General features: G+C 42.6%; 6 protein-coding genes across 13 annotated transcripts; 2 read left to right on the top strand and 4 right to left on the bottom strand.

Moving 5' to 3' along the window:
- Nucleotides 1–54,750: 54,750 nt before the first annotated feature.
- LOC103717228 (ethylene-responsive transcription factor RAP2-4-like) lies at nt 54,751–56,682 on the bottom strand. The gene has a single exon (XM_008805538.4). It carries the CDS (start codon nt 56,156–56,158, stop codon nt 55,139–55,141), a length of 1,020 nt encoding a protein of 339 aa, XP_008803760.2. The 5' UTR covers nt 56,159–56,682; the 3' UTR covers nt 54,751–55,138.
- Nucleotides 56,683–61,028: 4,346 nt separating this feature from the next.
- LOC103717227 (uncharacterized WD repeat-containing protein C2A9.03-like) lies at nt 61,029–69,908 on the bottom strand. 5 transcript variants are annotated; one of them, XM_017845217.3, is made up of 11 exons: nt 69,702–69,900; nt 69,502–69,589; nt 68,720–68,861; nt 68,469–68,636; nt 67,773–67,859; nt 62,641–62,775; nt 62,449–62,568; nt 62,261–62,352; nt 62,069–62,174; nt 61,904–61,990; nt 61,029–61,803 (listed from the first exon to the last, which is right to left on the bottom strand). In XM_017845217.3, the coding sequence occupies exons 3-11, from the start codon at nt 68,855–68,857 to the stop codon at nt 61,390–61,392; spliced, it is 1,347 nt and encodes a 448-aa protein (XP_017700706.2). In that variant the 5' UTR covers nt 68,858–68,861; nt 69,502–69,589; nt 69,702–69,900; the 3' UTR covers nt 61,029–61,389. The 5 variants fall into 5 exon arrangements, with proteins under 5 accessions (XP_017700706.2, XP_017700705.2, XP_017700707.2 ...); XM_017845216.3 differs by lacking the exon at nt 69,502–69,589 and having other exon boundaries at nt 69,702–69,908; XM_017845218.3 differs by lacking the exon at nt 69,502–69,589 and having other exon boundaries at nt 62,449–62,559; nt 69,702–69,908.
- Nucleotides 69,909–74,731: 4,823 nt separating this feature from the next.
- On the bottom strand, nt 74,732–80,178 carry LOC103717243 (5'-3' exoribonuclease-like). 3 transcript variants are annotated; one of them, XM_026808496.2, is made up of 5 exons: nt 79,886–80,178; nt 77,361–77,485; nt 76,477–76,791; nt 76,223–76,392; nt 74,732–75,514 (listed from the first exon to the last, which is right to left on the bottom strand). In XM_026808496.2, exons 1-5 carry the CDS (start codon nt 80,141–80,143, stop codon nt 75,099–75,101), a joined length of 1,284 nt encoding a protein of 427 aa, XP_026664297.2. In that variant the 5' UTR covers nt 80,144–80,178; the 3' UTR covers nt 74,732–75,098. The 3 variants fall into 3 exon arrangements, with proteins under 3 accessions (XP_026664297.2, XP_038984813.1, XP_038984811.1); XM_039128885.1 differs by having other exon boundaries at nt 76,230–76,392; XM_039128883.1 differs by lacking the exon at nt 77,361–77,485 and having other exon boundaries at nt 79,886–80,158.
- A 1,609-nt stretch (nt 80,179–81,787) lies between these two features.
- Nucleotides 81,788–88,110, top strand: LOC103717226 (elongation factor 1-alpha-like). Of its 2 annotated transcripts, none has more exons than XM_039128881.1 (3): nt 81,788–81,893; nt 86,369–86,878; nt 86,972–88,110. In XM_039128881.1, exons 2-3 carry the CDS (start codon nt 86,792–86,794, stop codon nt 87,851–87,853), a joined length of 969 nt encoding a protein of 322 aa, XP_038984809.1. In that variant the 5' UTR covers nt 81,788–81,893; nt 86,369–86,791; the 3' UTR covers nt 87,854–88,110. The 2 variants fall into 2 exon arrangements, with proteins under 2 accessions (XP_038984809.1, XP_038984810.1); XM_039128882.1 differs by lacking the exon at nt 81,788–81,893 and having other exon boundaries at nt 82,947–86,763; nt 86,802–86,878.
- Nucleotides 88,111–89,854: 1,744 nt separating this feature from the next.
- LOC103717225 (acyl-coenzyme A oxidase 2, peroxisomal) lies at nt 89,855–94,754 on the top strand. The gene is made up of 7 exons (XM_008805531.4): nt 89,855–90,339; nt 92,364–92,479; nt 92,641–93,524; nt 93,596–93,775; nt 93,872–94,038; nt 94,109–94,232; nt 94,330–94,754. The coding sequence occupies exons 1-7, from the start codon at nt 89,891–89,893 to the stop codon at nt 94,483–94,485; spliced, it is 2,076 nt and encodes a 691-aa protein (XP_008803753.2). The 5' UTR covers nt 89,855–89,890; the 3' UTR covers nt 94,486–94,754.
- Nucleotides 94,755–96,212: 1,458 nt separating this feature from the next.
- Nucleotides 96,213–107,185, bottom strand: LOC103717224 (protein ALTERED PHOSPHATE STARVATION RESPONSE 1-like). The gene is made up of 5 exons (XM_008805530.4): nt 105,025–107,185; nt 104,850–104,924; nt 104,485–104,696; nt 100,498–100,721; nt 96,213–97,211 (listed from the first exon to the last, which is right to left on the bottom strand). The coding sequence occupies exons 1-5, from the start codon at nt 106,007–106,009 to the stop codon at nt 96,560–96,562; spliced, it is 2,148 nt and encodes a 715-aa protein (XP_008803752.2). The 5' UTR covers nt 106,010–107,185; the 3' UTR covers nt 96,213–96,559.
- Between the last annotated feature and the right edge of the window lie 1,417 nt (nt 107,186–108,602).

Below are 108,602 nucleotides of genomic sequence, written 5' to 3'. Positions count from 1 at the left end.
TGAATGTCTATCCCCGAACTTATTATTTCCGAGGTGGCTTCGGCCCCTCGAGCAAATTTCTACGTTCGGGTAGATGTCTATTTCCGAACTTATTATTTTCGAGGTGGCTTCGGGCCCTCGGACGGATTTCTAAGTCTCGAAGTAGCTTCGGCCCTTCGAGCAAATTTCTACGTTCGGGTGGATGTCTATCCCCGAACTTATTATTTCCAAGGTGGCTTCGGCCCCTCGGAATCTCGAGGTGGCTTCAGCCTCTCGAGCAAATTTTTAGGTTCGGATGGATGTCATTCTCGAACTTATCTATGCCCCTGAGTTAACAAAAGCCCTTGGACATGCTTCTATCCTTGAGATAATCCACGATCGCTTCTTTCGCTCTCCCGGGCAAGGCTTGGAAAGGCCCACGCTATTAAACGAAGAGCTGCGAGCTCGTTTCCCACGAGATCTATCCTAGGGCTATACCAAACTTGGAGTTTCTCCAAGTACTAAGTGCAGCTCCTGCTGCATAAAACGGGCCTGAGTTTGGGTCAGATAATTCGAATCTTAATATCCGGGCACGGGACAGAGCGAACTCAAAACACTTGCTAAAAGAAAAAGGGGACTTTTTTGCAAGAAAAGGCCGAAGGCCGATACAAGAGCACCCGACCTCATGGTCGGAAGAGTTACAAAGGGCCTAAACAGCCAACCTTACAAAAGTAAAAATAAAAATCAATCGACGTGGACGACCTCCGCATTAATATCAGTCGCAGCCTCCGGTTCAGCTGCAACTTCAGGAGCACCATCCCCGCCCGCTGTGGTGGCTTCAGCTCCAAGGCCGGCTTCAGGAATGGCTGATGATTCCATCCCATTGGCCCTTATGAAGGCAATCTCCGGCTCGGTCTCGCCGGCAACTTCGGCGGCGTCCTCTCCTTCTTCAGCGGCCCCATCTGTGTTCGGTTCAAGGTCGCTGAGGTCAACCCCAGGGCAGAGCTGCTGAACTTAGAAACGACAATTGTCGAAGCCTTGGATCATGGTGGCAACAGCCCCTTCCGCCAGTTCGGCGATATATTCTCCCGACTGGCAGAACTTCTCGACGGCCTCGTGGGCGGATGATTCCACCAGGCCCTCAAGCTTCCCGATCTTCAGTTTTCGCTCCTCTGCCTCGCCCCGAAGGCGGGCTAGAGCGGCTTCAAGCCCGGCAATATGGCTTGTTGAAGAAGAGTAGGCCCGGGAGTGCTCAGCCTCCATGACTTGGATTTGAGCAACCTTATCCTTTATTACGGCTTCGGAAGCGCGTACCTTCTTCTTGGTCTTCCGAAGCCGTTGTTCGGCGGCAGCAACTTTCTTCTCGGCTTCGAGCTGCTACTAGTCAGTGGCTGCCACTCGACCCTCGGCTTCCTGCCAGCATCGCGCAGCAGACGCCGCCCGACCTTCGGCCTCTTGACTTTGGAGCTTGACATGCTCCATCCTCAATCGGAGTACCTTCAGCTCCTCTCGATCGGCGAGCACGCGAGACATCAACACGTCGACCACATGAAGAGATTGGCACAGAAAGGGCAATGCCAGCGAAAGTTAAACACCCACAAAACGAAAAAGACGAAGGAATGAACATCACTTACTCGTATGCTCGCCGAGTAGATATGATCGACGAGGTCGCCAAGGTCGCCCTACATCAGTGCGCGGTCACGCGGAAGCATGATGCTGCGCACGATCCGCGGGCGGCCTCTTCGGATCCGAGGGCCAAATCGCCCTCAGGTACACGCTGCGATGACTCCCCGCCGAACTGAGGAATCATCGGCTCAATTCTCCCTAAGGTCGGAGCCTTGGAGGGAGTCACAACCTCAGCACATGCCGAGAATGTGGGAGGAACTGAAGTCCCAGGCCCACACCTCGGCTCAGAGTCCGACCCGGATGGGTGAGCTGCGGCGGCAATCTTCAGGACTTGGTCGGCTCGCGCGACCATCGTCCGAGCAGGAAGATCCCCCCAGTCGTTGACTGGGGTACCTCGGCCTCCCCTACGGGGCCCCTGGCTGGGCCCGGCCAAAGCAGGAGCAACAACTTCTCCTTGCCCGACTTCATGGCCGGAAGCAACTCTCGCCTTTTGCGGCCTCCCCTTAAGACGGACCCCTTCGGGGGCGGCCCTCTTCCTCTTACAGATGGCCACCAGCGTCTTGGTGTCGAAAATCATCCCTACGATATCTAAAGACAAAAAGCCTTGTCAGCATCCCCGACGTAAAAAGGAAAGTAGGAAAAGTCAAATTGCTCTTACCCTCGGGCCGGGCCGGACTCAGGCTAAGATTCACCAAAGCCTCCTTGTTGAGTAAGTCGGTAAGCCGAGGAGTCTCTTTCAATCCAAGTAAACTATCTAGGATTTTCTGCTCGGACTGCGACAACTACGGGAGCCTATTATTCACCGAGGCTAAAGGAAGGCTCCAGGTCGGATTAAATCCCCACGACCGCTCGGAGGAGATATAGAAAAAGTTATCCTTTCATCCATGGATGGAAGTGGGCAGGCCTCCAAATAGCTTACGACCTCCTCGAGGGAAGAAGTACCGCCACTCTTTATCTATAAGGTTGCTTTTTAATATAAAGCAGCTCCTGAAGACGTTCACTAAAGGGAGGAGGCCGTGCGCCAGGCAAAGGGCAAGGAAGCCGATGATGCGAGCTGCGCAGGCACCAGGCCATACGCCGTTAGAAGCTTGCCCACGAACCAATGAAGAGAAAAACCTCAGCCCTGCTTGGAGTGTATCTACATACACTCCGACCCAACCGTTTGGGGGATTCGTAACTCGGCCCCCGAGGTCCAAGAGTTCAAGAACGAACTCCGGAAGAATGAAAAATCGGGCTCGAACCGATCCCAGATCCTCATCGATCATGAGCGAGCCGGTTCCATACGGGCTCAAGCCCACCTCAATTCCGACCTCTTCCCCCTCAGAAGAGGCCGGAATTTGCGATGGACCTGCATCGAACATCGATGCCCTCGTCGGTGACTCCATTGCCCAGGCTCTGAAACTAAAAATGAGGAAATCGAAAAACTCTCCGAGCGACCAAAAGAAAGGATTAAAATGCCTACCCGAAAACTCGCCGGAAAAGATGGAATGAGCAAAGATGAGGAATGACCCTTGGAAGGGAAAAACGACGGATGACACAAAGGCTAGCCCGAGAACTCCCAAAACACTCGGAAGAGAATTGCCAACAACTCCGGCAACCGCTGGTCTAGGAACTAGGCCACTAAGGAGGGTCAAGTACGATTCCTACGGGACCCCTTTTCAGGCCCTATATAGGCCACCGCGGCCGGCTGCGATCTCTCGCAACCTAAATTGATTCATGCCGATGCCGAAATTCTGCCATGTGGCGACGCCCTAAGACGACCTCAACAATAACTTCTCGGAATCGCCGCTCGTCAGCCTAAATAAGGTCATTATGAAGGGCGCTTTGGAGCTCAAAATATTTGAATTGATTTGACCTCCCGCCATCCCGCCGGATGAGACGCATCGGGGATGATAGGTAGCAGTTTAATAGCCGACTTCTTCAGTGCTCCGCCAAAAGGGATGCTTCGGGTGGGATGGAAATTTTAAAATGGTCGAAATCCTCACTTCGGTTTTCCCAATTTAAACCACTGTGCCCAGAAAATGACACCTACCGGTTTAGAAACCCCCAAAAAATTTCCGCGGTGAATTCTATTCCCACAGACGGCGCCAAAGAGCTCGAACATGGCACCGAGATCTCAACCAAGAAAGTGTGCCGAAGCCTATCCAGTCCAATACGCGCCTTTTCTTATGAAATTTAAGTACTGGACGATCGGAAGTCCGACTACTTCCATCGTTCGAGCGGCAAGGCAGCTCGACCTCGGAAGTGGAGGGCAAATGATAGAGGGAAAAATAGATTGTTGCCCAGATAGACAACCCAAGAGGGGGGGGGGTGAATTGGGTTTTTTAATATAATTTGGCTAATTAAAACTTTGTGGATGATTAATTAAAAACTATAGCAAGTTATTTAATTAAAGCCTAGTGCTGTGAGTAATGTGCGGGGAAGAAGATGAGAGACAATGCACTACAAAACACAAAGTTTTATAGTGGTTCGGAGCTAACCCTTGCTCCTACGTCCACTCCCCAAGTCTCACTTGGGAATTTCACTATAACCTCCTTGGATTACAGCCGGTTGTTTTGCAAGCTCACAACCCAAACTTGTTGTTTTACGAGCTCACAACGAACTCGGTCGGTTTTCCCAGGCTCACCGACTAGAACCAACCCCGATTGTTTTTCCGGGCTCACAATCAAACCCTTACACACGTTGGTTTTAACTTGGCTCACCAACCAACCTTAAACCCCTTGATTCAATCCCCGATTGAATCAAGTAAATACAAGAGATAGAAGAAAACAGAAAATAGCTTCTCAAAAAGCAGATTTAAAACAATATAATCGTAAAGGAGTTAGAAGCCCTCAAACGCTTTTAAGCTGGTGAAGAGGTATGGCTTCTGGAACTCCGGTCTCCTCTTGAAAGAGTGGTCGACTTGAATGCAGGAGGAGGAAGCTTTGATTGTTGGGAAGAAGTTGTTGGAGCAGTAAATGCAGATCTTCCCTTTTTCGTTTAAGAGCACTTGGAGAGCTTGAAAACTTGAATGCTTGGAGTGGAATATCTGTTCTCTGCCTTGCTACAGTCCTCTGTGGCTATTTAAGCCAACCCCCACGGAAACTAGCCGTTACTCTGCTTTTTCTGGCCGTTCTGCACACTCTGCGCAGCCTGACAATATGACCGTTGGTGGGTTGGAGTCGACTCGCGCGATCAGGAGTCGACTCGGCTGTAGCAGGAGTCGACTCACGCTTTTCCGGAGTCGACTCGGCAACTGTTCCAAATTTGAATTAAAGTTGCCGTCTTGACTGGGAGTCGACTCGTCTTGACCTGGAGTCGACTCGCCAACTTCTGGAGCTGACCTGGCAATTTTGGAGTCGGCTCATCCACTGAAGTCCGTGGATCCAATTTTGAATTTTGTCCACTCGAGTCGACTCGACTGTCCTGGGAGTCGACTCGAATCTCAGAGCCCGAACTCCGATTCTCTGTCTTTTGGCTCATCCAGTCTTGGAGTCGACTCGAACTTCCTTGGAGTCGACTCGGCTCTCAGTTTCCGAAAGTTGGTCTTCTGCCTTTTGACGTGAAGCTTGTCTCGGAGTCGACTCGAGCTGTCTGTGAGTCGACTCGAATCTCAGAGGCAGTAACATGGTCTTCTGTCTGTTGATGGTCGCTCAGTCTCGGAGTCGACTCGTGTACTGCGGGAGTCGACTCGAATCTCAGAGTCCGAAAATCGTTCTCTGACTTTTTCCTTGTGTTCCTCTGAGAGTCGACTCTTACCTTCTTTGGAGTCGACCTGCCAACCATCGGAGTCGACTCGCGTTCCACTGGAGTCGACTCGAATCTCAGACCCGAAAACTGCTCTCTGACTTTTCTGTGTGACTCTTGGAGTCGACTCTTACTCCCTGGAGTCGACTCGTTGAACATTGGAGTCGACTCGCGCACTTCAGGAGTCGACTCGTTGACAGTTCTGAGAAGCTTTCTGTCTTCTTCTGTTCTCAGTCGGAGTCGACTCGTACTGATCTGGAGTCGACTCGAGCTCGTGCCAGTGAACTTGATACGCTTGGAGTCGACTCGTGATACTCGGGAGTCGACTCGAGTCTCAGACTTTGGTTCAGCAGACTTCTTACCTTATCCAAAATACTATGAACCAAATCTAGAGACACTTGGACAGGATTTTCACTGAAACACTCAATTGAATTCATTAGTAATCACAAGATATACTCAAATGCTTTGAGCTCATCAAAATCAAATGGGGTTTTAATCAATCACTCCACAATCTCCCCCTTTTTGATGATGACAAAACTTTGAGTATATGTAAAATGAATTGCTCATAAAACAATGAAGTAAAATCCATAAATGAATTCAAATGTCTGATAATTTAATTTATCCAAGTTTGAAAGGAGTGAAACATTAAATTTCGGAGTTAAAGCTCCCCCTTTCATTTGGAATTATATAAGCCTTCATATTATGCAATCAATTGTTTGGCTTATATGTCATTAATGATTTAGCTTGATTAAATTCAGATTCTCCCCTCAACATATGCATTCAACTATGTTTTGATTCTCTGAATTTCCTTTTAATGCTTTGAAGTTTTTGAACTGAATTTTATCTTTTTAGAGGGAAAATCTGTCAATTTGTTCTTGAGTAGGATTCAGCTAATCTCCGAATATCCCTTGAATAGATTCTGGAGATTACTCCATTAGGAGCCCCAAAAGAGAGATAATGAGCCTCGAGGTACCGAATCCACTTAGAACAAATTTGAGTGTGTTTTTAAGAGTTTATCTTTTTATTTATTTCCATTGATTTCTTTTACATATTTTTCATATTTCTCCCCTTTTACACATTTTATACATATTTCTCCCCCTTTTTGTCATCATACCAAAAAGGAGGTAATCACACACAATCAATCAAGCAACATCATCAAATGCACAGATGAAGATAATGTCTACTCATTGTATTGATATGAATGTGAATACATTGAGAATACAATAAGTAAAGCAAACAAAACAAACAAAACACATCTATGTCCTCCTCGAGGATGAAGCTCCCCCTCTCGAGGATGCATCTCCTCCTCTGGAGGATGTGGACCTCCTCTCAATCGGCTCTGCTCCATGAGGAGGGTGACTGCATCTGTCACATGTCCGAGCTGCGTGATAATAGACGTGGTGGCTCTGCTATGTGTAGTGGAGAGCTCTGTCACCGACGCCTGAAGCCCAGTCACCGATGTCTGAAGTGCGTCCAGCTTGTCGATGAGTACATTCGCCAAGCGCTCGGCCCCCTCGGTGGTGGTGTGCATGTCACGACCTATCTCCTCTCGCATCTGTCGAGTGGAGCTCGTGACCTCACTCATGCTGTGGAACTGGGCCTGGACCAAACTCCGGACATTGTAGATCTCTTCCCGTACATGAGCCGTCATGTCAGTCACGGCTGTCAAGGAAGGGACCAACTGAGAAGATACGGGTGCAGGAGTGGGGGCAGGCACCGCACCTCGGAGCTCCCGAAGCAGCTCATCCCTCAGATCTCGGACGATCTCCTGCCGCAGCTCCCGGAGCTGCTCTGTATCAATACGGACCTCCATAGATGGTGGAACTGAGGAGGAAGGTCCGGCAGAGGTGGTAGGAGCAGGAGTGGATGGGAGGTCTGGATGGTCTGGAAGGTCTGGGTAGTCTGAATCTGGCTCAGGACTGGGTGATGGTCTGGTGGTCTGAGCAGTGAGAGTGGACTTCCTAACCCAGATCCCTTCTCTCTTCCGAAACCCCATCCTGTGCATAGTCCCCGTACATAAGCGATCAGTCCATCGCAAGGCACGAGAGGGTTCCCTCTCAGGAATGGGAATCTCGTACTGCCTAAAAAGAAGAGTGAATAACATCCCGTATGGGAGTGAGAGCCTAGGTCTATCTAGGGGCTCACACATATACCTATAAATGAGCTTTGGGAAGTTGATCGGGGTGTCCTGAAGGATATAAGACATAATAGCTAAGTCCCTCTCATTCACAAAATCAAATCTCCCTGTCTTAGGGAAGATGGACCTGGACAGAATGCTCAAAAGGATTCTCACTTCAATAGGAAGTGAGCTAGCAGATACCTCATCTAGGGGGGACTGAGGTGGATGCCCTAAGACGACCGTAAGGGCCGCAACTCTATCCTCAGGGTGTGCGGGAGCCACCCCTACTAATGGAAGGTGAAGGATATGGGCAATGAGGTCCTCTGTGACACGCAACGGGACACCTACTACCGTGCCCTCGATACCTCCATCTCCCCGATGGACGGTACTGTAAAACTCTTGAACTAGGCCAGGATAGGTGGGAAGGTCCAAGGTGAGGAAGTACTCTAGGCCCTGGGCTCTAAGCCTATCGCCTATGGTGAACCCCTCCCGGGAGAGATAGTCGAAATCGACAAACCTCCCGGAGGTGACGGCCTTCCCGGCCAACGGCCTAACGAGAACCACCCTAGGCGGGGAACGATCCGGAGGTGGTTGCCTCGCGGGATCGTGCCGCGCCTTGGAGCGCCGCTCGGGACCGGCCTCGGGACGGGACCTCTTCCTAACGACGGTCTTACGAGGCATCTTGACCTAAACGGGAAGAAAAATACCTAGAGGACGGTGAAGGACCGACAGAGGAAGCTCGGGACGGACCGGAAATGACCTAGGAACGGACGGAAACTCAATGTCCGGCGAAAATCGACGGGAAAAGGGCTTGGAGACGATCGGGGATGACCTAGGAGTCGGCTCTAGGGCTTTGTGAACAGTGGCGGCTTGAGGAAAAGTGTTTGCGAAACGACAAACCTAGGGTTAAAAAGTCGGATCCCGACTGCGAGTCGACTCCTGAGTCGCGAGTCGACTCTCTGTCGCTCAGTAGACTTCGAGTCGACTCCCGACAGTGTGCGAGTCGACTCCCCCTCAGCTGCCAACTTTGCGAGTCGACTCCCGCTAATGCGCGAGTCGACTCCCCCTTAGGAGCCGGCTCTGAAACTTACTCGAGTCGTCTCTAACCTTGGCACGCACCTAAAAACCATGCCATAATCGTGCCAAATGAGGGGAAAATCACCTAATTAAGGGACTGATTTGATGATCACTGCATAGAAAACTCTATTTTAACCTCATTCTAATCATCAAAATCAATTAATCTAGTGAAAAACTCCCACTAGGATGGATCAATCACTCCTAATCCCCTTCTAAGCACACTAAACCTCTCTTCACTTAGGGGTTTTGTAAAAATATCTGCTAATTGATTATCAGTACACACAAATTGGAGTGACACATCACCATTCAATACATGATCTCTTATGAAGTGATGTCTTATCTCAATGTGTTTAGTTCTTGAGTGTTGAATTGGATTTTTAGTTAGATTTATGGCACTTGTGTTATCACAATTAATGGGAATTTTATCTTGTTTAATGCCATAATCTTCTAATTGTTGTTTAATCCATAAGATTTGAGCACAACAACTCCCGGCTGCAACATATTCAGCTTCTGCAGTGGATAATGCAACCGAGTTTTGTTTCTTGCTAAACCATGAGATTAGGTTTTCTCCTAGAAATTGACAGACCCGCTGGTACTTTTTCTATCAAGCTTACATCCAGCGAAGTCTGAATCTGTGTACCCTATTAAGTTTAGGCTAGATTCTTTAGAGTACCACAGCCCTATGTTCTTAGTTCCAATTAAGTATTTAAAGATTCTCTTAACTGCAGCTAGGTGTGATTCTTTAGGATTAGCCTGATATCTAGCACACATGCACACACTAAACATAATATCAGGCCTACTTGCAGTAAGATACAGTAAAGAACCTATCATACCTCTATAAAGTTTTTGATCTACAGATTTACCTGATTCATCTTGGTCTAACTTGCATGATGAGCTCATGGGGGTGCTGATTGACTTGTTTCCCTCCATATCAAACTTCTTGAGCATCTCCTTGATATATTTTGCTTGATTGATGAAGATGCCTCCTTCAGATTGTTTGATTTGAAGCCCGAGGAAATAGTTCAGCTCTCCCATCATGCTCATCTCAAACTCACTCTGCATCAAATCAGCAAATTCTCGCAGAGGCGATTGTTAGTAGCACCGAAATGATATCATCAACATACAATCTGTACTAATAACATATCCTTATTTTTCTTTTTCAGAAATAATGTTGTATCTACATTTCCCTAGAGAATTCATGTTCTAATAGGAATTTACTAAGTCTCTCATACCATGCTCTAGGTGCTTGTTTTAGTCCATAAAGTGCTTTGTTCAGTTTATACACATGATTAGGGTATTGATGATTTTCAAAACCAGGAGGTTGTTCTACATACACCTCCTCATTAATAAACCCATTTTAGAAAAGCACCTTTTTACATCCATTTGATATAGCTTGAAGTCCTTAGAGCATGCATATGCTAATAGAAGTCTAATCGCCTCAAGTCTAGCTACGGGAGCAAAGATTTCATCAAAATCTATGCCTTCTTCTTGATTATAACCCTTTGCTACTAGTCTAGCCTTATTCCTTATAACAATTCCATTTTCATCTAGGTTTATTTTTATATATCCATTTTGTACCTATTATTGGAATATTCAGAAGGTCTCTCTACTAGATCCCACACTTTGTTTCTAGTAAATTGGTTTAGTTCTTCTTGCATTGCATTTATCCAATTTACATCATTTTCGGCTTCTTCTATATGTTTGGGCTCAAAGTGTGAAACAAAAGCTAGATGGTTATTCAAATTTCTAAGAGATGCTCTAGTCCTAACCGGTTGTGATGGATCATCTAGAATTAGTTTCTTAGGATGCCCGTGAGCATACCTCCAAGCTTTAGTTAGCCCATGATCCACTATAGGCTCTTGGTTTGATGATTCTCCTTCAATCAACTTCTTGATTACCATCTTGTAATCCCACCTCATCTATCTTTCTTCAAGGTATTTCAATATCATCTCAAGATTGGCTTTCTACTAGAGAGATGTCACTAGAGTACATCAAATACAACATGTATAGATTCTTCTATAACTAGTGTTCTTTATTAAAGACTCTATAGGCTTTACTAGTTGTAGAATAACCTAAGAATATTTCTCATCAGATTTAGGGTCAATTTTCCTAGATTATCTTCTCCATTATTATGGTACAAAACACCTACATCCAAAAACATGAAAATAGTTAACCTTTGGTTTCTGTTTTTCCACAGTTCATAAGGTGTTTTCTTTATGATGGGTCTTAATAGAACTCTATTTAATATATGGCAAGAATATTAATGGCTTCTCCCAAAAGTACTTTAGGGAGGTTACTTTCACATAACATCGTTCTAGCCATTTCCTCTAGTGTTCTATTTTTCCTTTCCACAACTCCATTTTGTTGTGGTGTCCTAGGTGCAGAAAAATTATGGGTTATCCCCTTTTTACTACAAATTCATCAAATAATTGATTTTTCGAATTCGGTACCAATGGTCACTTCTAATGGCTATGACTGAGACTCTCTAGCATTTGTTACTTCCTTATGAAACTTTTTAAACATGGAAAATGCTTGTCCTTATGTGCTAGAAACATGAACCCATGTGTACCTAGAGTAATCATCTACTATGACTAGACCATATTTATTTCCACCTGAGCTTGTTGTTCTAGTTGGACCAAATAGGTCCATATGTAATAATTCTAGAGGCCTAGAGTAGAGACACATTTTATGAGTTTAAAAGAATTCCTAGATTGTTTGCCAAATTGACATGCTTCACAGATTTTGTTCTTTTCAAATTTAACTTTAGCAAACCTATCACGGAATCTCTTTTAACTAATTTAGTTATTGTGTCCATGCTTGCATGACCTAACTTACGGTGCCATAACCAACTAGCATTATTATCTTTAGTTTCATTAACAACTAAACATTGGTTATGTTTTGCAAGGTCTTCTAGGTCTACCACATATACATTTCCACGTCTAATTCCTTTAAAAACTAAACTATTATCATTAGTATTTGTTATAATGCACAGTGATGGTTTAAACATAACAATCATATCCTTTGTCACATAATTGACTAATGCTTAACAAGTTATGCTTAAGACCATCAACATATCTAACATTATCTATAAAAGTAGAAGGGGTGATTTGAACTTTAGCCAATACCAATGATGTGACTTGGTTGTTGTCTCCAAATGTCACAGCACCTCCCTTCTTAGCTTCAAGGGTGAAAAATTGGTCTTTATCACCCGTCATGTGCCTTGAGCAGCCACTATCCAAATACCAGCAATTTTTGTTGACCTTGGCTGCAAGACACTCCTACACAAGCAAATCATGTCATCTTAGGTACCCAAGTTTTCTTGGGTCCTTCATGGTTAGTCAAGTGGTTCCTTTTGGAACCCATACCCTTTTAATTTTTCTTTTAGTTTTACTTTTCCTAAAATTACATACATTTGCTTTATGGCCCTACTGTACCACAACAAAAGCAGGTTATTTTCTTAGTTTTTGTTTCTCCAGCTTTAACAAAGAAGTTACTAAGAAGTTTTTGCTTATTCCTTGGTTATATCCTAAACGGCTTTATTAAACACTGCACGTTGACTATTTAGTATCATGTTTAATTTTTCAGAACTATAGGTAAATCTTTCAACTAAGGGTTTGTATTTGTTAAGTTCTTTAGTTAGTGTCTGATTTTCTTTAGTTAAGGTGTTGGTCTTTTGAGTTAAAGTTGGTTGCTTGTTTTAAGTTCTATTTTCTTTGGTGATTAAATCCTTATCCTTAACTAATTTATCGTATTTATGTAGGTATGATTGATTAGTTATTTTCAGTTCTTTATTCTTAAGATTTATAGCCTTATATTCTACCATTAATTCATTAAATGGCATCATAAAGTCATCAATGAAAATCATAGTGCGTATCGGAAGTTACCTCATTTTCGTTGGCCATGAAACAAAATTGGCCTTCTCTTCTTGTTCTTCATCCGATGATGAAGATGATGCGTCGGAGTCCCGATAGGGTGGTGACAAGGGCTTTTCTTCTTCTTCTTGTACTTGCTGCTCTTCTTTAGTAAGGACACTCAGCTCGGATGTGTCCCGGCTTTTTGCACTCATAGCAGCCGGTCCCCTCACTTTCCCTTTCCTTACCTTTGTCCTTGCGGTAGGAATTTGAGGGGCCTCTCCTTTGATGATAGGACTTCTTGTGGTTGATGAATTTTCTTGAACTTGCGCACAAGAAGAGCCTCACCACCATCTTCCTCATCTTCTTCTTCTTCACTGCTGCTGCTGCAAGACAAGTCCTTGTTAGAGAAGTAGATTTTAAAGCTATTACCTTTTTTCTTATGGGAGGACTCTTCCTCGTTGTGTTGTTTCAATGGTAAGCTCATGCGTCATAAGGGATCCAAGGAGCTCTTCAAGTAGAAGCTTGTTCAAGTCTTTAGCTTCTTGGATTGCCGTCACTTTAGCTTCCCACGACCTTGGTAGACACCGAAGGATTTTCCTGAAAAGTTCACTGTTAGTATAGTTCTTGCCAAGGCTTTTTAGGCCATTGACAATATCAGTAACCTAGTGAACATGCATGTAATTGTTTCGTTAGAGTCCATTTTAAATAGTCATATTTATGAACCAAAATATTTATTTTGGACTCTTTCACTTGATTCGTGCCCTCATGGTCACTTCAAGTCTGTCCCAAATCTATTTTGCAGAATTGCAAGTAGAGACCCTATTGAATTCATTACGGTCTAAGGCACAATAGAAGACATTCATTGCTTTAGAGTTTAATTGTGCCTTCCTCATGTCATGTTCATCCCAGTCCATTTCAAGTTTAGGTACCTTAACACCATCTACGTATATGGATGGGATGTATGGCCCATTTACTACAATGGACCACATCTCATAGTCTTGGGCTTGGATGAATATTCTCATCCTAGCCTTCCAGTATGAGTAGTCAGATCCATTGAAGAAAGGGGGTCTTTGGGTGGACTGACCCTCAATGTGAGAAGATCCAAATGGGGTTGTCATTTTGATCTTTTAACTCTTGAGTGGAAGAGTTTTTGGCTCTGATACCACTTGTTGCCCAGATAGACAACCCAAGAGGGGGGGGGGGTGAATTGGGTTTTTAATATAATTTGGCTAATTAAAACTTTGTGGATGATTAATTAAAAACTATAGCAAGTTATTTAATTAAAGCCTAGTGCTGTGAGTAATGTGCGGGGAAGAAGATGAGAGACAATGCACTACAAACACAAAGTTTTATAGTGGTTCGGAGCTAACCCTTGCTCCTACGTCCACTCCCCAAGTCTCACTTGGGAATTTCACTATAACCCCCTTGGATTACAGCCGGTTGTTTTGCAAGCTCACAACCAAACTTGTTGTTTTACGAGCTCACAACGAACTCGGTCGGTTTTCCCAGGCTCACCGACTAGAACCAACTCCGATTGTTTTTTCGGGCTCACAATCAAACCCTTACACACGTTGGTTTTAACTTGGCTCACCAACCAACCTTAAACCCCTTGATTCAATCCCCCGATTGAATCAAGTAAATACAAGAGATAGGAGAAAACAGAAAATAGCTTCTCAAAAAGTAGATTTAAGACAATATAATCGTAAAGGAGTTAGAAGCCCTCAAACGCTTTTAAGCTGGTGAAGAGGTATGGCTTCTGGAACTCCGGTCTCCTCTTGAAAGAGTGGTCGACTTGAATGCAGGAGGAGGAAGCTTTGATTGTTGGGAAGAAGATGTTGGAGCAGTAAATGCAGATCTCCCCTTTTTCGTTTAAGAGCACTTGGAGAGCTTGAAAACTTGAATGCTTGGAGTGGAGTATCTGTTCTCTTCCTTGCTACAGTCCTCTGTGGCTATTTAAGCCAATCCCCACGGAAACTAGCCGTTACTCTGCTTTTTCTGGCCGTTCTGCACACTCTGCGCAGCCTGACAATATGACCGTTGGTGGGTTGGAGTCGACTCGCGCGATCAGGAGTCGACTCGGCTATAGCAGGAGTCGACTCACGCTTTTTCGGAGTCGACTCGGCAACTGTTCCAAATTTGAATTAAAGTTGCCGTCTTGACTGGAAGTCGACTCGTCTTGACCTGGAGTCGACTCGCCAACTTCTGGAGTTGACCTGGCAATTTTTGGAGTCGGCTCATCCACTGAAGTCCGTGGATCCAAATTTGAACTTTGTCCACTCGAGTCGACTCGACTGTCCTGGGAGTCGACTCGAATCTCAGAGCCCGAACTCTCGATTCTCTGTCGTTTGGTTCATCCAGTCTTGGAGTCGACTCGAACTTCCTTGGAGTCGACTCGGCTCTCAGTTTCCGAAAGTTGGTCTTCTGCCTTTTGACGTGAAGCTTGTCTCGGAGTCGACTCGAGCTGTCTGTGAGTCGACTCGAATCTCAGAGGCAGTAACATGGTCTTCTGTCTGTTGATGGTCGCTCAGTCTCGGAGTCGACTCGTGTACTGCGGGAGTCGACTCGAATCTCAGAGTCCGAAAATCGTTCTCTGACTTTTTCCTTGTGTTCCTCTGAGAGTCGACTCTTACCTTCTTTGGAGTCGACCTGCCAACCATCGGAGTCGACTCGCGTTCCACTGGAGTCGACTCGAATCTCAGACCCGAAAACTGTTCTCTGACTTTTCTGCCTGTGACTGCTTGGAGTCGACTCTTACTTCCCTGGAGTCGACTCGGTGAACATTGGAGTCGACTCGCGCACTTCAGGAGTCGACTCGTTGACAGGTTCTGAGATGAAGCTTTCTGTTCTTCTTTCTGTTCTCAGTCGGAGTCGACTCGTACTAATCTGGAGTCGACTCGAGCTCGTGCCAGTGAACTTGATACGCTTGGAGTCGACTCGTGATACTCGGGAGTCGACTCGAGTCTCAGACTTTGGTTCAGCAGACTTCTTACCTTATCCAAAATACTATGAACCAAATCTAGAGACACTTGGACAGGATTTTCACTGAAACACTCAATTGAATTCATTAGTAATCACAAGATATACTCAAATGCTTTGAGCTCATCAAAATCAAATGGGGTTTTAATCAATCACTCCACATAGATCGTCTAGCCCACAACTAAAAGGCCACCCAGTTTCGGCTCAGTAAATACCAACTCCGAACATTTGCCGACTCCCCCGACCGAGCTCGGGATACCTTCAACCTGTCTCGACCAAGTTCAAGATGCCGACCCCAGCAATGCACAGCATATGCTCCGACCCTCGAGCTTGGAGCACTCCCTCGAGTACACCTCGGAATCCGGAAAATCGAGCCCTCCTAGCCTACACCAAGTCGGCCTCACTAACCGCCTGACGTGACTGCTTAACGAGCTCGGCCTCGCCAACAACCACATCCACGTACAGACCCACGCCCGCCTACGCTGTCGTACTCCACTACACTGCCGCGTCATGCCTCCATAACCGGCCAACAACAATCAGATGACACCTTGATTACTTCGGCCGTGCCCTTCTGTGACTGTCAACGCCCTACCGTTCTTAAGAACATACTGTACCCCATGTCACCTACCTACCTGGGCTGCACGCCATCCGGCTCAAAGTAGGGGTGGCAATCGGGTCGGGTCGGATCATAAACGGGTCAGATCACATGCAGGTCGGGTTAGAAAATCATAAACCTGAATCCGACCTGTTTATTAAACAGGTCAGAAATTACAACATGAACCTGACCTGTTTATTAAACAGGTAACCCGACCCGACCTGTTTAATTTGTTTAATAAATAGGTAACATGTTTATCCAACTTGACCCGACCTGTTTAACCTGTTTGTCCAACCTGACCCGTTTAACCTGTTTAACCTGCCCAACCCAACCTGTTTAACCTGCCCAACCCGACCTGTTTAGACCTATTTAGATCCATTTAATCTGTTTAGACCTGTTTAACCTATTTAACCCGTTTAACCTGTTTAGACCTGTTTAACCTGCCAATAGTTAAACGGTTTAAACGGGTCAGATATCTAAAATCCGTATCCGACCCAATTAATAAACAGGTTAAACGGGTCGACTTGTTTACGACCCGAATCTGTTTAGGCCAAATCCAAACCTATTTATGGCGGGTCGAACACGGGTCGGGTCATATTTTGCCACCCCTAGCTCAAAGCCATACCCCCTCATGATGGGGACTGACAGTACCTCCGTTACTCGGGCCACTCCACCGAGGCTATAAATAGCTCAGTCAGGTAATTCCTAAGGGACCTCTCTTGGCTGGTCCAAAATTTGCCTACTCTAACTTGATCGTCGGAGGGCCCTCACCGGAAAAACCGGTGAAGCTTTGTGCAAGTCCGCAGCCGTCGCGTAGGAGGTGGTTCCTGTCTTCCCCTCTCCACACCGATGCCTCCCTCGGCTCAACCGGCGTGGTCACCCTCGGGCCAGATTTGAACCACATACACACACACACATATATATATACATATATACATATACATATATATATATACACACATATACATACACATACATATATACATACATACATATACATACATACATACATAAATACATACATATATATATATATATATGGATAGATATACACATATACATACATACATATATATATATACACACACACACACACATACACATATACATACATATATATATGCGCACACACACACACACATATACATACACATACATACATATACATATATGTATATACATACATATATACATATACATACGTATATATGTATACATATACATATATGTATACATACATATATGTATAATATCATAGGCCGGGTTGGACTATTTTTTTAAATTTCTCAGGCCCGGCTTGATTCTTTTTTGATCGGGCCTGTTTTTTTCTAGAACAGTCCCACGAGTCTATTCTTAATGCCCAAGCCCATTAAATTTGAGACCAGGCCGGGCGATTGCAAAGGGGCCAATTTTGGGTCACCAATTTAAATGTTAGCCATCTGGGCTGCTTATCTTGTCTGTCGTTAAAAGGTAGGCCCCATGCAGCCTACTACGATTTGTCTCCATTTTGAACCAACTCGAAAATAACTAGGTCTACTTTTGAAGTAAAATACTCCGATCATGCTAGTATTGGAGAAGTATGGCCCATTTCATACATGGATTAGATGCTATATAAGAGATCCGATCCAAAATAAAATAAGCAAAAATTAATACAATATGCAGTTTAGAGCCGAGGGATATAATACAAGTAATAATTTATAAATTTATCGGTCAAAATAATAAAGAAATAAAATAGTTAACTGGGAACTATAACAAAATTGAGAATAAAAAGTACTTATCAATTTATGTAAAAGAGCTCTATATTTAAAGAGTAGAACACTTTGTATAATATTCTACTTGCACAGCAATATGTTGAAGGCTTTAAGGGACAAAAGGAGAAAATTGTTAATTTATCATAGCCTCCTCTTTCTCTTCTTATAAGATCATCAAAAATATTTTCTCTTCTTTTGAAAGAAAGATTGGGATAATTTTCTGGAATATGATGTCGAAAATATGTTTCTCTCCAACTAAAATGAAAAGAAAGAGGAATTGAGGAAAAATATAGGATATGTTTATGCAAAACCAAACCGAGCCCTTAGTTATCCATGCAGCAAAGACAAAATGAGCAAGTTGAACTTGGAGTAGCAACATATAACGCGTTGCAATGACAAAATCTTTAGGATGAATTGGTGCATAAAAACAATAAATTCTTTCTAATGAAAATCTTTAATAGGATTTTTTTGGTTGTAGTCATTGATAGGAGTTCTGTCCTTGAGAGTGGTTCATTTTTGTATTTTTTAAAAAAAATAATTTGCTCTATATACTTATACGAAGTCACACACAGCCCTTCCGACTCTAAAAAGTCTCGAATCACCTACACAGTTACATTTCTCTACTGAAGCGACCCTTTTGTCTATTATCCACAAGCAGCATTGACAACTACAATTCACATCTTTGCAAACATGTCTATTTCACCGAGCCTCTATCCAAGACAGTGCCTAGATCGTTACGCCTTTCGTGTGGATTGGAACTTACTCGACAAGGAATTTCACTGCCTTAGGACCGTTATACTTTATGGCCACCATTCACCGGAGCTTCAATCGCTGGCTTTTCTGTTATCAGGTCACCAACTTTCTTAACTTTTCAGCACTGGGCAGGCGTCAACCCCCATACATAGTCTTACGACTTTACGAAGACCTATATTTTTGGTAAGCAGTCATCCGGGCCTAGTCACTGCGACCTCCTATGTGAGGGGGCACCACTTCTCCCGAAGTTATGGGGCTATTTTGCTAAGTTCTTTAGGGAGAGTTGTCTTGTGTGCCTAGGTATTTTCTACCTACCCACCTATATCGATATCGGGTATAAGTATCCGTTTGTTGAAGGTCGTTCAAGCTTTTTCTGAGAGTATGACATGGGTTACTTCAACGACGTAGCGCCTGGTACTCGGGCATTGACTCGAGGCATTTTCTCTATCCCTTCTTATCCTAAAAAGGTAGGGTCTCTTTGCGTCCTTGAATTAATAACTATCTTTCGGCTAACTTAGCCTCTTCCGTCCCTTGGGACCAACAAGGTGTAGTACAAGAATATGCACTTGTCATCTATCAACTATGCCTTTTGGCCTGATCTTAAGCTCTGACTCAACCTCCGTGGACAAACCTTACGGAGGAACCCTTAGGCTTTCAGGGCATTAGATTTTCACCAATGTTTGTGTTGCCCAGAGATGGTCACCCAAGAGGGGGGTGAATTGGGTGTTTTAAAACTTTTTGGCTAATTTAAAAATAAAACACACAAATATATGAACTAAAGCAAAGATAAAGCGATAAGAAGAGACAACCACAAACACACAGTTTTATAGTGGTTCGGAGCCTTCACCACTCCTACATCCACTCCCCAAAGCGCCTTGGGAATTTCCACTATAATCCAAGATTACAGTACGGTAGTTTTGCGAGTTCACTACCCAACTCGTTGTTTTACACCGGGCTCACAACAAACCCAAAACCCCCAATTTCTCTTAGGCTTGGGACGCCCTTTCCCTTGTTCCAAGTCCCTTGACTGGAACAAGCACCACAATAAAAGAGTGTACAAAAGGATATAAAAGCTCTAGAAAGCAAATATAGCACTTATGAACAATGAAACCCGGAAGAATCTTTTTGCCGTTGGAGGCGTGGGAGATGTTGATTCTTCCGATGTGGGACGCGTAGGGTTGGGTGTGAGCTTTGAATCCCGAGCACACGAGAGTGGTTGAGCTTGAAATCGCTTGGGAGACTTGTAAGCACTTGATTTCCTTTCTTGAATGCACTCACTCCCTTGAGCTTTTCTTTCTAACTTCTCTCTTGAATGATTTTGCTTTTGGTTGGTTGAGAGTTGTTGAGAAGCACTTAAGAGCTCCCTTTTATAGCCCAAAAAAGCAAATATAGCCGTTAGAGATAAAGTAGAGAAGATTTGAAATTCAAATCAAACCTGAAAAGCTGTCAGTCGCGTCCCAGGCGCTCCGGGGACGTCTCTGCTACAACGAGAGACGTCTCGCCTATAGGATTTTACTTTTTACTTTATCTGGGGTCGACTCGGCACTTTACGGGGACGTCTCGGCGTGTTAGCGCTTTTTGAGTGGGGACGACTCCGCTGCTTTGGGGACGACTCCGCTTCTTTATCTCCGAAAATCATGTCCTCTGGAATTCCCTGAGAGAGTCGACTCCGCTCTTTCAGGGGACGTCTCCGCTTGTCTGCACTTTATGCGTGGGGACGACTCCGCTTTCTCAGGGTCGACTCCGCTTCCTTATCACCGAAAAAACCATTCTCTGGAAAATCCTGAGAGAGCCGTCTCCGCCATCTTAGGGATGACTCGGGAAGTCTCCTTTTTGCTTGCGGGGACGACTCCGCGTACAGCGGGGACGTCTCGCGCATATCCCTTGAAAAGCGTCTTTCTGCCGCCACTGAGAGAGTCGACTCCGCTACTGAGAGAGTCGACTCCGCTAACGCGGGGACGACTCGACAGGAGCCGGGGACGTCTCCAAGTGTGCCAGTTCTTCCTGCTTGTGCCAGAGACGTCTCTGAAACTATCAGGAGACGTCTCGGCTGTCCCTGAACTTTTTCTTTAGCTCAAAATATTCTTCAATAAATTCATAAAAATTATGGAAACTTGCCTAGACATTTCTTAACAATATTCTAAATAAAACACATGAATTTCTCAATTGAATTGTTAAGATATAATGGAATTTTACTCTAGTGTTTTGTATTCATCAAAATCCATTAGGGGGTTAACAATCTCCCCCTTTTTGATGATGACAAAACACTGAGTATATGCAAAATTTGAAATTTAAACATATACACAGTATTGATCAGATATACAAGTATAATGTTTTGATTTGAACTAGATACAATGTGCATCACTCAAAATATTCAATTTTCAGTTCTTTCCTTGTGCATAAGATTGATCTTTATAGTTCTTAAATGATTTTATCATATGAACTGAATTTGAATCAAGTTAGAATGAAATATTGATGCTGAAGATAATTGAAAGCTAGATTCTTTTTGACTCCCCCTTTCTTTTCCAGAAGGGCAATTATCTTAAAATCAATATTCTTCAATTTTATCTTTTCTAAATCAACTTTGGAGTATGATTAAAAAATTTGCATTCCATATTCAATATCCATGTCTACTCCCCCTTTCAATATACAATATCTAATTTCTACTCCCCCTTTCAATATACAAATATCTACTCCCCCTTTTTGTCATCAACATGAAGGGGACAAATTATCCTTTTTAGTAAAATTCAGCATATTCAAGGTGTGCTCCCCCTGTTTTATGTGCATTGTTTCTTTGTATCAAATTTGAATACTCAAGGTATGTGGTAGGATTTTTATGGCATATCACACAATCACATACACAATCACAGAAACACATACACAGAATTGGCAATGTACACAAGGTTTTCAAAAGAAATTGTATTCATTCATATGTCATTGTAGATCTTTGAAGTCAGTACATAGTCAAAAGAAGAAATCATTACAAGTATTGATTTCTAATACAAAAGTGTTTCAAAATGGCCTAGGATTTACAAAAAGAAGATCCTACAGGATATCCATCATCGGCGTCGTTGCTCATGGGGCCTACCAGTTGTACTTTGTGCATAAGCCTTACAGGCTGCATCTATGAAACCATTGATAGAATCCATGAGGGTCTTAAAGTGATCTCCCTGTGACTTGTGGAAACCTGCCACAAGTGCTTCAAACTCTAAGGTTGCCATCTCAATTCTGCCTCTAAGTTGGGCAACTAAGGTGCCCACATTGCCATCTGGCTTTGTCAACTCTTTGAGGCTCTTGGAAATGGCCTTCAAGCTGTCCTTGAGCTCTAATGATCTGCAGGTTTGGGTGGCACCCACCCCAACTATTTGTTGCTCTTGGGCTTCAATTTGAGCCTTAATTTCCTGCAGCTCTTGTCTGATGGGGGCCAGCTCTGCAGACATCATGGATCTCATCTCCTCCCTCATCTGCTGACAAATAACAGATGCTAAGGTGTGCATCTGCTCCTCTGATAGGAAGGAGGGCCCACTGACTGGAGGAGGTGGTGGCATGGATGTGGAAGGTCCAGCTGAGCTGGAGGGAATATCCGGGATGTCCATGTTGCTAGGTGGAGGAGAGTGATGGTCAGACTCATGATGTGGGATCTCAGCCTCTATGGTTTGTGCTTTTCTTTTTGGAACCTTGACCCAAGACCCATCTATCTTGTAAAATTCCATTCTTCTCATTGAGCCCTCATTGTAATAGTCGGTGTTTCTTAAGGGCTTTGCAGGTTCATTTGATGGAATGGAAACCTTGAAGTGTTTGAAGATTAAGGTAAAGATCATGCCATAGGGTATACTAAATCTAGAATACCTATGACATAGGGCAATGTAATTTAGCATGAGTCTAGGAAGGTTTAGAGGGATCCCTAGTAGGATGTGATGCATTATAACTAAGTCTCGCTCCGAAACAAAATCGAAGCGACCGGTTTTAGGAAATAGGACCCGGTTGACAATGCTTAAAAGGAGTCTCATCTCTGCATTTAGGTCCTGGGAGTTGACAACATCAAGAGGGCCGCAGTCCTCTCTTCCTAAAATTAAGTTTAGAGCTACTTCCCTTTGGGGATGTGAGGTTGGAGCCTCGCCGTCCCTAGGGATTTGCAAAACAGTGGATAAGATGTCCTCATTAATTTCTACTAATGTCCCTCGGACATGTGCGGTGAACCCTAAGTCCCCTAAAGCCATATCACTAAACATTTCTCTAACAAGGCCGGGGTAGGTCGAGGTATTGAGGGTGCAAAGATGCTCCCACCCTTGGGCTCGGAGTCTCTCTCCAATAGAGAACCCCTCATGATCTAAAAATGCAAAATCTATGTACCTACCGGTTGTGACTGTGCGATTTGCACAGGAAATCGTTGTGGTTGGCGGAGCAACCGGAGGAGAAGGTGCGGAGGGTTCTTCCCGCCGTTCCTCACCGTCGCCCGCTACTCTAGGTCGCTTCCCACGGGTCGTCCTAGCTTTCTTTGGTGCCATGGATGCTAGGGTTTGTGATTTAGGGCAAATGGAGGCTAGGGTTTGTGATTTAGGGCAAATGGAGGCTAGGATTTGAGGTGGAGAGCAAATGGAGGCTAGGGCTTTCCGTTTTGGTCGGGAATGAGGGAGAAAGCTCGAGTCGGCTCGAGCGATTTCGACCTATTTAAAAAGGCCTCATTCGGTCCCCGAGACGTCTCCGCGACTAAGGTGAGACGTCTCCGCTTGGGAGGACGTCTCTGCGATCTGCCAGAGACGTCTCCGGCACTGAAAAATTTCAGACTGTATTCTATCTTCTCCCTTTTTTTATTTAATCACCCCAATCAATATGATCTCTTTTGATAAACTTAGAGTGAATTTATTTGTGATCCTCCCCCTCAATGATACATCCTATAATAATTTGATAATGATTTTTGAATTATTAATATTGAAATAAGGAACGTTTGACCAAATTTCGAATACCTATGAAATAGGCTCTGAAAATATCTCCATGAAGAGTCCAAGGGAGGGTAACCATCCTCCGGAAAGTCAACCAGTTCGTCATTTAGTTTAGATGAATTCATGCTTTCACTTATGTTTGCCTTGAGGTGGATTACTAGTTCGAGTAGCAAAGCAATGCAATACAAGTTCAATTCATTTGCTAGGATCATACAAGCTCAAAGCATTCCTTAAGAAATTGAATCTGTCTTTACAAAGGGGCTTTGTAAAGATATCAGCTAATTGATTTTCAGTACATACATATTCAATCATCACATCATTTTTCAGCACATGATCCCTAATAAAATGATGCCTAATCTCTATATGCTTTGACTTAGAGTGTTGGACAGGATTTTTTGTTAAGTTGATTGCACTTGTATTATCACACTTAATTGGTACATTGTCCATTTTAATACCGAAGTCTTCAAGTTGTTGCTTAATCCAAAGAACTTGGGCACAACAGCTTCCAGCTGCAATGTACTCAGCCTCAGTTGTGGACAAGGCAACTGAATTTTGTTTCTTGCTAAACCAAGAAACCAAATTGGCACCCAAGAATTGACAAGTGCCACTTGTGCTTTTTCTGTCGAGTTTGCACCCAGCAAAATCAGCATCAGAATAAGCAGTTAAATTTATATCAGATTGTTTAGAATACCATAAGCCTATATAAGATGTCCCTACTAGATATCTAAAAATTCTTTTAACAGCTTGCAAGTGTGATTCCTTAGGACATGCTTGGTATCTAGCACACACACAAACACTGAATAATATATCTGGTCTACTAGCAGTAAGGTAAAGTAGAGAGCCTATCATACCTCTGTACAATTTGCAGTCTATACTTTTACCTTTTTCATCTTTGTCAAGCTTGCAACTTGAGCCCATGGGTGTGCTAATTTCCTTTGCATCATTCATCTTGAATTTTTCCAGCATTTCCTTGATGTATTTGGACTGACTGATGAAGATGCCTTCCTCTGATTGTTTTATTTGTAGCCCAAGGAAGAAGTTGAGCTCACCCATCATGCTCATTTCAAATTCTCCCTGCATAAGCTTGGCAAACTCTTGACAGAGACTATCATTAGTAGCACCAAAAATTATGTCATCCACATAAATTTGTACAAGCAATAAGTCATTTCCTTTTCTTTTAATAAAGAGGGTTTTGTCTACATTTCCTCTCTTAAATTTGTTCTCAATTAGGAAATTACTTAATCTTTCATACCATGCCCTAGGAGCTTGCTTAAGTCCATACAATGCTTTATGCAATTTATACACATAATCTGGATGTAAGTGATTTTCGAAACCTGGAGGTTGTCCTACATAAACTTCCTCCATTATGTAGCCATTTAAGAATGCACTTTTTACATCCATTTGATAGAGTTTAAAATCCATGAAGCATGCATATGCTAAAAGCAGTCTAATAGCCTCTAACCTAGCAACAGGAGCAAAAGTTTCATCAAAATCTATTCCTTCCTCCTGATTATATCCTTTGGCCACTAGCCTAGCTTTGTTTCTTATTACTATCCCATCTTCATCTAGTTTATTTCTATATACCCATTTGGTGCCTATAATTGAAACATTAGGGGGTCTTTTCATTAGAGTCCAAACTTCATTTCTTTCGAATTGGTTTAATTCCTCTTGCATAGCATTCATCCAATTATCATCTTTTTCAGCTTCTTCTAGTGATTTAGGCTCTATTTGTGAAACGAAAGCAAGATAATTACTAGTGTTTCTTAAAGAGGATCTAGTTCTTATACCTTGTGAAGGATCACCAAGGATTAGATCCTTTGGATGACCATGTGCATACCTCCATTCTTTAGGAAGATCTTGATTTCTTGATGGAGGTTGATCTTCTTCATCTTGCTGATTTGTATCCTCTTTGATCTCATTCTCATGTTGTTTGTCTTGTATGGAGAATTCCTTGATCCCGTCTTCAAGTATACCTGCATCACCATCTTCTTCTTTTCTAGAAGAATCTCCATTAGTTTCATCAAACACAACATGAATGGATTCTTCAACAACGAGAGTTCTCTTGTTGAAGACCCTGTATGCTCTACTAGATGAGGAATAACCTAAGAAGATCCCCTCATCTGATTTAGCACTAAATTTACTGAGATTGTCCTTTCCATTGTTCAAAATAAAGCATCGACAACCGAAAACATGAAAATAACTTATATTTGGTTTCTTACCTTTCATCAATTCATACGGTGTTTTCTTTAAGATGGATCTAACTAAAGCACGATTTAAAATATAACATGAGGTATTTATTGCTTCAGCCCAAAAATACTTTGGTAGATCCGATTCGCACAACATGGTACGAGCCATATCTGCTAGTGTGCGATTCTTCCTTTCTACCACCCCATTTTGTTGGGGTGTCCTAGGTGCCGAGAAGTTGTGATTGATACCATTTTCGTCACAAAACTTTTCAAAGTGTTGATTTTCAAACTCGGTACCATGATCACTCCTAATTGCTTTTAGTTTAAGATTAAGTTCATTTGAAACCTTATTATGAAACTTGATAAAAGCGGGAAAGGACTCATCTTTGTGTGCAAGAAATGAAATCCATGTAAAACGTGAAAAATCATCAACAATGACAAGACCAAATTTCTTACCCCCTAGACTAGCAGTTCTAGTGGGTCCAAACAAATCCATGTGAATTAGTTCTAAGGGTTTTGATGTTGAGACTATGTTCTTAGACTTGAAAGAACTTCTTGTTTGTTTCCCTAATTGACATGCCGCACAAATTTTATTCTTTTCAAAGTCTATTTTTGGTAGTCCTTTGACTAGATCCTTTGTAATCAATTTAGAAATTAAATCCATGCTAGCATGCCCTAACCTACGATGCCATAACCAACTAGTCTCATTGACTTTGGGATTCATAGCTACAAGACATTGGCCATCCTTCATGGTGAGATCATCAAGATCTACCATGTAAACATTTCCATGCCTATGTCCTGTGAGTATGACCTCATTGTCAAATGGACTACTAATTATGCATAGTGATGATTCAAATGATACTTTAAATTCCTTATCACAAAATTGACTTATACTTAACAAATTATGTTTTAGTCCATTAACCAACAATACATTATCAATAAATGAGGAGGGTGATATGGAGATTTTACCAACACCAATAATTCGGCCTTTAGCATTGTCTCCAAATGTGACTAACCCTCCTTCTTTCGATTCCAAGGTGACGAAGAGACTCTTGTCACCGGTCATATGCCTTGAGCAGCCACTATCAAGATACCACATTCTCCTTTTATTTCCGGCTGCAAGGCATACCTGCAAAATGATCATGTGAAGCTCTTAGGTACCCAAGTTTTCTTGGGTCCTTCGTGGTTAGTGTAGTTGGTTCCTTTAGGCACCCATATTTTAGTTATGTTTTTAGCTTTTACAAATGTACTCTTGTTAGTTTGGATTTTTCTTTGAATACAAGAGTAGGCTTTATGTCCAATCTTTCCACAAAGAAAGCATGTTGGTTTTTCAGTTTTTACATCTTTTGCTTTTACAAAGAAATTCTTTAGATACTTTTGTTGCTTATTAGTTTTATATCCTAATCCGGCTTTATTGAAAACAGCTCTTTGATTTGAAAGAATAAAATTTAATTTTTCAGAGCTTTGTGTGAATTTTTCAACAATTGGCTTGTACTTATGTATCTCATTCTTAAGATTCACATTTTCTTTAACTAGTTCTTCCATATCCTTTTTAAGAGATTCAACAGTTTGCGCAAGTGAGGTATTATTCTTGAGTAGGGAATTTACTTTTAGATTTAATTCCTTGATTAGTGTTTTTGCCTTTACATTTTCAGTGCTAAGCCTTGAATTTTCGATTTCTAGGTTAGTAGTGTTCATATTTTTGACGCTCTCCTTCTCAATTAATAGGTTTTCAATGTTTTTCTTTAGTTTTTGATTGGAGGCTTTTAATTCTTTATTCTTTGCTCCCAACATACTACAATCACCCATAAGTTCTTGAAAAGCATTATATAATTCTTCTAAAGTAAAATTTATAGTTGGATTTTGACATACCTCGTCATCTTCGAACGCCATGAAGCATAGATTGGCGGTCTCTTCCTTCTCTTCTTCGGAGGATGATGTGTCACTATCATCCCATGTTGCCTTCAACGCCTTCTTCTTCTTCTTTCCAAAGTGCTTCTTTTGTTGAGGGCATTCGGAACGAATATGTCCCGGTCTCTTGCAGTCATAGCATACGATTGGGTCTCTTTCTTTTTTCTTTTCTTTCTCCCAATCATTTCTCCTTCCAAATTTCTTTCTTGGGAATGGTTTCTTTCTTCTCATGAATTTTTTAAATTTCCTTACTATCAAACCCAAGTCCTCATCTTGACTTTCTTCTTCACTCTCACTGCTCTCTTCTTCACATACATTTGAGGTGGCCTTGAGTGCGATTGTCCTTTTCTTTGGCAGCTCTTCTTCATGCTGCTTCATCGTGAGCTCATGCGTCATCAATGAGCCCAAGAGTTGTTCTAGCCCCAAGGTGTTGAGGTCTTTGGCTTCTACAATCGCCGTGACCTTTGCTTCCCATGCTTTTGGCAGTGACCTGAGAATTTTACTCACAAGTTCGGGGTTAGTGTAAGATTTGCCCAAGCTTTTTAGGCCATTAATAATTTCGGTAAAACGTGTAAACATGCATGTGATGGTTTCACTAGGTTCCATCTTAAACAATTCATACTTGTGAACTAGAATGTTCACTTTGGACTCTTTGACTTGATTTGTACCCTCGTGGGTAACTTCAAGCCTATCCCATATTTCCTTAGCGGAAGTACATGTGGAGACTCTATTAAACTCATTTACATCTAAGGAACAAAATAATGAGTTCATGGCTCTAGAATTGAGTTGAGCCATCCTATCATCATTCTCATCCCAATCCTCCTCAGGTTTGGGAACTCGAATGCCATTGACCACATGTGATGGTTCTTGTGGTCCCTTGACTATAACCCTCCACAAGGCATAGTCTTGTGCTTGAATGAAGATTCTCATTCTAGTCTTCCAATAGGTATAATTTGTCCCATTGAAGAGTGGAGGTCTATTGGTTGCTTGCCCCTCGGCTGGAACATTGTTAAAGGGTGTTGCCATCTAGATCTTTGGCTAAGACGGTTAGGTCTTTCAAGGAATATAAGAGCACCGGCTCTGATACCACTTGTTGCCCAGAGATGGTCACCCAAGAGGGGGGTGAATTGGGTGTTTTAAAACTTTTTGGCTAATTTAAAAATAAAACACACAAATATATGAACTAAAGCAAAGATAAAGCGATAAGAAGAGACAACCACAAACACATGGTTTTATAGTGGTTCGGAGCCTTCACCGCTCCTACATCCACTCCCCAAAGCGCCTTGGGAATTTTCACTATAATCCAAGATTACAGTACGGTAGTTTTGCGAGTTCACTACCCAACTCGTTGTTTTACACCGGGCTCACAACAAACCCAAAACCTCCAATTTCTCTTAGGCTTGGGACGCCCTTTCCCTTGTTCCAAGTCCCTTGACTGGAACAAGCACCACAATAAAAGAGTGTACAAAAGGATATAAAAGCTCTAGAAAGCAAATATAGCACTTATGAACAATGAAACCCGGAAGAATCTTTTTGCCGTTGGAGGCGTGGGAGATGTTGATTCTTCCGATGTGGGATGCGTAGGGTTGGGTGTGAGCTTTGAATCCCGAGCACACGAGAGTGGTTGAGCTTGAAATCGCTTGGGAGACTTGTAAGCACTTGATTTCCTTTCTTGAATGCACTCACTCCCTTGAGCTTTTCTTTCTAACTTCTCTCTTGAATGATTTTGCTTTTGGTTGGTTGAGAGTTGTTGAGAAGCACTTAAGAGCTCCCTTTTATAGCCCAAAAAAGCAAATATAGCCGTTAGAGATAAAGTAGAGAAGATTTGAAATTCAAATCAAACCTGAAAAGCTGTCAGTCGCGTCCCAGGCGCTCCGGGGACGTCTCCGCTACAACGAGAGACGTCTCGCCTATAGGATTTTACTTTTTACTTTATCTGGGGTCGACTCGGCACTTTACGGGGACGTCTCGGCGTGTTAGCACTTTTTGAGTGGGGACGACTCCGCTGCTTTGGGGACGACTCCGCTTCTTTATCTCCGAAAATCATGTCCTCTGGAATTCCCTGAGAGAGTCGACTCCGCTCTTTCAGGGGACGTCTCCGCTTGTCTGCACTTTATGCGTGGGGACGACTCTGCTTTCTCAGGGTCGACTCCGCTTCCTTATCACCGAAAAAACCATTCTCTGGAAAACCCTGAGAGAGCCGTCTCCGCCATCTTAGGGACGACTCGGGAAGTCTCCTTTTTGCTTGCGGGGACGACTCCGCGTACAGCGGGGACGTCTCGCGCATATCCCTTGAAAAGCGTCTTTCTGCCGCCACTGAGAGAGTCGACTCCGCTACTGAGAGAGTCGACTCCGCTAACGCGGGGACGACTCGACAGGAGCCGGGGACGTCTCCAAGTGTGCCAGTTCTTCCTGCTTGTGCCAGAGACGTCTCTGAAACTATCAGGAGACGTCTCGGCTGTCCCTGAACTTTTTCTTTAGCTCAAAATATTCTTCAATAAATTCATAAAAATTATGGGAACTTGCCTAGACATTTCTTAACAATATTCTAAATAAAACACATGAATTTCTCAATTGAATTGTTAAGATATAATGGAATTTTACTCTAGTGTTTTGTATTCATCAAAATCCATTAGGGGGTTAACAGTTTGCATTACTCAAGTCAACATTCTCGCTTCCCCATCATCCACACCTGCTTGCGCGAGTGATTCCCTCTAAGGCAGAATGCTCCTCTACCGATGCATTTTTACATCCCATAACTTCGGCAAATCGCTTACCCCTATTCATCTTCAGCACAAGGCGCTCATTAGTGAGCTTTTATACACTCTTTTAAGGATGACTGCTTCTAGGTATATCTCCTAGCTATCTCTACACCCGACCTCTTTTATCACTAAGTGGTCATTTAGGGGCTTTAGCTGATGATCCAGGTTGTTTCTCTCTCAATGATGAAGCTTATCCCCCATCGTCTCGCCAGCCGACTTTGGGGTCATATCTAGTGTTGTGGTTCAAATTTGGCCCGAGGGTGACTGCGCCGGAAAAGTCGAGGGAGCCGCCGGTCGTTGGAGGAAAAAGACGGGGGTCACCTCCTGCGTGGCGGCAGCGGTGGACCTGCACAAAGTTTCACCGATGTTTCTGATGAGGACCCTCCGACAATCAAGTTAGAGTGGGGTAAATTTGGTCCACCCAAAAGTTCCTTAGAAGTTACTTGACCGGGCTATTTGTAGTCCCGTGGAGAAGCCCCCGTGGCAGAGGCATTGTCCGCCCTCATCATGAGAGGGGGATGGCTCTGAGTCGAATGGCGCACAGCTAAGGCGTGTGGTGTTGTCCGTTCTCAAGAACGGTAAGGTATTGACAGTCATAGCAGGGTACGGCCGAAGTAGTCATGGTGTTGTCCTTTGACTATTGAAGGCCAGCTATCGAAGCGTAGCACTATGGCGTTGCAATGTACGGCCACGTAGGAGGGCATGGGGGCACGCATGGGTGTGGCTGCTGGCGAGGCTGAATCCATTGAGAGGTTGCATCATGCATTCGGTGAGGTCGGCTCAGCAGGTGCTGAGGATAGCTCAGTTTTTCGGATCCCGAGGCGTGCTCGGTGGAGCGCCCTGAGCTTAAAGGTTGGGGCGTACTACTGAAGTGGGCGCCCCAAGCTTGGTCGGGGAGAGTCAGCGAATGTTAGAGATGCTCCGTACTTGGTCATGCGAGTCGGCGAATATCCGAGGTTGATGGTCAAACTGAGGCCGGGCAGATTCTAGGCCAAACTGAGGATTCAGCTGGTCGACGTTGGCATTTATCGAGCCAAAATTGGGTGGCCTTTTTGTTGTGGGCTGGATAATCCATTTCGCCCCCATCATCTAGTATTCAGAGTTTGCCTTGATTTGGTACCGCTCCGTGACTTGCACCAAAACAGTGCTTTACCCCTAGATGTCCAATCAATTGCTGTGCCTCAACGCATCTCGAGGAGAACCAGCTAGCTCTAGGCTTGAGTGGCATTTCATTCCTAATCACAACTCGCCTGCTGCTTCAAATGATCAAAATACCCCTACTATTCTTAAGAAAGACTTGAACTCTACATTTTATTCTCTCTTCTGTTCTCTTTCCAAATTTTTGAAGAGGTTTAACCTAAAATTCTCCACCTTCTCTTCTCCATCTGCTACCCTCCATATCCATCACCGACCATTCACCACCGCCAACCTCTCTTCATCTTCTCGGCCAAAGAGATTGCTTGTAAGTGCAGATGTTTGCCTCCTCATCCAGCCTTTGTTTCATACTCTCCGATACAAATTCTCGATAGAACCCACATCATAACAATCACTACCATTGCTGCAACCACCATAACCACTATCATCACTCCCAACATCACGACCACCATTCACGATCACCGCCATCACCATCTACCATTACTGTAGAAACTAGCACCACAATCACCGCCACCGCCACCACCACCACAAATATCAACTCAGTCACCATCGCCGCATCAACTACCACCATATATTCAAAAATCACCAAAGTTAACAAAAAAAAGTGTAGAAAAAGTAAGAGCATCAGCAAAAGCATAAGAAATAAGAAACAAGAAAAGGAAAAACAGACTTCAACTTTAGAGAAGTAGAGAGGATTGCAGAAAAAGGTTTTAAAAGGCCAATAATCTTGGGAGGGAGCAGCTGTGGAGAAAGGCACTACCACCGGTGGCCTTGATCTTCTTTTCGGTGATCCTGGACACATGCTTGGCTGTCACAGTTGATCGGGGTAGAAACATCGCTTTGTCGGGCATCTTGAAGTACTTGGAACTTAGTGATGTTGATCATGGGGGTAGAGCTTATTATGCCTGCAGGCAAGGTGTCTTCCTCGACATTATCGGGGATACAGGATCATAGGCAGTCAATGTTGGCAATCGATGGGGCCATAGAACTTATTATGGAGACAGTAGAAGTAGCACATTATGACCTTGTCAAAGAACCTAGACGATACTTGCCGAAGAGGATACAATTGTGACAGCCAAGGTGCTTCCGTTGCTTATTAATCTGTTGTATACTCATCTCAGACTACCATTGATCACTAACAACAAGTACTCAATCCCCTGGACCATCGCTAGGAGGAGGATTAGCATCCCAAAAAAGGCCTTGTTAGGGATGCGGTTGAGGAGGAGAGGGTGGGGTAGCGATGGCAATGACGAGGAGGGCGATAGTAGTGGAGGCTTCTTCTTAGGATTTGGGCGAGAGGAGTTGCCCTTTGAGCTCCACAATGGAGTTGGACTAAATCCTAGTGGTGGAGCTGCCTGATATCCGAGATCTTAACCATAAGTTCACAGATCCTCTTCCTCATTTCAGGTTGCTTATATATATCGGAAGGTGAACAGGGCTGCAGACTAAGTTGCCTCCTTCGCTGCTCTAACACTTGGAAGAAGTCCTTTGGATATGTTTTGTAGCCGCCTCTCCACCCTTGTGCCATCTCATTTCTTTTGACTCTATTGAGCTGTGTAAGCAGCTGTAGTACCAAAAAAAAAAAAAAAAACTAGGGACTTTGGGAGAGTCCCCTTTTTAGACCTTGCCAAAACCACCAAAAGTGGTAGGAGCCCGTGATTCAGAAACCGCTTGGTGGCTAGTTTTAGTTCCTCGTAAGAGAAGTGGTAGGGCCAACTTCTAGCTCTAAAGACTTGATCACACTAACGTTCTTCAATCTTATAGAAGACAATGATAAAGTTGGTGTTTTGTCCACATCAGATAGGAAAATAGGACACAAGGATTGGACCAAGAAAAAATTTGGGAATTCTAGAGATGTTTAGGATTTTAAAGGAGAATTTTGTGGAATTCTGGAGATTTTAGACACTATGTGATGGTCGCTCGAGTTTTTCTACTGAAGCCTGGTTGATGCCCGATTCATAGGGATGGTCAGAAGGCTAGTTCACGACACAACTTTAATTGGATGGGCTCCTCCTCTTAACATGAGTCGGGTTGGGAATGGGTTGGTTCAGATTGGGCCACGCAAAGTCTAGAAAGCCATGGGCCAGCTCCCTGCGACGCAACAAATTATAAGTCGATATTGTGTCAGATTGGGGACGGTTGCCATGCCATACTCCCAACTACATTGACAGCTTAATATCATTTTAAAAAAATAACAATTGATTAAGATTTTGGATGGTTTTATCCCAATAACCTTATTCACTAATCATCAGCATAGTTTTCTTTCCTATTTTGTAAGCTCCAACTCCAAATTTGAAACCTTATTCTAACAATGTTTTATTACAACCTTATTTACCAATAATGCTGAAGTAACAAGGTTACTCGCAAAAATAAAAAGGAAAAGGAAAAAGGATTATAACAGGATTAAACACAACCTGAATTCTGAAAACTCACCCTGATGGGACCAGCTTGGCTTCTTGGGAAAAAACCACAGCAAGGCTTATTTATCGTGCATTGCTCATAACACATAAATTAGTAGATCAAGTACCAAAAAAAAATAACATTTCTAGATGTTTCCATGTCATTTTTAAGTTGGTGTATCACTTTCATAAAAAAAAAAAAGAAAGATTTTTTAGCAAATTGTGGTCTCTTTATTCCAATGACATAGCTATACATCGATAAAAGATGCATACATATATATATATGAGAACTATTTGAAATTTTGGAAAACAAATCCATGCACAGGTTGGCAATGGTCTTTCTCGTGATCAACGATGGTATCGCTTGGATGGAGCCTTCGGACCTCCTCGAGCTCTTCTGGCTGGAGGCATGGGGAGTTTTCAGCTTCGTAAAGGGAAGAATGGATGTCTTCCTCCTCGCAGAGTAGGACTCCATGGATTGGCTCAAAACTGTCAAGAAGCTTGAGGATTCCACTCAGTCGTGGGACCAAGAGATCAAGATGATCCTCTTCTTGAAGAAGAAAAGATACATGTAAATGTCCAAGGGAATTTAAGAATTTCCAATATCATGTAGCATGTTAGTTAAACTAAAACTTATTGGCAGTTTCTGAAACACGGAGACAAGAGGAAGACCTATTTATATTTAAAACATAATGAATGTATTTATATGTCATAGATTGTTTACTACGCTATATGTTGCAAATATCTTGACAATGATTATTTGTCAGTAAGTTGAAGAAGCTACAACATATTTGCATCTCTGTAACGAGAGGTCCATCACTTCGTTTACCCAAGGAAAGAAGGGGAAAGAAATGGTGACATTTAGAGGTGGATCCCGCCAAGTAGTGACGGCCATGCGGTCATGAAGCACGCTGCTCTCGTAGGAATGGCGAGGACAGTATGGTTTGTGAGGTCATGAAGGCTGCTCTTGGAAGCCCCACGGATGAAAGCTCCAAAGCCATTGAACCTGAAACTTTTTATTTGAATGCTCAACAACTGCGGTTCCTGGACTTTAAATAGAACTTTAGGCTGGGAATATTGCCTTTCGAAAAAAAAAACATTGTATCTTGTTATGTTCATGACCACCAAAGATCTGGAGAAGATTTTACCGAAGTACACAGAGCTGAATTTTGTGCCACAAGATGAGTCATGATGCGTGGCTAGCCTGATACAAGAACAGGATATCCAAGAAGCATGATGGAAGGAAGGTCGATATTAACCAAATTTCAGTCCCTTTATGTTGATTCAAGCGTCGCAGATCCAATGATGAACAGTACAAGGAAATTGAGAGAGGAAGAGGGAGAGGAAATCAAATATAGGAATTTTATGCGGTTCAGCAATGTGCCTACATCCACGTGAGCGAAACAGCTGGAATTTCACTATCTCCAATTTATAGTTAAACTCTAGCCCCAGATTCTCAACCCCTATCAGCATCTCTAATAAAATATAACACTACATAATTGCCCCAAAGATAAACATATGCCGTCGCTTTACTCCGTTCCGTTAGAATACCAGTGTACCACTTAAATAAGAATATCAGTATACTACTCAATATAAACCACTTACTCGAACACTTTACTTGCCAACACCCCAAGATTTTCGCCAAACAATATTACGTGCTTGGGCCTGGTGGACTCTCCAATGTTACATACACCAAACTCGATGCTTCTAAGCGAATGCTGCAGAATTTGTGACCATAATAAAACTATTATGATATCTGTTTATTTAGTTGTCAGAGTCAGTCTGTATAAGAAGTGTTTTCAGGGCATGGAGCGCTGTAGTTCCAATTCAGAGGCCAGCAGCTGATGTGAAGCTGGTCTGGGACCTTAGTTTATGACATCCCACAGGCATAAGTTCATCATACAGTTCTACCAACCATGACAACCCTTCCATGTAGAATATAAATTAACAACGACGTAGCTCTAATCATATTCTAGAAATTCAGATATATTTTTCAAAATACAAGAAATAGGAATTAAACAATTACCAGAGCAACAATAAAAAAAAAAAGAAAGGAATTTTTTACCCAAAGATTCCGAAAAACAATCAGGTATCTATCATTCGATGGTTCATGCAAATAATCTACGGCAGACGCTTGCATTGTAATGCATGATAACTATTTTATAAAAAGAAAAGTATAACATTGGTTTAGCTATCAAGATATCCCCACATTTCCAACGATTCCTGCAAGCTAGTTTCAAACCATCGGAAGTGCATTGTGCTCGAGCTTGATGACAACAGCATGCATTTGTTTTCTTTGGATTAACAGGGTTATCCTTGGCAGAGTACTAAACAACCTAGCTATAGCTTTACATCAACATACGGTATGTCTCTTGTAGCCAGAAAAGCAAAATGAAAGCGAAATACATATTTATCATGCATCTATACTGGTGCCAATATGATTCAGTAACGTTGGCACAAATTGGTGCAAAATAGTTGGCAGACAATGCTATCTTTGTTGTAGATCAGAATTGCCTCATCAGACAACAAATCTTGGAAAATCCCACCGATTAAAGATGGCATCATGAACAGGGGACCCAGTGAATAGCTTCTAAGTTTTGACAACCATTCCCCATGCTGAAACAAACCAGAGATCATGACATTATGGGTGACAGCCTTCCGCTCAGGCATCTTATGAAAATGTCCTAAAGGACCAACATGTTTCCCGCAAGGCCTTGTTCAAATATAACCAAATATGAAAGCCATATATCATGATATCTTCTTGAGCCATCATATTAATTTTCTCTTTTTCTCAAAATAAATGAGTAAGCTTCATCTAGAGGTCCTTTTCTATGAAACTTGGCATTACAGCTGCAATTCTGTGAAAATTGCATTATCCTTTTTTTGTTATTATTTTTCTTTTTCTTTCAGATAAACCATCAATCATCGAGTTCCATGAGATCTTGTTGCCTTTCCTCCATATTATCGAACAATTTCTCAGACATGGGACTGCTCACCTTTTTATGATCGATATAACCACATAAAAAAAAGGAGTTCCATGATCAAATTAACAGACCCTGCAAATTCTGGAATTCAATCTTGGCTTGTTCTCCATGTAGACATTCACAATTACATCAAAATGGAAGAGGCCTTTGTGGTATTTTTAGGACGACATCTAGCCTTCGTAACACGACAATGAATCATCCTACCTTGTTTGATATTTTTCAACTGTGGTAACTTATACTCCATCACCCCCAGGGAATTCATTCTAATTTCTTCTTCATATTTTATGTTATTAGCAAACCCTTGTAACTTCTTGCCGGGCATTATTTAAATTGAACGACTAGAATGCAGTGCATGGTGGTCCAAGAAACAACATTATTTTTTTGATATTTTTTTTGGAGTATTTTCATTAAGAGACTGCAAATACTGTAGTCCAGACTTCCTACTGGAGTTGGCAACTTTGTGCAGTCTAGACTGGTTCTGATAATTGTATTTCAGTCTGGATTTTCTACTGAAGTCTGCAAGTGTATGAAGTCCGCATATCGAACATGTGAAATAAAAATTGTAATGCAGATCCCCTGTTAATGTTATTATTATATTTAGATACATCACTCAATTTCTAAATACAGAGTACAAAGATCTCTCGGTATTAGAAAGAATTGGGAACTCACATTTGATTTTTATCTTTTTTTAACTTTTGTTTTTAAATTCATAAATTTGGATATTGAATCTTAACACATGTGAAGCTATTCATTTGATCGAGTCGGCTTCCATTACATTGATAAAACTATGAGCAAACTTTATGGTTAATAAAATTTTTTTGGCATTATTAAAAATTTTGTTCATCTTTAGGCCTTACATAATTTCTAGGGCACCGTTCTAGAATTCATTCAGCCATATCACATGACTGACCTAGATATTGGGTTTGGGGTGTTTAAAAAAGAGAATGATTCAGCTGGACTTTTCATCAAGCCTCATCTGAGGGGAGGGGAGAGATGGTCCTAAGGACTGGTAAAAGCATCCATGACAAGAGAAAGGGTCCTAACAGTCTCCCTGCAAGCAACTGTATTCCAATCCAGAAAAAGAACTATAGGCTTCAAAATAACCTCCTCCTTGTTGCCAACCTTTTTAACAAAAGCTCTTTTGTTTCTTTCCTTCTATAAGCACCAGATTCCAGGAGAGAGAGGGAGCGAGCATCCCTGCAACGTTGGAGTTCATTTCTGAGTCTTCTTTTCCTCCAGCTTCACAGACACACATCATGCATACATACATATATGGTATTTTTTTAAGAAAATTTAATAGTGGTAAACTCAAACTAGAAAGATAATCCTACTTCTAGGACTTCATTGTTGCATCCCCTGTTAGTTAATCTATGATTCCAAATTAAAATTCGAGGCTAATTTCAGCTCATCAAATGTCTCATAGATGTCCATAATGATCTCTATGTACCCTTGTCTGATATTTTAGTTTCTCACCACCCATTAATTCACTTCTCATAGTACCCTACAATATTTCTCCAAGTCAATAACAATCACGTGAAGATTCTTTCTCCCTTCATTAGGTGCCAAGTCAAAGGGAAACCTTTATGATTGACCTTCCAAATAAAATTAAAAAAAAATCAACTTGTCCATGTACAATTCAAAAGAATATGTAAGACACAAATTATGTGATGCGACTTCTTCTTGTAAATTATCATCACAGTGCTCCTCCGATCAATTGCCCTCTCTTACTTCAAAATTGCATTTTTTTAAGAAAATAATTAACCTGCTCCCTCATAAGATTCTCTATAACCATTCTAGTATTCCATTTATTATACTTAAATCCTATCACTTATGCAAACTCATCATTATCTTTATTTTTTTTAAATGTCTATTTCTCGAGTTCAATAAGATCTACGGATCCTTTCATCATTTTCTAAACAAATCAAATTTAGCGAAACGAGAAATATCCTTACCCGCAATGAACCCTATCAGTATGCAAGTCTTTTTCCTCCTCAGCTTAGCTAGGTTGGATGTCTCATTGTTGCTTCATTTTCAGAATCTTCTATGTAGGTAGTTGGTTATCATTTCTTTAAGATGAAGTTCTTAAATTTTTCAGTCACCTCTGCATAGGCACATTGCTTGCTGCCCATTTGACAGAACTTGTTATTTAAGCAAGCATAATCTTCAATTTGCAAGTTCAAAATTGCATCTCTTACAATAAAATTTTAAGATGTTGTGTATGCCGTTGTTATATTCAACATAGGTGAAAAATAACAAAAACAAATTCATTTCATTGTAGTCCAGTTGATACAATGCCCATCTTTTTGCAAACTTCTATTTTCTCTAAATAAGTCGTAATTTTTCGATACTCAGGTGTTAGATTCTCAAAGGTTTGTCGATAATATGTCTTTTTGTAATCTCAGTTATAACTTCTATTTTGGCCATCTAAGTCAATGTTCATAGATATCCTTTCTTGCCATTGAGTTCTTTGTACCAGAATACTGTAGTGTTGACCTTTCATGCTATCAAACTTTCACATAAATAATATCACATATGTTTTCCTCTAAGACCAAGTTATTAGCTAGTGGGACATAGTCTTCTCCCTCTGTCAATAATGTATCTCTTATATCGTGCTCATTGACATTCTCACCCTTTTCACGGTTTTTATCCTTTCCTATGCATAGAAGATTGTTGTCACAACCAATACATACAGACTTTTCCATTTGATCTGTTGTTGGCATGCAACTTTGTCTCTCCAATAATAATGCTGCATGCTTATTGTTCTATCTTATCCAAGCACCATAGATTCTGAGCAGAATGTCAACTCTTATCGTAGATTAGGTTACGACTACTTTAACATATCCATGTGCCACCATAATTTTTCATATTTGTGCACGCATTTGAGTGCCTGCTGCACCAAGTTGACTTAGCAAGGATTGGTTAATAGGCCTCAAAAAAAAGGAGTCCCTTCCCTTGTGTGCATGCCCTGACCCTCAAGAGGAGGAGGAAAGCAACAAACAGAACTAATGATGAAATTTCACAGACGGATATAAAAGCATACCCACTTCATCAAACAACGTTAACCGGCTCAGAAATAACTTTATTTCCACTTGTTGGGGGAATAAGATTTTTCCCCCAAGTGACACGAATGCCCCCAAGAAGCCGCACAATCGCCGACCCTGAACAGCCGAAGTCGGCGTCCGACCTCGGAACACCCGACCTCAAGACATCCGACCTAGAAAAATCTTGATGCTCAAGGTCTACCCTTGTCAGCCACCTACTACGGCCGTACTCCTCCGAGGTCCAACTGAGGACCATACCCTGCCACTGCTTCAGCATTTATTGCGCATGGCCGCTGTAACCCTCCGGTTCACTCTACAATTAATGTGGATCTCCGGCTTACTCCACCATTAATGCGGATCTCCGGCTTACTCGACAATTAATGCGGATCTCCGGCTTACTCCACAATTAATGCGCATGGCTCCTGACATCTACGGATCCTCGGCTCTCCACGGCAAGTTAGCCCAGCAGAGTCTAGTCAACCATGATAAGTCCCCGATCTCGGCCATACCTCCGACACCGATGCAATAATTCGCCTGGCAGCGCCCCAATTCAGGTTGTACGACGACCTCACCGCCGACATCGATGTAATAATTCGCCTGACCGTGCGCCGACCTGGACAACATGCCAAGCCGTACTACGGCCTCGCCCCGTTACATCACAGGTACACCGACCCCCGCCTATAAAAGGGAACCTTGGCTTCTCAGGCGGGGGGGGAAAAAATTACACGCTCTACAAACACTTTATCTCCTCTTCAACACTATTTGCCCCCTCCCTGACTTGAGCGTCGGAGGGCCGGCGCCGGAAGACCCGGCCACCGGCTTGTTTGCAGGCACACCAAACGGAGGACGCCGCTCGCCGACGGATCGCCGCCCCGCCGTGAGGACCCCCAGCTCCCTCTCTCCGGCCACCCCAAGCGGAGGACGCCGCCCGCCGACCGGTCGCCGCCCCGCCGTGGTGACCCGCTGCTCCCTCTCACTCGACCGAAGATTGCCCCCGGGTCCAATTTCCAGCAACAGTTGGCGCTAGAGGAAGGGCCCGAGTAGCAGTCATGAAGTTGAGAAGTAAGGGAGCCTCCAACGTTTCCCGGCGTCCCCCGCAAAGTCCTGGACGCTCCGTCCAGAATTCTCCAACTCCGGCTGACCCAATTCCTCAGGTCCAGCCGGAACAGTTCAACGCCTTAGTACAGCAAGTCCAGGCCCTAGCTGCCGCCGTTCAGGGCCTGCGACGCGAGGAAGCTTTACCAACGCTTCCCCCGCGGGCCCAGTTCCCGCCGGAATTTCCTCCCAACGGCCCGGTTCTTCCCGGCTAGAATTTACATGGCTCCTCCAGAGCCAATAACGAGGAGCGGACTTCACCCCAGAGAGAGCTGCTGGAGGAAGATCTCGACAGAAGACTCCAGCCTTCTGAGGCTGAGTCAACTCCGGACCGCCGTGAGCCGGTGCAAACCACGGCAACAATTCCGCAGGTAGGGGAGATCGACCGAAAAGTTGAGCATCTGGAGCGCCAGATCGCGGCACTCCACAGCAAGAAGGCGAGGCAAGAGGGAGACTTTGAGTTCACTACCAAGTCCCCCTTCTCCAGCCGGATCGAGGATGAGCCGGTTCCCGCGAGGTTCAAAATGCCTCAGATGGAGCCCTACAGCGGAATCACCGACCCTCTCGACCACTTGGAGAGCTATCGGGCCCTCATGGCCCTACAAGGGTCCTCGGAGGCCATACTTTGCAAGGCCTTCCCAGCAACCCTCCGAGGGACCGCTCGGCTTTGGTTTTCTGGACTGAAGCCGAACACGGTGTCCTCTTTTGAGCAACTCGGCAGGCAGTTCGCCACCAACTTTGCTGCCAGCCGGCGCCAGCGACGGACGTCAGACTCCCTCCTCGACATCAAACAGAAAGAGGGGGAGTCCCTCAAGGAATACCTGGACCGCTTCACCGCCGCCACATGGGAGGTTCGCGAGCTAGACCAGTCGATAGCCATGTCGGCTCTGAAGACTGGGGTTCGCTCCTACCGATTCCTCTTCTCCATCGAGAAGAGCTTTCCGGCCGACTTCACCGAAATATTGGCCCGGGCCCGGAAGTATGCCAAGGCCGAGGAGGCAGTTGCCTCTAGGCGGGGAGCAATTGAGCCCGCCTCTAAGAAGCAGAAGAAGCGCCGCGAGGAGCGCGACCGACAAAGGAGCCGATCCCCCCGTCGAAAGAAGAATCTTCCCAGACTGAGGAGCCCGCCCCGTCAGCAGGGGCGACCTCAGCAGAGGACCCCTCCTCGACCGAGGTCCCCACCACGGCCTCGGACGTACCCGGGGAGGTACGAGAACTATACACCCGTCAACGCCCCCCGGGCCGAGATCCTGATGGAAATCGAGGGTCGGGACTTCTTCCGACCCCCGCCGCCTATGCGAGACACGGGATTTCCCCGTAATCCCAGGAAGTACTGTCGCTTCCACCGAGACCGTGGGCACGACACGGAGGACTGCTTCCAGCTCCGGGACGAGATAGAAGCACTCATCCGTCGAGGAGTACTCAACCGGTTTGTGAGAAACCGGCGCGAGGAAAGGAGGCCGGCGGAGGATGTCGTACCAACCGAAAATCCGGACGACAACAGGCCCATTGCCGGCACCATCAACATGATTGGAAGGGCCTCAGCAGGAGCAGCCGCCCCGGGAGCACCCCCGAAACGCCCACGCACTGATGAAGTCATCTCGTTCTCGGACGAGGACTTAGAAGGGGTCGAGACCCCTCACGATGACGCTGTGGTCATCTCAATGATTGTAAATAAGTTTGATGTAAAGCGTGTCCTAGTTGACAATGGAAGCTCAGCCAACATTTTGTATTATCATGCCTACCAAAAAATGGGGTTGACAGAAGGACATCTCCGGAGGATCAACGCCCCACTGGTCGGGTTCACCGGAGATTCGGTCCCGGTCGAAGGTGAGACCAGCTTCCTTGTCACAGTTGGCCTCGCCCCCCGGGAGAGCGCTGTGAGGACGGACTTCCTGGTGGTCCGACTGCCCTCGGTCTACAACGCCATCCTTGGGCGGCCAGGGCTGAATACCCTTCGAGCCGTAGTTTCAACCCACCATCTGCTCATGCGATTCCCCACCGGCCAAGGAGTAGGCGAGGTCCGAGGAGACCAGCTGGTCGCCAAGCAATGCTACACGGCGGCCCACGAAGTAAAGCAACCGACCGAGGCGACAATTCAGCCAACGGGCCCTTCATTGCCCATAGAAACCCTCGATGCGAGGGACACCCTCTGGAAGAAGCAAGTAGAGCCCGGTGAGCTTCTTGTTCAAGTTTCACTAAAAGAAAATTTTTCCGAGCTAACCGTGCAGGTCGGCTCCGGCCTCGGCGCCCGCGAGAGGGATCGCCTCGTCAGCTTCCTGCGGGACAATGCTGACGTCTTCGCCTGGTCGCCTGCGGACGTGCCGGGAATTGACCCTGAGGTCATGGTTCACCGACTCTAGGTGAGGCCAACCAGCAGGCCTGTAAAGCAGAAGAAAAGGGGCTCCGCCCCGGAACGGCAACGTGCTGCGGCCGAGGAGGTGGACAAACTCCTCGGAGCCGGCTTCATCCGGGAGGTCTCCTACCCGGACTGGCTCGCCAACGTAGTCCTCGTAAAGAAGGCCAACGGGAAATGGCGTATGTGCGTGGACTACACCGACCTGAACAAGGCCTGCCCGAAAGACAGCTTTCCCCTTCCAAGCATCAACCAGCTCGTCGACTCTACTTCAGGGCACCAACTGCTAACTTTTATGGACGCCTTTTCAGGGTACAATCAAATCCGAATGGCGCCAGAAGACGAGGAGAAGACGGCCTTCATCACCGACAAGGGCACCTACTGCTACAAGGTGATGCCCTTTGGCCTGAAAAATGCTGGGGCCACCTATCAGAGACTGGTCAGCCAAATTTTCAAAGACCAGATCGGCCGAAATATGGAAGTCTACATGGACGACATGCTGGTGAAAAGCCGAGCGGCGGAACACCACATAGCCGATCTCGACGAGACATTCGCCAAGCTCAGAAGATACAAAATGAAGCTCAACCCGGCGAAATGTGCGTTCGGGGTCACCTCGGGCAAGTTCCTGGGTTTCATAGTGACCCAGCGCGGAATTGAAGCCAACCCGGAGAAAATCCGGGCACTGCAAGAGATGTCGCCTCCGAAGACAGTTAAGGAGGTGCAGCAGCTCGCAGGGCGAGTTGCCGCCTTGGGAAGGTTCGTCTCTCGATCAGCCGAGCACTGCCTTCCTTTCTTCAAGAGCCTCAAACGGCCGAAAGACTTTCGGTGGTCAGAAGAATGCCAGCGAGCCTTTGAAGAGCTCCGGAGCCTTCTGGCCTCTCCTCCGCTGCTCACCAAGCCCCAGAAGGGCGAGGTCCTTTATTTATACTTGTCCGTCTCCCCAGCTGCAGTGAGCTCAGTCCTCATCCGGGAAGAGGACAAGCTCCAAAAGCCGGTCTATTACACCAGCCGGGTTCTCAGGGATGCTGAGACCCGATATTCTAAACTTGAGAAGACCATCTTCGCTCTCAACATCTCGGCTCGGAGACTCAGGCCTTACTTCCAAGCCCACACAATAGCTATATTGACCGACCAGCCTATGAAGCAAATATTGCAAAGGTCGGATCGTGCGGGGAGGATCGCCAAATGGGCGGTTGAGCTCGGAGAATTTGACCTCGAGTATCGGCCCAGGCCGGCTATCAAGGCCCAAATACTCGCCGACTTCATCGTGGAGTGTACCCTGCCGGACGACCCCGAGTTGCCACCCGTATCCGCGGAGGAAGCCCCGAGGCAGCCATGGGTCCTGCACTCGGATGGGTCTTCAACCTCGGGGGGTAGCGGAGCCGGACTCATCCTCACCAGTCCAGACGGAGTAGTGGCCGAGCAAGCCTTGCGCCTCGAATTCCCGGCCTCGAACAATGAGGCCGAGTATGAGGCTCTCATCGCCGGGCTCAAGCTGGCGAAAGAACTGAAAGTGGAAGACCTGACGGCCTTCAGCGACTCCCAGCTGGTAGTGAACCAGATCCAAGGAGACTTTGAAGCTAAAGAGCCATCCGTGCAAAAGTATCTCCAAAAGGTGCGGGAACTTACGTCTGCCCTGAATTCTTTCAATATTCAGTACATTCCCAGGGCGGAAAACTTCAGGGCAGACCAGCTGTCCAAATTGGCAACCTTCCGCATGAGCGAGCTTCCCAAGGGAACAACGCTCGAGTATCTTCAGATCCCCAGCACGGAGGAACCCAAGCCCACCATGTGCATCGACTCCGAGCCAAGCTGGATCGATGGGCTCGTCTGCTACCTCCAAGACGGGACCCTACCTCATGACGAGACGGAAGCTCGCCGAATCAAGCGCCAAGCCCCCCGGTATGTCCTGTACGAGAATAGACTTTATCATCGATCATTCACTTCTCCCCTTCTCAGATGCCTCCGCCCCTCCGAGGCGGACTATGCCCTCCGAGAGGTCCCTGAAGGGATCTGCGGAAATCACATGGGGAGTCGGGCACTGGCCCACAAGATCCTGCGGCAAGGATATTACTGGCCCACACTCCAGAAGGATGCGACGGATTTCGTCCGGAAATGCGATCGGTGCCGGCGAAACGCCAATATCCAGCGCCGACCTTCGGCCCTGCTGACTTCTATCATCGCCCCCTGGCCATTTGCCCAATGGGGGATCGACATCCTGGGGCCCTTTCCCCTAGCCTCCGGACAAAGAAAGTTCCTGGTCGTCTCCATCGACTACTTCACCAAATGGGTCGAGGCCGAACCCGTCGCCCGGATCACCGAGCAAAAGATGCGGGACTTCGTGTGGAAGTCCATAATCTGCAGATTCGGACTCCCCCGTATCCTTATATTCGACAATGGTCGACAATTTGACAATGTTCATTTCAGAGAATTTTGCTCCGAGCTCGGCATTGATCACCGCTTCACCTCGGTTGCTCACCCCCAGACAAACGGAGAAACTGAGGTAACTAACCGCACTATTTTGCAGGGACTTAAGGCTAGGCTTGATCGGTCCAAAGGACAGTGGGTCGAGGACTTGTACAATGTCCTTTGGGCGTACCGGACCACGTTCCGACTGCCCACGGGAGAGACCCCCTTCAACCTAGCATACGGCACTGAGGCCGTCATCCAGTAGGAGATCGGCCTGCCTTCTCCAAGGGTGGAGCATTATGACCCCGACACCAATTCCTCCCAGCTCAGGAGCAACTTGGACCTCGTCGAAGAGACACGAGAGGTCGCCCGGGTCCGCATGGCAAGATACCAACAGCGAACGGCCCAATACTACAACTCCAGAGTCAAGCCCAAGCTCTTCAAAGTAGGGGACCTCGTCCTCAGGAGAGCCGAGGCTTCTCAACCGACCGAGCAAGGAAAGCTCGCCCCGAATTGGGAAGGGCCATATAGAATCGCCCGGGTACAACGACCAGGGGCGTACAAATTGAAGTCCCTGGAGGGGACTCTGATCCCGCGAAGCTGGAACTCCGAGAATCTACGAATGTACCACCAATGAAACCCCTAGGGGTTCAAGACAATTAGGACAATGGATTCAGCTTCCTTTTTGCAAATAATTCTCTCATTTTGATGACTGTAATTCTCTTCTAATGTTGGGTCGTCTGTGATCCTCAGATTCTCCGGCCAAAATCGGGATGCCCCGAGGCTCGACCGTAGAGTCCCAAACTCCCTCGACCTCGAGAAGTATCGCAGAACGACGAAACGTCGACCGGCGCAAGATTCCCTCGACTAAGGTCGGGATGCCCCGAGGGTCGACCGTAGAGTCCCAAACTCCCTCGACCTCAGGACGAAGCCGTGAGGGGTGGAAAGGGTGGTTCCACCCGGGGCGCCACAAAGTGGATCCCCGGGAGCGGTCGACGATCCCTGATCCCCTGACGAACGGTTCCTCGACTAAGGTCGGGATGCCCCGAGTGTCGACCGTAGAGAACCAGACTCCCTCGACCTCGGAAAGCGTCGCAGGTTGGTAGAGCGTGCCCAGACCCACCGACCTGACGAACGATCCCTCGACTAAGGTCGGGATGTCCCGAGGGTCGACCGTAGAGTCTCAAACTCCCTTGACCTCGGGACGAAGCCGTGAGGGGTGGAAAGGGTGGTTCCACCTGGGGCGCCACAAAGTGGACCCCCGGGAGCGGTCGACGATCCCCGATCCCCTGACGAACGGTTCCTCGACTAAGGTCGGGATGCCCCGAGTGTCGACCGTAGAGAACCAGACTCCCTCGACCTCGGGAAGCGTCGCAGGTTGGTAGAGCGTGTCCAGACCCACCGACCTGACGAACGATCCCTCGACTAAGGTCGGGATGCTCCGAGGGTCGACCGTAGAGTCTCAAACTCCCTCGACCTCGGGACGAAGCCGTGAGGGGTGGAAAGGGTGGTTCCACCCGGGGTGCCACAAAGTGGACCCCCGGGAGCGGTCGACGATCCCCGATCCCCTGACAAACGATTCCTCGACTAAGATCGGGATGCCCCGAGTGTCGACCGTAGAGAACCAGACTCCCTCGACCTCGGGAAGCGTCGCAGGTCGGTAGAGCGTGCCCAGATCCACCGACCTGACGAACGATCCCTCGACTAAGGTCGGGATGCCCCGAGGGTCGACCGTAGAGAACCAGACTCCCTCGACCTCGGGACGAAGCCGTGAGGGGTGGAAAGGGTGGTTCCACCCGGGGCGCCACAAAGTGGACCCCCGGGAGCGGTCGACGATCCCCGATCCCCGAAGCGAACAATACTTTCTGAAGCAGAGCTCTGCCATTGAACTAGCGCGCACCCTACTTCGGTAGAGCGCCCACAGGCCCGCCGACCTGACACAAGACTCCACGACTAAGGTTGGGGCGCCCCGGGGTCCGACCAGAGGGTCTCAAGCTCCCTCGACCTCGAAAAGAACTATAAATCAATAAAGCCTCCCCAGATCCTCTCAACTTCGGTGGGTGTCGTCGGGTCCGTGAGAAGCCCGAGCCCCCTTGCAAGTCAAAAATGACTCCGGAGGACGATGAGGAAGGGAAGCAACCTACTCCGCCATGTGAAACACAACTCCGAGAATGCAAGAGGTACATCTAATTCGATGCCCTCCTTGTCAAATTTTATCTACATACCGCTAATCATCTAACGTTGGAGTCCTATCTCGCCCCAAAGTCGGGCTACTCCAATGGATCGGCTTAAGACCGATCTCCTAACTACATTATGCATGCTCCGTTCGACAAGTCTCCACTCGTCAAGTCTCAACTTGAACAAAGTCTTCGTAAGTTAGGGCCCAACTCGGCCCCCATACATAGACTCCGATGTCTAGCTGAGAAAGCGGTCCCGGCCGCGAGTGCACCAGCCGAACACAGATACTAAGGCGATCTTCAGAGATTCCAGCCTTACTCACTGAAATCTCGGCAGAGTCCGAGAACAATAACTATGAAAACCTTCGGCGATAATTCGACTATTAACCCGCGCTCCCTACAAAGGACCCGGAAGTCAAGTTTGGAAACCCGACTAGACTCCCCCGAATAGCGGCACGAACAGACCTAGCCCGGTCCTACTCGAAGGGCTAAGGCCCGACCTCAATGCCTTGGGATTTCCCTAAAGGCCGAACGTGACGACTTTCGCGATTCTAAGATCCGAGTTATAGGACTTAGAAAAATTTTCTGGAAACCTAAGCTCGGAGCTCCCTTTGCTCGGAATGACTAAGATCCGAGAAGGCTAAGGTATAACTCAGGAAAAAGGCAACTTCGTTAAGTAGCCCGAGAACTAAAATACAGAGTTAGAGGTCGTCGAGGCGGTTAGCTAAGACTCTAGCCTCATTCACGACAAGAAAGGGAAAGACGAGCACAAAATGACAAAAGTATTTTTTATTGACAAAGGGCCGTAAGGCCAATTACAAAATTGGAGGTCGGCCACTCAAGAGCCGACCTCAGATACAATGAAAAAGAAAAAATACGCCAAGTCTTAAGCGGCAGCAGTAACATCCGCGGGGTCGTCCGTGGCGATGGCCTCGGGACCTTCAGCCGGCACAGGCTCGGGGTCTTCTCCAACTGGCTTAGCACTTCCCAGATCATGCCATCCCCCTTCCCGTTTCAAGTCAGCACCTTTCTTTCTCCCTGACTTGTCTTGCCCACGCTTCTTTAGCATCTCTATCAGGGAAGGATCCATCTTCTCCACCTGTGCCTCCACGATCTCGTCCGCTGACATGAAAAAATGCGCCAAGCCTTAAGCGGCGGCAGCAACATCCGGGGGATCGTCTGGCACTGTGATGACCTCGGGATCTTCAGCCGGCACAGGCTCGGGGTCGGGGGCAGGAGCCTCGGGTGCCGCCTCCAGGACGCCGTCCGTCTCGGCCGCCGGTGCCGCCTCCGGGACGCCGTCCGCCTCGGCCGCCCTCGTCGAAGGCTCGGCGGGGTCTTGTTCGTACAATCCCGCCTCGGATGTCAAAATGGCAGGAATGTCTTCCGTGTCAGACCCGTAGCCCAGGTTCATCTTCGGACGGATCGTCGAAAAGTCGTACTGGGGGCAGTACCGGATCACCTGCAGCCGGAAGTTCTCAAAACCCCGGAGAAACCCGTCGACCGTCTCCTCTTCTAACATGTCGCGGAACTCCTGCGACCCCTTGAAGAGCTCCACGGCACGATCAGCTCGCTCGAGTGCCCTCCTCTCTCGGGCCTCGAGCTGCTCGATTCGGAGGCGGGAAACCCCGTCCTCATACTTGAGGCCCGCAACCTCGGATTGGACCTCCCCCAAGCGCGCCTCCGAGGCGCGCAAGGCCGACCTGGTTAGGGCGTGAGCAGCCTTCTCCTCCTTGAGCCCCTCCGCCATAGCGAGGCGCTCAGCCTCGGTGGCCGCCCTCCGAGCCTCGGCCTCGGCCAACGCCGCCTCCAACTCGGCGATCCTTTTCTTAGCCGGCTCCAATTGCCGGCTGACCCGCCGGGTCTCTTCCTGACATCCCCGGGCGATGAACACCAGGGAATCGAGCTCGTGAATATGCTGTAAAGAAAGAGACAAAATGATCGTGAGTTAAAAACATCTGGACTCGCTAATAACTTTAAGGAAATCAAGAAAAGGACTTACCCGGGCAGTGTTGCAGTAGGCACTGTCAACAATGTCCTCCAACGGAATGTTCCGGAACTCGGCCCGGTCCGCCGGAAGCATCGCACGCCGAAACACGACGCGTGCGACCTCAGCATCATGAATAGCCGAACTCCCCACAGGGATAGGGGAGTCCGGCTCATCCGACTCCTCTTCGAAGTACCTTGAGGAGCTCGGCGCGTCCGGCCTCGGGACCCTGGGGCCGCTTGCCTCAGGGCCCCGGTCGGCTCGGGCCCCGGGCGCTGTGAGGAACCCGAAGCCGGGCCCTCCCGCTGGGCAACGGGGGCAGGGCAAGGAGGGGCCGACGGGCCCGCGTCGTCGACGACCCGCGCCCGCCTCGGGTCGGCTGTGGAGGCCCCCGCCTCGGGGCCGCTCGTCTCGGCCGACGTAGAAGCGCCGGCCAACCTCGCCTTCTTCCGAGGCTGGGGCATAGCACCCCCGGCCTCGGCCTCCCGCCTCCTCAGGCGGGAAAAAAGCGACGTGTTGCTGGTCGGCATATGGAAAATATCTGAAATCAAAAATATCATCAAGTGTTAGACCATTAGCAGTAAAAACAAAGGACAAGAAAAAAAAGTAATGTAACTACCCTTACCCTCGGGGCGCGCCGAGCTCAGACCCACGCTCGCCAGGGCGTCCTCCCGTAGGAGCTCGGTCAGGTCGTAGCCCTTCCCGAGGGCTCGGAGAGAATCCAGGGTCCTCTGCTCCCTCCCCGAGGGCTCGGAGAGCTTGTTGAGGGCCTTCAACCGAGGGTGTCCCCACCTCGGATTAAACCCCTACGGCGCCTCAGACGCCAGAAGAAAAATTTCCCCTTCCACTCGTGTATAGAGGAAGGGGCCCCGCGGAAGAGCGACATACCGCCTCGGAAGGCAAAGTATAGCCACTCTGCGTCCGCCGGGTTCTTCTTCAACAGAAAACACCGGCGGAAAATACTCACTGAAATCGGGACCCCATGCCCAAGGCACAGAGACAGGAACCCGATGATGGTTCTCCACGAGTTCGGAGCGAGCTGTGCTGGGACAAGTTGGTACTCGACCAGCAAGTCGTTCACAAACCTGTGGACAGGGAACCGCAGGCCGGCCCAGAGGGTCTCGCGGTGAATCGCGATCCGACCTGGGGGCGGCCGCGTCACCCTGTCTTCCGGCCCCGCAGTTTCGAGACGAAACCCGGACTGGAAGAAAAACCGGGAGCGGATTAACTCCAACTCCTCCCCTGACAGGCTGGACCCTACCTCCTCCGGACCAAGACCCATTTTACAGGAGCGAAGTGAAATCGAAAACAGAGAATGAAAACTGGGGAAGGAAAAGGAAGGGGAACCCTAGCAGTTGCAGGGTAGGAACCTACTAGACATTGCCGGAAATCGCTCCGGGCGCCGACGGCGAGGTTCGGTTGAGGAAGGAAGCGAGGGAGAAAGACAACAAAAATAAGAAGCAGCCAAGTAAAACCTTTAGGGCAAACTCGAGGGGTTTATATAGACCCCCTCGGCGGTCCAGATCGGCAGGGTCGGTTCCCATCCCCCGATCGGATTGCGCCACGTGTTGACCTCGGAGACCGAGGCCCCGTATTCACTCCGGATCAATAAATCGGGTACGAAATCGAAGCCCTGTCCCATCGGATCTCGGGGCCTCGTTATGGGTCCGCAGAATCGAATCGCCTTGAAGAACGAACGGACGGCACCTCCGCTCCCCTCATTTAATAAGGCCCTGGGGCACGTGGAGCCCCGACGTAGCCTTCACCTAGCCGGATCCATGATCCAGTAATACGAGATCGGAAGCGTCCGATCCTAGGTCATGCCGCGTGTCCGTTTTAAACCCCGTAACGGCACGCTCATTGATGAGCGGAGAATTCCGATTACAGGATCGAGGCGTCGCCTCGTTGAGCCCGAGGACCCTCATCATGGGTCCGCCGCACGAAGCGGTCTTGGCGATCCAAGAGACGCCACCCCCGTTACATCCGCTCCGAGAAACGTAAGGATACGGGCTCCACCATAAGTTCGCTGAATAAAGCAACCTCGAAACGCCCAAGGGCGCGGGTCTCGCCATAAACACTCCGAGAAACACGAGGGCGCGGACGAGATTCGCCCCCTAACTCTAATGACAGACTTTACTTCCCACGTCCGAGCCCGCAAGCCGCTCGAACTCGGAAGTCGGGGGTAGTGTTGGGGGAATAAGATTTTTCCCCCAAGTGACACGAATGCCCCCAAAAAGCCGCACAATCGCCGACCCTGAACAGCCGAAGTCGGCGTCCGACCTCGGAACGCCCGACCTCAAGACATCCGACCTAGGAAAATCTTGATGCTCAAGGTCTACCCTTGTCAGCCACCTACTACGGCCGTACTCCTCCGAGGTCCAACTGAGGACCATACCCTGCCACTGCTTCAGCATTTATTGCGCATGGCCGCTGTAACCCTCCGGTTCACTCTACAATTAATGTGGATCTCCGGCTTACTCCGCCATTAATGCGGATCTCCGGCTTACTCCATAATTAATGCGCATGGCTCCTGCCATCTACGGATCCTCGGCTCTCCACGGCAAGTTAGCCCAGCAGAGTCTAGTCAACCATGATAAGTCTCCGATCTCGGCCATACCTCCGACACCGATGCAATAATTCGCCTGGCAGCGCCCCAATTCAGGTTGTACGACGACCTCACCGCCAACATCGATGTAATAATTCGCCTGACCGTGCGCCGACCTGGACAACATGCCAAGCCGTACTACGGCCTCGCCCCGTTACATCACAGGTACACCGACCCCCGCCTATAAAAGGGAACCTTGGCTTCTCAGGCGGGGGGGGGGGGAGAAATTACACGCTCTACAAACACTTTATCTCCTCTTCAACACTATTTGCCCCCTCCCTGACTTGAGCGTTGGAGGGCCGGCGCCGGAAGACCCAGCCACCGGCTTGTTTGCAGGCACACCAAACGGAGGATGCCGCTCGCCGACGGATCGCCGCCCCGCCGTGAGGACCCCCAGCTCCCTCTCTCCGGCCACCCCAAGCGGAGGACGCCGCCCGCCGACCGGTCGCCGCCCCGCCGTGGTGACCCGCTGCTCCCTCTCACTCGACCGAAGATTGCCCCCGGGTCCAATTTCCAGCAACACCACTGTTTAAGGAATGCCACATCCAAGCATCATTGAGCTTCTCAAGGATGCACACCACTAATTTTCTGCAAGAATATGATTGGATGCTTTCGCAAAACACCTAATACAGATTTGTTTTTCTTTTTTGAACCCCTTCTCCTGATGCCTCATGGCCCAGGCAAGTCATGAAACGCAATAAGCATTCTAAAGTAGTCTTGACGAAGAAAAACTAGGAATAAAGAGATAGGATGGGGTTGGGTGGTTGGTAGTTTTAGATTGGGCACCAAACCATAGCTCCCTTATCCTTGGTGACTGGGATAAAAATAAAAAACATTGCCAAGTGGGTATGACATAAGGGTCTAACTTCTTTCAGATGACAATGAGATCCTTGTCCCAGCATAAGAAAAGAGGGGATTCAGATGCTTTTTTTTTCCTTGTGTCAAATACTGTTATGTAAAATGTAGCATTTTGCTTCATTATCGTCTAGTGTTAAGAGCAGACATAAAGCTTATACTCCACTTTCAGTTGTTGCAGGTTGCCTCCACTGGCTGGTCAGCTTCTGCCCACTAACAAACAGCTATCACCACACTGATTAGGTACGTTGACAGAGTTGAGAATTCTTTATCAAGTACTTGTTTCTGGTAGGCATCACATGGAGGTTTTGAGACCTTGTTTGTTGGTGTTCAGCAGAGACCAAGCCTGGAAAAGCACCACAGGCTTGCACAAAAGATATCCAGCATCCAGCAGCAGGATTCAGGTCTTCTTGCATATGTCTGCAGCAAAAATCTTTTATTACAAACTTTTAATCTAGATCACAACATTAAGAGAGACCTAGAGATATTGCTCTCCACTCTCTTTTCTGATTCTTGTTCTGTCATTTACCCAAGCCCTCCTCTCTTAACATGAACCATGATGGTTTTTCCACTCTCTTCATGTAATTATACAGCTCTTGACACCTCTACAATTTGAATACGAAAGAGACAACCTCGTCGCCCCATGTCCATTTCTTGATTCTTATGCAAGCAACTCTAAATAATAAAATTAACATTACATCTACTGGTCCTTTCCTAGCAAAGTCTAAATTTCTACTTTAACTTTCCCCAAGAAAACTATGGGACTTGCATATTTGATTGCTTTTTTAAACTATATTGCTGTCTTTGTTTTCAAATTATTAAACCTCAAAATTCTGGTAAACTTAATCTTTCGAGTTGGTGCTAAGCTCCCTATCAGGTTTGAATATATAGATGATCAAGTCTACTCAATATCTTCTGTTTAAATATACAATAGACAATAATTACATTGCTTGAACCATAATTCTAACAAAAAAATGCTTATCATGACAGTTTAAAAGTCTGTTGTAAAATTCCTTTCGAATCAAGTCCTTCTAAAGGAATACATAAAGATGACTTAAAAGGAACTATTTCCTCCATTTTTGGTCTGCTTTCTCCCAACTTCAGTCCTGGTTTATCACTAGTCGTCTTTTATAATTTGCTGACATCTGACAACTTCATTCAGATTATATTATTAGCTAAATTACCTCCTCTTTCTTGACAGAACAATAGTTTCATGACTATGAACCTCTTATCTTGAATTGCATCATCCTTGCCCTTCTTCTAAAATCATCAAATTGGCCAAACAAAGAACCGTTAGGTATAGATACAGGGCAAACACAATATGTGTATGCCCCCACAAGATCTTAGGACTAAAATTTTCCATTATAAGTTGTCAGAAGAAAATAAAACATAATCAACAAAAACTGTGAGCTAAACAGTTTGTCCCTCTGAGATAAATCATTAGATCGAATACACATAAATAAATAAATAGATCAACTGAAGCTCTGCAAAAAGTCTTGACCTTCAAGATTCATCACCTCCACACCAAAATTCGAGAACATATTAATAATCACAAAGCTTCAATAGTTACAAAGCTACCATAACGTTCACAATTCCAATCACAAAGACGACAACTTTGTTCCTGGTAATGCCTAGAAAAAACCAGCAAACCAGGAGATTCGGACTAAGTAAATACACATCCACTGACTCAATCCTTAAACCTAAGAAACCTTACTAACTTAACCCAATAATCTCCAAAATACCAGAAGTCTCAACTGGAGCGTTGCAAATGTCTAAAATCCCATTTGCAGCAGCCCCAGAAGAGACCAATTACCAAACCAGAAACTAAGAATTAAAGACTACTGATCGGAGGAGAGAATCGATTCCCAATCGATGTCCCAAGATGGATACTTTGTCAGCATGAAGCTCTCTGATTCATCCCATGGCGCCTCCGTGAAGTCCAGGTACTGCATCTCGGAGACTGCCAAGGATCCTGAAGATGACTCATCCGACGATGAGCTCTCCGACTTGTTGTCGTCCGTTCCAGAGCAACCCAATTCGCTCTTTGGGCCAATCTCCTCTGGGATCACTGAACCGGATAAGCCATTCCCCTGTTTCTTGGAACTGGCCAAGCTCTGGCAGATAGATTGGAGCTTGGCATCAACAGAGGAGTGGAGAGGAACACTTAAATGAGCTCCGCTGCACCGGAGTTCGGGGAAGTTGAGCCTCGCGGCATCGCCTCGGAGCTTGTAGGCAGCACGGTCGTAAGCCAGCGCAGCCTCCTTGGCGGTGTCGAAGGTGCCAAGCCAGAGGCGGGTGCGGTTCCTGGGCAGCCGGATCTCAGCCACCCATTTGCCCCAGTGGCGCTGCCGGACCCCACGGTAGAGCTTGGCGGGCTTCGACGGAGGGAGCGGCGAGCCGGTGCGCTTCATCAGCTGGGGCCTCGTGCCAAGGAGGCTCCTTTGCTGCTGCAACTGCCTCGGATTCTGGTGCTGGAATCCAACTTGCATCTGATGGATTTGAGGAGAGCTGAGATAGTTGAGCCCGATCGGGCCCGGCCGGCTGAAGCTCTGGGACTCCTGGATCAGGAAGCCTTGGGGGATCATGTCGGAGCTTGATGTCGAAGCCAGGGAGAAATCCAAGGTGGGATTTTGATAGGAATAAGAGAATGAGAATGGAGAGGAGTAGTAGGAAGAAAGAAAAGGAGGAGGGGAGGGAGAAGAAGAAGGGGAGGGGGACACTGGGGTGGTGGTATGCGAGGAGGAACTATAAGAAGAGGAGGCGGCGGAAACACCTTTGATAAAAGGCTCGAGTGCTTGCATGAGCTCCTCCCTTAGAGGGTCTGATAAGCAATTAAATATATCTATAGCTGCAGTCATGGCTTCTCTTCAAAGCAAAACCAAAGCTTTAGCTAAAGCAGAACAAAAAGATGAGGGAAAACCCGTCTGGCTTTTGAACAAAACCAAGGAACAGGCAAAAGGGACTTCAAAGGAGGACCTAAAGAAAGAGGCTGAGCTAAAAAGGTGGATCTTTTGATCAAACAAAGGCTTAAAATAAAAGAGAGAGAAAAAGAGAACAGAAGACCAATCTGAGGGTATAGAAAAACAAACCCTCTTGGTCTTGGCAAATCTAAGAACAGAAAAAACTAAAGGGAAAAAAAAACGGGTCCCGGATCTCTGTTTCTCTACGAAAAAGAACTTTTTTGGGGGGGGAGGGGGGGCTCAGAAATCAATCTTTACTTCCAAAGAACGCAGAAGATCGCAAGAAAAGGATTCGGAGAAGGAATTTTGCAAAGAAGAAGAAGAAATTGGATCAGGAATCACTGTCTCTTAGCTCCGACGGGGTCGCTCGGCCTCACCGAAGGGGGGTGGGTTCTTGCTTTGGGGTGGGGGTAAGAAGCTTCCTCTCTGATCAAAATGGGATTATGTGGAGGGTTTATATAAGCCCGCACCTCTCCCACGTCGGCCAATTACGAACTGCCACGTACCCTGCCTCTTCTTGCTCACCGGCACCTGTCCAAGGAAGGGACTGGCGGGTGTCGGTTTCAATACGTGTCTCGTAGTGATTGGGTTGTATTACGCTGGACTCTTGGGAATTACCGCCCTTTGGATTTTAATAAGGTTTTCATTCTTTTCTTTACCCCGGCTGTGGCTGTGGAGCTAGGAGTTCTGGTGTCTCTCTGAACAATGAATAAGCTAAGATGAGTGGACTACGTGGCAGGTTTTGGTTGGGACGTCACTTTTAATGATATATTTTTTAGGAAAAGGACAAGGAGAGTAAGTGGACTCTGGTGTCTTGGCTCGATCTAGGTGCTATGGCCCATAGATTGGGATTATGGGATGGTGATGTATGTGGATGGAGTTTGTAGTTGATATTAGGTTCTGATGTTTGTGCAAATGCCAATGGCTATAAGCCAAGAACTTGGATGAGAGAGAAAATAAAAAATTAAGTAGAAGACAAGAATGAAAAAAATTAAATCTTTAAACCTTATCTCCTTGCCGGCTTTGAATGGTATGATGCAATCATCCATAAAAATAAGATGTGTAACAGTCTCAAACTTTACATTTATTGGCCAATCTTCTTGCATATGATGCATATCCAAACAATACTATCATATTATATTATGAATTAGATTGATAATTTATTGCAGAGAGATCGAAACTAAGAAAAAGGCTTCATGAGGTAATATGAAGTACAATTTTATTATTTAATATGCTTTTCGTCGCTTGTGAATAGAGTTTCAGCCAATTTTAGTTTAACTATTTAACCAAGGCAAGTTGCTCATCATGTTGTCATTTGCAGTTGATGGCGTGGAAAAATGTCTAGGATTACCAATGCAATATGCTCAATCAATCTAAAAAAAAGTAATGACGAATATTTTAGATTTTGGATCTTCTTTTGTATTTGTATCACAAAGAATTGTAAAAATGAAGTCTGTTAGTTGAAAAAGGTCGATGCAAGACGCCTAACTCACCATAATTTGATATGTTGGTATTAAATCTTCACACTATATCTAAAAGCTTATATGCTGCATGTTCCAACATATGTACATCTACTGCAGGTTCAACTGTGAGAACAAAATTAAAACCTCAACTAATTAAGTGATTCTCAAAACTACCACTGACCTCTTCGATTTTTTTTTTTGGGTAAAAACGACATTCATATAGCTCTTACATAATTACAGCTTATCAGGTCAGAAGCAATAAAATGATACAAAAAAATCTCATAAGAATCTCAGTGAGACTAGTCCAAAAAATCTCTCCAGAGTGTCGAGCCACGTAGGAGGCTACCCAGTTTGTAGCTCTGTTTGTCTTCCGATACACGTGCACTGTCTGGAAGAAAGCCAAACCTCTGGCCAATCTGCAAGCCTCACGAATCAATGGATGACCGTCCCCATATCGATCAGTTCTCAGTATCCAATCGATCACCGTAGTGGAATCTTCCTCGAGGTATATCCTGTTGCCCGAAGCTCCGCCTCAATGAATGTCAATTCAGAGGTACAACAACCATCTGCCGACCTCTTTGATTCTTAAAAAATCATAACTCCAGCCAGAAAAATGCCGGCATTCTTGAAGCTCTTCCCCATTATTTGCCTTCTTGTCTGAGTCCCTTAATATCATCTTTAACTTGTGTCTTGCCTTCTTCCTGCTTTTCTATTGTTTTGAAAGCTCCACCCTTTGTCTCCTACTTCATTTTCTTAATAAATTTGGTAGAGCTCTGGTGTGTCTGCGCATGCGTCGATCTGACACCTCACTCTTTTCTTGAACCACAAACTTTGAATGCTAGATTATTGCCAAGAAAAATGGTGACCCATTAACAAAAAGTAAGATGAAGAGAATCCAATTTCATATATAATTATGCCAAACCATTCTATCCAAACCTAACCAAACAACTCGACCACAATATCCCATGATTAGCAACAATTTGGAGATTTTAGATTGTCCATAACATCTACCATGTCAGGTTGAGATCTTAGTAGCTTGAAACAGACTAGGTCTCAAAATTGAGCACTACTTTCCAGCACCACTCTTCTCCCTGCTAAGGGCATCGATCCCGTATGAATTGGGGATAAGAAGAGTACATGTTAGTCGCATGGGTGATGAGTGAGCCCTATGTACGAGCCCACCAATCATTGTCCGACAAGGAATGGATGGCATGAAAGAAACTTTTCTTCTTAAGAATTTCTTGAATCCTATTAATTTCCACCATTGACATCATAAAAGTTATGCCTGGTTTGTTTTATTTAGCTTTGATAATTGATACTGTATCATCGAAATCTTGCTCGGATGCTTTCACCTCTTGCCATTTGGATAAGAGTTCGGAGATAGAGTCAGGATAGAAGATAGGGTTAGTTTCCGATAATCTCAAAAAGAAAAATAATTGATTGCATTTTTATAAGTAATTTTGAACTCATTACTCAGCAGGCTATTATGGGACTACAAATTAAGTTAGGCTAGCTTTATCCTAAAATAAAATTCTTTGCATGAAACTACCGATCCCAGATGGCAGCATGCTATTACGAGACCGTTTGTAGGATTGTGAAAAAATATTTAATTTTTCTAAATGCAGATGAGATTATTCCACCAAAAAATACATATGAAATGATGACATAGACATCCAATGATGGTGCTAAGTTATCTTGGAACAGACAAGGTGGCATTAATCAAATTGAAGACGACTAAGCCTGGGTCTAGGTGCAGAGCTTTTCAGAAAGAGACTGCGACCTAATAATGTTGTCTTTTCCTTGCAAGGAGCGAGTTGTTGGTCCAATTGGCCAGGTGCTGACATTTTGGGTCGAGGTGGCATGGCATATTAATATTTTCCTAATCGGTTCTTCCGTCTCTCAGCCAAGGAACGCTTAGTTTGTTCTCTTCATGACTTGATGCTTCTCCATTATATTGATTTGGATGAAAGAAAGTGAAGAGTATAAATAATGTAAGTGCAAATTGGGCTGCAGTTCACCAGTTGCACCCTTTTTTTTTTCCAGGAAGAATGAACACACACACACACACACACACAGAGAGAGAGAGAGAGAGGGGGGAAGTAATTTCATTTTTTACAAAGTTTTGGGTATTCAATTAAGCATCAAGCATTAGTTAATCTAAAATTAAATAAGTAATTGGCGGTACTTTTTTATTATTGTTCAATAAAAAAAGATACCTGATCAACTTGGCAGCATTCTTATGTCTATTTAGAACTTGATATTATTATTTAAGTAGCGGATAGGAAACAGGTTGATGATGCAAATGATGCAGCTAATTTAGTTGTCGATGTGAATGCCAATATAGCTCATTCACTTATCTCAAGATCTTCCCCACTCCCTTCAAGTTTATGTCTAGGCAGGTTTGGTCATCCTGCTTTCAATGATAATTAGAAAAAATTAGGCACAAATTATGACAATTAGATCATATGTTCTTAGCTTATATATTTTTATACTTTAAAATTGGCACTAGTGAATTGGCCAAAATAATTATACCAGATGATTTACTTGTTAAAAATGAGGATGAGCCTTGGTGTAAAGATTAAATTACTCCACTATAATGTAAGTGTTATAGGTATGAAATACAAAAGATCTCTTTACATATTAGGATAAAGACATTCCTTAAACTTTACAGTTGTGGGAGCTTTGAGCTATCCTTTTTCCTCATTTGTTGGAAATGAAAACTTTCCAAACAGAGAAAGTATAAGAGAAGTTGGCTTGCTAATTGGAGGGTGTTGATTAAGGGCTGCAAGAAATTGGCGTGTAAAATAATTTCTACATGTATCTCAGGAATCCAGAATTTTGTGATTTCTATGCATGTGGAGTAGCACCTTGCACGTGCCTTCCATGTGCGCACACAAACGTAAATTTTAGCAAGCCGATAAGACAAAGCTCAAGCCAGCCATTGAAATTTAACCATACGCATATCCATGGTCCTCACAAGACCTCTTAGTTCAACTCGGATAATAGATTTCCATTTCCAAAACAAAATCTGATCCTAACCTTTATCCCAATCTTATCTTAAATTAAGCAGCACTAAAAATATACGCATAATATCTGTCGTCGCTTATAAATCTTCTCCGCCTATTGTTTTTGATGATTCTTACAAATATATTTATATTTGAATGATTTAATTTACCTATTTTACCAAGAAAAAAAAACAAACAATCGACAGTCCAAATTCAACCAAAACTCTCTGCCAACAAAGAAGCTAAATCCAACCCACCCAAAAACTCGAGTCATGATGCAACGCATCCTAGTACTCGATCTCTAAAACCATCAGCTTCTGAAATTTAGTAAATTAATATAGACTGGTGGAATACTTTGTCACCTATATTATCTCACCACTCACACAGCTGCAATATCTAACGTAAGCATTAACGCTGCAGCACTCGAAAAAAAAAACCCATGAAGCACTTCCATACAGATACTGCGAAAAAAAAATAATAATAAGGGTGGAGGAATTCCGCTAGTTTCTAATTGCATTTGGCACGTTACCCAGCCGCCTTCATTACCCATGAAACTTCTCCTCTTCAAGGCATCGTTTCCAGGACCCCGATCCAATGTGGTTATGTACAAAGCATCAAACCAAAGAAACCATCAACGCCCCCCCCTGCATCCAGACCGTCATCAGAGCAAGGAATCCAGGTAATGGAACCGGCGCCGCCTCCTGAACTCTAGTAAGCTCCCATAAGTGCGGTCTGCTATACCTACAAAGAGTGCCTCAGTGTCTGGGCTGAACGTTATACCAGCGATCTCCCCGAACAAATCAATCTCCTGAGCATGGCCATAATCAGCCCTAGTGTCGTATATGTGAACGAAATCCGCTGGCTCCGCCATTGCCATGAACCTTCCGTCTGCTGAGAACTTGATGCCACGTACTGCTCCCATCCTCCCTTTGAGCACAGCGAAGGACTGAGAAAGCTTCCTCACATCCCACAGACGGCATGTCTTGTCTTGATTCCCAGTGGCCAGGATGCGACCATTAGGGTGCCAAGCCGATGCGAACGAGTAGTCTGAATGACCTTTAAGATCTCCAATCACCTATAAAGGATTCAGGAAAAAATGAGGCAGTATATGTATATATCATCATGATTCAGGACTCCAAAACAGAATAAACTGTAACACAGGAAAGTAGCATTACCTTTCCAGATTGAGAATCTGCTAGGAGACAGTCAGTGCTGTCCCCAAGAACTGCAAGAAGTTTGCCATCCGGGCTGACAGAAGTATTCTGTAGAAGAACATAAATTCCTTAGAAGCAAAGATTATGAAACTAGACCGAGATACATGAAACAAGCAGGATGCTCACATTAATGGACCACGAGAAAGGCAGACGATTAAGAAGCATGAATTTCTCGATGTCAAACACCCTCACGCAGCAGTCATTGTTAGCAGTCATCACTCGGGTGGAGCCACTGAGAGGGCACAATTTGACAAGAGTCTGAGATGAGAACCTTAAGGTAATAAAGTACTTGCTTGACGCAGTTCAATCACATCTTACTTAGAAGATTGATAAATATCTACTGTGTTGGTGATGGCATTGGCACCATTAGTTATCTTTGTACAGAAAAACACTCCTGACTGATTCAAGTACTGTGGGGAAAATAAATCAGAAAGCCAAAACTCAGTCATATAGCTAGCTACCTGGAATTAACAAACAAATTGTAGGGCATCTTTGAGACATCATACCTTGCAAATAAGCTCGCCTTGAAAACCACCAGCCGCCATTAAGTTGTCCTTTACAACCAAGGTACTTATCAGTACCCTCGATAGTGAGTGAGCTGAGGAACCACGGTGCTTCTGAGAGTACTAAACAGCCAAGTGAGATGTCCGCAAATCAACAAGCAGAAAGTGATTCAATTTTGGATGTAAGATAATAACCTTAGCAGGTACAATTTGTCCAGCTACGTTTAGGACTTCTTTGCCCCTTCGAAGCAGTGATGACCAGTGCATGACCGAGTAGTTTTGCACCGTGTAGACATCATGTTTTGATGTTGCCCACAGTAGATTCCTCAGCTGTGGAAACCCTAGCTGTCAGACAAGCCTTGGAAAAAAAATGTACAAGAACAATATATTACTTGTATCCAGAAAACAAAGGGTCACTGCAATTTTTTGTGCTTCAAATATTGTGCGATTTTTTCATGGTTCCATGATGTCACGCTAACCATGAAAAGTACTATGTTCTGAACAACAAGCATGAAACAGCTTTTTCATATGGCAATGTTTTCTAAATATCAGTTATCCAAACAGTATTCAACGCATCCCCTGCTCACCATCCATCAATAATGTAGCACTTAAGCTACATGAACATCTTTTTGAGCACCCTCACAAGTCACAACATAGTTCTGACGGACAGACCAATGATGCAGAAACCCGCAAATAATCGGACAACAATGACATATCACAGCTGAGTCACTTCTCTTCCATGCGACATAATATAAATGAGATGAAAAGACGTAGCCAAAGAGAAGATGGACAAGAAATTGTTAGGTTTGACCTAGCATTGAAGCCAACATGCAAACAAAAAATTTTAGGAAACCGTGCTTTTGATAAATGAAGGAAACTCTATTGAATGTTGTACTCTTGGTGAGAGAAGGAGAAACTATCTCGGCAGACAAGGTCCATGTTGAACTTGCTTAGGTTCCATGGACAGAGATAATGATGGGAACACAAACTCAACCGTGTAAAGAATCAATAATCAAGATAGTGTAGACTTAGTTTTAGCTTAGCTGTGGAAGATTTTGTTTACCTTCATTTGCAATCTTCCACAGCTAATTAACCCAACAGAAGCACAAATGTTTATCAAGAATATGATTTCTTCAATTAGAAACAGAATCAGATCCATAAAAAAAAATACATATTTTTCAATGTCTCTTTCCTAATATGCAATATGCAGGTTAAATATCCAATATGCAGATTCATCTCACAGTCCTCAATAAGTACGGGCATGATTATACGGATACCCACTACCAAATTTTGCCCATTTCAAGTAATAAATAAATAAATAACCAAGCATCCTATTTATGAAGCCTCCCACCCCTTACATGTCAAGCTCTTTCTCAGATTACAAGACCTGAGGCGCAAGCATGCAGCTAATGTACGGCAGAGCCACCCACCTTGTACCTTGTCAACTGCCTACTGGTAATGCACTCTATAATATTATTCGCAACCACCAAAAGATATTCTGTAGTTTTGCAGTCATGAGTAGATTAAGGTTCCAAAAGATTCTTGTACATGGACCATTGAGCTTGGTGCACACCTAAAGCATGCAGTTTACAATCTATAACAGATCCACTAAACAATAAAACATGCTACTCAATCTATTTGTGACCATTTTCACAATTTCTGTCCTTATTTTTTTCATATCTTCCAAAGGAAGACACAAGGCATACAACCGCTACTTTTGTTTATGCCCCACCTTATGCATCTTCAAAACACTGGTCCATCGGTGTGATATAACCTAGTATTGTCAAAGCAGCAGGAACTGGAGGCACCAGAAGGATATTGAATTGCTGAAGTTAAGGAACTCCCACTAATTGCCCTATATCTTTAAAGAAAAGCCAACATATGATGCAAGGTAGGATATAGATATATATATAGATATATATATATAGATATATAACATTTGATTCATAAATCTGGTTCCATTATTCCAAAGGGAACATATTTGTTGCTTGGTAACTCCCCTTCCCTTCATATATTGAGATTATTAGAACCGCCCACCCCCAAAACTCCATGTTTATCACAATACGACTCACACAAATAACACCATGTTTTCATTACATTACTCGTTGCACAATCGTTAGGCAAACAACAGAACATTCTACAAGAGTTTCTGATTATCCCTAGATGTCTTTCACGTGTTACTACTCCATCCACAAAAGCAAACAGGCTACAAATGCAAAAAAAAACCCATAAGTTAAAAAGATGTTGTCCAGTAGTTTTGGCCACACTTTTTTTATTTCAGATCAAGACAAATATTACAAGACATTACGTGCAATGTGAATATGTCCAAGCTGAAACTTCATGAGCAAAATCCAGCACCAAGTTGTTGGTTTAGTATCAAACATTCTTGATCTGAAGTATCCATTCAAGAAGTGAATATACAATCAACCTATATATTCATCAACCTATCCATTCTCGGATACACCAATTGCACAAAAGATATTTCCTATCTACTTAATGCAGTACCATGTCATGTCAAATACATCCATGCTTCCTATTTGTATACAGCAGTGCTATGTTATGTGCACTTGGCCCAAGATGAAACAGACAGAAAAATGAAGCTTGCCACATGTTCAACCGATCTGAATTGTCACACAAATGATTTTTTTTTTTCTAAATAGCAACTATCAAAACAACAGATACAAATAAGTAGAAGTATGGGTTTGGCACACTTAGTTTAAACCATGTTTTTTCCAGAGCATCAATTATGTTCCAAGGCAAAACACAATGATAATGTATACGATAAGTATGCCTTAAATATCCCGCTCAACCCCATTCATGCAACATAATGTACCAAAGAAAGACATACAGTCAACCAAGGCCAAGTGATACAAGCACAGAACCGAAGTCCCCTTTATTAAGAATGGCTAACTTGTCATGAATTACTCAAGTTTCTAACAAGACTGATGTCATAACTTTATAGTGCGAATTCTTTGTTACTAACCACAGCACCAACAGGAAGAAACAGAATCATTTGTTATTAACTGTAGCACCAACAGATGTAAACAAAATTTGTTACCCTTAGTCATATGCCCAGAATAACTTTACTTTCCTCCCATTTCTGTATGTAATTTCTAGCCATTTAACAAGCATTCCATATATGACAAGTGACAAAGTTAATTTCTACTGTCTGAAATGAGCAAGGACAACAATAAATTCACCATCCTACCACAAAAGAATGGTTACAATATCTAACACACAAGCACTTATAAACAATGCACGGGCTCATGTTACACAAGCGCAGGAGAGTAAAACGATACAACTGGACAGCATGAAGTTCAGGGTGCAAATGTAAGCCAAACATTAACTACACCCTATGAGACAGCCATTAAAAAATTTTGACACCAAGGAATATCATTCAGTGAAATCAAGTTAAGAAGAATGAAAGGCAGACTGCCAGAGATCACAGCTCAGCATGAATATGCTGCATGAAAATGTTAGTTTGCCCCTTTCATGTCCCAAACACGACAACATACATTGGGCACATGACTCTAAGAGGGAGGCTTGTTAAACATAAAACATCCCATCATACCATATGAAAAAGTTCCCCTTATAGCGCTGGCTGCTCAGAAAGCACTTCCTCCCTGCTTTTATTTCCTGACAAAAAATATTATATGGCAGTCCAATCCTAATTATCAGAGGGGTTAATCACAGCATCATATAACTAAAAGTTCATGAAAAAAGATGCGATCTCCCTAACATTGTGCAAGGCATAACAATAAATTACTGCAGGAAGGATTACACATCCATCAAGGCAAAAGCCTGCAACCGGTGAATAAGTTAGCCAAGCATACAGTCCACAAGCAGTAACAACTAGAAATCCGGCAAATCTCGGACTCTTAAGCTCACATTATCTACAAATAGTAAAGTGTAAGAAACTGGGAAATATCAATGTTAAAAATGACTGCTGCAGCAAAGCAATTAATAGATTAGTAAGAATTAGATGGGACTGAGTTTAACCAGCCTGGTATGTGACAGCAGCTGCTAGAGAATGCATTAATTTGTTGCCGCTCAACAATTATGAGGGAAAAAATGCTATAAAAGAGAAAACAAATACAAATTACAGCATACTGACAATTCAACCTATTGAACTTGTGGACTGAACTGTATGATGCGACAAACTCGGTACAAAAATCATGAGATTAGAAAAAACACAATCTTCAACTCTTAGTCAAATGCATCACAAACAACTTGCTAAAACCTTGACTTTTCTTCTTTTTTTTTTAAGTGTCTGAATAGCGCAATTCCTATATCAAACAAGTAGAGAATGCGAGGAAATTGTAGAAAAGACCCAAGCATGATATGCAAGGCAATTTTACTTCAAATAGTGCTATAGTGCTATGGAGATCTTTGTAAGAAATTTGTCACCCATATTATGCAAGCACATCTGTTTCATAAATGATGTTATAGCATTCCTCTCCAGATTCCAACTGCTAAAAATTAAAAAGTTAGTAGAGCAGGCAATTTCAAATACAATAAAGCAAAATTAGCAAATCGACTAAGGGTGAATGAACCTATCTTCAGCAAATAGAGCGTAAGTAAAAAGAACATGACTATCTGCTAAATACTGAAGTACTCAATGCCAACTTTTTCACATTAAAGAAATACCTTACCTTCCTAGAAAAAATGATGCCTGATGATGTAAATGCTTCATTAGGGTCACAGAGCTAGTTAGTCGAACTATAATTCCACATACTAATTAACAAGTATTGACAACCTGCAAAACTATTAAGACTCAACAAATAATAAAATATTGATGCTGGCATATCAACAATAGTACACATTTAAGGCTATAAATCAAGCCTTCCAAGCCCAATTTTACTAAGTTTACGAACTGCAAGGTATGCAGGTATCTCCAGTGGGGCCATAAATATGAACATCGTTTATGCAAGGAAAGAGCTTCAATTTTAATTCAATTGCAACAATTCCACTTTGGTGAGTTGGCATGGCATTGCACTATATATGCAATATTTAATTGATATTCTAAAGGTGCACTAGAATTGTTAAAACTCGCCCATCAAAAGGAAAAATAAAGTTCAGCTAAAAATAGAAACAGCTGAACAAATTAAAAAGCACAAAATTTACTAAAAGTTATATTATATAGTGCATTATAGAAAGTCCCAATTGATTATCACTGAGCTATGAGACACCAAAGATGGCTGGCCAACTAGTGAAATTTTGTGCACCTAATCAAGACCCAAATGATGGACTATGATTGACACTTCAATATTACTTGACAAACTATCAAATGAGAATCTTGGAAAGGAACTGCAGGAGAAGATTGGTACCTGAAAATGCACGATAGTCGACTTGACAAGCCTCGTGTTGAACTGAAAATCATAAAAAGTGCATGACCTCTCCACTTGCTTGCATTCCTAGACATGAAGAAAGATAGTATATTAAACAGCCACCAGATATAAGTACATTCTGATAGTTTGAAACATTACCAAGAAAACACAGTGAATCAACAGAAACAAATTTAGAATCAACAGAAGAGATACTACTATAAGAAGAAACAATGCAACTGAAATATACCATTTTATTACAAACAAAAAAACAAGAGAATGTGCAGCGTAAAATGAATTATGCACATTCTAGCTGCTACCAACTCTTGATCATAAGTCACACCATTCAAGCCTCAAATAGATAAAGTGAAAGAAAAAAAAAGGAGGAAAAGTTTCCTAGCCATAGGGAACAATGACCAGTAGTTGGCAAAACAATGGGTAGAAAGCAACTCACAGAACCTTTTCAAGTTATCAGAGTTCAGTAGGAGGAAAGAACAATTAGGAATGAAATTCTTCACCTATAAGATCAGTCACAAATCAAAATAATCTACAATCTGCTTCTTCCGGCAGCTCTAGAGATGGGTTATAGCAAGGTGACTGTTAGAAAAATTAATCAACAGAACATGCAAAAATGCATCTGGTCCTCTGCTTTAGTCTTAGCAGCACAATAAGGAAACAGAACTAGTAGACAAAGCAAACCTTTTCTAATTCATCTCGGGTTCTTGGAAGGTTCCGATAGTTTTTGTACAGCTTCAACCTTATTTCACGGTACTTCTCCCTGGAATGATTCAATCTTTCCCATGCTATTCCTTGAATATCCTTCCCCTTTCTGTACTCGGAGGCTGAAGTGTCATTCTTTTGCTTTGTCTGAAAGACAAGGTATAAAAATCATGAAAAGAATGCAATTTCACATGCACAACACAAGCAGATTTAATCCAGAAGGGTCATACCGGGTCCTCATCTTCCACAAGGTCAGCATCTCGGCCTTCCCTTTTCTGGCCATTCATCTCAAGCTCATCATGGAATTCACCCATGTCGTGATAGTCCTCAACAATGTACTCTAAATCATTGTTCATGTACCGTGCCATTACACTACACCTCATAATCAAGCATTATCAGCAATAGAAGCTTGCCAAACTTTTACTTAATTTAACACAGAAAATAGACAAAAATCCATAACCGAAGTTGAATAGGCCAAAAGATTCAAAAGTTAACCAAAAAATAATAACTTTCTAGTACTGTGCTATCAGAGCTTGATCGGCAAGAGAAGATTGTCAAGCTTTTACTTTATTTAACACTTATCAGAGCTTGATCAGCAAGAGAAGATTGTCAAGCTTTTACTTTATTTAACTCAATAGCAACAGTCAGCAGATTCTTAAACTTTTGAAAAACAACGTGCTCAACACTAGAAATGTCCAGAAAGTTAAAAATTTCACTTAACAATGACATCCCAACCACCGTGCCTTCACACTAATCAAGCTTGAGCAGCAGCAAGATATGATAACCAAATCTTCACAGAATTAAACACAAAAATAGCCAACAAATCCACACCTGACAATAGAAAGGACCCAAAAAAACCAAAAAACTCCTCAAAAAAAGGACTAAACATATAAAATATCCCAGTCACAAGAGAAAGATAACGGAAATCGCCATAAAAGCCAAAAGAAAAGAAAAAACCAAGGAATTCACATGGAACGTGATTGAAACAACCAAGAACGGTTCAGATCAACACCTGAAGAGGAAATATCACATAAATCCCAACCAGGAACTGGACTTCTCAACCAAAACTCCCCGATCTGCGAGAACCCACAGCAAAACCTCTACAAAAATAGAAATATCGACACAGTCCACCAAAAACCCAACCAAAACCTCAAATCCGAGTGGCATCCATAAGAACGACTACAAATTACATGACGTTGCGGGCTAAATTACCTCAAACAAGCAAGAAACCGGTCGCCGAAACGGCCTGGCAGCTGATTCAAGCGAGAAGGGAATTCTCAGATAGGATTCCAAACGACGGATCAAAGATGTCCGAATCTTCTTCTAAGAGAATCGAAAAAAAGAAACACACACTCGAAGGAGAGAAGGAAGAATCGGGAACCGATTCCACAAGGAGACTCCCAAAGAGCCACGGAAGCCGAGCACCAAATCGGGTATAAATAAAGATCCAGGAGTGGGACCCGCGGATGGCGGGGGAGGGGTGGGTCTGGGTGGGACCCACCCCTGAGGAGCAGTGCCCCACCCCCACCCCACTGTGACCCTACGATGCCACTTGCCGGTAACTTAACCGGACGCCGGGTGTGAGCTCAAATCAAAGGGACGCCTTTTGTTTACGGATACCGCCCGGTCCTGTCTTTACGAGCGGACGCATAAAAAATCCATATACGTACTGCTTTATCCGCCATTTGGTGTTTCCTGAGTGGCTAATCCAACGGCAAGTTATCAGTGATTCAGTATGCGGTCGTCCTCACTTACGCGCTTCATGAACCAAAGCAACCGCGCGCTCGGCCCGTGTTATATGCACGTGTTTGATGCTTGTTTGCAGAAAGAGGCTGTTTGCTGTTTGACTGAGAGCTGAGAAGCTGCTTCCGGCGAGGCTGGCTACGTACTAACCGGTAATTGGATCTCGTTACCTCCTCCGTGGATCCGGTTAGGTAACCGGCCTCGGGACTTTTCCCTCTTGGATTTCTTCATCGCTTTCGTCCGGCCAATCATAATGTGCCATGAGGCGTGCACGGAATCTTAGATCCACCATGCACGTGCCAGACCCGAGCTCCGGCCAATTTTCTTACGAGATTTGTCTGGTTACAGCCAAGAGGGCGGTTGCTTCCGCCGTAGCTCACCGGCGGGAATCGCACCGCGTCCCAATAAAGTAGTGGAACAATAATTCTAGCAAGAAGGAATCCACATCGTCCGAGTCCACCACAAAAATCGAAGTTTATGCAGCAATTTAGACACGGATGATCAGACTAATCAGAACCACAAAATCAATGAACCATTCATTGTTCAAGAGTCGGAAATTGTGGCGACTCACACTGGATTTCAGATTAGACGGGGAGAGTGCGACTCCGAAGACCCACGCCTTTGGAAGGGAACTGCCAGCTGTCAGGGTAGCAGAGAAAGTGGGCGCCACCGGCTAAACCTACCGCTACCGAACAATTTTAAATATCCATATTTATATCTATATTTTATAAATATTTTTAATAAATATAAATACAAATATTATATTATAAAATATTTAAATTTATTCTAATAGATATAGATATGAACCGAATATTAAATATCCCCATATAAATAAATATTCAAATTGAATATTAAATATATTCATAATTTTTTATTTGAATACATGTGTAAATCTGATATTTTTTAGACTTTAATCAAATTTGAGCATGATAAAAGCTAGCAATAAATTATAATCATAAAAAATCAATTAAAAAATATAAATTTTATGAGTGTTCATCAATAATAAAAAATAATAATTTTATAAAGATATATCGCTCAAGGTTGCTCATATTCAAAATACACAAAATTCGTTGCACCTCCAAGACATCTCATAGTCCTTGTTGGTTGCAATTATTGGATAGAAACTCTGAAGTAAATGAGACCTTCAAAATAGCAATTATTTAAAGACGACAAAGTGGAACAAAAGACGAAGCAGACAAATAAGATGTTCAAAACTTAAATAGTGATTCAAAAATTTTATTTAAATCGAATATTTCGTATTTATATTATTATCTTGAGTGATGGTCATCCATATTTGAATTATTTTGAGTTTAAATTTAGTTAGTTACTTAATTAATTTCTTAATTTAATTTAATTTATTTTTTATATTATATAAATATTTGAATCCGAATTAGAAAAACCAGATGCATTGTATCCGCATTGAAATTTTTTTGAATCGATTATGAATTTATGATTCAATCGGAATAAAAATATAGTATTTATATCCGGTCCGAATCAAATCGGATACGGAAATAAATAAGTGGGATATAATCCGACCTTTCCTTGCACCATGCGACGTAAAAGGTGAGGTGGGGCCCACGAGCAACATTATTTTAGCTGTGGAGCCACGTGATTTGTTAAAATAGAATAATTGGTTCCCTTCGATGGGCTGACGCTGGGTCCCACAGATATTTACCTGTGAATGGCTCCTCTGGACCCACATCTTGGCCTATGTCCTCGCGCCGTTAAGATACCGTCGTGGTGGTTGGCTCTCGCTGCCACGAGAATCACCCCTTTGGGGCTAGCATTTGACGCGTGTCTAACGGCGCCGTCGAGATCGCTGTCCCCAGGGTGCCAGTCTGACGCCGCGGAAGGATAAGTTTGATCCAGCGCCCCTCGGATTGGGATGGGATGGGCCGATCCGTGGGGCCCGGTTCGAGTACGCGGGCCAGCCCGGTTGTCCGACTCTAGCGACCCGGTGGTTGATGCGTCGGCAGCAGCCATGTTGATGATGGAATTTGACGGCCGTGATTGCAGCTGCACAGTGATGCATGCATGGAGCTTTGCCTGTACGGAAGCAGAGTCACAAGGGTTTTTTTTTTTTTTTTAATAACAACAGTAGCTCACATCAACCTGGCATGAGTTCTAGAGTCAAAAGAGATAAGATTACATAAAGATATGGGAGCAAAATCAGTCTCTATCTACAAACATCTCTCAAATGGTGAGCAACGAAGGAGGCGACACAGTTTGCTGCCGTGTTCGCCTTCTAAAACACATGGGCTACCTAAAACGATCTAAAGCCAGCCACCAAGCTTTGAATGTTCTTGAGTAGAGGGTGATCATCGCTCTGTCGCCCGACATCACGTATTCACTTAGTGATGCCCCTAAGATCCTTCTTGCATAGGTGACTCTCTCCCACACTGCTTTGAGCTTCATTTCAATAGCGGTTATATCCCAAGTGCGTCTGCTGCCTAGAGTCACAAGTGTTCGATGCAAGTATAAAGATGACATCTGGCTTCTCATGTCCCATTGATGAGGATTTGCTCTTGGATTTGAACTCTTACTTGAGCCAATGTAGAGAGTAGCCAGCTGGCCCAATGTTTCACTCCATCAGCTCAACACTGTGTGCAACTAATAATAATATTAGAGCACAGCACGTGTAATGCATGCGCACATCATGGGCTCTCCAGAGTTCCCAAATTCTCCCAATGTTTCATCTCCATAAACCCCTTTATTTCTTTATTTATGTTATAAGGGAAAGAAAGATAGTTGGAGATAGAGTTTAGGGGAAAAGAGATACTTATGGATACAGTTTAGCACATAGGGCTTATTTGTGAGCTAACGACGATTGGAGATGAAAAGGATGTTGCTGGAAAGGTACCTTTCTCTGGAATCTGGACATGGAGTAGATTGCGGGCCTGGCAAAAGTCGTTTCATAAGGAGATAAGCCTGCCAAAGAAAGGTGACGAGATCGGAGGGATTAGGGTTCCACTTTCTTGAAGCATCTCCTGCGGAGTTTTCCACTCAGTTGAGTTAGGCATAAATTTGTGCCTTCCTTTCCTTCTTTTTTTTTTTAATCTTATACTTTTAATTTATTATCAATTTGCTCTACCTATTCAGAAGTATTAAGAGGTTGTACAGAGCTATGTAGGTGGAGCCATATGTAGCTCAAGTTGCATGTGTAGACTAACATGCTTGTTTGAATACTTGAACTCAAAATTGCACGGCAAGTGAGATGTACATTGGGCTATAATTAAAACATATCTTATGGTACATCGACTTATGGTCAAAATGACTGTGGAATGAGTTACAACCATTTGAGTAGGTATCTTAATTATTTTTTTTAAAAAAAAATTCCTTCCCATCTCCTCCACTCCACCTTCTCTTTCTCCGCCACCACCGCCCACCCACTCTACCTCCACTCCACCTCTGGCCCCCTACCTCACCTCTCTCCTCCATGTTCTCCAGCCTCCTCATGACATGCACCACCACTTGCTCCCTCCTCATGTATGTCCAAGTCAATGCCCAAGCCCTTGCTACTAATGGCTTCGAAGCCGACCTCTTCATCTAGAATGTTATCTTCATGCATGTCAAATGCTCCAACCTAATATTCGCTTATAAGGTTTTGACATAATGTCTATCAGAGACATTCTTTCTTTTTCTCTAAAGTCTCCTCTAAACATAAAAAAGCGGGCTTTCTTGCCAGGCAACCACTCAACCACTGCAACTCAAGTTGAATGCAACTAAAACTACAGTGTAACTTTGACTACAAAGCTCCAAATAGCCTCTAAAAGCTTCATATTAGTATTAGTAATCAAAAAGCTTATTTTAAACATGAAATTAAATTAGATTTAGCTCAAGCATATAAAAAATGACCTCCTAAGAGAAAAGAACACTAACGCATCCTGCTTCCACTTCAAGTTTGAACCACTTGATAGTATAATTACAGCCAAGATTGAAGATGTGGAACAACTTATTAATAAATTTTCCTAATAGCTACAATGATTTGGAATCAAACCCCATGTTTGTCAAGATGGACGAAGTAACATCTTGTTAATGGGGAACATGACTTGATTATTATTTATATATTACTGAAAAAACCTTAGATATATCTAATTCTGCTTTTTTATGGTAGGATATTTACTTGCACTTAAATATCAACAAGCCAATCTAATCAATAACACTTTATCCATGAAACCAATCTCTCATAGATAAAACTTCATATTGGGCACTTAGAACAGCTTAAGGAGTGCTCACGGTTTGCCCCTGAATCTACCGAAGTTTCAGTTCTTAATGAACCAGGGATGACTACAGGACAGCTCAAAACTAACAAAATGGAGGCAGCTAAACGGGGTTCTGCAAAAGAACCAGCACAAATCATAATTCCCTGTAATACCTGCATCAGAAAAACCATCTGTAGCAATATGTCAAACGCCCATTTTGGATTTAACAGTCTCTTGAATGATCCAGTACCCAAAAAAAAGATATTGATTGATAAAAGTTATCATATGAAACTAGTGTGACCCAAACAAAACAAAAATAAATATGGATTCTTGGAGGTTTTGAGTATCATAAAACGTAAAGTGAATTCATCTGATAAAAGGGCCTGAACCTTATTCAAAGTTCAGTGATGTCAAGATAACAAAACCATCACATGGCATAAGCACCTTTCAAGTTGTGCCTCAATAACTGAAGGTGCAAGTGTCATAAATTGAACACAGATAAAGTGCAAAGATAAAGTATGCTTTCCCTTTAATATCTCCTTGTGCTCCTTCCTTTGTAAGAATATTGTCAACCGAGCATTTAAAATATGATAAGATGTCATCCAGCAATCACAAGTAAAATTGATAGAAGATTGGACTATTAAGAAAAGAATATACCCGAAAGTTATCCTTTCACTATAGGCTTTTGCGATCCCTCATTACTAATATCAATGTGTGCAAGTTTCATCCTGATGGCCTCAAATTCGTCGCCCTCCTTTTCGTCATTTGTCAGCCACGAAGATAGGCACTGATCGATAACATCCTTACCACAGCTAGGAGTTGAATAACCTTTCAGATTGTTCAGTTTTCGAAACCTCGTAATTTTTTCTAGGTTCGCAGCAGAGGGCTCATCTGCATAACTTAATAGGATGTCTTTCACAGCATTGCACCAAATAGGACGAGCCATCTTCAAAAACCCGTAAACAGATATGAGTGGCAAATCAACACTTCCCAGGCCGGATTCATCATGCCCACCTCTTCCATGATAATCCGATCCTCCAAGCTTCAAAAGTGTGTATGTCTCGGCTAATTCACTGAATCCTGTTAAAAGAAGTAATCATCTTTCATGGGGATGAATAAGACATGTCTAAAGGGGGGAAAAGAAAACCATAGATATGACCAGTGTTACTTGGGCATGTGGCACAGGTGCCAAATGTCCCCTGGCCCAAACTGTCCCAACACTTCAACTTCTAAAAACCTTTACAAAAACACTTCGATATAATATAAATATCTAAAGACTGAATATACGAAAATATCGAAGTACATTAATAATTTAACTAAGTTGACTAGTTAATGTATTTTTATTTCAATAAGATTTACATTATGAGAAAAGAAGAAAAGGGTATGGAACTTTGCAAAGCATTTTTTTTTTTTTTTGAGGATAAAGGTCTAAGCACACTACTTAGCAAAGAGCGTTTTACCTTTTATGCAATATTTTACTTCAACTTAGTTAAGAAGTATTATAACTTTCTATAAAATATATTTTGACAAGGTATTCAAATAATTTGTACAAGGCCCTAACATCCAATTGACAAGGTAGGATGCTCCAGTTTTGGGGTGCCCAGGAGTATCATGGCGTGTAGAAATATCCATCCAAAAGTATCAACATTCCAGGAATTCTAAAAACAGAAATGTCATAGTAAGTCCATGCTCTCTATGATTATCTATCAGTATGATGCAACAAACACCCATTGATCCCATTATTTTAGGGAAAAAATCCTTTAAAATATTTCAAGTTCAAAATGATACCAGCCACCTTCCCATCACTTCTGTAGATCTCAATAGCATGAAGGCCAGCAGATTTCAAGCCCCTGATAACAGGAATTGGATTCTTCAATGCCCATGGGTGAGCCAAAGCTGCTACACCCCCAGTGCGACAAATCAGCTGCACTACTGTCTCTGCAAATGGCTCACTGCCCCTGTGCAAAACAAGTGCCAGCTTTATAGAGTAACACAGAACTCAACAGGTTAAAATTCTTTTGTTACAGGGCTAGTGTTCTTACATGGCATAAGCAGGTCCACCATCATACAGATATCTATTAAAAGCCTGCCTGAGATTCTCTACATAGCCGGCTTCAACCATAGCCCGAGCCACATGCAACCGCCCAGGAGCCACTCCATTCCCTGCTATCTTGGCAACATGGTCCCACTTTAGAGGAATTTTTAATTTGTTCAACTTCAATAACATATTCTTAGCACGGACATAACGGCCATTTCTGATGCTGGATAGCAATTCATCCAGTTCTTCATACTTTGCAGGCCCACAGCTTCCATAATATGCAAGGATGTGAACAGGTTCACCAGTTCCAGGTTCTTCCCTTCCACATTTTCAAATTCCAAATAAGAAAAAGCAAAAAAATACATAGTTGGAAAACTTTAACTAACATAACCTCCAAAGTGAAAAAGGGGCGAGAGAGAGTCTCTTACTAGCTTAAACATCTCTAAGATTAGAAAACTTGAGAGCTGGCATTAAAACCAAATTGCTAAATTTATCATAACAGAAATGTATTTCCTATGAAAAACCTGGTTTTCCTGAACTCCATTTATTTGTAACGAGCAAATGAGTGAGAAAAGCCAAAAGAACCCTCAGAACACTTACAACTAACCTGCTGCAAATGTGATGGAATAATAAATAATTCTAGGGAAACCATTACAACCAATTTCTTGATAGCTTTCACAATGGTCTCAAGTGAATTTCCCATGCATATTCTCATGATTATATTTATGTTTTCCATGTCCATCTTAGAAACTTTTTGCAATGCCCATTTCTCATTTGTCATTTGCATGTCACTATCGTGCTCCTTTCTGAAAGTGGCAACTATGGTTATAACAGAAAACAACCAAGCAATATAAACTTTGTACTGCACAACATAGAGGGGAAAAATACCTTGGAGAAAATACTGAACTTATTTCAACACCAGGTATTATCCTCATGCCAAATTTGTGGGCTGTTTCCATGGCCTCTGGTATGCCAGCCATGGTATCATGGTCTGTTAGAGCAAGAACTTTCACCTGTTCTGAACACATGATTATCAAATCATGTTCCATGTTTCCTCTATTATATGTTGATTCAAGAAACATTTTATTAAAAAATTATATGTAACAAATTCTAATAAAAAGAGGAACATAAATACTCAGCAGAAATTTGTGAACTCATAATAATGATGAAATCTAATTTTTTTTATATCCCTTAACATATGGTCCATGAAAGTAATAAACAAATCAAAAAAAGATTATTTTTATAATGCATAATTTGGAAAGTGGAATAGAAGCCAACTTCGAATAGCAAATACAATATTGGACAATGAAATAAAACAATCATTGAAGTGTTAATCAGTACTAACAAAGACTTCCTAACACCAAGACATCTGGCAAGAGGAATCCATCAGCCCAACCAGGAGGGCCGGAAACGCCCAAACCCAAAAATTCAAGGATGCCAGAAATCAACTTTTAAAAGAAATCTGGCATCCTAGAATTTGGAATCACAGGATCCCAGACTTTCCAAATGGTGCCATTTATTGATGTTGCCAGGTCTGACCCAAATATGACTGGTTGCCACAACTTGATAGATCTGACATTCTTGAAGCTTCACTACAAAGCCTCTTAAACCAATCGATGATAATCAATATTGATTATCAACTCTCAAAAAGGTGTAGATATGATTCTATTGTCAGATAAAAGAAAATTAATGTAGGGATTTTGGTCAACCCCACAATCCACATTTAAAGGTAAACAACTCCTCAAGGGTCAAATATTTATTTTTACAGCAAAGCATAAAGATCCACCATGCTAGACAGCAAATGTGAAGATAACTAGAAATTTTGAGTTCATTCTTCCAACACTTGGGATTGTCTTACTCTTACATAGATAGACCCTGCAAATCTAGAATCAATATAATCATCACTCCAATTAAACCAATATCAACCCATAAGTCAAAACATATAACCAAAAAAAGAAAATAAAATGGCACCTAATCCCACCCTAACACTTTCAAACCATGATTACTTAGGGGATTTAACATCTTTAAAGATGTGCCTCATGAAGGTAACCCTGTATCATAGAACCTACAGCAGAAAAGGTATCCAGCTGGCCAGTTATATGAGATAAAAAAATAATGGTTATAACTAACCAAAATTAAAAAAGTTCATTAAGGCAGCCAACACCTATTCATGGCTCCATGAAATTACCATGCTCAAGCTCAAGCCTCCTGAATTTCAGATTTACTCCATCTATCCTGACAGTCTTCATTCCATGAGTGCACACTCAAATGCATCTCTTTCATCACACTCCCATAACCACAGCCACCAAGCATTGTTTCAACTATCATTGCCCACTTTAGGGATCCTTAATCACCAATAATTCCTCTTAAGGGCTACATCTAATGTTATTGTCAGCTTTTCTAAATCATGTATCCATGTCGCCATGTTCTTATCCTTTTCTTCCTAAATAAGAATCAACAACCTTTACTTACCAGAGCTCTTGCTGGATCCTTGCTTTATATGCCCATAACATCTCAATCTCTCTCACTTCATCCTCAACGGGCGCAACTCCTTTCCCCCCTAATATACTCACTTTATCCACCCTAGTGTTACTGTGCATTATCTTAGCATTCTCATTTCTATTGCATCAAGCTTGGTTTTTCAAACATTGTGAGACATACAGCATTAAAAGCCTTATTGCACTTTGATAAAATTTTCCCTCGAGGGCAAATTTAGCCGGCATAAGCCAATAACTTGCTGAGATAAAATGTGCTTCATTCAGCTCCATCTTCCCCATCCTTTTCTCTGTCCATAACTCCACCACTTGGCTAACAAGAGGACGCCCTACTTATAGGTACTAGAAGTAAGCCTCATCCAAATCTACAAATAAGTAAACACTGACATTTCACAATCAACTAAACTATGAGAGATAACAACCTCTAGAACATATAACCAAGGAGCAAGTTATATGTGAGCCTCAAGAGAAAATGACATGCTCTTCCAACCACTTCTGCCAGAACCGTTTCAAAATAAAACAAATAAGACAGGATAAACGTAAGACTCTCTCCTCAAAAATATGAAATACAGACAGAATTATCAGCCTCCAGCACAATAAACATGAAAAAAGAAACAAAACAAATAGCATTAGCTTCACAAACGAAACATATAAAGCAACAAACATCGAACATAATGCAAGCCGTCCAAGATATCATGTCTAAAACCCTCGAGACAACAATTAATCTCAAAGAATCATCCTCGACATTCACAAAAAAGAAAACAAAGCAAAAAAAAATCACATTTTTAATAATAAAAAAAAAAGTTCTAAAATCGATAAAAGAATAACAGAATTTATCCCCAGAAACCAAGAAATCCAATCATAAAAACCGCGGCCAACATCAAATCGAACAGTAGAGGAAGAGCTTTTGGGACCCACCCCGTTCCTGTGGGCTCTCTCCACCAGAGCCGAAGGCGAGAGGAACCCGTCGCTATACTTGGAGTGGGAGTGTAATTCGAAGACCACGCGGTCGGCGGCCCTGTGGGCGGCGACCGGTGGCGGCGCGAAGTCATCGGTGGCGGTAGGGGGAGGGTCGCGGAATACCCAGTCGCGGATGTATCTCGACAAAAGGCTCTGCTCGCCGGCCGCCTTCTTCTTGCTCTTTGCCCGCCGTTTCTTCTTCTTGGGGTCTCCCATCGCCGCCTCTCTCTCTCTCTCTCTCCCTCCCTCTACGGTGCGTTTACAGCGGTAGGGGTAGAAAAGGGATGGCCTTGAGATAGGGCCGCTGTATTGGCACGTGCGGTGCACGTGAGAGAATCTATAGGGGATCTCGTGACGAGCTTTAAACAGGACCTTTTAATAGGGCGGCAACATCTGACCCAATTCGTTCCGTCGTCTTCTCGATCCAACTCAATCAATCTAACCCAATCTGTCGCGTTCGCAGGTCGGGCATGGATCAGCGAATCTCGACCACCTAGCAACTTTAGATTATGTAATGTTTTTTTTTATAAAAACACTATGTATATGGATATTCATATATGAAATATATATATATATATATATATTCCAAAATCTTAAAAAAATAGCCTTCCTATTTAATACAAAATTCAAGACTCAATAGACTTTGGCCTTAAATGGATTGGTGGCTCATGGGTTGAATACGGGTCAGGCTTTGGTTATACATTTCTGACCCGCTATATATATATATATATATATATATATATTTGCTGTACTTCTGTTGATTATGCCATATAGAGTAACAAGAATTGCTTATATTTTGTATTTTCTTAAAATAAAATTGGTCATATGAATCTGGCATAACCTCTGCATTTCATTATTTTAGATAATTTTGACAATAGTAGATTTTTTTGAAAATTCAGGTGATATTTTCTTTGACCAAGATAACCATTCCCAAACTTACTTTCACAATTTGATCAGCTGAATTCTTGTTACAATTATCAATTTTCCGATTGGAGCATGTAGTTTTTCTTAGCTTCTACCACTTTGACGTATGTCTGATTTCGTCAATTACCTGTCCCAGCTTTAGACCTATGCCCGCATTTGTTATCGAAACAGATTTATAAGTATTTTCGTCTCCCAAATATTCTTCTCCAAATCCGTAGAATTTGAACCTAGCAGAATAATGTAGTTGTAACTTTGTAACTTACCAAAACGTTAATTATGTGCGGTAACCAAATGATATAGAGTAACCCATAACCATCCGATGTTAACAAACGACCAAGATCTATCAGATCATACCCATACCACGGGCCCACGAGTCTATTCCCATATCTTATTATTTTACGGAAAACAATGATACTAAAGGCTTACGGCTTTATTTGAAAAGTTAGTCGAAAGATATTATTTGAATTTTTTTGACTTTATCCAAAACGGCGATAATTAGTGTAGGACTGTTATTACATACTCTCTAACGTCCTTGTCAGACTAAGAATTCAAATCTATTTAAATCTAATTATAAACACCACGTCCAACTTGTGATCTGTATTATAGTGTCTTCTAGTTCATATAGATTATCGGTCAGATGACTCATATCCGTACTATACCATTTATAACAATTCAGAATTTCATCCGGGCAAATAACCAATATGGACCAAACATACGCCCGCATGTTCATCACATGAGCGTCCGCCGATCCGGAGCCTCTAAAAGAATTTCATTCGGAAAAAATATAATCCAGCGAATAACCAGTATGTACCAAACATACCCCCGCATGATCGTCACATTAGCGTCCGCCGATCGGGAGCCTCTAAAAATGGCGATTTAAATGACGAAACTGCCCTCCCAGTGCACCGAAATCTATGGGCGTTTTGGTAATCCGCACCACGATAAACCGCGGCAGACGCCCGCAGGCGTTTCTCGCCTCGCACCCGTACTCTTTAAGAGCTCTCGAGTAGGGAGGCGGCCGCCGATCCGATCCCCCCTCTCGGTTAGATCACCTTTCTTGCAGCATCCCTTTTGTTTCGATCAAATCGTTGAGTTCTCTATTTTGTTTTGATTTTTTTCTGGTTGATTGCTGTTTGAAATCCTCGTTTTCTTGGTTCGTTTTTTTTTCATTTGATGGTAGGTATAATTGTGCATTAGATTTAAGATCGACGAGCCCCAGGAATTTGCGTGGGTATCAGGATTTTTGATTTTCTGGGTTTGTAATGGTAAATCTTGGATCTAATGTTTAAGAATTGTTTTGGAGGCTGTTTTTTACCCCCAGGTTTGTGATCGTAAATCTTGGATCTAATGTATATGAGTTAACGGTTAGGGGAAAAAGGAGCTGTTAGAGAAAAGGGGAATAACAGCTTAGATCTAATCTTTCAGGATCTAATGTTTATGAAATTAACAGCTGGAATTTGAGAGCGAATGTGGTATCAACCCAAAAGATCCTTCCATATCCACGTTTTGGCTAGGCGAGCTTGAGTGATTCCCTATCTTGTGACATCGGCGATGATCTTATCCTTCCCATTTTGTTGTCATTCGTATGAGAGCCAAGCTTACATGGAAACCGAGGAGGAGAAAGCTGCTTTGTTGCTGGACTCCTTTCACTGTTTTATTTTGGAACTTTCCTAGATCATCTTATACCAAGCCTATAGAGGAGAGTGTGGAAGTTGTTGTCAAGGGGGTGGCTGTTTATGAGTTACACTGCAGTTGTTGACAGAGAAGATAGCATGGTTTGTTCTCTTTCTTCCTTGTTTCATCGTGGCTTCTTGAGTTTGAGAAGTCGTAGATTAAAAAGAAAATAACTTTTGTTCCTCTACTCCTAAGAATCAACATGTGTTAACCAATGCCTCACAACACTCCTAGCCATCCTAACTTCGAAGAACAAATATTTTACTGATTTGTCTCCGTTTTGTGTGCCATTTGCACCTGCACCCTGAGGACAATTAGGAGCATCTAGAGATAGTAAACTTCTCCGGTCAACAGCTACACACTGATCACAACAATCAGCTAAATCCAGCTACTTCATTGGGTATTCTTAGCATTATCTGGTCAATTTTTTCTTATTGTAAATTGAATTCTTGAGGCAAAAATCAGTTGGCTAATCATCATGTCTAATAGGTTTGTCTTGAATGAGTTATTTAAAATTGAGAAGTTGAATGGATTTAACTCTGCTATGTGGAAACATAAGGTGGAATATGTCGATTCAAGATAAACTTTATACATTCTAAAAATTTACAATCAGAAACTTAGTGGTAAACCAACTGAAGATGAGAAGAAGAAATTAGAAAAAAATTGAAAAAAGATGATTTGATTATTAAGTTGTCTTTGTTAACTTTCATGCAAGAGGATTTAATTAGAGTGTCTGAAGAATATGAAATGAGAAGAACAATGATAGAGGTAATAGCTAAAAAGTATGACACATATTCAAAGATACATGTTCAACTTCTTCTTGATAGATATAAGTCTTATGAGATGTAAGAAGGAAATATTATTGTAAAACATGTTAATAAAATGTTGGTGATGGCTAAAGATCCTGCAATAGCTGGAAATAAAATTTATGAGAAAATGCAGGTCTCGACCATCTTGAATAGCTTGCCTCCTTTATGGAAAACAATTATGGTAGCTTTAAGATTGAATGCCAAATTTTTGAATTTAATGGTCTTACCTATGCAGCTGGAACTTGAACAAGAACACATGAATATAGTTAAAAAAATGAATACTTGATTGTTCAAGAAGCCCCAAAACAAAATGATAAAAAAATCTTTAATAGTAATAGATTCAAGGGTAAATTTAATAAAAATGGAGGATAGTTCAAAATTAAGGGTAAAAACCCTTTTTTCTAAGAAACTCGAGTGGATCAATCAAAGAAATATTGTTTCACCTGTGGAAGTCTAGACCATTTGAAAGCAAATTGCTCACAGAATCAAAATAGAAATGGACAAGTATAAAACAAATGGTGGAAGGAATTTTGTTTGTGTTTGTTCTAAATACCTCTTTGTTGATCGAGATATCAATGGCTGGTGGATTTATTCAGGGGCAAATCGTCACATCACTTGCTCCAAAGATTTTTTTGAAAATTTTGAGGAGTTCAGATCAAGTGAAAAGAAGATCTACATGGGAAGTTGCACCTGTTCAAATGTTTTAGATGCAGGAACCTGCAGTCTAAATGCTGGGCAAGAAGATTTTGTTTTAATCTGTGTATTTTATGCTCAATGTGAGGCATAATATTATTTCTATCTCTGTCTTATTCCAAAAAGACATTGATGTACTCTTCTTATTGGTTAAAATAATCACTGGAAAGATGGTTGCATTGATGCTTGGGACCGACTTGTTGATGGTCATAATTTGTTTATGCTTAATGGTGCTGGTAACAATAGTAATGCATCTTCTTTTGCTTATATTGGTGATGCTTTGTTTGTTGATTCTTATACTTGACATTCTTAGACTTGGTCATTAAGGTAAGGATAAAACAAAGAGATTAATTAGTAAAGTTTAATAACTAATTTAGAGAATGTTGAATTTAAACATGTGAATATAGCTTATCTAGTAAAATGTCTATTTCCTTTTCCAAAAAGAATTAGGGCAATCATTGCTTGATGTTATTTACTATTATATGGTAGAACTTTGAATATAAAAATACATAGAAATAAAGAAAACTTTCTCATTTTATTGACGATTTTTCTGGATATGGTTATGTCTATTTGATCAATAGAAAATTAGAAACCTTAATTTTTTTTAAAAAAATACAAAACAGAGGTAGAAAACCAGTTGGGTAGACAAATTAAAGTCCTTAGGACTGATATAGGTGGTGAGGTTGATTCCGTTGAGTTTACTCAATTTTGTAAAGAAAATGGAATTATTCATTAAACTACCATCCTTACTCTACACATCAAAATGGTGTTGTTGGAAGGTATAATAGAACTCTTTTAAATATGACTGGATTTGTGGTTGCATATGTTTCTCTGCCTAAAGTTTTCTGGCGTGAAGCATTAAATATTGCAATGTACATATTAAATAGGGTTCCCAATAAAGTTATAGAGTCTACCTTATATAAATTATGGATGAGTAGAAAACCCCGCCTAAGCAACTTAAGAAAATGGAGTTTATTAGCTTATATATTAGTACCACAACCTCTTAGAAGTAAGGTGGATACTTATTTTGAAAAATATTACTTATCTAGAAGCTTCAAAAGGATATAGATTTTGTAATGAAGACAAGGGTTTAGTCAAAAGTAGAGATGCAATATTCCTAGAAGAACCTAATCAGAACCACCGATCAATAACTAATGACCCTCTAGAAGTAACTGAACAAAGAAGTCCACTAGAATTTATCAGTGAGAACATCAATGAAAGTGGCGAATCTTTTTTAGATCAACTTTGTGGTAGGAAAAGATCTCGAGAACCTCCATTATAATTAGATGATTATTATGCTTATTTAAGTGAAGAAATAGAAAACTTTATAAACTTAGATGAGATTGATGAATCTGTTAACTTTAAAGATGCAATAACCTCACATGCCATAAGCATTTGAATTTGGATGTTGATAATTTAAGAATGCAACGAAAGACACCTAAGAAGGAAAGGAAAGGAAATATGGATAGGACTTCAATACCATATTGCCAAGTGGATTAGTTTAGTTCTTTGCATATGGATTTTACGAGCACTTCCCACCTTATTTGTCTAACGTTAGAATATTGTTTATCATCTGGGAATTTATGCTATCTGATATACTTGCAACTATTTATATGCAATTTCATTTGCTTCTGAAAATTGTGTGATTTTCTTTGGATTTGTTTTCTACTTTCATATCCTTCTTTCAGTATGGTTGAAGAATCCCAGCATATCATACATACGACAAAGTTGTAGTGTCTGAAATTAAAAATGAAAACTCTATTGGAGATCTTACAATTTCTTAGCCTTTAACATTTAATACAATTATTTTCCAGTCTTGTACAGTAGTAGAGGCCTGATCATCTCTGCTGCCAGCTTTATCAGAATGTTGTTCCTATTGACTTACAATGGAGCTTAAGCTTCAGATACATAAAACTTTATTGTGTTTTGTTACAGATGTCCTGAAATATATGTGGAATTAAGATACAAAGTCCAGTAGTCCATCAAGTGACTAATGGCTGAACTCCGGACTCAATTATTTGAAATTTGATGTTTTAAGATTATTTTGAGCATTTCCTTTGACTATCACTGTCAAATTTAATCTAAGATAATCTGACTCATTGCCATGGTCATGCACCTATGGATATTGTAGCTCACACCATTGTTAATGGGAATGGTGTCTGACCTTTTTAATATATGAGTTCTGTTACATTGTCTGTCCTGCTAGGTTGAACTGTTGCTTTTTCCCCTTTTGTCTGTGAACTTTGCAGTTTGCACAACTCATCTATGCACTAAAGGAAATTTGCAGATTTTGTCAACCTCATCTACATCGTTTAGTAATCAAGGTCTAATCATTTTGCAGATCTTAGCCCTTCGTGAACTTGTAAATGGGAAAGGAGACGGTTCACATTAACATTGTGGTCATTGGCCATGTCGATTCTGGGAAGTCCACTGGACATCTCATATACAAGCTTGGAGGCATTGACAAGCGTGTGATTGAGAGGTTTGAGAAGGAAGCTGCTGAGATGAACAAGAGGTCATTCAAGCATGCCTGGGTTCTTGACAAGCTTAAGGCTGAATGGGAGTGTGGCATCACCATTGATATTGCACTGTGGAAGTTCGAGCCCACCAAGTACTACTGTACTGTCATTGATGCTCCTGGGCATTGTGACTTCATCAAGAATATGATTACAGGAACATCTCAGGCTGACTGTGCTGTCCTCATTATTGACTCCACTACTCGTGGGTTTGAAGCTGGTCAATTCCCCGTGACTTCATCAAGAATATGATTACAGGAACACCTCAGACTCGTGGGCATGCCCTTCTTGCTTTCACCCTTGGAGTGAAGCAAATGATCTGCTGCTGCAACAAGGTAAGGATGCAATCCACAAATAAGACTGATAGGAAGTATTTCTTACTTCATGTCGTGCATTCATAATGAAGCTTATATATCATTTGTTGACAGATGGATGCAACCACACCCAAATATTCCAAGGCAAGGTATGATGAGAATGTGAAGGAGGTTTCTTCATACCTCAAGAAGGTCGGCTACAACCCTGAAGAGATTCCCTTTGTCCCAATTTCTGGTTTTGAAGGTGATAACATGATCGAGAGATCCACCAACCTTGGCTGGTACAAGGGCCCAACCCTACTGGAAGCTCTTGACATGATCCAAGAGCCCAAGCGTCCATCAGACAAGCCCCTGCGCCTTCCCCTTCAGGATGTCTACAAGATTGGAGGCATTGGAACTGTCCCTCTGGGGCGTGTTGAGACTGGAATCCTGAAGCCTGGAATGGCTGTCACCTTCGGGCCCTCTGGCCTCACGACTGAAGTCAAGTCTGTGGAGATGCACCATGAGGCTCTCCAGGAAGCCCTTCCCGGTGACAACGTGGGCTTTAATGTTAAGAATGTTGCAGTTAAGGATCTGAAGCGAGGGGATGTTGCCTCCAACTCTAAGGATGGCCTGGCCAAAGAGGCTGCTAGCTTCACCTCACAAGTTATTATAATGAACCACCCAGGGCAGATTGGGAATGTCTATGCCCCAGTCCTTGACTGCCACACCCCTCACATTGCTGTCAAATTTGCTGAGATTTTAACCAAGATTGACAGGCGGTCTGGTAAGGAGCTGGAGAAGGAGCCAAAGTTCTTAAAAAATGGTGATGCTGGGTTTGTAAAAATGATTCCCACTAAGCCTATGGTGGTTGACACTTTCTCTGAGTATCCTCCTCTGGGGAGGTTTGCTGTCAGGGACATGAGGAAGACGGTTGCAGTTGGTGTCATCAAGAGTGTGGAGAAGAAGGATCCAACTGGAGCCAAGGTTACCAAACCGGCGGCAAAGAAAAAGTGAACCAAGAAGAGCTCTGCATTGGTGGGGCTTGGAGTCGCCAGTCGCCTTGGTATCGTCAGTTATGGTCATTGTGTGTGCGAGCGGCGATGCTAGGTGTTGGCTTATCATTTATTTATATTACATATGGTTGTGTTGTCGAAGACAACGGCTTGATTTTTGTTCTGTGCTAGTAGGTAATTTGAGATAATGTCTCTTTTAGGTTTTCTTATCCGTGGACTTGGAATATTATTAAATGAGAAAGAGCTTTGGTTTTGAAAGGGTGATTCTAATTATAACTTCTATGTTATTCGGTTTACAATACTTCCAAGGTTGTTTAGCAGCAATATGATGTGGTTTCTTAATCATTGTTGCTATGGTGCTGCTATTAAGTTCATTGTTTTGACAATGGATCATCAAGTATCTCGTGATGATTGCATGTTGGCACCTGTTTTGGTGGCTTCTTGTTGCCTGTTATCATGCTTATCTGTTGCGACCAGAGGGGCTGTTAGTCTGTTATAAGATATCAGCGTGTTTTTTTGGTTGTGATCATATTCTAGATTTGGTGTATGAATCTGGGCTTCATAGTTCATTGGAATTGTTCTGTGGGGTGCATTTGATCTTAACCGGATATTGGAGTGGGTAGATGATATCTTTAATTTTTTTCATGACGTAAAATGTTTCAGTATTGCCTCGTAATTTTGTCATTCTCCACGAGCACTTATTTTCATACAGGTTCTCAACTCCTTGACAGGGAGGCAAGGTGAGAGTTGTAAATCATCTCCAGGTTTTTAAATTTGATTATAACAATTGAAAGATTGCACATGAGATGTGTGACTTCGTTGTGGAGTGTCATGAATGTTCTCTGCATATCTTTGAATAATGTTAGGTTGAAAAGTATGGATTATTTTCGAATTCCAAATGTTGATGCATATAAATCATGCCCCATACGTCGAACTCTATGTTGTCACTAGCTACCTGATTCATTTGAAAGACAATTTCCAATCGTCGATTAAGCTTTTATGTGTTCTAATTTTTTTTGTCACCATGGTCTGCGTTATTAGTTCAGCATCGTCGATATTCAAATACCAAATCCATAATCACGCTTCATAAATTTTGTTGACTCCATCAAACAGCACTGCATTGTTGGATAGTGATTGAAGCGTATCCTCGCCAGCTGCGTCAACTTGGGTTGTGTTTTTCACAGAAGAAGTTAATGCGTTGCGATTTGTATCACTGATGTCAGTAATTCTGACGGTCACAGAGAATGATAGCTAGCACGTGCCATGGTCCTTTGTGTCTTTGTTTGTACCATCCACTGTTTTAAGACAGTAACTTTGCTTGCCATTTCTTCTATTATGCTGTTTGATGGAGGAATCTCCGTACAGAGGGCCCCTGAACCACTTAATCCTAAACAAAAAATTCTCATTCAAACATGCTGCTCATAAGACTTTTGGTGGCCCTAACTTAAAGCTAAAATTTAATTATTTAATTTGTATTTATATTTATTTAATAGATATAGATATAAATAGAGATATTAATCGGATATAAAAAATATATAGCTATATACATTTTAAACGAATATAAATATAATGAGACAATTGAAAACTAAATATAAATTAAATAATTAAATTTTATAACCACATCAAAAATATTATTAATTAAATGATAAATTAAATTAATAATATATTAATGTGATTATATGTTGTTTAAAAAAATTTATAAGTACTATATAAATTAAAATAAAATTATATATAAAATCAGATAGAATAATTCTTCCTAGATATAAATATTAGATAAATACTAAAAGTTTTATTCGTATTCGGATTTCAACCGAACCATCGCTTATCGCATCGGATAGAGTAGGCGAAATGCCCCACATGCAATCCTCATCTGCTGACGTCGGCAAGCGCGCCCAAAAAACATAAATTGCCCACATTAACCAATACTATCTCGCCACGTGCACCGGACCGCTCCTGCCACGTCGCCTCCCGTGCCGTAATAACCGACCCGTCCCCTCCTCCGAACCCTCCTCGCTTCCTTCTGTCTTTCCCGACCACGATGGACGACCCGACGCCCGACGGCGACTCCTCCCCGGCGGTCCGCCGCATCCGGCAGCTCTTACTCCACATCCGCCACCCCTCTGCTCCCTCCCCTTCATCCGTCGCTGGCGAGGGACAGCTGGCGGCGCTCCCCTGCGGCAGCCGGGAGAACAAGGTGGCGGCGGTGAGCGTGGCGGAGCTGGCGCAGTACATGAGGGGGAGGCACCGGGAGATCCAGGAAAGGGTATTCGAGTTCTTCCGGTCCCGGCCGGACCTCCAGACGCCGGTGGAGATCTCCACTGCCGACCACCGCGAGCTCTGCATGCGCCAGCTCACCGCCCTCGTCCGGGACGCCGGAATCCGCCCCTTCCGCTACGTCCTTGAGGATCCCTCCCTCTATTTCGCCATCTCCGAGGCCGCCGGCGGGATCGACATCTCTCTCGGGATCAAGATGGGCGTCCAGTACAGGTGAATCTCCCCTTCCATTTCGTCGGGTTTGCAATCTCTCTTTCGATTTGTTTGTTGAGAATTGGTGGACTTGGTTTTTGATGATGGCTTTCTCTGTCGATGCGTTTTGTCGGTGGGGATTTACCTTTTCCTTTGATGGGGTTTGGGTATCTCAAGTGTTTCTGACCAGGGGTTTGGTTTAGAGGTTGTTTTTAACTCTCAAGTTGAGGTATTGGAAGACGGGTTTGATTTGGAGGCTGCTATATTTTCTTAGAGGTTTGAATCTTAGGAATCGGAAAGCAGCAGAATTTCGTAGTTGGTATATTAAAGTATTGCTCTGTTTGGGTTCTCCGGATAAAATTCCTTTTGGGAATATTTTAGGGTGATGGATAGGCCTGAAATAATACATAGGTTTTGATTGATCCGATTCAATTAGAGAATGATATGCAACCTCACGGGCTTAGCAGTTGATTCTAGCTAAGATGAGCTTTAAATGCTTAGAGTTTTGTTCTTTTTAAGTTTTTTAACCAAGGGAATGATAATTATACCTATTATTTGCTCATAATTATTTTGATTATTTGGTATTAACGTATCATTCTTAGAGAAACTATAAGCAAATTCAAGCAGTTGAAGGGCTATTGTGAAGATATCATTTCGCAGAAGCTTTGTATACCATACCTTCTATTGGAGGTCAAAACTCTGAAATAGAAGCAGCAAATTACAGCCTTTTCCCTGCTTAATGGCTTTTTTAACTATGAAAATATGCACTACAGAGACAGCACAAGGCTCATAGTATGGTGAATTATTAATGTGGGTTAAGCACTATGTTTTGGTGTCAGGTATATTGAGCTTCCTATAGGTGACTCTTTCAGAGAATCAAGTTCTAAGCCTTTTTTCTTTCAATTGTTGATCCCTTGCTTGAAATGAACTATATGGATCAGCAAATCAATTATGAATCTATGGTAGCATATGCATGCAATTGGGTTGAAAATTTAGTACTATTAGCCTGTTTACAAATGGATAATTGCACATAGCATGTGACCCATATGGTAAGGAGAATCCAACTCTAATGCTAATATTTGAATCCTTAATTGTCCAAATTTAGAAAGAACGAATGCTCACTTCTAATGCCGGATCAGCGGGTCAAATTCATTGTTAGAAGAATACAAGTCCACCAATCCCTATGAGCTGCAGTTGAAGGATTTGATAAGTATCTGGCACGGATTTTTGGAGTGGAACACGAGTATTCAGGTAACACAGCTGGCAGGTAATGGATGATGATTGGTAGAAGTTAACTTATGGTCAAACCATCACTAATTTCAACTAGCAAGCAAGCTGCAAGAGGTTGATGTTATACATGTGTGGTGGAAATGTTGGTTACGTATTGCTGAAGAAATTTAGTTTCCAAGAGGAGATCCACGGTGGCCTTGTGGCAAGATTAAAAAGAGAGGGTGAAAGATGTCTACATCGTTAAAAGCACTTTGACTTTCCCTTTTCACCTTTCGTGACATAAACAGCACCTCTTAGGTGAGAGGTGGAATGCTGCATATGAAGCTTATTTCCTTTTCAACATGGTGTGCACATTATTATAGAGGGAGATTACCTTTACTTTTATTTCAATAATGACTCACATTCTAATGGGATCTAATAATGCAGCCAATTCCCTTGCTCGCAGTGACATGGATGGAGTTGATATATTTGAGGGAGCTATATATCCCGTTTCTTTGTTGACATCTTTGGAACCCTACTCTAAACTTCTTATCCTTATTTTTAATCATTAGAAAAAAAAGTGAAAATATTCTAATTGAATCAACATCCCTTGTGGACAAAAAGTCTGAAGGGATATTTTTATGCTAGTTTCAGCAGTAAGAAAGCATCGCCTGACCATAAGGAGAGAATTTAAGCTTCATTTGGTGCTTCTGGACTGATGGGATATGCTAGAATGTCTTTTTCTCGAATGAATGTTATAATCATTTATCAACAAATAGTTATTTGTATTTTACTGATATTTATTGTGTAGTAACTTTAAGCTACTTATCATGTAGCCTTTGGGGAGGCTCAGTGATCAACCTAGGAACCAAAAAACACAGGGATAAATACTTTGATGGAATTGACAATTTGGACTATCCTGGTTGCTTTGCTATGACAGAACTTCATCATGGTTAGTCCTTCTCTTGACCTGCTGTTGCAATGACATTGTGCACCATTTGCATGTGTCTGTGCCACAAATGAATCATCTGATCTGACTTAAATATCATGCCTATTCCTGTTATTGTACCAAGCATAACACCTTGGGTTGGCCTAACTTTCTTGTTCTTGTAGGCTCCAATGTTCAAGGCCTTCAAACAACTGCCACCTTTGATCCTGTCACTGATGAGTTTGTAATCAACACACCAAATGATGGAGCCATCAAGTGGTGGATTGGAAATGCTGCAGTCCATGGAAAATTTGCAACTGTTTTTGCAAAGTTGATTTTGCCTCTCCAAGGAATGGGAGGAGGTTCTGCTGATATGGGTGTTCATGCTTTCATTATTCCCATAAGAGACCTTGAAACCCATTCTGTTCTTCCTGGGATTGAAATAAATGATTGTGGCCACAAAATTGGCCTAAATGGTGTAGACAATGGTGCATTGCGGTTCCACTCTGTGAGGATTCCTCGAGATAATCTTCTTAACCGATTTGGAGATGTTTCACGTGATGGGAAGTACACTAGCAGCCTCCCATCCATCAATAAAAGGTTTGCGGCTACCCTAGGAGAACTTGTTGGAGGGAGGGTTGGCCTTGCATACTCCTCTGTGGGTGTTCTGAAAATAGCAGTTACTATTGCTGTGAGATATTCTTTGCTTCGCCAGCAATTTGGTCCTCCCAAGAAGCCAGAGGTCAGTATATTGGATTACCAGTCTCAGCAGCACAAACTCATGCCAATGTTGGCATCAACATATGCCTTCCACTTCGCTACTCTGTATTTGGTGGATAAGTACTCTGAGATGAAGAAATCACATGAGGATGAAGCTGTTAGTGATGTTCATACTCTTTCAGCAGGCCTCAAAGCTTATATCACATCATATACTGCTAAGTCACTGAGCACATGTCGAGAAGCCTGTGGTGGTCATGGTTATGCAGCTGTGAACCGTTTTGGTACCTTGCGGAATGACCATGACATATTTCAGACATTTGAAGGGGACAACACAGTTCTTCTGCAGCAGGTAAAGCTGTAACTCACTCTTATTACTTAAATGATAGGTTGTGATTTAATCATTTCCTTTTTCCTGTGTAGGTTGCCATAGACCTCTTGAAGCAGTACAAGGAAAAATTTCAAGGAGGGACTCTCACAGCTACATGGAGTTACTTGAGAGAGTCCATGGCTTCATATTTATCCCAACCAAATCCTCTGACTGCTCGCTGGGAAAGAGAAGACCATTTGCGAGATCCTAAGTTCCAGCTGGATGCATTTAGAGTGAGCTGCAACTTTTTTCACTTTTGTCATTATAACTGAGTTTCTATGTTTCGACGGTGTTCTGTATCGATGGTTTATACAAACTTATTTACACAGTACCGAACATCACGATTACTTCAAACTGTTGCCGTACGGCTGCAAAAACATTCCACGAGACTTGGAGGCTTTGGAGCATGGAACAGATGTTTAAATCACCTGCTGACACTTGCAGAGTCACACATCGAGTCAATCATCCTGGCAAAGTTCATCAACTCTGTACAAAGGTAAACTTTTCTTATTTTTCGATCATTTCCCCTTTTCATGCATATGTTTTACCAGTGGGTACTTTTGCAGCTGTCCTGATAAGAATACACGTCATGTTCTGAAGCTAGTCTGTGACTTATATGCATTGGATCGTATATGGCACTATAATGGAACATATCGTAATGACGACTACGTGGCCCCAAACAAAGCAAAGGTATGTTTTGTGCCATGATATTTGATTGTCATCTGGTTTATGCTAGTTGGTCAAAGGTATGTATGATTGTCTTATACTGGGCTGTTTCATCTCTCAGGCAATTCACAAGCTGACAGAGTACCTGAGTTTCCAGGTGAGAGGGGTTGCTAGAGAACTTGTTGATGCATTTGATCTTCCCGATTATGTCACCCGTGCTCCTATTGGCATGTCATCGGAAGCATATGCTCACTACACACAGTACGCGGGCTTCTAGTTGGGAATGGCAGCACGCCACAAAGCAAGCCATATGTATAAGGGTACTGTCTGAAGAAGCTCCGTTATCTCTTGCTGAATAAAAACCACGCATCAGATCACTAGTTAAACTAATATGGTTTCAGTGGTTTTTATATACTTAAAACACTCGTGGATAAAGTGATTGGCTGACTTTCCAATCAATCATGTATGATATATTTTTGAATACAGTGTAAATCTAAAGGTTCATCAACATAGCGAATGGAAATTCTTTTATCTTTTCCTGACTCACTTTCTGTTCAGACAATATCTAGAAACGAGGATATCTGGAGCTTCCAGACTAGTAACTAATGAAGAGGATTCTACAAGAATAGTAGCTTAGCAAGAAGTTGCTGCTGAGCTGTTGACTTAAGGGCTCTAGTTGAACAGTTACTGTGAGACCTACGTTCCTTGTTCCTAGGCTTTCCCACTAGTGAATCTGATCCTGAGTTCATAGCCTTGTGGAATCCCATCCATAATTACAGGTTGAAAGAATACTACAATGCATAAGCTCATCCATAATTCTCAACTGTAACGCTCCTTAAGCAGGCAAGGTGCTAAGTGGTAGCACATATGGAACGGAATGTTAGCTTCCATCAGGGTGGCCTAGGTTCAAAATGCGCGGACGTCGATTAAATTCGGGGACCGGATGCCCTATGCCTGGACATTGCTGGTGGAAGCGCTACTGGTCCGCTGGTACCAAGATGGCGCTGGGATGCGTACTCACATATGGGTGTTGATCCCAGTGGGAGGAGCTTACGGGTTGGAGAAGGTACGTAAAAATTTGTGGTCTGTATCGAACATTTCCTGGTGGAACCCCCCCCCCCCCCAAAAAAAAAAAAATTTTTACCAAAAAAAAAAAAAACAGAAGCGTCAAATGGTAAATGATAAGATTTAATAGTTCATTACATGCAATCCTTTTGTTATGCTGAGGTGTGCTAAAATCATACAAAAACAAAAGAGCTTAAAATGTTCGACTCAGAGGACTTAATAATTCTCTGTTGACCGTACTGAGGTGTTTTAGGATTTTCAAATTATTAGTGGTTGATGCTGTTAAAGCCTGAAAGGGATTCAACACCAAACTTTTGATAGGCCTGAGAGAAAAAGGAAGATGGATGAGGGCCGTAAGCAGAGGTTCTGACATTATGGGGGCTGGCCGTAAGTCTTTTGGGGTTTGTTAGGACATTCACCGCGGAAGTCCATGAGGCTTCCTTTCAGTGTAGGCCAGGGGCCTCTCTTCTAACCTTTTTAAGTCTGAACAACAAAACGATATTTTACTCTAGAGCAGCGTTTTAAAGGTCCATCAAGAGACATTGGTTAATTCTTTACACCACAATTTCTTTCCTTTTTTTTGGGTGCGCTTATGGTCTTTCTCAAACCTTTGCCACCAGAGCCATTACATGGTTGGACTTCAAGATGCAACCATTAATAAGGGACTTATTTGAGCCCATTAGTGAATCCAGGTTGTGCTATAAACATGGCATATAATGACTTCGCCTATCAATTCAGTAGTTTATCCTGATTAGCAAATTTTTGAAGGCCATCACCCTAAACGTTTTCAAAATCACTTTATGGAAGTGCGAATCCTTGCAAACCTAGTTGTAAGAAGCTCTTATAATCAAGGTAAGTGGAAAATTCTTATTTGTAACCCTGTTTACAAGGCAAAGTTTTAAGGGAACTAAGACATTTTTGCAAAAGGCTTCGACAAGGTTTGCATCCAAGGTAATTTTATCAGTTAATAGAAATAAATAAATTTCTGGATATCAAACAAATTTCAGATGCAGACAACCTATGTCAACATATCAAAATTCTTCTGTTACCTCAGCTAGAGAATATAAACCTTACATGATCTTGATCGCTGAAGGCTTCACCAACCAATGGGCACTGTACTGAACAGCACATGCCATTAAAAGACATGGATCAGAGAGTTTAGAAGTTCATTGGATTCCACTGTCTGCATTTTCCAGCTTGAAATTTGTACTCAAAATTTATTTCAGTCTGGAAAGAGAATTCTGCTGATGATAAATTTACACGAGCAATGCTTAACTATATGTCAACTACCTTAATCCACCGTTTGTATAAGCAATACGAGCTATCTCATTTCCCTGCTTGACATCTTCATAAACTTTAAGTGAGGCCTCTGAGAACTTCGTGAACCAATCAAATAACCTTGTTAAGCTCGACTGCAAGTTGTCTAAGCTCGAAGCTCTCCTAAATTTCTCATCTTCATTGTTCTCAAATTCTCCATCATTTTCTGGATTTTCAAGGTTTTTTCCTGTTTGCTTCCCTTCCATTTGCTGCTCAAAGGAGTCATGTAGGACGGAAACAATGCCCTTTATGGAATCACATAGCTCCTCAGAGGGGAGCGAAGCGAGCCCAGCCAGCAGGTCATGACAGAGAACAAATATAGGGGGAGAAAGGGCTTGACGAGGGGGGAAGCCTACCTTCCTTCCCTTTCGGCGTTCTTTGGGTTGCAAGATGCACTTCTGAAGCCAGGTGTTTAGAGCTCCTACATAGGATTTATGAGCATTTACCCAATTTGCAAAGCTTGAACAAAAGCACACCAACTCGCTCTGAAGGTGCGTTAATGCCTGCCTGTAGGGCTCACTATGAGGTGATGCTGCTGAGTTTTTCATATGGTAGGCTAAGGAGATTGTAATGAACTGTGAATGATGGCATTCGAGCATAGCTTTCCACATTCTGATCATTCTGCAGAGACCATACATAATGAATTTTTATCAGAAGCAAGATACAGAGTTTTTTTTTTTTTTTAATGCAGTAGAGTAACAAGATCAGTAGAGTAACAAGACTATTAACAATAAATTTCTCAAGTTCTGACAGGATGATGCAACAAATTTGTTTCACATTATGGTATTAGTTCCTTGCTCTGATCTAAATGTAAATTGTAGTAATATTCTTTTGATAATATCTTCCAACCATCAGTCTAACTAGTAAACTTGCAATCCTTTGTTGTTGTCTACAAAATCCAGAATTCACTCATGAGTAATTTCAGGCTTTTATATTCCCATGGTTAAATCCCACAATGAATATGACCATCTCTAGGAATGTCAACTGATTAAATTCTGGTAGGATCCTAGTCAGAATAAACATCTGATAAGAATTTTAGGTTGAATTAAGTATTATCAAAATTTGGCGATGGATTTAAAATAAAGCACATTATCTGATACAACAACAAGCTTGCAATTATGCTGAAATTCAATGGCACACTCCAGCTATTAAGTTGGAAATAAAAGGAAACCTGTTGACAACCATAACAAAAATCAGAGAGAGTTGACAGTAAAGAAGGTTTAGTTTGAAATTTAAGGATCTGAAAATAGGTCAGGAGAACCTAGAAACACTTCGACAATAGTTATATCCCTCATTAGACTTGGACTTCACTTCATTATGTGCAAGGTTTCCTGTTACATTTGACACAAAATCATCAGCACTTCTAGCTGGCTTTTTCTGTGCATGTAGGCATAAACTTGAGTCAACCCGTGTTTAAACATTTTGAGAGGTTTGAACAGATATTATACCAAGCCTTTGTTCACATATATTTTGCCACCAGAATGTAGAACGTAGATTATGGTGGTTTCATCAACCAAGAAAAGAAGGGGAAAAAAGAGTATGTTGTGGATACCATGCCCATTATATCAGGTTGACAGCATTAAGTAGGAGTTTCACCAAGCAAAGTAGAAGGACAACTAGCTCACTAAGCAACAACATCACTATGTCTATAACAATGTTGTCGCATATAACATGTACATAATATGCCCATATATAGAACATGTATGCGGAAAAGAGGGTCTAGGACGGGTCCTCCATATATGCTGGGACATAAAACGCACTTGGATATAGAGTAGGAGTGACAAACTATAAGATTTAAATATCATGAGTAGAGCTCAATTTGTGGCAATGGAGGTTACAAGAAGATGATAAGAAAGAAGCTTTCCACCTGTTGGCTGGGGTGGAAAATGGAACTGGCCAAATGTTTTCGCTATTTGCAACTTGAACAAAATGTTAGTCCAAAAGGTGGTCCATTTAAAACTAAAAAGATCTCTTACCAAAAAAAGATGGCTCACATTGTATGGGTAACCATACATTCTATAAGACAGGAATCCACCTCCATTGTGCATGATTTCTGGCAAGATTCTGTTTAAAAGATACTACAAGCCTTTCCACGGTTTTATGTACACCCAGCACACCCCTGGAGGCAATCAACAAGCCACCTTCCAGAGACCCTTCATAGCTGGCAGCCAGAATCAAGCAATTGATCCAATTTAACATTGATTTAATATGCAAGTGGTTCAAAACATAGAATAAACAAAAATTAGAATGCTCTCACTAAGTGGGCTAACCCTAAACCTCTAGGACCATGACCAAAAGAGCATCCTCCTCTAGATGGGTGCCATCTCAAGTTTGAGGGCCAGACAAGAGACACTAAGGTCAAAAAAAAAATGCCTCAGATAACCGTCTGCTTCTTGCTTATTTGAGTTTTGGTTTGTAGGATCGTTTATATTTAAGTTCTAATTACTAGATTCAGTAATGCAAGTTATAACTAAAGAATTCTAACCCAACCCACCTGGCCCAAATTTGGTCTGGATTGGACAGAGATTTCAGGCTTGATGAGTTGGCCCAGGCTTGTGTTTCAGATGCCTGACAACTTCAGGCTAGGCATGACTTTGCTCCAAAATAACCAAACTTGGCCCATTCCAGCCCAAATATAGTAATATGCAAAACATTGAATCTCTAGTTATCCCATTCTCTCCCTTCCTGGGAGAGAAATCATTTCTGCCTCCTCCCTGCTCCTTCACTGGTTCTCTTTTTTGCTCCCCCACCCCCCCACCCCCTCCCCCCTGCGGGGGGGCCTCGTATTGCCGATGTTATCCCAAGCCCTCCATCTTTGCCCCTGCCACCACCACCACTGTCACCTTCATTGCCTAACAAGTCTCCTTCCCTCTCTCCCCTTCTGTTCCCTTCCTAACCCCTGTTCCCTCTTTCTGGCTTGGCACCAACGCTTCCCTTCTGTTCCCTTCCTAACCCCTGTTCCCTCTTTCTGGCTTGGCACCAAAGCTTTTAGGGGGTCAGGCAGGGATAGATATAGGCTTGAAATTTTATGGTCGGGTAAGAATTGGGTCATGGAAATTATGGAAATTAGGCCAAAGATCAGGCATAGCTGGTTTCAACCCAGCATTTCCTGTCATGATATTAAAAGTTGTGGCTCAGCCGAACCTGACTGATGCTCAGTTCTATTGTAGGTAGGCCAATAGCGAGCCAATTAGTGAGGCCAGAGCTGGAGGTGTTCTAGCAGAGCAATCGAGTGAAGTTCTCAATGTATGGTGGGATTAATCAATGGTCACACTTGAGGAGGTCAGACCACCATCTAACAAGAACGATCATCTAGAAAAAGGGAATCGATCAAGCATAGGACCTTGTCTTCATCGAGGCTAAGTGGGAAGAAGAGGGTCCTGTTGCTTGCCTTAAAATTTTGAAATGACAACCAGCACATGCAAAGGAGAGCAAGAAAAATCAAGCAAGATATCTTTGATGTTGTGCATGGCGTAAGAAGCAGGGTTTGGGTTTATATTCTAACCACATGCAAGTTAACACATTAAATATATTAATCCTACGAGTTAATACTTATACCTGAATTTGATCACTCAGAAAGAATTTGAGTCGGGTTATGAGTCATTACTCTGCCCTGGTAATAAGGAACTATGAACAGTAATGTATGAAATCATAATAAAGGGAGAGGGCTGTGAACAGGAACCATATGGCCCTTTGAAAAAGAGGAGAAATGATCAAACAGGAACCATAAGGCCAGTTCATGAATCACAGATTTAATTTTGAAACATTTGGCAGTTTTGGTTTAAAATCCATGTTCACAACATATCAAATGGTAATAAAATCACATTTAGTTTAAGTTCCTATCAGCAACATATGGTAGATCTACTAAACAAAATGATGATATGAAGAGGAGTGTATGGATACATACCCTTGTATCAGCTCTACAAGTTGCGGATGCAATTCCTCATCCCTTAACCTCTCAATTCTTTTTGATATTGAATCAACTGATTGAATGGCTACCCTTATTCGTGAATGCAGATCCTTCACAACTGCTCGAGTTCTGTCAATCAGTTTTGCATTGAGATCCCTTGCAGATTGGTGTCTTAGCTGACTGCATTTCTGATCGTATGCCTTTCGGATACACTCACTACCCTAAAATAATTAAGAAAGAGAAAATAATTAAGATTTATGCAAACAAATAGCTATGAGACAGGTTAAGTATATTGGATGAACAATTAGTTTAAGAGGCAGCAGAACACATGCAAGGGAGATCTTTCTCATTTTTCCTCAACAAATTCAGCACAAGCATTGCTCTATATGAAAATAACCTAGTGATGCGAGTATCATGTTTAGATGTAAAAGCTTTCAGCCTACAACCTTACTAGCTGACCGAATGGAATAAAGATAAGATTGTATATGTACAATATGTTCAGGGAAATAGATCTAACTGTGAGTATTCAATAGAGAATCGTAAACTATTGCTCTCTCTCTATCCTCTATCTTGATAGATCCTTCTCTCCCTACTCAATTGATCTCTCGTTGGAAAATCCAAAAAACAAAAAGCATTCCTGTTGATCGGATGAGCACAACATTAGATATATGATACAATAGAATTAGATGTATCTTGATTACTTTACATATTTCTATTGTAGGCTCAGTGTCATATTCTTTTTCTCATGGCATTGATCAGCAATCAAGATAGTGCAAATTTTCTCTAATGACAACCAGACCAAGAGAAAATGTCTCAAGCTTGTACAACACTTCAACCCCATAAGACACGACATAAAGCCTTATTTCCACGATTGTAGCAAATTCGGTATATTTTTTGGCACTCCATACATATCTTCCCACTCCTAAGGCCTTAGGATCATGCCAAAGTGGCACTCAACAATCAGTAACCCCATCACCAACAGAACATTAGAAGCTCCTATAAATTTCTGTCCTCTACAGTATATCCAACATATGCGAAAGCTCTAGAGATCCAGGAGTTTAAGACTTCCCTAAAATTCTCCTTACCAATCCTCAGAAGTTGTGCTGCTCTTCAATCCTCCAGCACCATCTCACTTGTATCCCATTCCAATAATAAAAAATCTCTAGACGGTCTCCTCTTGACATTCATATGAACATCTGAGGTCTTAGCTGCTTCTGTTTTCAGCTCATCGATCCATAATTGACCTTTAGCCTTCCTAGGTGCATGTCACAGTCCCTGGAGAGCATTCCTGGCATGAAATCTAATCTCTACACTATGAGTGGATTCACCCTTGCATTTCCTAGAAAATCCAGCTCCTTGATCTTCTTGATCTTGCAAGTTGCAACTATTCCACATCAGTATGAAATTTGGAGGTATGTCAATGAATCCATAGTACACAAGTCCTGCTCATAACAATTCTAGAAATATCCTTGCAGCTTTGTTTGGTAGTTGCATTGTGACTCCTGTTTTTGAACACGAATTCTTTTTCTCTTTGTTGCTTTGATCTTTCTAGTCGCTTAGGCATGATATTGCAATAAGAAATGAACAAGGATTTTCTATTTCAATTGTCTCTATAGAAATGACATATTTCTTCAACTTAAGCATCCTTTAGACATAAAATGCAGAGGTCTTGGCCTTTTCCATTATGCTAAACCTCCTGCATTGTTTACCCAAGGATGACCAAGAAAATACATTTGATGTTCATCAAAATCAGATCAAGAAAAACCCTCATCTGCCAATTCTATAAGCAACCCATCATCACTTTTACAATAGAAGGGATTATGATATTCTCAAATGCAAACTCAAATAGGAGTAACTGTGTCTTAATAAACTAGTGGAACTCATCCAGCCTGTCTTTATATGCTAGCTTCATGTAAAACATTAACACTTTCTCCCCATATGTTACTTGAGAATAAGAGGTGTACAGTTTTTCTTCTTCTGCCCAACAGAGTAGTAAGTAGTAACATAATGGTCGAAATTACCTAGCTCCTGTGCAACCTGCAAGGGCTCATCAGCTATTTGTAAGCACACAAGATCTTTCTGCTTCACGTGATCATCAAAGAAATAACATAGAAAGGAAGCTGATTATTAACTGTCGCCACACTTTAAATAGGGAAGATAACCAAAAAAAAGTGATAATAAAAAAATCCATTAACAAGTTGATTTTAGGGAACTAGCTAATGTGAACCAGAATGCGAGTAAAGACAAGGGTTTGGCATAGATCACACTGTCCTAAAGACCTTGAACAACAACATAAAGGTTTGTCAGGGAGTTTAGAGGATAAAAGCAATAATTTAAATAATTCAAGTCATGTTCATTAAAAAATAATGAACGATAAATCTGTTGATTAGGTGAGGGATCGATTTTCTAACAACTAATCTTGAGTTCCAGGGTAATATGAGAGATTTAATAGTTAATAGTAAAAGAAAATTAAGAGTATTTGCCTAGTGAAGTCATCACTTCAGGAATTAGCGCTTAGCATAAGGTAGATAGCACCATCACCTTCTAGAATTCGGAATTCCAGAAATAAAGGTGGGGACAGAAAACGGATTGGGAAAGTGAAGGGAACTGCTCTTGGGAATGATTGATCTACATTAAACTTCATCGTGCCCATTTCATCAGTATATGCAGATCATGGAAGCAATTCAGCAGATATTTCTAATTGAACCAACATGAAAGATCATCAACATGCCATAAGCATATATTTAATTTAACACAAATTGGCTACGTTAGATGTTCACAACCTGGAGGACCACCATGTGACTCACCTAAAATTAACATGACAACTTAAGCCACGAAATAAACTTATGAGTCAAACTAGGTAACCTTAAAACTAGATGACAAATAAATAAACCGATCTCCTATTTCCCCTGTTCTCTTTCAAATAACTACAGAATCCCATCTTGTCTCCTTCCTAAACAGTATATCCATGATAATTTTGATATGATTCTGTCATGTATTAAATCATCAACACCATCAGCCTCAGTCTATTATGCCTCCAATCTTATAGGATGAACTAGGGTCTCATTGGATGGATCCCTGAAGTACACTCCATTTTTTTTTGTTTGAAGTCTTTGCACTGGGACTGCAACACTTGGATCTGCAGGTCACGAAAAATATCCCACTATTACTTGGCTGAAGAACCAAAACATCACCTCATCACGTCATGAGAAATGTACCAGAGATAAGTCCACAAGTGAGGAAGTTTCTGTTCTCTAGCTTGGTAGATCTTGATGCAAGGACAATCACAGAGTTCACAAAAGCAAAATACATCTGGTTCGAATATAACTTGCTCTGTCTGACATCATCTCAGTGGAATACTGCATTTGAGAAACCTCGGAGAAATGAATCCCCAAATTCCCTTGTAGAACATTGTTTGACAGGGATATAATAAACTCTTAATAATGAGACCTGTTATATAGATTACTTCTAAAAAGCATCTGTATTCAAAATGCAATAAATGAAGGATGGGAGCTATAATACATTTCTGACTCAAGCTCGCTCTGGGCCCTATAGGTAAAAAGGGATAGAGCCTACATAGTCCATAAGGTGAGGAGACAGAACAAAACAGCCTCTGCAAGAATTCAATCAGAATGCCTTTTCAAGATATAATTACAAGGTCATAAAAATTAAGCGACATTGATGTAAAGGTAGATTTTTCTTTCCTATTGAGCCATATATACTATCTTCCACTCCCTGTTGGCTGTAAATAAATAAGCTTACATAGTAAGAATTAGATTGCATCTAAAAGATGATCCTCCCTTTGAACTCAAAATTGAACTTAAGCACATACAAAATGATTTCAAAGCATGATTGAGTTCAATAAATGGTCAAGCCTTCTATTATCAAATGAATCAAGGATAAATGCAGACAACATTTTATGACAATTTGAACAAAACAGGTATAGCAACCTGAACATCATTAAAGAATGATAAATTAAAATACCTTTACTTCATCATAAAGTTTTCTCTCCCATGCATAGAGCCTGTCCAGCGTGGATGAATGACTTCCTGAAATCATGGAGAACTCTTCAATAAAATCACTACTGCTGTCACCACCATCTTTTGCTGCTGATGCAAGAGGAGTCCTAGATGATGATGACAGAGAAGAGATTGAGCGATTCCAAGTGATGACCTTTGCCACATGCTGGGTGGATTCTACATAGAATTGTAAAGTATTAGTTTTATGTAGCAAAAATATCACATTAGTAACCAAAATAACAAAACAGCATCAGCTGAAATTTGTCATTCTTTAACTGCTTTTTCTTCTGAGTTTTGAATAATCATCTTTAGTTACTGAAACAAACTTACCAAGCTTGGGTATTGTCTCCCCCTTGCAACAGACATGATGAAAGGCTGAAAGCAATTGAGAAGCAGGTGGCTGGCCTGTAGAACCAAGAGTTTGATCAAGAAACTCTGTTAAAAGATTTAATCCTGAGGCAGTAAAAATTTAAACAAAGCAAAGTATTGTTACATTGCAGATTACCCGTTGTCTCCAAGAAGATGCCAAGCCGAATCTTGTTTGTCTCGAGCATTCTAGATACCTCATTGCCAGCTTCTGCTGCCCTAAGGAAACGGTGCTCAATGTCCCTCATACTGGGCAGGAAATCTTTGGCCCTGTGAGTGATGAACTCTGAAGCATCCTCCCTCTCCGCATGAAGTTCTTTTTCCATCTTCGACACATCCAGCTCAGATGAGGCAATTTTAGTTAAAGCTTCAACTGACCTATTAACACTATTGCATCCGATCTTCACTTCTCTTCCTTCATCTCTTTTTGCCTGAATCAAATCAACAGACCTAGCATTCTCATTTATTCCCTCCAAATCAGCCTTACCCCATTTCAATTGCTCTTTCTTCCTATAGGAATTTCGTGCTTCCTCTTCCAATAAAGGAACCACTTCTGCTTCTTTTAACTGTCTCAAACCCATCAACCTACTAAAGTTTAAGCTGGGAGTGTTTTCACCATTCTGTACCCCAGCACTGTCCACTGCATCAGCAGGATCGAAGAAGTCCCATGAGGAACTTATTTCTGGAGGGGCAGCTGGAGGCAGGGAAAAGGTAAGAGACTCTTCTTCGACAAAATCTGCTGCTGAGGAATTGATTGTAACTGTCACAGCAGCACTGTCAGTTGTCATCATGTAACTCATATTGGAGAGTCGAGGTGACAATGGACTTTCACTGAGTGATAGGGAGCCAACATGCTCAGGAAAGCGAGAAGGCGATGGTGAGGCATACGAGGAATGAGTTGGAGATTTGTCCACTTCTGAAGTGGATAGAGATGACTCTGCCACAATTTCAGCCTCCACAAATCGCCTTAGAGCAGTACCGACAGTACGAAGGGATTGGCTATAGGAAAGATGAGCTGCTGATAGAGCATACCATGAATCGATAACCTCTTTAATGTATCGTGTGCGCTCCTTGCAGAGGATCAAAGCTTCATTTTTACGAGGTTTGGAACCTGAAGAACCCATTTAGCTCATAGACTCTACCGCTTCTCTACAGTATAGAGGAAAATAACTTCACTAAACATTCATTCCTCTTTGAAATTCAAAAGGCCTACTTGGAATTGGATTTTCCTTTGCTGATCAACTCTCAATCCATGCAAGTCAGCATACAAAATTCTCTCAATGGAAGATTCTTGAAGCACCTCCAAATTTTTTTTAAAAAAAAGCTCATTTTTTCTATATTTCAAAGCCACGCTTCCATTTAAAGCTCAATTCTTAAATTCTAAACCCTCAGTCCAAATATCAAAGAGAAGCACTTTTCTACCAAAAAAGAAAAAAAAAGAGCAGCACTTTGTCCTCTTTCTCTCCAAGGAGTCAAAGATCCCAAAGGAGCTATTTTTGCCCTTCTCTCAGTCTATTTCTCAAATGGCCTGCTTTCTTTCTGAGCCCAAGAGAACTTTGGCTTGGGGAAAACGAAAGGTCTATTGAGGGAAGTACCAAAATACCTACTTTCATAACCTAAGTCATAGATAAAGAACAAAGTTTACCTTTTTTCCACCCGAGAGCTCTTCAAAATCTCCAAAGACCTCGAAAGGGATTAATCCTTCAGAATTTCAAAATCCTGCAGTCTAAGCGCCTCCGAAAGCACACCTATTCCGGATTTTCTCTCAAGCTCTGACCTTTAGGCAGCGCAAGGCCAGAAGACAGCACAAATCTGCTACAAACCCAACAACTACGTCCAAGAAGGCATCGACGGATCAATTCGTTCCCCCAAACTCCACTTCCCCATAGCCATGTTCCGATCTTTCTTCTCGAAACCCCAACTCTACCAACGAATTCCAGCGGCCCACTTGACAAAACCACCTTCCACTTATGACGAAGTCGCGCAAAAAGCTAGCTTCACTAAGAAAATCCCTTCCCCCTTCTCTTTCTCAGGCGATTTGGGACCAGAAGATTCCGGGAGGCGAAGAGAACGAGAGTGAAATGGAAAAATTAGCCGTTGGAAGGCATCCAGGAGAGAGCAACGCAACGGTGAAAGAGAGTACCCACCAAGAAAGAGAGAGGAAATCTCTCTTTGTTTTCACCCTCTGTTCCTTCGACTTTTTAGACTTCACATGACTCGATGCTCTCTTTCTCTCTCCTCCTCCCTCTCTGCCCTACTCTGCGGCATTTTCTTGCTTTCTTTAATGGCCTTTTTCGTTTTGGAGGTTTCTTGTTTCCTCTTTTGCGCTTCGAGCGATTATTATTTTTCTGGGAGATTTTTTTTTTCTTTTTACAACGATAGCTCATGCTGCTTTACAGCCAGATAAATCTAGAAAAAAAAAAAAATGTAGAAAGAGGAATAGTAGCACCACCGATGACTGTTCTGGAGTGAGAAGCAACAAACGAGATAATTCAGTCCGTAATTTTTTTTACCTTCTGAAACACATAAACAGCCTAAAAGAGTCCAAATCTCTTGTCAATCCCTGAATATCACATGACGAGTGCCCACTCCTATGACTGTCCTCATTTCCTATTCAGTTGATTCTTCAAGGCACACGCTACAAGCAGCAAGGATATGCTTTGCGAATGTGATGCTTTTTCAGAATATGATGCTTTTTCAAACGGATCCAAGCTCTACCCCAATAACGATCATATCGAAAGTATACCATTTTTCGAGATTAAAATCCCGGCTTAATAAACTTGAAGGCTTTTATGACTAAATTGCCCTCCAGGAATGGGCAGTCCGCAAAGTTTCAGGCATGCATTAGCGGTGCAAATTTCCATAGGTTTTTGGGGAATTGGGCCTCCCCAATCTCGTGACAGGGGGAAGAGGGTTGGTCTTGGTCCACTCGAGGCAGGGGCGGATTGGTCATTTTGATTTTCGGAATCTTTGTTTTTTTTATGCGTCAAAGGGGACAGAGGATTCTCCGTACTCCAAGCTGCAAACCCGTGGGAGTCACTTCAGCCGCGCAGTGACACGTCTCACGTCTCCCATGGCCCGGCCAGCCCCGTATGGGCTAATCACATCATGAGCAACAAGTCACCATAAAAGGCCATGGCAGCAAAAGAATAGGCATTGACAAAAAAAAAAAAATCTGTAATAATTCTTTATAATCTGTATCATAAATTTAATCGTCAATGTTGCATTGTTGTACTAATCTAACATTGATATGATACATATGATGTCGAGGCATATCACTGCATCCCGTCCTTCCTCATACCTATCCTACGTGTGGCGCATGCGGCGCCATGATAATAAGATGCATGTCATGGTAATAACATGTATGCCTCGTCGGACTTGTGTTGAAGTTTTAATATATATATATATTAAAATTTAGTTATTTTAAATATTTAAAAAATATTTTTTTGATTTTTTTTCCCAAAGAATTGTGACTTTTCGGAAAAAAAACAAAAGATAGAGACCCTTTAACAGGTTGGGTCTTAAAGATCTTTTCCAATCTAGTTGGAGCCGGCTCGTGACCCTTTAGTCTTCTTATTCTCTTCGCTCTCTCCTTCTTCCATGCCTTCTCACGGATCCTGCCGAACTGTGGATGTTGCCAAACAAGTCCTTAATTACTTGCACACCATCTCCGGACAATCTCCTTCCTCAAAAACCTTGCAAGAAGAACGCTGTCAT

The sequence above is a fragment of the Phoenix dactylifera genome, chromosome 8, assembly GCF_009389715.1.
Source record: "Phoenix dactylifera cultivar Barhee BC4 chromosome 8, palm_55x_up_171113_PBpolish2nd_filt_p, whole genome shotgun sequence".
NCBI lineage: Eukaryota > Viridiplantae > Streptophyta > Magnoliopsida > Arecales > Arecaceae > Phoenix > Phoenix dactylifera.
The sequence above is the reverse complement of the archived record's forward strand: the minus strand, read 5'-3'. Positions and strand labels throughout refer to the sequence as shown.

Excerpts from the sequence above, each read along its gene's own strand:
- LOC103717227 (XM_017845216.3), bottom strand. The coding sequence starts at position 68,857 with ATGGCACGGTACATGAACAATGATTTAGAGTACATTGTTGAGGACTAT. Across the intron at positions 62,776-67,772 it reads CGACTATCGTGCATTTTCAG|CTGAGGAATCTACTGTGGGC; the intron begins GTACCAATCTTC and ends GGGTTTCCACAG. Across the intron at positions 62,353-62,448 it reads AAGGCGAGCTTATTTGCAAG|TACTTGAATCAGTCAGGAGT; the intron begins GTATGATGTCTC and ends TTTTCCCCACAG.
- LOC103717228 (XM_008805538.4), bottom strand. The coding sequence starts at position 56,158 with ATGACTGCAGCTATAGATATATTTAATTGCTTATCAGACCCTCTAAGG.
- LOC103717224 (XM_008805530.4), bottom strand. The coding sequence starts at position 106,009 with ATGGGTTCTTCAGGTTCCAAACCTCGTAAAAATGAAGCTTTGATCCTC. Across the intron at positions 100,722-104,484 it reads AACTTTATGATGAAGTAAAG|GGTAGTGAGTGTATCCGAAA; the intron begins GTATTTTAATTT and ends TAATTATTTTAG. Across the intron at positions 97,212-100,497 it reads CTTGTAGAGCTGATACAAGG|AATGATCAGAATGTGGAAAG; the intron begins GTATGTATCCAT and ends TGGTCTCTGCAG.
- LOC103717226 (XM_039128882.1), top strand. The coding sequence starts at position 86,394 with ATGGGAAAGGAGACGGTTCACATTAACATTGTGGTCATTGGCCATGTC. Across the intron at positions 86,764-86,801 it reads TACTCGTGGGTTTGAAGCTG|GAACACCTCAGACTCGTGGG; the intron begins GTCAATTCCCCG and ends ATATGATTACAG. Across the intron at positions 86,879-86,971 it reads TGATCTGCTGCTGCAACAAG|ATGGATGCAACCACACCCAA; the intron begins GTAAGGATGCAA and ends ATTTGTTGACAG.
- LOC103717225 (XM_008805531.4), top strand. The coding sequence starts at position 89,891 with ATGGACGACCCGACGCCCGACGGCGACTCCTCCCCGGCGGTCCGCCGC. Across the intron at positions 93,776-93,871 it reads TCCAGCTGGATGCATTTAGA|TACCGAACATCACGATTACT; the intron begins GTGAGCTGCAAC and ends TTATTTACACAG. Across the intron at positions 94,233-94,329 it reads TGGCCCCAAACAAAGCAAAG|GCAATTCACAAGCTGACAGA; the intron begins GTATGTTTTGTG and ends TTCATCTCTCAG.
- LOC103717243 (XM_026808496.2), bottom strand. The coding sequence starts at position 80,143 with ATGGGAGACCCCAAGAAGAAGAAACGGCGGGCAAAGAGCAAGAAGAAG. Across the intron at positions 76,792-77,360 it reads AGTTCAGTATTTTCTCCAAG|GGAAGAACCTGGAACTGGTG; the intron begins GTATTTTTCCCC and ends AAAATGTGGAAG. Across the intron at positions 75,515-76,222 it reads AAGTGATGGGAAGGTGGCTG|GATTCAGTGAATTAGCCGAG; the intron begins GTATCATTTTGA and ends TTCTTTTAACAG.